The 142,486-nt window shown below is 42.4% G+C and overlaps 7 protein-coding genes and 1 non-coding gene across 11 annotated transcripts; 4 read left to right on the plus strand and 4 right to left on the minus strand.

The window, feature by feature from the left end:
• Positions 1-37,113: 37,113 nt before the first annotated feature.
• On the minus strand, positions 37,114-42,977 carry SOD2 (superoxide dismutase 2). 2 transcript variants are annotated; one of them, XM_031049758.2, is made up of 5 exons: positions 42,816-42,977; positions 41,534-41,736; positions 40,528-40,644; positions 38,753-38,932; positions 37,114-37,645 (listed from the first exon to the last, which is right to left on the minus strand). In XM_031049758.2, exons 1-5 carry the CDS (start codon positions 42,854-42,856, stop codon positions 37,500-37,502), a joined length of 687 nt encoding a protein of 228 aa, XP_030905618.1. In that variant the 5' UTR covers positions 42,857-42,977; the 3' UTR covers positions 37,114-37,499.
• A 2,996-nt stretch (positions 42,978-45,973) lies between these two features.
• WTAP (WT1 associated protein) lies at positions 45,974-70,419 on the minus strand. Of its 3 annotated transcripts, XR_004080712.2 has the most exons (9): positions 70,175-70,419; positions 66,554-66,591; positions 66,415-66,470; positions 61,906-61,964; positions 60,490-60,617; positions 53,877-54,055; positions 53,320-53,665; positions 49,056-49,210; positions 45,974-47,198 (listed from the first exon to the last, which is right to left on the minus strand). XR_004080712.2 is itself a non-coding variant. In XM_034060335.1 (8 exons), exons 2-8 carry the CDS (start codon positions 66,581-66,583, stop codon positions 46,615-46,617), a joined length of 1,191 nt encoding a protein of 396 aa, XP_033916226.1. In that variant the 5' UTR covers positions 66,584-66,591; positions 70,282-70,419; the 3' UTR covers positions 45,974-46,614. The 3 variants fall into 3 exon arrangements, 2 of the variants coding, with proteins under 2 accessions (XP_033916226.1, XP_005150164.1); XM_034060335.1 differs by lacking the exon at positions 53,320-53,665 and having other exon boundaries at positions 70,282-70,419; XM_005150107.3 differs by lacking the exon at positions 53,320-53,665.
• Positions 70,420-79,495: 9,076 nt separating this feature from the next.
• On the plus strand, positions 79,496-87,259 carry ACAT2 (acetyl-CoA acetyltransferase 2). Its single transcript, XM_005150109.4, has 9 exons — positions 79,496-79,635; positions 79,719-79,853; positions 81,075-81,256; positions 82,096-82,213; positions 82,996-83,139; positions 83,349-83,471; positions 84,194-84,348; positions 86,340-86,450; positions 87,015-87,259. Exons 1-9 carry the CDS (start codon positions 79,587-79,589, stop codon positions 87,180-87,182), a joined length of 1,185 nt encoding a protein of 394 aa, XP_005150166.2. The 5' UTR covers positions 79,496-79,586; the 3' UTR covers positions 87,183-87,259.
• Positions 87,260-87,420: 161 nt separating this feature from the next.
• On the minus strand, positions 87,421-96,045 carry TCP1 (t-complex 1). The gene is made up of 12 exons (XM_005150110.4): positions 95,879-96,045; positions 94,358-94,443; positions 93,486-93,614; positions 92,826-92,923; positions 92,373-92,483; positions 91,512-91,693; positions 90,865-90,991; positions 90,363-90,538; positions 89,695-89,818; positions 88,605-88,797; positions 88,139-88,302; positions 87,421-87,718 (listed from the first exon to the last, which is right to left on the minus strand). Exons 1-12 carry the CDS (start codon positions 95,949-95,951, stop codon positions 87,505-87,507), a joined length of 1,677 nt encoding a protein of 558 aa, XP_005150167.1. The 5' UTR covers positions 95,952-96,045; the 3' UTR covers positions 87,421-87,504.
• Positions 94,939-95,074, minus strand: LOC115946684 (small nucleolar RNA SNORA29). The gene has a single exon (XR_004080736.1). It is a non-coding gene; the product is annotated as a small nucleolar RNA SNORA29 (small nucleolar RNA).
• A 716-nt stretch (positions 96,046-96,761) lies between the features above and the next one.
• On the plus strand, positions 96,762-100,069 carry MRPL18 (mitochondrial ribosomal protein L18). Its single transcript, XM_031049806.2, has 4 exons — positions 96,762-96,956; positions 98,195-98,375; positions 99,407-99,641; positions 99,865-100,069. Exons 1-4 carry the CDS (start codon positions 96,893-96,895, stop codon positions 99,934-99,936), a joined length of 552 nt encoding a protein of 183 aa, XP_030905666.1. The 5' UTR covers positions 96,762-96,892; the 3' UTR covers positions 99,937-100,069.
• Positions 100,070-101,713: 1,644 nt separating this feature from the next.
• On the plus strand, positions 101,714-112,422 carry PNLDC1 (PARN like ribonuclease domain containing exonuclease 1). Its single transcript, XM_031049811.2, has 18 exons — positions 101,714-101,771; positions 101,877-101,950; positions 103,143-103,176; positions 103,297-103,420; positions 104,125-104,213; positions 104,488-104,588; positions 105,188-105,267; positions 106,242-106,379; positions 107,287-107,356; positions 107,611-107,696; positions 107,916-107,971; positions 109,031-109,098; positions 109,918-109,971; positions 110,180-110,222; positions 110,786-110,885; positions 111,337-111,512; positions 111,673-111,771; positions 112,323-112,422. Exons 1-18 carry the CDS (start codon positions 101,722-101,724, stop codon positions 112,393-112,395), a joined length of 1,515 nt encoding a protein of 504 aa, XP_030905671.2. The 5' UTR covers positions 101,714-101,721; the 3' UTR covers positions 112,396-112,422.
• Positions 112,423-132,629: 20,207 nt separating this feature from the next.
• Positions 132,630-133,619, plus strand: MAS1 (MAS1 proto-oncogene, G protein-coupled receptor). Its single transcript, XM_005150111.2, has one exon. The coding sequence runs from the start codon at positions 132,630-132,632 to the stop codon at positions 133,617-133,619; it is 990 nt and encodes a 329-aa protein (XP_005150168.1).
• The last annotated feature ends 8,867 nt before the right edge of the window (positions 133,620-142,486 follow it).

The following is a 142,486-nucleotide window of genomic DNA, read 5'->3' on the forward strand; positions in this document are numbered from 1 at the left end:
AGTTGTTGAAGAACTGCTCATACTTACAGAACTATTACTTCCAAGGTGGTGCCAAAGTTATGGTTTGCATGGTTACCAATAACATAAATGGCTGTTCCATAGAAGAAATGTGACTTTGCAGCAAGACTGGCTGCCAGACCTAACTCCAGTAAGCATTTTCTGACTCATTTGGGAGCCTCATCTTTGCCTGTCACCCTTGCCAGGCACGGTACATAACCAGCTTTCCATTTCCTGCAAAATCGGCAGAGTGACAGGAGAATGGGTGAGACAAACATTGGAAAGAACAGGTTTATTGTTTGGCTTTTGCCTGGTGTCGTGGTTCTGAACCAAATCCACACAGTACTCTCACTCACTCCCCCCCTTGCTACCCCAACTCCCGGAGAGTTAGGAAGGAGAATCCAAAGAATGTAGCCCCCACGGGTTGAGATAAGCACAGTTTAATAGCTAAGGCATAACACAAATCACTACTGCCACTACTACTACAAATAATGATGATAAAGCCAATAACAATTGAAGAGAATACAACACCTCACCAGCCACCGACCCATAACTCACCCCACCCTGCCCGACCGAGCCACCGAGCGATACCTCCTCCATCCCCCCAGAGTTCCAGCCCTTCCGGGTTTCCCGGTTACCTCCTGGGTATGACGTGCTATGGTATGGAATACCTCTTTGGCTAGCCTGGGTCAGGTGTCCTGTCTCTCCTTCCTCCCAGCCTCCCCTCCTCCCCGGCAGAGCATGACGCTCAGAAAGTCCTTGGCCAGAGTAAACATTTGAGCAGTAACTCAAAACATATTTGCTATCAGCAACTGTTCCCAGCCCAGAAGTCAAAACACAGCACTGCACCAGCTACCAAGAAGGAGAAAAATGACTGCTACTGTTCAAACCAGGACACCTGGTTGCTCACATCCAACCTGAACTGCACTCTCTCACACATGAGCAGTCTTGCCTTTGAGCTAAGAGGTCTGTACAATGGTATAAACTGACATCAATATGTGAAGAGTATGAGCAAAATCACATTCCTTTTTTCAGTTCAGCTCTGCTTAGCTATCTTCCCTGTAGGATAGATACCTCTGATTCCCATTATGTTTAAAATCATAGAATCATAGAATAGTTAGGGTTGGAAAGGACCTTAAGATCATCCAGTTCCAACCCTCCTGCCATGGGCAGGAACACCTCACACTACACCATGTCACCCAAGGCTCTGTCCAACCTGGCCTTGAACACTGCAAGGGATGGGGCATTCATAACCTCCCTGGGCAACCCATTCCAGTACCTCACCAAGCAAAATGAGCATGAAAGTACTGTGTTTTTTTCAAGCTTTACAGGAAAGGCATTTGAGCCTTTTTTCTTGAAGAGCTGTGCAGAACACTTTTCAACACAATGAAGGAAAATGTCATTCTCCAACTCCCTGTATGAGCCCACAGCAGTTATGCCTCCTGAACACTAAAATTAGGCTTCTCTTTGAAAAGAAGTATAATATGGACAATTGAATCTTTGATGGGAAATGTGTATCAACCTTTCCTCCCCTGCAGAAGATACCTGTGTCATATGACAAGCCAAAATCCATCTTCCTGCTAAAGCGAGAAAACCAAGGACCAAGAAGACCAAAGGACTGGGAGGCTAGGGACCAGGATAGGAAAGCTAAGGCCTAGTTAGAATTAAACTTTGCTAGGGATGTTAAAGATAAAAGGAAGGGATTCTACAGGTACATTGCAAATAAAAGACAGACTAGGGACAATGTGGGCCCCCTCCAGAAGCTATCAGGAGAACTGGCTACACAGGATTTTGGAGAAGGCTGAGGTTCTGAATGACTTCTTTGCCTCAGTCTTCATTGGCAAATGCTCTGACCACACCACCCAAGTCTTGGAAAGCAGATGCAGGGACTGTGAGAAGGAAAACCTTGGGCCCACTGTACATGAGGATCTGGTTCGAGACCATCTTAAGAACCTGAATGTACACAAGTCCATGGGACCTGATGAAATCCATCCGCAGGTCGTGAAGGAGCTGGCGAATGAAGTTGCAGAGCCACTGGCCATCATATTTGAAAAATCACGGCAGTCAGGTGAAGTTCCCAACAACTGGAAAAAGGGAAATATAACCCCCATTTTCAAGAAGGGGAAAATGGATGACCCAGGGAATTACAGACCAGTCAGTCTCACCTCTGTGCCTGGCAAAATCTGGGAGTAGATTCTCCTGGAAGGCATGCTAGGGCACATGAAAACCAACAAGGTGCTTGGTGACAGCCAGCATGGCTTTACTAGGGGGAAATCCTGCCTGGCCAAGTTGGGGCCAATTTGGGGCCTTCTATGATGGGGCTACAGAACTGCTGGACAGGGTTAGAGCAGCTGATGTCATCTACCTGGACTGGTGCAAAGCATTCGACACTGTCCCACATGACATCCTTGTCTCTAAATTGGAGAGACATCAAATTGATACGTGGACCCCTCAGTGCATAAAGAAGTGGCTAGATGGCCACACACAAAGAGTTGTGGTCAACGGTTCAATGTCTGGCTGGAGACCAGTAATAAGTGATGTCCTCAGGGATCGGTGTTGGGTCTTGTTCAACATCTTTGTCGGTGACATGGACAATAGGATTGAGTGTGCCCTCAGCAAGTTTGCCGATAACACCAAGCTGTGTGGTTCTGTTGATACCCTGGAAGGAAGGAATGCCATCCAGAGGGACCTTGACACGCTTGTGAGATGGGCTGATGCCAACCTTATGAAGTTTAACCATGCCAAGTGCAAGGTCCTACACCTGGGTCAGAGCAATCCCAGGCACAGCTACAGGTTGGGCAGAGAAGAGATTCAGAGCAGCTCTGAGGAGAAGGACTTGGGGGTGTTGGTCGATGAGAAAATGAACATGAGCCGGCTTCAGTGTGTGCTCACAGCCCAGAAAGCCAACTGTATTCTGGGCTGCATCAAAAGGAGCGTGACCAGCAGGTAGAAGGAAGTGATCCTGCCCCTCTACTCTGCTCTCGTGAGACCTCACTTGGAGTATTGTGTGCAGTTCTGGTGTCCTCAACATAAAAAGGGCATGGAACTGTTGGAACAAGTCCAGAGGAGGGCCACGAGGATGATCAGGGGACTGGAGCACCTCCCGTGTGAAGACAGGCTGAGAAAGTTGGGTCTGTTCAGCCTGGAGAAGAGAAGGCTGCATGGAGACCTCATAGCAGCCTTCCAGTATTTGAAGGGGGCCTATAGGAATGCTGGTGAGGGACTCTTCATTAGGGACTGTAGTGATCGGACAAGCGGTAATGGGTTAAAACTTCAACAGGGGACGTTTAGACTGGATATAAGGCAAAAGTTCTTTACTGTTAGGATGGTGAGGCACTGGAATGGGTCGCCCAGGGAAGCTGTGAATACTCCATCCTTGTGATGTTCAAGACTAGGTTGGACAGAGGCTTCGGTGACATGGTTTAGTGTGAGGTGTCCCTGCCCATGGAAGGGGGGTTGGAACCTGATGATCATAAGGCCCTTCCCAACCCTAACTATTCTATGATTCTATGATTCTGTCACCAAACCTGGGTATTCTGTGGTCCATCAGCATCCATGCCTGATGTCTCCTGCCAGTGCAGTCCCAGCTCAGCTCCTCGTCAGGGACCCCTGGGTCTTTCTGCTTACAAGTGAGATTTGCTGCACATACATGAATATGTTTTGGATGCAAGAGTCCATGCTGGGTGAGTTGGTGCAGAGGCAGGTGCTGATGGTGCTCAGCTTCCTACCAGTGCTTTGTTACAGCACCTTTTTCCCCTGTACCTCACCTTTTATCTCACATAGAGCCAGTGGATCTCTCAAATCACGTTCTCAGTAAGCATATGGTGTTTAAGATCCAGATCACAGAATCTGTAACTATTTAGGCCATTATTGTTGTTATCTCTCAACCAGTGCATCTGGCTAATGCTCACAGCCTGTGAGGGCTGTAGCTCTGTTGTTTCTTACTTAGGTTGTTTACATGAACATGAAACTTCCTGGCTTGTGGCCTTTTTCAGAACTATAGATTATTAGTATTTGTTTATAAGAAGGAAGTGCCTAGAAATTCATCAGGCAACATTCAGCTAGGAAAGTTGTTATCCTAACATGTAAAAAATAATTCTTCACTCCCCTTCAAGTCCATGATCAAAGCAAAAGGAAAGAAAGAAGAGGCACTTACAGAGCATAAGGAAACAACATCTGTGTATGACAGAGGTTTACTGTGAGAGTTGCTGGGTTGGATTGATTAAAGACTGTGAATGCAATCTCAAATGAAACAACATCAGAGTAAAACATAAGAATGGTTGTGCTGGGTCAGAACAGGCTGATGAGCTTCTCCTCAGTCTCCTCCTCACCATCATGCATGATCTCTTTACTTTTCCAGTCCAGGGTTGATGCCCCCTTGGATGTCTTTTCTGGACATCTCCATGCAATGGCTGCTCATGCAAGAGTGACAGCACATTCCCATCTACCTTTTCTGCCTAGTTCCATGTTCAGAAAAAGTACACTGTGACTTAGACACTAACCCCAGAGGTAACTCAGGGGCAGAAACCCTGACACCCTCTGTGTCTCAGTCAAACATCTTGCATTCATCCCTTCACTCATTCACTTTAATCAGAGGATTTAAATATAGTAGAGGAAATGCAATTCACACTGCTTCGCTTTCATGAAGATACTCATGCATAAGAGGTGCAGGTGCTCATTTCTGTCTGCATGTGCACATCAACTGCTCTTTCAGAGGAAGAATCAAAGTTTTGTTCTTCGTTTTCTGGTACTATTACTTACCTTCCCAATGGGTTTGAAAAGTCAGTACATCATCTTCAAAATTATGATAATATTCCCTTTTCTTAAATACCAGGAAAATCTGATACAATAATGATTTCTGTGAAAAATCTTTCCGCTTGCCTACCTACTTCCTATTACCTATGAGTAATACTTAAACATGCAGTAAAATCATCAGAGAAATCTGAGGCCAAATTCTTCTTTCTGTGGTATTTTGGAGTGCTTCTGAAGCTGATGGGTTTTAACAAAGACATTTATACAAAGTGAAAAGTGTTGGAAAAGAGTGTAACAGCACTTCCCAGGAGCAAAATGCTTCTCATTTGGGCAGTCCCTCAGAAGATGCAGATGATGGCTCCAGGGATGGACATGCTTATGAATATGGATCTTTCATATCCTGAAAAAAGTTGGGATCCATTGCCTTCCTCTGAAGTAGCCATTCATTTCCTTTCTTTTCTTGCAAGTGCCTGAAATGACACATTTAATCTGGAGTCAGAAGGAATGTTTCCTGCCATGCTAAATGTACTTAGTTTGGTTCTGCTTCATTGAGTGAGAAACAAAATGTCTTCCATTTCCAATCCAAAGCTGAACATTTTTCCTATCATCTGCTTGTTTAAGTGAAAACTGTTGACATAGCCTCATGAAGAAGAAAAAGCACAGCCATGCCCCACACAATTAACAGATCAAGTGCAAGAGGAGAGGCAGGAGATGAGCACAGCCCTCTTGAATTCTCCTGTCTTTACAGAGGTGACAAGACATAGTATGTCCTGGTCCCCATGTCTATGGCAAGTGCTGTTCCAAATGTTGCTTGCCATGAGCAAGACAGGCTTCCCATCCTTAGCTCAGTGACGAACCTTTGTGTGCTGTCACTTTATGAGCACCTGGGATGAGAAAAAGACTTGCAAAACAGTCTCTTCTGAGATGTACCAGAGATCAAAACAAAACTGGCCTACTGCCTAAAACAATGAGGATCTTAGTGGTAGTTTCTGACTTTCTTACATCTCAGGAGCTTCCCTGCATCATTTCTGTACCTTAGAGCCTGTCATTCAATCCCAGCAATAAAGCTGTTTTCCCCTTAAAGGTAAAAGACAGCAATCTGGAAAGGATGTTCACCTGGTGTAGTGGTGATGGAGATACCTCTCACATGAATACATAGCTCCTCTTCTTGCTTCTCAGCAGACGTATGTGTCCCAGCCCCCTCATGAGCTCCTGTGCCTTTCTGCCTGGGACAAGTTTTCATGAAACAAGCTAAATGAACAAGCTGCACAAAAAAACCCCACCAAGATAAAACACTGGATGATGTTGGACTGCAGTCACTAGTGTAGCACCCAAAGGAAATTAAAAGGAAAAAGGCAGGCCAGGACAGAGTTTAAGCCACTGAAACTGGAAATCCCATTACTGCTTCTGGACTGTTTTCAAGCAGATCTGGGCTAGGTGGAAGTATTTCTCAGTTGGCTAGATCATAGGCTGTTGCACTGGGAGGCTCGCAGACACCAAGATGAATGACTTGTCCACACTGTACTGGCCTTCAGGGACTGTCTGAGGCTGGTGTGTTTTGGCTATTGGCCTATGTAGGTTCCCCAAAACACTGCTGAGCCTCAGAAAAAAAAGGTGCTCATAAAAGAATAGAGCAGAATGTGGGTGTAAGGCCCCAAAGAACACCCTGCCCTACTGGCCTGGACTTGCTACCTAGCAGATCTGGGTGCTGTTCAGGGCACTGGTTTAGATCTACCAAGTCTTGCACCAAGGTTACTACAAAGACCTCCTAAGCAACTGTGGCATCTTTGCAATCACCAGAATGACTGAGGAGGAGTTTCCAGCTCTTGATTTTTGGGTCTCCATACACACATGAATCTTGCCTTTTCTTCCAGGCATTTGGAAAGATGTTGGGACTAGTGTGTTATGGCCTGTTCAACATACACATTTGTTTCTTGCTTCTTGGCCTGTTCCAGACTGCTTTCTCTGGAAAACAGCTTTTCTAGGCTGCCTATTTGATGTCTGTAGATGCTGTCTTTTCATCCTTCTGACCCTATCCTTGTCTCCTCTGCAGTTCCTCTTAAACTAACTTTTGCCCCATGAGCTGAGGATGTGAGCATTGCATACTACTACCATGAGGAAATGGCATTCCCTGAACTAATCAGCTCTATGAGCAGTGGTGCCTACAGATGTTTAACACTGTCAGTCACTGCTCTGTGGTTCAAGTTCTAGTGTCCCCTCCAGCTTTGCCTCCCAGCAGCCTAGCAGACTGCTTTCAATTTCTGGAGAGGATTTCAGATGTGGCAATTCGATTAATACACTACTGGGGCAAATTCTGTCACAAGGAAAAATCTCATGTTAAATTCTGTGAAGCAACAAGCGTTTTGTAGTGGCGCCTTAAGATGCCTGAACACACTCTGCGTCACAGGGCTGCTGTGACCATCACTTCTCAATTTGTTTGGATTATATCAAGACTGAATAGTTTTACCTTCAGCATCGGGCACATCTTTAGCTGTAACACCTCCTGACAATGTCCTTAAACATTTTCTCTGTGAAGATCCAGCTTTTGTTTTGACTCTCTTGGGCAAAATGGGCAAGGTGCATATCCACAGGATATGTCCAGCCACCAGTGTCCAACCACAATAACCTCCAGCACCATGAGCAGGAGAAAATGCACCAGCAGGCTTCTCCTAGCAACCCTGTCCTGTGTTCCTGTTAGCTTGTGGGTGACTCTGCCCTTGTACAGGTGCCCTGGTGTGGGCAGAAGGGAGCGAAGTGTCTCTGCAGGGTAAACCAGCTGCTCCCTCTCTTGTGCTGCACAGCTGGAAGCACCACAACCACCCAACCCAACCAGCAACACAGTCTCCTCCAGGCTGCTCAGAAGCAGCACAGCCCTGTAGCCTGTCCTTTAGTGCAGCAGCTCACAAAGGGCAGCAGCAATTTCCAAGGCAGTAACCAGTCTCCTCTATCTAAAGGAAATCCCCCTCAAAAGCTTGACTGGGAGTCTGAGTGCTTGAGGGTTTGGTTGGGGATCTGTAATTGCTACCAAAAAACAAGACTGCTGGTGGCTCAGATGCTTGTGGCTAAAGGGGCAAATGGGTTCGCTGAGGCAATCCCCATTGATTATAGTGGGCTCTGTAATTAAGAGTTTAATGCTGTCCCAGGAACCAGGAAAATCAGCTGGTTTCCTGTAAGGGTCAGCATGGAATTTCCCTCACCATCACTTACTGCGCTGCCCAGGGAATGTTCTGGCAGACAGGCATCTACCCCAGCCTTCAGCCTTGTGACCTGGTGGCCAGCAGGAAAGCACAACAAATGACCAGTGCTGGGGTCCAGCCCTCAAGGGGAACATCACAAACTCATGACCACCATGGAAACGAGCCACTGGAAACCTTTGTCTTAGACCAGGAACCATTACAGAGCACTCTCTGGACTATTCCAGCAGTAACCACTCCGGCACTCTGTTTCGGATGCTCAACTGCCCCAGCATTGCTTGGCTTGTAATACATCAGTGCTCGAATCCTCTTTGCAAAACCACTTGGCTTACCCAGACAGCAATCCCAGCAACCTCCTCTCCTTCTCTTTGCCTGGTCCTGCAGCAAGACAGTATGTGGGGAAAATGCAGCTGAGGCCGGAGAAAAAGTTTGTCCCACAGCTACAGAGGCAAGTTACAGGCTCAGGAAATGAAGCTAAATACCTGAAGACAAAGGTCTTGTTCATGGCTCTCCACCTTATCCTAGTCCTTACCAATACCTGTTTTTGGGGTGGGAGATGACAGTGAAAAGGATAGAATAAGCTGCACTCAAGACCTACCAGTCAGGTATAGAACTGTAAGAATGGTCAGATACACTTGATTATACAGAAATTATACACGTACATATATCTGTATGTTCATAACTATATGTTTGCATGTATATAGGAAAGATCTCTATATATGGCAAACCCATCAGTGAGCAGTCCTTATTTTTAAAGCATTTGCTGCCTCCCATGGGATACCGTTTAAGGACAAGCATGCTAAGACCTTGGCTGAGGTCACATTATCTATAAAGAAGCTCAACATTATTTTTCCATCCCGTAGGTTGAAGTGCCTGGCTGGGTTTTCCTCCTTCAGTGGAAGAATACTGATACATTCAGAGGTCCCACATGAAGTATGTATATGCCAATTCCATTAATTTCCTTCATCATTACCACAGCATCAGCCTGAAAACACATTTGTCCAGAGGTGAATTTTTCCCTAATGGGATAAGCAGAAGTATCTGTAAGAAGCACTGTGCCTCTGCCTCCTCCCGCAGAATGGCTGCTAAAAAGCCCAGCAATGACAGGACTCTGACATGTCTTCAGAAGAGCACAGTGAAAAAAGCCAAGTGCCCTCTGCCAAGAGTGACCAAGAGCCTGGGTCCAGCCAAACCTGTCTGCTGTTCCAGTGCCAGTGAGCACAGACTTTACCTCCAGTGAGCACAAACCTCCCAGAGGTAAAAATGGAGAAACATCTTGGGAGCTGTTGCTTAATGTTCAGATATTCCCTTCTCCATGCCCTCATGGGTCTCACCCAAAGACAGAGCTTCTGCCTCTTCCTGCAAGCCACCATACGAGATGACAGCCAGCTCTCTGAATTAAAACGACAAGCAAAGACTTTTGACCACGCTCCTAAATGCCCTCTTTTCAGTGAGATGACCTCAGTTTTTCTTGCTAATCAAGCAGTAGAATTTCCCTCATTTTGTGTTTTCTCTATGAGCCAGGGAAGCGTTTCTGTTGGTAACAATGAAACACAACAAACCCATATTTTGCCTTAAGAAATTCAAGACAGCATAGCCCAGCACTCTACTGAAATTTTTAACCTGCTTGACAGCTACAGTCCAAACCTTCAACCATGACTCTGTTAAAAGGTGGGAACAAAATTCCCCTCAGGAAGCATCATCAATGTGCTATTTGCAGATACCAGACCTGAGACATGAAAATGCTGTGGGATTGCTGCACTATAAATCTCTGAACAGCTAAGGAGAAAATGTAAACTGAAATAAACTGCTGAGAACCAACAGACACACTGTGAGATTTTACCAGGAAAGGCCTGACAAAAGGGCTTAGCAGGCATTGCAATAAATGCAGGTGCATGTAGGAAACATACTTCAGGAGTAGCAGATAAGTGATAAAGATGTGTGTTAAATACAACTAAATTGCAAGGTGGGAAAGCCACACAGTCTCCAAGGGGAGGCACGTGAAACATGGAAAAGGCTCGTAACGGGACTTCAAAGTGTTCATGTCAGAATTTCTTGGTATTCATGCTGATGTTTCTGAATTCCCATTTCAGCCACAGAGGATAGGTGTAAAACACCATGCAGCAGATGCCACAAGTCAAAAAATATGTCTCATTCCAAAACTTTGGCATCAGGCTACAAACAAGTTGTGTAAATGATGTAAAACATTTGAATGCAAGTTTATGTATTTCATTTAAAGTTCATTTTTACTCTCAAATAGGGATTAGAGCTTGAGCACTTTTAAACTTCTGTAATAAAATCTCTTCCTAGAACCACATTCATAAGTCCATTGCCTGACTGAGCTCTTAGCAGGGCTTTAGCCAACCCAATAAAAAAGTAATTGGCCAAACATTAATGATGAATCAAGCATTCTCTTGATAGAGAATGGTTGAGGCAAAGCAGATCCTGCTCACTGTACTTCAAAGAAAAAGCCCTATGAGTTCAGTTGCTTACTGAAGCAGTCACACCCCATGCTGTTGTGTCTCTGGAGAGAACATCATCTGTGCAGAAGTGCCACGTTTTCAGCACTAGAGCTAAGGAACCTCTTAGGCTTTTTTAAGACTCTAATGTTTTGAAGCAACAGAAATAACCTTTTTGGCAAGCGCTCTCTCCAAAATGTGCAGATAATTCCTATACAGTAAAAAATGAACAAGAAAACTGCACTGTACCAAGAGGAAAACTTATAAAACAGACCTTCCTGAGAGGAGCCAAGCTAAACATGTCTAGCACTCTTCAGGAACCTGCCTCGCTTCAGCTCCTGTTGCCCAAACCACAGGGCAGTGTTGGGCTTGGCAAAACCCTGAATGCTCACGCTGGGAAGCCAGTGATCCCAAGGGGCTGCACCCCTCCAGGTGTACTTGGTCATCAGCTCCATTGCTTTTTCTACAGCGGGATCAGGGGCTGCTCCCATTACACAGCTTTGCCCATGGAGCACCACATCTTTGTATCTATGGGCTCATACTCTTTTTGCAATTGTAAAATCTCCAGTATACCCTGACCAATTTCTTCCCTTGCCTATTGTCCTTCCAGGTCTTCATATCCCTTGAGATAAAAAAGTATCCTCAAGTTTATTCTCTTTCCTACTACTCCAGTGAGTCTACAACTTCTTCTTTCATAGACCTCACATCCACTTGCCTGGTGATTGCATGACCTCAAACATCTGTCCAGGACTTAGATGCTCCACCAAAACACATGCATGATCCCTTGTCTGGCCTCTGGCAAGCTTATGTCTTCCTGTTCATCCAACCGGCTGGCACATGTCAAACCTGCCATGGTGCATCTGCTTCCATGAACCAGGTGAATCTGCAAGTTTCTCATCACTTTCCTATGCGAGAACCAGTTTATCTCACAGCCAGGCTTGAGTTCATCCTAAGTGTTCAAAGCCGGGGGTTTTGTGGGGTTTAAGACATCAGGTAAAGAGTGTGAGACCTGAAGTCCCACTGCCAGATGTTCCACCATTTTAAAGAGGATGGAGGACATGTGGTTAGTTGCACAGCTGCAGCCTGACCCACCTGCTGCTGCTGCACTTTGTCTTTCCTAAGTTAATCTGAACCATCTGGCTGCTGCCATCTTCTAACAGCCACACATTTTCTTGTCATTGCCAGTGCTTTCTTCCGGTGTCTTTGAGAACACATCTGCCCTGAGGATTCTCCCTCTTATAATCACTATAAAATATGTCACCATCTGCTCCCTCTTAAAACCTCCTCCTTGATCCCATCACTAGTGACTGGCCTTTCTATGACCTCCCATTCCATAGCAAGGTGCTTGAGCAGAGACTTTCATTCCTTTGCTTCACATCACACATTATTCTGCATCGTGTTTTGATCCAGTGGTTTGTTCACTGCATAGCAGATAAACACCTCTGCTTTAGCATCCCTCCAGACCCGTGGCAAAATGCATGGCCTACCATGTCCTTCAGACATGACAGAGTGGATGATTTTTTGCACATCCCTGGATATATATAACAATTCCCCATACTGAAGAGGCAAAAAAAAAGTGTGGAAATTCATTGTGAGAGCCCAAAAGCTGCTTCCCCATGCACAGCGTGCACGGTTTCCCATGTGACAGCTATGCTACAGCCAGTTCCTGGTAAGAACAGTTAATACCTGCTTTAAGATGAAGAAAACTTGTGGCCAGGCCTCCTCCACAGCTCAGCTTTGAGTTTCAATTCTCTCATATCCCACAAAAAAAGCCACCAAGAATGACACAATGCTAACCAAACTGTTAGTATTTTTGCTCCAACACAAAGAAATACCACCTCTTTTTCCAACGGTTTGAGACACATGGAAATCTGTCTTGCTACCACCTGAAGGAGGGAACCAGGAAAAAACCCTTCCTTCCATCTGTCAAAACATTCACTTTAGAAGGCACTAAATGATCCGGTTTCCTCAAAATACAGGAATATGGGAAAAACAGGTTTTGATTTCCTCCACCAAATTTATACACTAAGGGCAATTTGCTGAGTTCACGTAAAAATGTGAAGCATGGAAAGGGTAAAATAGCTCTGTAAGAACATACCCTGGGTGAATAGCAGGAGGGAGAAGGAGCTACCTAAAGAGAACTATGTCATTGACATTGTCACAAAAGGGCACAAACTGCACTGTAATATCATTAGGTTGCAAACTGGAAGAAAACCCTGGCCCGAAGTGCCATGGTGATGAGTAAGACCCCACAGACTCCACTGGGACAAGCAGCTGACCAAAGGGATTGCATGCCCCACTGCCCAGGGAGCTGGGTTTGCTGTGCACGAGCACCTCTCCCAGGCCTGTGCCCATCTCCAGCCCACTGCCCAGCTTCCCTTCCTTGGTGGTTCAGCCTGCTCCCCAGCACCAGGGTGATGTCTGTGGTCCACCCGTGCCACAGACAGGCTTCCCTTTATGGGAAAACATGTGAGAAAGCCCCTAGAGTTTGTCCTATGGCACTGTCTTATGGTTAAAGAAAGCATTGCAGCATGGTAGAGAGAAAGTTTAGCACCTTAAAGACCCAGAGAGAAAATTACTTCTGTCATTAGATATTATTTTTATTTGTTTGAATGCAGCATCGTAGAGCATTACCATGGGACTATAAGGATCTGAAACTGGAATCTTTGAGATGAAAAGAAGAAACTGGTTGATTTTTTCCCTTTCTTTTTTTTTTCTTTTTACATTTGCTTTTAATTTATCAAAATACTTGTGAAACTTCCTGGAGATTCACCAGGAATAATTCCAGTGGGACTAATATTCATCATCTTTCTGGATCCAATTAAATCTAATATCCACTGCCCTCATCGCTAACATATGTTTAAACAGGGCTAAATATATAATTTTATTGCAAATTGCATATAATTTGGCTTATTTGTTTTTCTTCTGTGGGCACTGATATCTGTTTTCTGCTCTGAATTTGTCATCCATAAACCAGAATTCATCCAGAGAGAGCCATTAACTGACTGTACAAAACAATCTATCAGAAAACGTTAGCAGAGGATGTCAGCAGGTGGGTCCCGTGGACATTACAGAGAGCTACAACCATTTCTAAAATGGGGAAAATGTTGCAATTTCTGCCACTGTTCGCTGCACAACTTGACTTCTAAAAACACTCGCAAACAGAAATCCAGCACTGCCAACACTTGCAATTGTATCAGGAGTTGCTGATGCTGAACTTTTTAATGAAGTCCCCACTCCTGACAGCATCTGGATTAGATGAAAATCTAAACTTCCATTTCTTATGCAAACACTGCTTTTCTAACACAATCTAATCCAATATTTTCTCCTATGTGTTCCTGCTGATGGTGCTTGCAGCCCCCCGAGAAGGGAAATCCCTGTGCTAATGATCTGAATGTGGATCTTCCACCAAAGCGGTAAGTAACTTCAGACTGCTGTCAGGCAGATCCAGCACACCACCCAAATGGTAGCCATTGGTCCATTATGATCCCAGTAAGAACAGCCCTCATACTCTGTAAGGTATCTTTTAAATTGCTATCAATTAGAGCTAGCACTGTAAGAAGAGAATAGCATAGATACATGGCCTTATGTCCTTGTTAGGTTCTGGGAGCTTTGAGCAGCGTAGCATTTCACAGAACTCCAACCCATGCACAGTGTGCCACACGCAGATCCCATCCACAGTACAGGCTCTCCCCTTTCAGTAATCTGAGCAATTAAAAGATTTTCTTACAAGGAAACATCTCTGTAATGATCTGTATAATGATCTTCTGGTCAGGATCACATCATCATGTCAAGTGCTATGTTGCATATGCATACATTAGTGAGAGAAAAGAAAACCAACAACCAGCAGTCCAGCTAAAATGAGTGTTTAGCAAGGTAAAGACTCAAAACCAATAATCCAAACGGCAATAGAAGTTGCCTGGATAGGATTAGAATTGCTGCAAAAAGCTTTTTATATCCCCAGAAGGCTTGTTAGAGATGGGGGAAGTTTAATGTTGGCAGGAAATATTGTGCTAATAGAGGGAAATGCAAGTTCTGTAAAAGGAAATTATAGTGTGCTACACAGATTTAGTAAAACGCTATTTGAAAGACAAATACGGTAGTGTATCATGGGTAGAGCAGAAGTGGCTGTGAAAGAAGTCATGGTTAAGAAAACCTGGTGCTTGCTTTCACTGCTGTCTGTTGCTGTCTGGATGGGCTCTTCAGCACAGAGGAGCCCAGATCACCCAACACCCTGTATCAGGGTGCAGGGCCCAGCAGCACCCTGCTGAGCGTAGGAAACCCTGAGAAAGGTTGAAGGGACAAAGGCAAGAAGGATCAAGGCTGTGGCACGGTGGAGCAAGGCTGTGTCACACCATCTTTCTTGGCCATTGTTATGAAGACCCACGACCCTGTCTATACCCTGGACTTCCCCCTGGACTCGGGCTTCTCTCCAGGTGCCTGCACCTAGGCTGTCTGTGTCTTGCACTTGCAGCATGCGGAGCTGTGGGTCTGGATGACTACCTGTAAAGGTAGCTTCTCACATCTTGATTAGTGAACCATGCAACCTGGACGAAACCTGTTCTGATGCATCATTTCACACAACAGTCCTTCTCTTACCTCTCCCTTGGCATCACCACTGCAGTATTCTCTTATCCTGGCTACTTTGGTTGTAGGAGGGCAGAGGCAGGAACACATTCCTAAGGGCACTTGCAGACTTACATTACCTGCTTTGTAGCCAACAGCAAAGAAACTCGGTCCATCTAAATGCACATTCAGTTGACATGTGTCCAGCATGTGCTCCCCTGAGGAACCAACAGTAAAGGGCAGAACGAGCAAGAACATACACAAGTGAGAGGTAGCAAGAAGTGCACAATGCAGCCTTAATAATCTGGCTATTTTTCACAAATGTGAAACTGAGTTGTAAATGCAGAGCTCCAACACCCCCAGCCTTAGCAGGAGTAGCAGGGTCTTGGTGGGACACCTTCACTTTGAAGGACAACTGTGCTGCTGGGCAAGGTTCTCCTGGCTATTGGACTTTAACTTAAAATGGCTGGCACAACTTTTAGGCCAAGCTACCTTGCATAACCGGCCTCAGCCTTGTGGAGAAAGATTATAAATAGAAATTATGACAGGACTTTCACGCTGCCAGGTTTGATCACAGCTCATAGCTATATTCTTTATAACATGGATAACTACATAAACAGAACAAAGCAGAGAATGGCATGGAGCAAATGCACCCTGGGGGAGCAGAGGGAGGGCAAGGTGGTGCCCAGGTGGTTGCCAGGCAGGAAATGAGTTCAACTTTTCATTCCTGCAAGCACAGTGTTCACATTTGCTCAGGAAATATCACCAGTGAGATCTAAAAGCCCTTCTGTGGTTCCGAAGCTCAGTCAAGACCTGAGACTAAGGAAGAGCAATGCTACCCACCTTTGGCCACACAGGAGAGAGCTGCCCTGGATTTAGAGGGGTGCGTTTGCCCTTTCTCAGAGGGATGGGGCAGAGGGACTCTCAGGATACCCACAAAGGCAAAACTGAGGAGGAGGATGGGCCACGGCCGGACAAGGAGCAAAGCAAGAATGCTTTGAAGGGTATCTTCATGATGTTTTATACATTACTTTGCTGGCAGGACAGCAGCACAGAGCATCTGTTTCCAGATACAGAACTGCTCATGGAAAATACACTGGCTGCTGCAGTAGCTCCCTTCCCCCTCCCCAAAGCCTTCCTCCAAACCACACCAGTGTTGGATTGCAGGCTCCATCACTTGGGGCATTTTGCCTGTAGTCACTGGCAATAGATTTATACATGGAATCCAATTATGTCCTCAAATTTATGATTACAGTGTAGTGATTTGTACTGCAAACAAAGGAAGGAGCTAATGGGTCACAAGACTTTTTCTGTGTTTCAGTTTGTTTCCTTGATGCCTTTTTTCTTTTTTCATTTTTGGGCAGTTGGGGTTTGGGTTTTTGTTGGGTTTTTTCTGCCAGAGAAGCCGCTTCCTTGTAGCTTGACTGTACAAGGGAAGAAGTAGGAGCTAGCAGGCCAATAGGAAACAGTGACTTGCCATGCCTTGTGCATTTAATTGTTTCTAATTGATGAGCTGTAGGCAGACAGTAGCTGCAGCACAATGAACTTTCTTTAGGAAATAATGCAAAAGTTTTTCTTGCCAGTGCCTGAATAATTCTGCATCCTGAATAAAAACAGCAAGATTGCAGCCCAGCATCAGCACTGGCATAGCACCTCCAGTACAACTGAAATGACATAGGCTCTGCTCTTGCTCAGGGCTTTTGCCAGTTGAAGGCAGCTAAAGGAGAGTACAAGAGCTCCAATGAAATCAGAAGAGCTGATGACAACAGATGCTTGCTCTGAAGACGAGCACTGTCTCTTACCCTGTGCAACACTGTCTCCATACCCACTTATCTTCCCTGATCTGGTGAGGAACCTCAAAGGGAAAAGAACAAAGTAAAAAGAAACAGGACCTTGGAAGACGAGAGGAGCCGCTGCTGTGAATAAAGAATGCCAGATGGGAAAATCACGCACAGAAATGCAGTGTGAATCACTGCAACAGAATCATGGCTCTTTTGGTATACCTGGACCTCAGACATTGCTGCAGACACTGTGTGTCAGAAGCCTGGCATATATTATTGCTATTACTAAATACTTCATCTTGGGTCATTTGGAACATCTGGTAGTAAAAAAATCTGCAAGAAGACTGAGTAGCTCTCTGGATCTCATTGTTAACAATACTGAAAAGGCAAATAAAACATTTAATTCTGTTCATGACATGAGGAATCCACTATCAGTATCTTTCCACCCCAAATACACTTGGCACAGGATGCTGCAGGTATAAAACTCTACTTGGTTTCAAGGGACAACTTTACAGGTTCATGAACCAGAAATACATCAAGAGCTATTACACACAAAGGTACTCCCTTCTGGCTCAAAAACAAGTTGCTGGAAGATGGGGAAGCATCCCTTCACTTTTTTTCCCAGTCTTACATCATTCCCTGGCTTTCAGCATGGGCAGTGGCAGGGCACATCTTACTGGGCTGGGTGAACCTCTGTCCTGACCCACGTGGTTACTCTTATGTTCCTGTAGATGCGTTTTGCAGCAAGTCTGATGTTGCTAGATCATTCCCATACCTCTTCTAAGGTCTTTCTTCCAAGAGAAGAGCACCTCAGGTCTTACCAACACAGTAGTTTGCACTGGTGTAGCTACAGTTTTAATGAGCCTGATTGAGCCAATTAGAGTTTATACACAGGCACCCGGTACTGTAATGCTGTATTTTGGCTTTGCTTAAACCATTTTTTCTTTTCAACAGCTTAAAACAAATCAGAATAAGCCACTCTTCAGTAGCCTAGACCTACACTACCCTATGTATCCACACCAGCTAAATACACGATGTTAGTTAATCCCTGGTATTTTCCATGCAGAACAGGCCCCTCTTGCAGTTCCCTGGGGAAGCTTCACTCAGCACCATAAGGCTGCTACTACTGTAGACAGGAATTAATTTATGAGAATATACAGAGGAGATGTAATGATAGGGTCTGGTATGGCACTGTGCATGCCACCAGGGTGACAATAAGCCCCTCTCTGGTCCCTGTGGGGTGAAATACCACAGCACTGACACTCAGCACTCTTGCCTCAGATCCAAGCCTTCAGGTAGGTGAAAGCCATCTTTTCCCTGGAAAGGCTGCTTGGAGTAATAGGATGCCTTCGAGGCATCCAGGCGCTGTATGGATGAGCACTTTGTTCCACTGCATTAAGGAAAGCAAACTTAAACTTGGATTTTGGACTGTTTTGGAATACAAGTATAAATAAGAATTATACCCAACTCATACTTTATGCCTTGCAGTGACAGAATGTGCTCAGAACTGTTCTTTCCATTTGTCTGTCCCTGCTTCCAACAAAATGATTCAACCTTGCACACCATTCAGAGCTTGAACCTTGTGGAGTTATTTTACATCCACATCTTGCCGAGATGAGAAAGTCTTTTGGCCATAAGGCCATATTCAATGTTTAAAACACAATCGTATGGAAAAATATTGCAAAAAAAAAAAACATATTGGGAATCTTGAACCTTTAAAAAGACAGTGTTTAGAGCAGCTGGCTTCTGTTAAAAGAGAATACAGAAGAAGTTGATAAAGACTCACTGCACCCCAAACAAGGCTCAAAGTGAAGACAAAACTCCTTTCATAATCCCAGTTTTATGTTAACCAGCCTCTTAATATTGCAAGATATATATAACTGAAGGTCAAGGGAAGCAGCCTTCCCAGGTCAATCCGTTCCCTCCACCCTTGCGCTCAAGAAAGGAAAGCATTGAAAGCCTCTTGGGCCGATCCCAAAGAGCAGGGCTGTGCCAGTCCACATCATTAAAGCAGAAGTGGAGCAGCAGCACAGTTTTTGTTGGCACTGCTGTGTGTAACTCACTCCTCAACACTCACCACTCGGGAGCACGAGCACAGCCATTGCGGGCAGGCTGCTGGGGGAGCTGTCATGCAATCCCATGCCATGGGGCTGCTGCTTTCACCCATCAGCGTACCTCCATCTGTGCCCTTGTCACCTGCAGGCAGGGCGGGTGCCTTGCCTTCCCCCAGGCCCATAGCTCTGGTGCAGCAGGGGGAGAAGCCATGTCCCTGCCCCGGGCACAGGGAGACCAGGGGTTCCCTTCCCATGGGCTGGGTTTCCAGGAGCATCCAGGTCCCCGTCCGGTGGGTCCTGCCAGCACCGCTGTTCTCTCTCCAGGCTGCTCCTGGCTTCCTTCTGTGCAGCTGTGCTCTCCACATCAGAAGGGATTTTTCAAAGAAAAGTGAAATTAGTAAAAGTAAAGATAATTGGATGCTTTTGTTTTACCAGAGAGACCGTTTGTGGTTAGCAAATAGACATGAAATGTTATAAAATGTTTTCTAACAGTACCCTATAGGGATGACTTGTCTGTAAAACATGAAGTAAAACTGGCAGGAAACCACCACATCGACTTAATGAAACATAACGTTAACTGACTCCAAAAAGCAACCTCATTAAGAAGCAGAAAAGTTTACAACCTCAGTTATTTGAAAAATACAGAGGTAACACAGCTATTAAATCAAAAGGGATCATTAGGGTAATTTGCACTACTTGGTTCACTGCTATTAAACATGATGCCATGAATGCATTGGGTTGGAATTCCTTTGACTCTATTATTCTCCTGACTATCCTGCTCAAAAAAATAGTAAAATACTAACTGCCATTTTAAATCCATCCAGTGTTTTTCAACACTTATTTAGAAATATTTCTATATGAGCTAATGAAGGCTTAGAGTTTATGGAGCATATATCTTTCCAGTGCATAATGGTATGCACATTCTTCACATAGTCCATGGCTCAGACCAGGTAACTAGAAATACTGCCTGGGTCTAACCAAGCCCCTAGAAGCAAGTATTGTTAATCCTTTCTGTCTTTTAACTGATGAAACCACAGAGAGAGGTGAACATCACTGCCTGTGCTACAAACAAGCCCTTGCAGAGCTGCAACTGTTATCATTTTACTTGCAATACCACAGTCCCAACACTTGAGTCTGGTTTAGGAATCAAGGGTACTAGATCATCTTGATATTACTGTAGCCAAAGGCTCAATATAAACTTACCTGAGGTAGTACATGATCCAAAAGCCTTGCTGAAAAGGCTTAAAACATAACAGGATGGGTCCTGACCCTGTTTCTCTTTACTCTCCTCACTGTCTGAAGTGTTTCTGTTTTATCACATCTCCTCTAATAGCATAGTTAGTCATTTGTTCACTTTTAGATATACAGCTCCCTTGGGAGAGTCAGCAATTTCCCCATCTCTTTCTAAAGACCAGCACAGCTCATGCTGGGTTGTCAGAGATGGTTCCAGCTGCAATATAAAGAAATCAATCAGGAGGACAAAGTAATTACATGGAGTAAATATATAAGAGCAACTGATTTAGCCATCCCCTTTAAATTCTAAAGTGGTGTGCCATTGTTCTAAAAAGAGAAGGCTCCAAATGCCGACAGGCAAAGATTTAACATGTTTTTTCCCTTAGGCTAAAGAAAAATTGGCTGCACTTTCCTGGAGTTAACGGCAAACAGGTCACATTTATCATCCTGACACTTATGCTCAAGAACTAGCAATTTAACTGTTCCTAAATGGGTTGGTTTGGCCCTCCTGAAACTGCAGATGGGATGTGGTTTATACACAATCTTATCTGATAGAAGTTACTAATATTAGAATAACACAGCACTGCAATCTTGGCATTCTGGAAAGCTGGTGAGATCCTAGCCCCATATTCTCATGCTTAACTGCTGCTGGTAATTTCAGCAGTGTTTGTGTTATTGCCGTGATTTATGTCTACAGGTCCCAGATAAGCTACTCATGGAGAGAAAAAATAATTGACAAATTCTCCTCTAGCCTTATGAGTTGCTTTTTCCCCTCCCATGATCAAAAATGCTTTAGGAAAAAAAAAGGATGATTATTCCCTCCCTGCAGCAATGGATTCCTCAGCCAGCTCCTCTGTTACCAGGGAGTCTGCTGGGCATGTTCCAGAGTTATTTCTGAAGTTTCCTCAGACTTCCATATAAGTCCAATTCCACAGTCCTGCTCCGTGCCAGCATGACAGACGACCCTTACTGCTTGGTATTAATTTGTGAAACATCCAGTTCCGATGATGCTCAGAAGCCAGTTACACTGATCAGTAAATTAAGGACATAAAATTCACATGGGATTTTGGGCAAGCACTGCCACAGTAATCACACCCATCTCTCCAGCAACTGTAGTGCTTTGTAGCAAGCCTGCCCCAGAAATCAAGGACACAGGAACCCTTCAATCATTCCCATGTGGTCTAGCACTGAGCACCTCCAAAGTAGTGTTGTGCGGCTGCTGTAAAAAAGATGAGGGGAAAAATACCAATATCTGAGCAAAAATGCACAAAACAAAACAAAATAACACTCCATTTGAGGAAAATAAATTACTCTGAGGCTCCAAGTCAAGCACAACTTGAAGCACCTTGTGAAAATGCCATGCAATTAGCCATGACAAGTGCAAGGTCCTACACCTGGGTGGGAGCAATCCCAAGCACAGCTACAGGCTGGGCAGAGAAGAGATTCAGTGCAGCCCTGCGGAGAAGGACTTGGGGGTGTTGATCAATGAGAAAATGAACATGAGCCAGCTTCAGTGTGCACTCACAGCCCAGAAAGCCAACTGTATCCTGGGCTGCATCAAGAGGAGCGTGACCAACAGGTCAAAGGAGGTGATCCTGCCCCTCTACTCTGCTCTCATGAGACCTCACTTGGAGTATTGTGTGCAGTTCTGGTGTCCTCAACATAAAAAGGTCATGGAACTGTTGGAACAAGTCCAGAGGAGGGCCACGAGGATGATCAGGGGACTGGAGCACCTCCCATATGAAGACAGGCTGAGAAAGTTGGGGCTGTTCAGCCTGGAGAAGAGAAGGCTGCATGGAGACTTCATAGCAGCCTTCCAGTATCTGAAGGGGGCCTATAGAGATGCTGGTGAGGGACTATTCATTAGGGACTGTAGTGACAGGACAAGGGGTAATGGGTTGAAACTAAAACAGCAGAGGTTTAGACTGGATATAAGGAAGAAATTCTTTACCATTAGGGTGGTGAGGTACTGGAGTGGGTTGCCCAGGGAGGTTGTGAATGCTCCATCCCTGGCAGTGTTCAAGACCAGGTTGGATGAAGCCTTGGGTAACATGGTTTAGTGTGAGGTGTCCCTGCCCATGGCAGGGGGGTTGGAACTAGATGATCTAAAGGTCCTTTCCAACCCTAACTATTCTATGATTCTATGAAAACAGATGCAGCATCCTCAGTGTGATAGTATTCATGGTGAGGGCGTCCTACTGGGACCTGATGGGTCCTCAGTGTGCCATAGGCTGGATGTGTAAGGCAAGCATCTGCTCGTGGCCCCTGCATCCCTGTTCCCTGCTAAAACAGTGAATTAGCCAACAATAACAGTGTTTGCTTTGTTGCCATCTCAGTAGACACTCTAATAGAGCTAATAGGAAAAAGAAACCTCACCAGAGAAGGGAAAGGTCAGAAGGCTAATAAAATAAATGCAGCTATTGTGCATTCACTTGGCAATTTATAAGGGTGTGTGATTTTCTGTTCTCTTTTTCAGTAGTAAAAGAGTCCACTGACAAATCCAAAATGAAATTTTAGCTTTCACTCAAGGTTTGTTACTGACATGCATGTCATTGCAGAGACAGGAATTTTAGAGATTTAGATTTACATTTGCTACGTTCACCCCTCACTTCATTCCTTTGGGGGGTTTTGAGTTTTCCTTCCAATCAGTTCTATCTGTTCAAAGAGTAGTGTCATCTGTGAGAAAACATTGGCCAAAATGGTAACTTTACACCAAGAGCTCTGTATTGTTCTTGAAGGGCACAGCTGGCCAGCTGCTGCCCCTTCTTAGTATACTTACAGCTAGGTAATTCATGGTTGTTTTGTCTTTCAGCCTGTGAGTGATCCTCTGCTTATAATCAAACATCTGCTAAAGTGTTTGGCTGGACCGGGGCTTTGAGTCAACAAAACACAGTTGGATAAATGGTTTGCTCCCAGGCACACCCCTCACTATATCAACACCGTAGCACTGCTGGATTCAGGGACCCCTCTTCCTGTGTGTCATACACACACACCTGTACACATACACATAATATACCCTGTGTGTCTGAGAGTCACCAGGCACACAGGGGGCTGGAATTTGATCCTCTTAACAGGAGCAAAATCCCTAACATGCTGGAAAAGACGTCCCTTTGGACAAGGGATTTAAGAGCCGTTGCTGCCCCTCTCTGGAGAGGATGCCTCTGCGCTGCCCTCCCTTCCAGCAAGGGCCAGGGCTCTGAAGCAGCAACAGCAGCCTGCGGCTTTGAACGTGAAGGCACGTTGGGAGGATCTAACCAATACCCCAGTGCTTGCTTTGCACGCAGACAGGATGCATGGCCGCAGCTACATGCTCTCCTCCACTGCCACACCTTGGTTCTCCCCTCACCAGCAGAGAGAGATAGCCATGACTCTGAAACAAGACAGCTGTTATAGGGCATCTGAATACAGGCCATGGTATGAGAAACAGATGATCAACTGGGAGAAGAAAGTAGCCTGAAAGGCTGCAAAATAAATTGCAAGTCCACACCTACAAGTGGTGTTTTGCTCCTGGGAACCAAGGCAGGAGGTCATCTGCTGTAATGAAACTCTCCCAGGTCTGCAGAAGGATGCACTCAGGATGGATCCTGCCTTTCATGTCAGCCAGTACACTTCCCTGCTATGGGCTCTTACACAGCTGTCAGCTGAAACAGCAGTATCTGTCACTTCCCTAACAGCCCAAAGAAAAGACCTAGTTTAAAAAGCTATCAAACACACAAGAAGGCTGCATCCTGACTTCTTGTACAGCAGGCTGATACAAGTAAGTATCCAGCCCCGCACCCTGTGGTGGAAGGAGAGCATTGCTTTGATGGGATACACTTCCCTTCCCAGCATACTGAAGAACAAATATTGGAGAAGGAACTCACCATAATAGAGAAGAAAGAACATCCTTCATGCCAGCTATCCCTGTGCAGCAGTGGAGCTTTTCCTAGTGTCGTGGTTTAAAACCAAACCCACACAGATCGTTCACTCCTTCCCCCCCTTGCTCCCCCAACCGCTGGAAAGTTGGGAAGGAGAATCCAAAGAATGTAGCCCCCACAGATTGAGATAAGAACAGTTTAATAGCTAAGGCACAATACAAATCACTACTGCCATTACTACTACAAATAATGATGATAAAGCCAATAACAAGTGAAGAGAATACAATACCTCACCAGCCACCGACCCATAACTCACCCCAGCCTGCCCGACCGAGCACCGACCGATACCTCCTTCATCCCCCCAGAGCTCCAGCCCTTCCAGGTCTCTCCCGGTTACATCCTGGGTATGATGTGCTATGGTAAGGAATACCTCTTTGGGTAGCCTGGGTCAGGCGTCCTGTCTCTCCTTCCTCCCGGCCTCCCCTCCTCCCTGGCAGAGCATGAGGCTCAGAAAAGGCCTTGAACAAACCAAACACCCGAGCAGTAACTCAAAACATACTTGCTATCAGAAACCGTTCCCAGCCCGAAAGTCAAAACACAGCACTGCACCAGCTACCAAGAAGGAGAAAAATGACTGCTACTGCTCAAACCAGGACATTATCTATCCCTTATTCCACACTCAAAGTACCTGTCAAAATCCTGAAACTGTGAGATCCAGAGAAAAATCTCTGAGAGCCAATAAATCAGCATTGTGACGAGTGACTATAAATCCTCCCAGGTTGTTGTTATCTCAACCCCTCGGGCCCCACGTTAGGCACCAAAAAGAACTGTCGTGGTTTAAAACCCCACCTCAGTCTCCCACAGTACCACACACCACTTTTTCACCCCCCACCTCCCCACTCCCAGAGGGATGGGGAGAAGAACCGGAGGAATACAACTCCCATGGATTGAGATAAAACCAATCCAGCAATTAAGGTATAACACAAATCACTACTGCTACCACTAATAAATCAATGTTAGAGGAAATAAACAAGGAGAGAGAATACGATACCATCCGCCAAAATGAGCCCAACCCGGAAGAGAGCTAACTCCCCCCCTTGCGGCCAACTTCCAGTTACCTCCCCGAGCATGACGTGCTATGGTATGGAATACCGCCCCAACTAGCCCAGGCCAGGCGCCCCATCTCTCCCTCCTCCTGGCTTCCCCTCCTCCCTGGCAGAGCATGAGCTCAGAAAAGGCCTTGGACAAAACCAAACATTTGAGCAGTAACTCAAAACGTACGTGCCACCAGCAACCGTTCCCAGCCCGAAAGTCAAAACACAGAACTGCACCAGCTACCAAGAAGGAGAAAAAAATGACTGCTACTGCTGAACCCATGACACCTAGGTAGTACGTTTGTTGTTTTAAAGGGCCCACTTTGGGGCTTTTCACATCAACCATTACGAAAGTTACACCATGATCACAAAAAGCTACTTTTGTGCTCTACCATACATGCTTCATGGGTAACTATATTCTGCCTCAATTTCTCTTAACCTTACTATTTCTCTAAAAAAACAACAGCCTGAGAGTCCCCACAGAGTTAGTGAATGTTGTGGTAAGTAAACAGGGGATTAAGCACCAGTTACGGATGCTTTCATCCTCTGCTCACAGTACAAGGAGAGCTGTAAGTATAAGGCTGGCAACCATGCACAGAAAGGGATGCTGGAAAAATAAAGCAGGTTCATAGATTAGCTACAAGACAAATTTCACTTTGGTTGGTGTCCATGTTCATGCAGGTGGTAACAGACCATATAGGAAATGCCTTTTGGCAGCTCAGTAAAATAAAGCATTGCATGAGAACACAAAACTGGCTTGTGAACATCTTAATTAAGTTTTTACAGGAAAACCCATTGCTCACCATGTATAACATATCTTCTTGGCATCCTGAGTCAAGACTTTCTACATTACAAGTACAGCTCTTCAGTTTTCCCATGAGTTTCCTAACCAAACTCCTTATTCTATGGAAAAAAAAAATTATACCAGGGTGATTCAGATGGGGATTAGTTATTGCTTTCTCTAAAAGAGAGGTCATCTTTTCTTTTAGGGGCTCTCTTGTATCATATAGGATTGGCTGGCCTTGGAAAACCTGGTTGTTCCATACATTTCAGTGCAGAGGCTCAGACTAGCAACAGACATCCTACTAAGCTACAGGGTTACACACATTAGTAAGAGAGAAGCAATGATTTAACCAAATCTCTCAACTTCAGGAGGGAAGGAGAATTCAACTTCTCATCGGGGGAAACACAGGAAGAGTAAAGTACACGATGTGGGAATTGAGAAAAGAAAGAAAAAAATATATTAAATTTACTGGCTTTAAAACATAAAGAGATGCTGTGATTACCCATTTCATACAAATTCCTGGATGAGCCAGGCCTTGACGTGATTTATTACCTCCAAACAAATACATAGTTAGTTCCTCTACAGCTGTAATTACATGTATCTTCAGAAAAAGAGCAGTTATTTGCATGCCAATATAACAGTATTTTACCAGGATCACCCATTCACCTTTTGGGAGTACATTCCTATCCTCCTTTCCAGATGCTTTATGTGAATTCCTGTTGCAAAGATACCTTGAACATGACCAATACATCACTAGGGGACCTCAGAAGAAATATGGGATGTCCCAGATCTCTTTATTACAGAACACATATTGCTATTCAAACTTGTTCTAAGTCAACATCCCTTGGAGGAAGAACTGTCTCAGGTTTTTCTACAGGCTCTCATTGCCACAGCAATATTTATGGCTGTGCCTTGGGGGAGCAAGCAGATAGCTTAGTCTGTCCCACGCACAACTAGCAGTCCCTGGGCCCTGCTCCACAGCCCCAGCAGTAATTGTTTGGACAGAATTCTAGGCCACATTAAATTTCTTAACTTTAATCTGTTAAATGGTACTGAAAGAAGAGCACACAGCCCATTTGCTCACAGCTGTTCTAACCCAGTATTATCAATCAGACATTCACAAACCACCATCAGGCTGGATGGGGTCCCTCAAGGCTCTGTCAGTTCCTAATGAAAAAATACAGAACACTTCTCAAGGCACTTAAGTTTTCTCCAAATACATACAAATCTGCTGTGTTTCCATAAAGAAGCAGAAGCATTTGTCTGCTCTCCACTGTCTCTGTGTCCCTTCTGAAGCATATCAATATCAAGGAAATTCCAACTGAAATTTCCCAAAGGACTTGTGAAGAAGGAAAGTTTTATATGCTGGGGACGCAGGGTAAGACCAGCAGTCAGGACCTCCTGGTCTCCTCCATCTTTAGAGAACCGTTGAGATTTGCTTGATAAAGAGATTACAGAAATGCAGCTGACTTCTTAGCCTATGACACCCCTGGCTACCAATACCACATGTGAGCAATTTAATATAAATCGAAGATAGGCGTATTTGTTCAGAATTTAGACCTCTACATACTGACACCCCAAATTCACCTGCTCCCTGAACTCATTTTTATCAAAAGATTCACTAGCTTCAGGAAGCTTTCAGCTGAATCTGGGACAGTTTAAGTTTTTAATTGCAATACCTTGCTTGCATTAGTTCCAAACCAAATTAAGTTTATTAGTCATTCATCATAAGTGGGACCCACACAAAGCTTGAAGATCAAAACCAAGTTCAGAAAACAAAAAGGAAAACAATCACCTGCGTCCCAGCAAATACAAACATTTTGCATAGGAAAGATAACATACAAGTCAATAACTTTAAATGCAGAATGTGTTGTTCAGGGCAATTTTCTCATTGTTTTCCATATACTGCCATTTCCCCAAAAGTACCACACAGTTATTTGCCAGGCATATCAAGCACTGTACTATGATGCAATACTTCATCCTACTGGGAAGAACACAAACTTCTACAGTCAATTTTGTTTGGCCACCTTGAATGATGGATAAAGCACAGTATTGTGAAATGCCTCATGTCCTGACAGAACAGAGCATTGTTTTGGCTAACAGAGAAGATTAATTGGGTTTTTATTTGGTCCCATTAAAAAGGACAATGCCAGTTAAAGGCATATGAACAGCAGAAAAGAGCAGAAAATAGTCCACAGAAAGGTTATAGGAAAGTGGTGGATCTGCCTAAGTTCCTACCAGAGCAATGTAAGGCTGGACTCCAACAAGAATGAAATGAAAGCAGGTCACTTCAATGTGACAGCTCTGGCTTTTTTCATGTATTTGAGCTAACAGTGTACCATAAAGAATAGTACTGAGCTCCTAAGGAAAAAGATGAAAAAGATGTTCGAAACCCAAATTTTAAATTTGCACACCATCATCTGAACAGTTCTAGAGAGCACAAGAAGCAGATAGAGGTTACCACTGTCAGTTCTCTCTTTTGCCATGTGGCAAAGAAAGTGCCATAAAATGGATTATTTTGTTCATATGAAAATGAATACCTGCTGGAAGTGCTCTTCTCTGCCTATGTAGATCATGTCTTCACAGACAGCTGTCTGCCAGGTTCATCTAGCTGCCTGCTCCACCTGAGTCATGGTGATCTATGGTGTGCAACTGCTGTCAACCAGGAAAGGTGGATGTTTGAATCTGGACTGTCTGTACATGAAACAATAAACTCCACAGGCATTTACAGGTTCTTCTGGGAGCATTTTCTTTGGTGAGAAGCAGCAACTACTTCTAGGAGAGGAGAGGGTCCACACATACATTAATGCCTCTTAGTTTAATGTTGACAGTGAAGGGTACTTACTGCGGCAATTATAGGAAATGCAGACAAAAAGGATATTGTTTGGTCTAGGTAAGACCTTTCTTTTATTTGATGCATTTTTCTTAGACATTAATGCTAGCAGAGCTGGGGAATTCCTGATAATCCTTGACTACAAGCTGAGAACTTGACAGATGAGGGCAACGGAGATGATAGGGTTTTTTGGGTGGATGGTGGTGATACCAACTCCTGTGGGCAGCTCTTATTCTCCACTAAAAATACTGCAACAGATAACCAAATAACTGGCTTTCTACAAGCAACAGTTGTACACTTTTTCTGATTCCTTGGGTTGTTTTCTGAAAGCTTTTACAGGTTTCTAACCATTGCCAAGAGTAGTTTACAAATGAGTACAAAAGACAAAACAGAGGCACCCTCCTCATTCTCCCTTTTCCACTGCAGTTGTTTTTCTGGTCAAGGTGAAGGACAAAACCTGATCATTTCTCCAGGAGAAGCTGAGGTTGTGCTTTAGAAAAGAACACAATTATCCCATTTTTCAGCCTACAGCTGGTTTTGGTTTGGTTTTTTCCCTCAAAATAAAACCCATACAAAACCGGTGCTGTGACTTGTAAGTAATTCTTTCCTTTTGATCTGCAGTTGGACAGGTAGTTCTTTTATATTTTTTTTATTTTTCATGTTGCTGATTCCTACTTTGTGCTATATTTAATTTTGTGCTATATTTAATTTGCCCTATATTTCATTTTATGCTATATTTAATTTTGTGCTATATTTCATTTTGTGCTATATTTAATTTTGCGCTTGTTAACATAAGCCAAATGTCTCTGCCAGCTGCCACCAAGACAGTCCTTCTGACTTGAGATGAACAAATTAATTGTGAATTCCTCTGAAAAGTAAACCCCACTCCACAGCCTAATAACTGTAGAAGATGAAGTCTAAATCTGATCGTGATGAAAATCAGTAAATCACTTGTTTAGCTGCCGTTACACGTTCTCTGACTCAGTCACCAAATTTATTTCATTCCTGCTTCCCTTTTAAGCCAACAGAAAATAGTTTCATGGAGCTGTAAAATGCTTTGGGCAAGACTGAGGATGCAAATAACCTATTTACTGAATACAGGGTGTTGACTGATTCAAAATGTCTTGCCAGTTCATCCAAAGTCATCAAACACTTAGAGCTAGAAAGAGGATGTGGGGCTCAGTTAGTGGGATGACACAAAATATTTTTCCTGAACTTTAGTTCAGAGATTAACAGGAAACCTTCATTTTTTACACACTCATAGTGCAGGACTATGTGCATTTCACCTCTATAATACATCTGGGTAACTGCAAGAACAGTTCCAATCCAGGCAATAGCTTTTTAAAGCCAAAACTTTAGTGACGAAGCGATATAAGAACCATATACATATACAGCCACTTGGATTAATGTGGCATCACTTCCACATAAACAAGGTCTAATGGTGGACGACTTCTGTCCTCCCAACTCACTGTCAGCTCACACTCTGCCACAAGGGGCAAGTTCCTCTCCAGGGCCCAGCCGTAGTAGCGAATCAAAGCATAGAAGCCACATGAAGAGAGATTGCACAGCCTCTCAAGTCTGGCAGCCAGATGTTGGTTTGCAAGAGTGAACCCAACCAGATGGCTTTTCTGAGGTTTTTTTCTCGGAGCATCCAGAAGAGGTTAACAGAATGACACACACAGATAAGCTCATGATCACATTCTCTTAGTTAGACACATAGGTGTATTAGCCCCTTCAAAACTGTAACCCCTAAAGATCCATAGTTAGGCAGCATGGCTAAAATTTTCAGATGTCAGGTCCAGCTCAGACTCCGTAAGAGACTCCAAGTGAGTAACAGCCAGACTAAGACTTCTCCATACTGCTGTCTTGATGCCAGGATGAGCCCTTCCGTGCAACCCACAGAGTTCCCTCTGCAGCTGCTTCCAAGCACACACTGGGGTGCAGCACATGGGGACAGGTTCTCAGCTGTTCCTGGACAGATTTGCTCTTTTCTACCCATGCAAAACTGCCCTACAGTTGAACTCTCTGGGATCTGGAACAACAAACACTGCAGAAAGATCACTGCACTTTGTAATACACTGGCTGTTAATGCAGAGCACCCAGTCAAAGGGAATAGAGCTTTGATGCGATAGTCCTACATGATGACAAGAGCTAGCTCCTTGGATACTTCTCTGAGGCCACAGAAACATGCTGTTTTCTAGCGAAGCTGACATCAGAGCTCACTGGAGACAAATCTGGGCAGGTCAGTCCAGAACCAGTGGATGCAGATGTTACTTTCAAGGACCAGTAGTCAGGGCTGAACCCTCATCACCATCTCAGTGTCTATGCCAGACAGCCACATCTGGAACAAAAACATTTAGTTCCATTTAATATCCTGTGCTTTCTCCTATACAAAACATGGTTTTGACACAATGTGTGTTGCACGGTCCCACACCAGCTGGAGAATATGCATTTAGGACAGCAACGAATATCAGCAGATGACAACAACCACCACTTAACTGCTATGACTTATGTTTAAGATAAAACAAAATCCAGGAACTACTCCAATTCCCAGACAGATAATACAGAATAGCAGCAGTCCTGGCTCTGAACTGTTTTTAACTGACCGGATCTCATGAATGCTAAAGAAAAACTCCCACTGGAGATTTTGACCCTCAGACAGACTAATTCCAGTTGATCCTATTTCATTTAGTTATGCAAACAAGCACAAGCTCTACACTTAAGTACTTATAAATAATATTCCTCCACCCTCAAAAAAAATCCAGGTGAAAGTTTTAGTTTTGTGATCCTTATTCTTTTGTAAGAAAAACAAACAAGGAGGAATTGACAAGCATTTCTTCCCTGTAAATACCGGTACAGCTCATTGTACTTAAACCCAAGGTCTTTTGAAATGGTCTGAAATGGTAAGTAGAGGTGGGGGAGCCCAGCTGGAAAAAAAGGGTAAACTCACTCTGACACAAGTTCCTCTCAGTGTCTTGGGAAATGGACTCAAGCAGTCCAAGAACCCAAGAACCATGCTCTCCTGGCAGGCTGGCAAGGTTTATGTGCATCTTCTATGGGAGGGAGAAGTCAAAGTCAGCCCAATGATGCACCCTCTGAACACCTGCATTTCCCCTCCACCCTACAGCCCCTTAACACAACTCTGCTTGAGGACTAAGAGTGGCTGGAAATACCCCAGTGAAGCATTTAGCCAGAAGACAGATACATAGATACACGGAGAGGCAGAAAAGGAGAGCTTTCCCAAACACTACCTCAGTGAACCCTAAATGCTCTGTTCAAAACAGCTCCGCCTGAAATGACCTCTGGAGAAGCCGGAGGCCTGGAGCCCACAAGAGCTGCTCCAACAGACAGGAACACCAGACTTCCCCAGCAGCTGCAGGGTCTGGGGAGCTTCTAGATTCCTGGAAACACTGACAGGTTTTCAGTTCTGGCCAGCTGTGACCACAGCCAAGTCTCAGAATTCCTGCAATCTGGAAGCCCTTGCTTGTAGCTACCTCAGGTCTGAATTTCTAGAGGCATAACAGGGTTTGCAATGTCACCCATTCCCATCAAGTTCCAATACTGAAATGGTACAAATTAGGCCTTCTCAGAATTGTGAGATGTCATGCAAATCAAGACCCTTTAATTAGCAGATGCTCTCCCTTTACTCTCTGGTTTGCAGACCTCTATTGTACCAGTGATGATTTTCACAGTAACAGTGTGAAAACTTACAACCTTCTCTTTAAAAACAAGGGAAAACTGAAATGCCTGTGTAGTAGCCTTCTGATACTGTCAGTGATGCAAAACTCATGGATAAAAATAGCTGAATTGCCATGCTACTTGCTTCTAGATCTGACCTTCTAGAGCTATAGCTCTAATGGCAGCAACATAAAGGAGAAGCCCTCTAAGATGCATACATTTACAAGGAACAGAAGAACAGCAGAGCTAACCCTGAAGGAGGTGGTCCTCAATAAGGGACCTCAGCAGAAGCAGGAAGAAGCCAGGAAAGCAGAGACTTGTTTTACCCCCTAGAAAAAAGGTGACAAAACCAAGCAAGCCCTAAGGAATTGTAGTCCAGCTAAAGACAGACCTGGACTCTTAAACGTTTATACCTTCCCAGCAGGGCAAAATTCCCACAGAGAAAGCTCCCAACGTGTCTGCAAATACCCAGTGCAGTAACCAGCAACTTTTTCATGTTTCCCCAGAGTTTTGGAGAGATTATTATTTTCAGAAAACTCTCATTTATTCTGCAAATTTAAGTGCAACAGGAGCCCACAGCTATGGAACTGCCAATCATTTCACATAGTTCTGGCACAAACACTTCCCGAGTGTAGGGAGAGAGTTCTCTGCTTTCCAGGATGTACCATCAACCCAGACAGATACCTAAAATACAGTGGTGTGGGATATGTCTGTCAGAGAGCTGTTCCAATGGCTATGTGGGTACACCACCAGCTCTGGCAGGTCCAGGCAGCATGTCTGCTGACTTGCTTGTGTGTTCATCAGTCTATCCACCTCCCCAGGTGAGAAAATCCAGTGAAAACCTGGAGTTTCTCTGGAGCAGCAACAGTCCTATGAAGCAACACAGTAGTAACTGTAAACCTCTGTGCCTCACATAGCCGGCTGTGTATTCTCTGCAGTCTTGACTTAATTATAGCAATATAGCAGACTTTGTCCCTCGCAGTTAAAACTCTGGTCTCTCAGCTTGAAAGCCCATTCAGGATGTCATGGGCACTGCATATCTCTATACATACATCATTACAGCCTGAGGAGGTGGCAAGTGGGAACCCCAGGAGCATCTTCATTTTAATTAGGGATATTCCTCTAGGCACTACGTGCCTGACTGCTATAGCAAAATCTGTATTTGACTGTACGTATTAAAATGCCTTGTCTTCTCCACAGCAGGATCACCTCCTCCCCACATACGGTTTACTGACAGCGGTTATCTTTATTATTTAGTAAGTGGAACCCCAGACATCTGCCCTCCCGTGCAGTGAGAACACGCAAACTGCTTAACCTGCGCCCTGGAAACCCAGCTCGGAAGCCCCGCTGACAGCACAGTAAAGCAGATATACACCCCCACCTAGCGGGAAACCCACAGCTCCTGTTCTCTCGACAGGAGCAGCTTCAGCTCTGCCGTCAAATATGGACCCCCAGAGCAGCTTTGCTTTGTGATTCAAAGGGGTAATAACAACTATAGTGATATTCGAGGGCATTACTTTCAATAATTGAGCAGAACCCACTTCCAGGAAGAGGCAGGATAAGCCTACTAAGTTACCAGCATTTTATCCACCCAATTTTAGACATGACTCTCCACCTCTCCTGGTTTATACTAGTGTAATTATTAACTTCTGCAAGGTTAGTGCAATAGGCATGTTAGGTTAAAATGCTGCTATGCCATTCTGCTATTTTGCTACACTAAAGAGATCTGAATTCTTGAATGCGAAACAAAGTCAGCCTTCTGTAACAGGAGGGTTTGACACATCTAGAAGAGCCTACCAGCTCCCAAGCTGAATCACTGACACTATTTTTGGACACATTTTAGGGTTTGCTACTTTTTAAAAAAAACCACATGCCCTAGGTAAAGGTGGAAAATAATTGTGAGGTGGAAAGTGGAGGTGGGAGGGAAAACGCTCCTTTGATCCATTTCCATTTCTTACTGCTCAGTCTTCACTCGAGGCCTCCTGTTCCAGCAGCAGGGTGAGGGCACCATCCTCTGGCTCACTGAGACTGGCCACAGCATTGGCTCCACTTGCATGCCTTATGCATGGACAACATGAGCTCCATTTGGCTGGCCTTAAATCACTTCAATCTTTTCTAGCACAGAATGAGACACACATGCTTTGTGATTCGTACTAGCCTTCAAATGCCTTTTTACAGGTCAGGGGGAAAAAACCCAAACCCACATGTGCACTTGCATGTTGCAGCAGCATATTGTCCTTTTAGACCTGATTGCACCCATTTCTGAGAAGTTCAGCCACTAAAACCTGTTTGCAGTCTGCAAACCAAAGCTTCTAAGTGCAGCAAATCTGCCACCTGTAAGTACTGCTTATGGGTTCACCCTGATACATTTTGTTCTTCTGACTTGCAATACATAAACATAGAATCAACTGGATTGGAAAAGACCTTCAAGATCATCAAAGCCAACTATTACTACAGAATTGCCAAGTCCACCACTAAACCATGTCATTGAGGGCCTCGATCTAATAGCTTTTGAACACTTCCAGGGACAGTAATTCCACCACTTCCCTGGACAGCCTGTTCCAATGCCTGACTATCCTTTCAGTGAAATGTTTCCTGATATCCAGTCTAAACCTCAGCTAGTGCAGCTTGAGGCCGTTTCATTTTGCCCTATCACTTGTTACTTGGAAGCAGAAACCAGCCACCTCCTCTCTCCTTCCTCCTTTCAGGTAGCTGTAGAGAGCAATAAGGTCCCCCCCTGAGCCTCCTCCAGACTAAACAACCCCAGTTCTCTCAGCCTTTCCTGAGTTGTGCTCTAGGCCCAAGTTTCTTGTGAGGAACAGCATTCCAAGAGGATCTGGGTTAGGTACTGCACTTTGCTCTCCTCTTGAAAATTACTCCAAGTTGTTGTTTTAACCTACGGTAGCCTACAGATTAACTGTGTACACATACCCAGCAGCTTCACAAGCAACATAGCTAAGCAAGGACTAACAAAAGGCTCAGGGAAACAATGCAATTCTGTTGCAGCTCTTCTGTTTGGCCCAAGTCAAAGCCCATTTCACCTAGAACTGAAGTTTAGAAAGCTCACTGGTCAGTCCTGTCTTGCAGATCCAACCTGCAAGTAATTTCATGCTCATTGATAGGAGACACGCCACACAGTTCAGGCTGGGGACAACTTTACATACACAGCTATTTTTACCTTGAGAATTAGGGAGCTCTAGGTAGAACAAACTGTTAGCAGTTTCGGTTTTGAATCAGGGTCTTGGAATTGTCCGTTCAGGCAGTGTGTTTGAGACTGGCTGTAACAATTTACCTTCCCATTTCTCAGTTCCTATAGGGAAACACCTCCACAGCAATCTCTGTAACATGAAGCACCAGTTCGTAACAGCAACAGCCATTCCAAGCTTACTACCTAACACAGATTAGTAAGAAACTCCTGTATGTTTCACTGCCCAGGCAGTCAACAGCTTTGCTAGCTAAATTGCTTAGAAGGAAACACTCAAGGCCAGAGGATGGGAACATAAAGTTTGAAAGATGTGTTTCAAAACAAACCCATCACCCCAGTTAATAATTACAGCAAAGATTTTCAGGTTTAATTGCCACCTAGGAAATACAATTCTGCCAGAAGCCTCTATTGGGGAAAATCTACATGATTTTCCCATGGCTTCCTTTCTAGGAAGAAAAGCTGAGCATAGCTTGTGGCAGAGCTTTCATTCACCAGCTCTCCAGACCTAAGAGGGTTCTCTGCAGACAGGAAGAATATGGACCCTTCAGGACCCTTCAAAAGCTGCCAGTACTGGTTACCAATAGACTCCACTTTTTTCATCACTGCTCTCACACTCTCAGAGGCAAAGCAAGGGTATGATGACATAAGATTTAAACAAGATTACAAAGCAATCCAGCATAAGGTCAGGTTGCCCAAGAACTGGGCCTAGAGAAGAAGCATTTCATGGTAGAAAAAATGAAAGCCACTTTAAATACGAAATAAGCCACGTTTGCACAACTCACTCATTCGCAAGGTGTATTTCACCAGCCACAGCTGTGGTTGGTGACTAAACATTGCTCCTATGGTGGTGGTAGTTGTTCTCCCTGCATCTGCTAATGAAAGACATCTATTTCTTTATAGACACTTCTCCCCTTAATCTTGTTACCTCATAAGAGCAGCCTAGCAGTACAGTACTGTAAGCCTATTCCTTGTTTCCCTGAGAATCCATCCTGAACTTAAAGAAGCATACTGAGAAAGCTCAAAGAAAATTCACGAGGCACTATGCATGCCTGCAGCATCCACCCAGAAATGCTTGCAACAAAATTAGTAAAAAAAGCCCAACCAAAAAAATTAAAACACCAAAACACATCATTCCTTTTTTAAGATCTTTCAGGCATGTTCTTTTACACCACAGAGTATTTCATTCCCACCTCAAGCTTAAGTTTAACTTGTTATAACTGCTTCAGGAACACAGCTACACAGAGACAATTTATACTTCAAACACGCGTGTCATCAGCCTCAAAGGATGTTTTAGTATGTTCCTGAACAGCTAGTATGAAACCAGTTCACATGCTGACATTAAGTTCCCCTAAATTAGCCTGACACAGGACTGTAGTGTCTTGCCCAAGGTAACACTTCTAGTGCATCAGTGCAAGAAATGAAGATCTTACATAAGAGGTGGTAGGGATGGCTGAAGGCAGTCAAGTCAGGCAGGCACAGACACCTATTGCCCCTTTCACCTACCTTTTTAATCTGTGAGAAAGCTCCACAGGTGTAATACAGCAAATTACAAAAGGTGTTTCTCTTCTCCAGTAATTTTTAAATCAAGTAACTGGACCAGCTATTATTAAAAATGAGTCTCTTACAGACAGCTATAGAAGATTCTTCTTTAGAGTTTTATTTCTCTATAGCAACACTAGTACATACTTCCACGTAGGTATTTTAGTGCAACAAGGAAATCCATTACCTCATAAAGCTTCAGCAAGGTGACCTATGTTTCTATATGCAATGGAAAAGATTATTTGAAATGTCTCCCTCTGTTGCACAACATTTTAAAGCTTCAAAACTCTAAGTAAACACCTTCCATAGAATTAAACAAGCAGACAATTTGCTTGGTTATGAAATGCTTTTGTTGGATGAGCTAAGTGTTTTCTGCAGTAGAGCAAATCATTTGTAAGCCACAGGCACTACTACAAGAGTGGTATCAGAGTAGAAGTGGTGACATTTTAGAAGTCTGTGCAAGAATTCCAACTCTACTTTTTGCAAGCTGCATATCTTGAAGATACATTATCCCAGTTGATCACATTCCAGATGGCTTTCAAATAATCAGGTCGAACATTTTTGTACTGAAGATAATAAGCGTGTTCCCATACATCAATTCCTAGCAAAGGAATGAGACCTATATAAAAAAAACATATAAAGGGGTAAGTGTTGTATATCTCTAAAAACACACTTTACATGTAAAGTCTTATAGCACATCCCCAAGATTTCTGAGTCTTTACCTGCAGGAGACAAAGAGCTCTCCAGCAGAGAGGTGCTTATTGCAACATTTTACAGACTGTTCCCTCTCCACACAAACACTGCATAAGCTGAAAGAGCTGATCAAGATAAACATCTACAAACACTCTAGAACTGGCCTGAAGAGATAACTGAAACCACTGTTTTTTTAATGGGGAGTTTTCAAAAGGGTAGAGGTGAAATTTACCCTCATTATGCTGTATGTCCCAACTGATAAGCAACACATGGACTGCTGACAGTACATGAAATTCTTTGCCAGAACGTATTTCAAAGATATCTATAACAGGATTTGGACTAACAGCCACTCCAGGCAGGACTGTCATAGTCACAACCTCTTCCCTCTGTGGAGGGTGTCCACCCTGCCATCATCACTTCCACATCTCTCTAAGCAAGTAAAATTATCTTCAAAAGTGTTCATTACCAGCATTACATTGCTTGCCTAGCTGTACTATCCACATCCAAAGTTAATTAAACAGACACTCACTACTCTTTACAAATATTAAGGAAGCAGATCAAAGCAGTCTCTTTTAACCCCAGAGTTACTATGTCCACCTTCCCCTCTCCTGTTGGCTGGCCTACCCTGACAGTTCTGTCAACATCCCCTCTGCCAGAGAAAAACTAAAGGCAAGAGGCTTAATCTTCCTCGATACAGGCAAGCTACTCCAGTTACTCCAAAAAACACAAAGAAGCCCAAGCTAAAATTATTGTCTGAGAGTGCACGTTCACAATATGCCCCATCTACTTCCTCTTACACTAGACAGACTTTAAACCCTACTGCTCTTCAGTTTTTAAGTCCTGCTTTACAAATGCTGTTTTAAAAACTGCAACTGTTTTTTGCTTTTGCTAGTAGTGACATTTGGTTTTCCAGCCCTATTTATCCAGCAATTTCTTCTCAGCTTTTTTCCCCACAAAGCCGCTTTTCAGATTTCATACACTTGCCTATAAAATCTACAAAGAGAAAAGCAGAGTGGAAGGAAAGAAACCTGACCTGTTGTTCCTTGCAAAGGGTCTTGATTAGCACAAGCTGCTATTTGTAGGCGCCCCTGCTCCTTGTTATAGCCAAGCCACCCCCAGCCTGATCCCTGAACACCAACAGATACAGCTGTCAGCTTCTCCTTGAAGTTTGCAAAGGAACCAAAGTCACGCTTGATGGCATCCATCAATTCTCCTTTAAAAAAAAACAAAGATACAAAAAGTTCATAGAACACCAGGTATCACCTGCAAATAGAAGGAGAGAGGAAGCATTTGGGCTCTGTGAAAATGAAGTGTCTAGACAAGCAGAGCAGCTGCATCATTAATTAACAGTTCTATCTCAATCTGCTTAAGAGGGTGAGCAGACCAGAAAGAAATTAGTGGAACAGTCAAACACACTGTCCTCAAAGACACAGTCAGGGTGCTGTCAACTGGATATTCAAGGAAAGAAGGTAAGGAGCTAGTCTGCATATCTAAAAGGACAACACTAAGTGGCTTTGACTTGTCTTAGTACAAAGAAATATGTGGACATCTTCTATATCAGTATAATGAACTTACACATAGTAAGAGGTATTTACCCACTTCCCTCAGATTTTAGGTTTACATTTACTTCTACAGTTATCTATTTGATGAGTAAGTTCCATTATTAGATCCCTTATAACGCGTGCTGTGGCAAAGGAAGCAGAAACAATATGTTTAGTGTAACAATACACTGTCAAACTACTTCCTTTCCCCTACACCCTAACACACTTGTGGTTTCCAGATATTTAAGAGTTTAAAACCTGACGGTGACTATGCTCCTAATTAGCACATGTAAGAATACTTCATACAGTGCAATGCTGAAGAATTCTTGATTCCTTTCACCATCAGCTGGTCTTGAAAATCTCCTGGAAATAGCTGCAAATGCATCTTAAGCCAGGCTTTAGCAGGCTTCCTAAAATAACCTTGAGCCATTCAGTCAGAACCGAAAGATGACATTTCAGACTCACTGACTTTAACAGAAACTTCATACAAGTCGGGAGAGAAAAATCAAGGCTTTAAAGCATCTTTTCTGAGAATGCAATCTGAAAACAAGCTGTTATCAAAAATGGACTGATACCAGAATTGCTATTTTATGCTCTAGTCTGAAGTAGATCATCTTTGTACTTCCATGGTAGAGTCAAAAGTCACAAGCAGATGTCACCTATGAATGCTGAAAGAGAGTACAAAGTACCTGAAGCCCACCAATTTACAGACATATAAACCTCGTTCAAAATCCTCAAGTTCACCACAACTTTTCTGAGATCTGGCCCTTTACCTTTAATTGCAGGTCACTTGCAGATAATCACTACTCTGTCCTCCCAGAGGGGACTTCTTCATTTAGGCTTTAACTGCTAACTATCCCTGTTCAAATTGGAGCATAAAAGACATCCACTAGGCTGGATGGCCTGCAGAATATTTCTTCCCTTTCTGTGAACTGAGCACACATGGCAGCTTGACTAGCATAGCTTTGTACAACTATTTTCTGTTACAAAGACAGAAAGGACAATATAAAACAATACCCAAGTATTTTGCAGTGTATACATAATCACCTTTAGAAATTAAAAATACTTAACACAGAGCTAGCTTTTTACATTCTCGGTTTGCATTCAAAAACCTGAACTCCTCAGAAGTGTGATAACTGTCATACAGAAAGGCCAATTAACTGTGAAAAAATAAAGATCCCTTAGACTCTTCCAAAGAGGAAAAAAAATCATTAGTTCTACTGGCCAGTTAACACTGATGCAACAAACCACTGTAAGAAGCACTAACCTTTAGGCTCTCCTCCTCCATTAGGAGAAAGGTTTGTCCAGAAGATGGTGTGATTGATATGACCCCCACCATTGAACTTCAGTGCAGGCTGAAGTGACACCTGAGCTGTAACATCACCTAAGGAGGCAGAAGATAAAAATACATAGACAAAAACATCCTCATCACCACAGTAGTCACTAAGTTACCACAAGGCCTCCATCAATCTCCAAAATCTTTCAAGTCTTATTACTAAGAAGACCTTTGTCAACAGACAGAAATGAGTCTATACAGTAATTACTTTCTAGAGGTAAACAGATACTCTTCAGAAAAGACCACAACAGAGAATATTCTACCTTCTTAAAAATGTGTACACATTATTTCATATATTTTCATCAGTCTGACTGAAAGATCAAAAAATTCCATGGCTTCTTGCATATTTTAGTGTCTCACACCAGCATGTGACCTACGTGCCTCCTTAGTCAGAGCCAGTGGCATAACTGGCACCCAAATTCAGATCTCTTCACTGGGCATTTTATACATTAACTGCACATTTGTTTTACCTCCATCTGTAGTCAACTAAGATTATTTCACAAGAATCAGCAGAGCTTCTGACGTGAAAACCACTGAGGTGCATGAATTTTGCTTTATATAAGTTTATTACTAACCTTTCATTACAAAGTACTTGTTTAGTAAAATGACTGAAATTTCCTACTGACTCCATCATCCATTTAAGTTACGAATGTAAATATGGACTAAATCCACAGCAGTCAATTTCCTTCTACTTTTACAGAACTACAAAGAACAGAATCTATGCTTTTCAGTTAAATCGCATTTCTTTACCAGCACCACTGAAGTTTACAAAAGTTTGTTTGTAATATTTCACTTTATTAAGAAAACTGAAGTTATAGAACCTGAAAAATTTAAAAGAAACTATTTCCCCTAGAAAGAAGAGCCACCTACTTTTTTCCTCCTATATCATCTGTGTCAACAAGTTTCTATCTCATCTGTTGACTATACACATACAAACCTTTTGCCAGTGCCTCTTTGTATTTCTCCTCCGCAACATTCAGGTTGTTCACGTAGGTGGCATGATGTTTGCTGTGGTGCAGCTGCATGATCTCTGCACTAATATGTGGCTGCAGAGCGCCATAGTCATATGGCAAGTCAGGAAGAGTGTGCTTTTGCCTAGAGGCCAAGCATCCCAATGGTGCTACCACCTTGACACTGCTTCTAGAAGAGTAAAAAAAACCAGAAGTAGTATTTATTCAGGACCTGGGCTTCACTGAAGCCGACAAACAATGAGTTATGATCACTGCTTTAAGTACATGGGGTGGTATCTCAAGCCAGATTGTCATTTTTCAAGAGCTCAAAACAAGCACACTCTCCTGCTTAACTGCAAAGATAAATTCACATAAAGGTCACAGGTACAGGGCTTTGGAACTTAAAGCTACCACTTATCAGAAGAAGCCACCCAAGCCACAGCAGTCACACACCCTCCCATGCTTAGAGGCAAGGCAAAGATGGGGGCAGGAATGGAAAGCCAGCAGTAACATGCTGATATTCAAAGCTTCACCTAATCGTTATTAATTTAAAACAGAAGCCAAGATGTCCCTTCACTGCCCTCCCATCACCATCCACAAGGTGCCTGTACTGGAAAAAAAAGGCTGAAAACCCCACAGGGTCACCAGCCTCCCGGCACTGATCCTCTGCAGCATGAACACCAACACACGTGCTTCCTCGGCCCTGCGGTGGGTGTTGGACACAACGCACTGCGCCGCATGACAACAGCGCAGCCGCGATGTGCAGCCCAGAACAGTATGAGGGTTCTGGTCACCCTTCCCCGTTCTGACACCTCGCACGTGTTACTGGACATGACAATGACCACGATGAAAGGAGAACCGCTGGGCCGAAAGGAAGGTCAATTCCTGACGCCCTTTTGTGTTTCGCTGGTGACCTTGGCATGAACGAGGGACAAACCAAGCGCAAAACCCTAGCGCCCCTGACAAGCGGCCGAGGGCGGCGACCCCCGCTAGGAAGGGCTGCCCGCACCCTGTCAGGCGGCGAGAGCCCCTGGGAGGAGGGCGAGGGCAGGAACCGGGAGGATGAAAGGCCGCCGCCAGCAGCCCCCCGCCCGGCGCCGAGCAGCATGCAGCAGCGCGACCTCCCGCCTCCCGAAATGGCGGGGAGCCGCTGAAGGGGCGACCCCACCGCCGCCGCCTCCTCTCCCGCGCACCGCTCCGCTGCAGGCCCCTCACCGACATTAGCTCATGCACAGGCATGCACACACACTCACACACTCACACACACACCGCGACTCCCACCTGCCCGCCGAGGACAGGCGGCACAACATGGCGGCGATGTCGCGGCGGGCACTACACCTACGGCGCAACCGCGTCCTGGCCCGCCTCCGGCACCGCCCGCTCCCGAAGGGCTGAGCTTAGCGATATGGCCGCTGGTACGATGGTCACTGCACTTCTTCGAACTGAGGAAAAATACCGGTTTATTAACACTCTACGTAGCACATTATCATAAATAGAACCACTACATAGAGCTGTTATCTTAACAGGCCTGCGGCTCTGCAAGCCGAGGTGAGCAGCCGCCGCGGAGAAGGACAGTGCGGGAGGAGTCTGTACCGAGCGGAAAGCCGCCGGGCAGCAGCTGTGGCTGTTGCTTGCTCGGTGCCGGGCAGCAGTGAGTGACCGGCAGCACAAGACCGCTGTGTTAACCTCTCAAACCTGCCCTAGACATGTTTCTGTCAGTCCACTGACAGCAGAGCTTACAAATACCTTTTCAGCTATTTTGGCTACGACTTACTTTTTTTGATTCACCTCTGTTCTTTTCCTCACTGTTGGGTGCCTCTTGGTTGCCAGCATCAGTTTTCCTCTTGGTAGCAATTCAACGGCCTTCAGTGCTGATGGAAATCCTTCATTCGGGTACCTTCACCCTCATCAGCTAGCATAATCAGTATAATTAGTGCAAACAAGTTCGATGACCCATTAAGATTTGGTTCTCCAGGAGGGTCAGGGAGAACTCTTCCTTCAGTTCAGAGGCACTCTGCAGACAAGACAAACAGGTAAAATTTGGGCTGTATGGAATCATCTCTGCTACCACAAACCCCTCCAACTTTTGTGTTTTCTTTTTAAATAAACGCGTATATCCCAGGATCTTACAGAACCCATGTCTACCAGACTATAAAGAAAAACGAGTTGCAAAAATTCAGTGGAGCATAGGTCTGACCAACCTTGTTGAAAATAAATCACCTCATCTTGGAAGCTGCCTGGAAACACACCTGGAGAGACCCAGCCACACAGGGAATCTCAGCCTACTGTCTGAAATCAACAGGAGGTTTGGAAACAAGATTTCCCCTGCATGCTGAAAATACATGCAGCAAGATTTAGGCAATACCCAATTGTAAAGAGCAATATGTTGTATTTATCGGTGATTAATAAAATCATATTTTGTTAAAATGAACCAGCTACATTCAAGATTGTTAAATGTCCTAATATAGGCACTGACAGCCAGGCAAGAACACAAATATTATACGCACATAAATGCTAACCTGTATTACACTGCCATTCATTAATGCTTTGCAGTATGATCTCCATGAAAGCAAGTCTTTCATAGGACTCATGTTATTATTCACTGGCACAGCTGCTGAGTTGCTTTCATTATGGGAAAACAAACAAAATACCCCAGCCTTCTTTAGAAGATACCCTCTAAGCAGAGAATGACAAGGGTAATGGCCTACCTTGCCTCAGTTATTTTCCTTCAATTAGTTAAGCTAGCTTCCAGTCTGAAACTGTAATTCGTATTTCTATTTTTAGCTCTTTAGCTAAACTTTTAGTATTGAAGAATTAAGTATCATACATTCATCTTTATGAGGTTTTAATAAATATCCTATAGTAACTGACAGATTTAAGTAGCAAGTTGTCACCACTTGAAAGCTATTTTTTAACCTTAGCACAATTAATTGTAATTACTGTAACTCCAAAGATACGTAACATTCTTCTAGTTCCTTGTATTAGGTGAAAAGATGCAAATCATGCCAAGAAAATGGTTGACTTCCATATTTTAGACAAATTTGAACCAATACCACCAATTCCCACACAAGGCTTTTTGTCATCCACCATTATCATTTAAAGCCATCATTATCTATAACCAGCATTTTAAGCTTCTTAAATACTGTATTCTATCATGTACAGAATCTAGGATGTACATATATACACATTACAAATCATCAAGCAATACTATATTAAGGCCAAATATAAATCACCAGCAACTACAGAACCCAATGACCATCATAGAAATTACTTTGGGTGCCACATGCCGGTATGGTTTTGTATAGATACTTGCCACTTCTCTTTCATACATTCAACTGAATGTTGAGTAATTGCTGGTTTTCAGGTAACGAGTGCTAAAATAATGTTCAAAAAACAACCAGGTACCACCAATGGAATTTACTCACTGACTGACAACTCCTAAGTAGTTTTAATACATTTAAGCAAACCCTATAAAATTAAAATAGCAGCAGTACATGGACTAGCATCCAACAGTAGTTTTTTAAGCTAGAAATATTTTAATTACATCCATTTGTCCTGGACACTGCTACTATAGATGCTAATATTCATGTAACAAGGTACTTAAAAATGGTACCACAGAAATCCTTCTATAATGTAGGAATTTAACTGTGTAAATGTGAAACAATTTCAAGGATGTCCCAGAACCCTGAAGAAATATTGCTTTCAAACAACAAAAAGTCTGTTTCCACACTGAATTGCAAAGCTATAAAACTATTTACTATTGTTTTAATGGCTACATATCAGAATTTGGTTAGTCATCTGGTAATTGCAAAACCTACAAGTTTCAACATTGAAACTAGGCTTCAGTCTACCCAAAAGTAAACTGATAAGTACTTTCATCTTCCCTTTGAAGAATGCTTAAAAGCCAGTGCTTTTTATTTCCTTTTTGTGATCCTCCTCATTATGGAGCTAGTAGATAGAAAATAACCACCAGAAATTCAGGTTCTGAGAAATTCATAACTCACTGCTACTGAACAACAAAACTATGCTTAAAGGTATTTTTCTCTGCACCTATTAAGAGTTAGCTCCCTCAGGTAAGCATTTAAAAAAAGCAAGAGTTACATCCAGTTTAAAGAAGCTGAGTTACCAACTCAAAGCTTTGTAGTTTAATTGTATATTTACCTTTTGGATACTTCTAGGTTTTGGGTTTATTTTTACTTTAATATTTAGAAAAGCCACATTCCAAAGTTTTATTTTTAACAGCCCCCCTTCCCCCCCCATTTTTTCTCCTTTTCCTTATCTGCCAATAAGGAAAAATCCTATAGAATAAGCACCATCAGGCTGACCTGAAAGGATTGACACAGGAACAAATTAAAGAAAAAGACCAAGTACTGTAAATACACTGCATACAAATAAGCCACGTAAGCAAAAGCAGAACAATGAGGAAATTACATTATTAAAAGTTTTTATTTAGGTTTGGTCAGTACAGGTAAGATAATATTGGAGTCACAGAGCAATATGCATAAACAGGATACAACAGTTCTTAAAAACTGAGTAACTATGCACACAATCCATAAACATTCGGTCACCTAAGGAGAAAATGCACAGATGTATGGTGGGGAAAACTGTAATTAACACTGAAACTACTACAGGACTCCTTTAGTAAGTCCATCTTTTAGTGATAAAACTACTGTACTGGGCAAACTTGGCAGTCATAAACCCACAGCTATTATGACAAATCTTGAAGGTGGTGTTAAGTATAACAGTATGAGTAAGAATGCCCTTACACAGCACAGGTTCTAGATATACACAGATTTGTACAGACATCATTTATGTTATACTTTATGGAAATAATTTCCATTTCAACTTCACATTAACTCATATAAAAATAACTTGAGCTACACAAACGTCCTCTTAGCAACATTCAATGTAATTAACTGTTAAAATTTCCAAAGAGGCAGAGGTATTGAAGCAAAAAGAAACCCACAAAAAGGCAAAATTGTGACAAGTATGCACTAATTTAAACGGCTTCTGGACAGTATCCTCTCCCAATTTAAATGACACTGTATAAAAATGTTGCAGAAAAATGTTACAAAACTGAACCCTGCGCATTTACACTGGAGTCCAAACCATTCTGGACATGACGAGAACCCACAGTTCTGTTACCTTTCATGCTCACTGTTTTCTCCTCTTGAGGATCATGATTGGAGTCTGTGTCATTTGAGTGGTGAGTGAGAGAGTTTTCACTGCCAGTGGGAGAGTCTACACTTTCATACCCAGTACTGAGTTGGTTTATGTAGCTACCACTTCCTCTACCAGTTCTATCTTCAGAGTGGTTGGACAGCTTATTACCATTCCCTGGAGAAGCTGGGAAGTCATCCTCCGTGCCGCTACCCTCCCTATAAAAAGCAGGCCCAGACGTCCGCTGATGGGAGGAGCTACCATTGCTTGGTCCGTTTGCCAGACGGCTGCAGTCTTTACCTACAGCCTCTCCCTGGTCTGTAGGCTCAGAAGATGGAGTCCTGCTGGTACCCGGGTTGGATGCCTGGGACTGCTGCTGCTGGTATTGCGCCAACTGCTGGCGAGTCTCCTTCAACTGCTGCTGAAGAACTAGAATGGTACTCTGCATACCCTCTACCTCCTCATCAAGCTGGATGATGAAGTCATTCAATTCTATATAAAGAAAACACATTTGTTGCAAACACTTAATAGCCCATACATAGCTTGAATCTCAGAAAATAAAAAATGTAAAATCCTACAACTCATTTTATGCTGAAGTTTTTCAACAGACTTTTTCAGCCATCAGGCATGCACTGGTTTAGATACTATGCCTCTGAAGGAGAAAATGCTTAACTATCATCTACACACTTTTTATAATGCTACTCAAAATGTATGAGAAAAAAATAATCTCTGAGCAAGAAAGGTGGATATCTGGAAAACAGCTCAATTCCAACAATTGATATTCTGCAAAAACCATCTCATGTATGTACTTTTACTGAAGTACAAAACCTTAGCAGAAATCCTGCAAAAGTGACCATGAACCACATCTGAATAAAATACATCCAAGTAAATAAAAAAGTCTCTTCAGCAACAAGAAGATTTCAGTCACATTTCAAGGAAGTTTCAGCTCTTGCTGGTTTTAATCCTTTAAGTCCCACATAACAGGACACTAGAAAACCTTTCTAACAAAAGGGTGAACTAATTCAACAGGATGTTTCAGTACTTCGGTACTAAAAGGATTTTATAATTAGGACTTTATTTTTGAGCAAAATAAATTTGAGCTGAAAACAGTAAAAGAAATACCAAATCCCTTAGTCTTCAACTGCATCATTGATATGACAGAGCAAATAAAATGCAAACTGCTTATTACTGTAAGAAGTCATAAAACTGAAGTCTTACTGAAAAAAAGATTAGGAAAACTTACTGCAGGATTACTGTTATCTTTGTTGATATGGGGAAGAAGCAGTAGTGGTTAAAGAACACATCTCTGGAGCTTACTTCACTATACTGCACTTGATAAGTGAAACGTTTAAGCAATGTCCACATATGCTTAAATTATGAGCTTGATAAATTTAGATTAAATGCATTACCTAAACAGCAGTTAAGAAGTAAAACGGTAACTATTCCAACATGATGTCATTACACGGGGGGAGGGGAGGGAGTAATTTCCCTTAAATAATTCTATTTATTTTATATTGCTACTTTCTCAAAAGTATGATTGGCAGGGAGAGAATGAATTTCTTTAAAAATACAGGATATGTCAGACTTGGATAATGACAAATCAAGTCTATGCTATCTTAGATTTCAGCTGGTAAGACAAACACATACTCAGTGACTTACGTGATGCCCAAATAGCTCATTCCTCAAGACTTACTGTAATAATCAGCTAACCTACTTTGTAAAAGTCTACCAAAAAGATACTGATTCTATGCAGAACTCTCATAAAAGTTTTTTTTTTGTATTTGCATTTTCTCCTTCATTTAAATTATTCAAGAGGCCAGAGTTTATAGGTAATTCCATGTTTACAATGCTGTAAAATTTGGACTGTGAACACAATAATGAACTATTTTAGTTCACGTGAGTTACTTAAGCATTCTTTAGGCACTGTTAAAGAGTTTCAACAATGATTTGCTTTAAAAATTATTTTGAAATAAGTCAAGAGTTAACAAGAATCATTCTGTTCCCAGGGCATGCTTAGCTTCATGCAACATTGATAGCTTTCATCTTACCAATTCACCCAATAATATGCGCAGTGTCAACATTCCTTATTAAATAGCAAAGCCTACAGTCTTGAGTTTCAAATTCAAATACTGCATTACTGGAGCTGTAAATCACAAGTTCCCCAAAGTTGTTTTGGTGGCTTATTTTGTGTCTTTTTATTATTAATACTACCAGTAAAGGTTTACAGTTGTCATATTTTACTCAATGTTGGCTTTTCATTCTGGCAAAGATGGTGTTAAGTTGTGTATCATCAGAAAATTAAACTAGTACTGCAAGGCAACTTCCATTTTCTTAAAAAAAATCCCTTACCATCCTGACTGCTTTTAAGTTCCTCACTATATTTCTTCTGTAAAGCCAACTCTGCCTCAAGCTGTGCAATACGTCCTTGGGACAGCTGCCTTCCAAGCTCTTGATTCTCCTGGATAAGCATTCGACACTTCGCCATTAACTTTTTGCCTGTTTGGCTGCAAAGGAAAGAGCCATCTATCACAAAATGAAGACAAAACCTGCAGTAATCTTCCTCAATTACAATCACAGACAAAAAGGAGATGCAATTTCTGCATGGCACAATTCAAGGAACATTATGCCTCAACATAATTGTCATAGCAGAAAGTCTCCCTATAGTTACCACATGCTGTTCCAATGCCAGTTGATCTTCTTTCGCTGTTCCATAAAGCGGAAGGCAAGTTTTATTACTGCAAATATGAGTAAGCATATTGTTCTTTTTTGATACCAACATCTGGATTATCAGTATGCACAATATTGCATGTACTAATTCTCAATGGAGTTAAATATCTGATTAAAGATGTGCCTTGTAATTCAAAAGAAAGTACTGCATAAAAATTACATGTGTAAACTGAATTATGAACAAAAACATTCTTCATTTATTGTAGTAGTAAAATTTAATAATTACATTTGGGTGAAAAGAAAGTTGTTTGGGAGGGAATATTAAATCCCATTTAATTTCTCATAGTGACATCTGTATTTCTTGAAGAGGCTTACACATTCTTTTGAATGCTGCCCAGCTATTCTTTTAAAAAAATTAGATGTCTGGCTTTCAACTCCATTTATGTATGACAGTAATGTACACAGTCAGTTTCATGATTTCTATGGTCAGCTTTTCCTAAGCGCATCTTGAGTGGTGAGGAGAAAGCAAAATGTAATTAAACATTGGCAGAAAATTTATGAAGCAGTGTATTATTAATCTACTTGTTTTAGAACGACAGATTTCAGGTCATGAGTAATGCTCATTAGGATGTCTGTTTTCCAAAAGAAATGGGAAACAGGGAAAAAAAATTGAGCCAACAAGATTCTATTTGGTAAATGAATAACATCACACATCTTTAATCTTCAATATAAAAACTGCACTGTAAAGCATTATAGGAAGTAGTATGCAAATTAATATATAGGCAATACAGCTAACTCCATGAAAGAGAAAAATTAAAGTCTTTTAGGGCTCTTCATCTACCAGAGTCAGGATAGCAACCACAAACAGTTCTTTTGACAGGCTCAGCAACATAATAAAGCTGTCCTTTTCTACAGAAGTTCTGCCAAGCAAAAAAAATAAAGAACAACCCAAACTTGAACAAGTTTATTGTGAATTCAGTGGCAGAACTTGCATTACTTTTTAAGACCAAGAAGGTAATTTAATTTTGTTTGTTTGCTTTTAAACAAGTGACAAAGATCAAAAGAAACTGAGGGTTAAAAAAGTAGAATAGGAAATTTCTGCTACAATGCACAGCCACGGTTCTCTCCTGCAACCAAAATACCCAACCAAAAGAATTTAAAATAATAATTTCCTTAACTACCTTTTAAGCTTTCAAGCCTTAGACAACTTTTAAGTTCTGCCAACTCTGCCCCATTTAACATTTCCGACTGACTTTCCCAAATTTTTCAGATGGGTTGCTCCAGAAGGAATCTGGCTGTGTAAAGTCCTGGAAGCCTGAATATCTGCTAAAAGCAGCAACCTGTTTTCTTTCTTGATGTGATGTCCAATGCCAGGTCCTTGAAGTTTAAATTGTGCTGACCTAATACAGTCCAAGTCACACATTTAAGATGCAAGTTTCCTTAGAGATGTTCATTCTGTGTAAAGTAGGACCACTTTGGAGATAACCAAATGTAACATACCCCAAAAGTTGTTAGGCAGACATGCAATGATTTTTAGCCATTTGCAATTCCCTGTTACTGTATTCATCATCACTACAAGTCGAGGAAGTTCACAGTGCTTAAGTCATTTAACGCTTTTCTTTTCACAAAACAATATCAACTGTAGAATTACCAAATACCAGTTACCTTGGAACTGGGACAATTTTAGAATCCCATTAATTTCTTCATGTTAACGCCTGCCAAAATGTAAAATATTTATTACCTGTATAGAAATTTGCATAGTTACCTATAATGCTATTTCTTCCCATTAAAATTTTTCCAGATGTTCTGAACTAGTATGGCACCAAGTAACTTCTCACAATTTACAAAAAAGACAACACATGCAAAAACATAAAATCCAGTAACTATCAGCTGTAAAATTAAGGTTGACATTGTTGAACATACATGCAACAAAACCTGTAAGAATACAAGTGGTTATTTCAGAAGACTAGTGTTTGTTGTACTAGGCTTACTGCAAATGCATCCCTTCATTACATGTCCTTTTATTTCTACCCCCAGCCATAAGCAATGATCATGCTGTACATCTACGGCTGAGGCTCAGGGTTGCAGTTAGCACGTTATCCTGAGCACCATTCAGGGATCTGATTAAGAGCATCATCTATTCCATAAACTAGGTCAGTTGCCATGAAAGAAAGAGTAGCTACATACAAGGATGGACATATAAAGCATATGGGGGGAGCAGGATGCAAAAAGAATGAAAAATCCTCTAAGTACTTCACGTGTGTCATAATTTCTTTACCTTACCACAAATAACAAAACCCAACAAAACCTTAATGTAGTTATTTAAGACAGCCTCAATTATTAACCAGGAAATAACTCTAATTTTCTGTACTCCAGCTACTGCATATATGAATTACACACATTCACACCACTGACTTATATGATTATTATTAAGGTATGTTGGAGCTACAGAAATAAAATTTTATTTTAATACTTTTGCTTGGAAAAAAAAAGTGTTATGTTACTTTTCTCTCCTCATATATGTAATATATGAATATATGCATACACATATTTAGAGTCTTAAGACTTAACAACCAACCTGTATCAAAATGTATTAAATAATTTTCTAAACTCCAAGTTAAACAAGCAGTCTGCATGGCATACCTTTATAGTGAGTTTTACAAATGGCTTGGTAACACATTAACAATTTATTAATACAAGTCTTACCTCTGGTTTGATGCTAGATCATTAAAATCTTAGATACTGCTATAGCAAAATCATTCCAGATGTATCACTTCTAAAAAAGTAAAGTTTTTCTGTAGGTTTTTCTTTTGCTTTCGAGTCATTATCATGCAAAAAAATAGACCTGCATAAGTGCACTACTCTTCGATCCCATATAAATCATCTGAAGCACAAACAGTTAAGATATTTCTGAGTTAAGATACCTCTGAGTTAAAAAATACGTAGTGCCATCTTAATCAAAGTGATCAAAACAGTTAGAATACATCACCTTCTGTGACAGCTGGATGTCTTTTTGAATTTAATTTAAAGTACGAATTTTCTACTATAAGACTGAGTCATAAAACATTACCCAACTGTTTTGAAAATCAAAACCTCAGATTATTAGATAGAACTCAATTAGCTAAGGAAAAAAAATAAACACAAATGCCATACCAAATCTGCATTTTGCTTTACAGACCTCAGACATGCACTCCCCATTGTCCGAGAATGCTACTCTTACAAGCAACTTGGGACAACAGAACAGAGGCATCAATAAGGGCATCAAAGGCTCCTTCACTGATTCCACCACAAAAAGTGCATGCATTTAAGTTTTTTCTGGTTTGTTAAAATACTGATTTTGTTTTCAGAGAACGAGACAATGCAGAAATAACAACCTGTTCAATTCTCGTTCATCCCAGGAGTTTCACAATACAACAGAATAACCAGTAGTGTTCCTTGAACTATGCATTACAACTATTTCAAGGCACATTTTATATAGAAGTGCAATACAAAAAAAACCCAGGTGTACAACGGAATAAAAACACCCCACCAACACTGAAGACAGTTGCCATTGTGTGCCTTCTGTATTGAGTGTTTGATATCAGTTCTTAGTAGAGAAGATCGAAAAATTCTCATTTCTGCATGAAAACATGCAGTGAAATACTTATCACAACCAGTTTTTCTTCTATATGCTAGTTGTGATCAAATATATTGCTTCCAGCAATTTTAAACCTGTGATTAGATAGAACGTATATTTTGTACAGTCCTAATTTTGAGGCGTCCACAGTATTACCAACCATCCAGGAAACAGTTCATTATTAGCAACATTGACTTAAGGCTCCTTCAAGTGCTAGAGAGCCCAAAGGCTAAACAGTCAAATGTGTACACTACCACTGTTGTGATATCAAATAGCACTCATGGCTATTCAGAAGTGGTTAGCAAGTAAACTCTTTAATGCAAAATTCACCTCATTGAGTTCTGACCCAGCAGTTCAGTGAACAAGCAGGAAGTCCACAGTCTTATTGGCAAAACTGACTTACAGTGTCTCTAAGTCACTAGGCTCAAGGTTAAGAGCGAAGCATATTCCACTTCTACATTTTACGGGAATTTTACATGTTCAATTCATGATTTATAATCTCTAGGTTCTCTCTCCTCCAAACTGTCTGTAGACACAGTGTGCCACAGACTTAAGACTTCTGTTTCTCCCTCTATTTTCTTCAAATAGAACAATTTTGCAAATGTCTACATGTTCTAGAAAAGATTTTTTTTCGAAGATGGCCATTTCTTCAGAACAGTCCGACGCCGTCAGGCCTCTGAAGCAAAGGGGGAGAAAAAAGCTGAAACACAAGGTTCATCTGGTAAGTTTTACATTAAGCATTACAAGCTGGACAGTATAAGAATCTGGCTTTTGCCTCAAAACGTCTGAGTCTTGGTGTGGAAACGAGTACTTGGCTGTCCCACCATAGCATTCTCGCAGTGGGACTGTCAGGGAAGTCTTGACTGGGGAGTATTTGTTTTGTTTACCTATCAGGCGTAAATTTCCAGGCACTCAGTTCATTTTGGGCTTGTTCCAGTTTGTCTTTAGTCTGTTCCAGTTCACCTTTCATTTTTAGGAAAAACAAGTTGATGGCTGGGTCCACCATTGTTGATCGCAGTTGGGCAACACTAGGCTGCTGGACTTGCTTGAGGTACTGAATCTGATTCTGCATAAGATAAGAAAAAAGACTGTTATCCATGCAACATTAAATAAAAGTTCAACGTCATTTAGATACATGTAGTTATTCCAAACTTAGCATCAAGGAAGCTTGCCTTCTTTCAACACTGTAACCTGAAAAATGCAGGGAAAAAAACACTCCACTTTTTCCTACCTATACCTATCAATGTGCATATTCACCCAACCCCTCATCCGACACCACCTGTCAAGCTCAACCTTCCAAGGGCTTTTTCCCCTCTGCCCCTCACTGCTTCAAAATTATTTTCTACATATAGGGTAACTTTCACCAAAGCAGTGTCTGGAACACTAGAATTAACCCTTTCTTTTGTATCTGCCTGCACACCTCTGAATAAAAAAAAAAAAAAAAAAGTATATTCAGAGAGTCATCTGCTTAAAACAGATAGCTGGTTTTCATGTAACCTGAAAGTTAGTATGGAATATTACAGTCTATATTGACACATAGTATTTTTAAGCAACTACTACAAAGGCTTTTAAAAACTTTTACATTTTTTGGAAATGCAACAGTAATTCTAAGGAATGCAAGTCTGCATTTTTTAAAATAAAATAATTTAGAAATATTAACAGAAATGAAACATATTTCAGTTTGATTGTCTTGAAATAACCACAACCCAAAAGATTTATAATTTTACAATTCAAAACCCAGAAGACTTACAATACAGTCAAAATTTCAGGAGTAATTGCAAGAGAATTTCTATTAAATATAACATTCCTTAATCAAAACTTGGATGGATTTAAATAAGATTCACTTTAAGTTCCTTACATTTTAATTCTGTCACAACATACATTAAGATGTACTAAACAGCATGTGTTTAGTTTAGCTAACCACTTAAAATCACATCAGCCTCCACAGAGTTCCATTCTTAGATTCAGTTTTTTATGCTCCTTGTATCACACACATTTCTTCTTCAGCAAGAGATGAACAAAATTACATGAGATAAACAAGCATTAACTGAAAGCTGGGGGTTTGCCTCCTCCTGCACACACAATCTTGCAACCAGGCTTGACAACAACAGTTTCACTTATGAACAGTATAAGGCATCACCAGCAAAACAGAAGGAAAAACTCACCCTTTACGCATTGCTTTACTTGGGACAAGTAGCAGAGTCAAAAGCCCTGTTAGTTTAACCATTTTCACATATAGTTACCTTGTTATGGGGTCTTTACACAGCAATAGTAAAGGAAAAGTATACTTATACTTTAAGTACATTTACAACACAAGTTTTAATTTATACATTAAGTAGCAACAATTCTTAGATTTTTATTTTAAATTAGTGATTTCAAAGGCACTGAAATAACTTTCCATTGATTCCACATTAATTTGATGTTACCAAAATAAAAATGCATAGCTACTTTTAAAAATTTAAATAACCACATGCTTTTAACAGACAAACTTTTATATGCCCAAAAAGAAACATAGAGGGACTGAAGTATTCAAGAACTCACCTACAAACATTACTTCAGAACAGGAAGTCCAAATTAAAATCATTGTAACATTTCTTAGATGATGTTTTACCCCCATAGGTCCCTTGTCTCAGTGAACGTACAAGATGCTGCTCACTGAATAAAAATCTATTTAATTTATTGTTCTTGTCTTTTCTATACCATTCATCTTTCCAACACTTGCGCTAGTGCTAGTATTTAAACAACCTGTGAACTCCTTGCGAGGGCTAACACTAGTAGAAGGCAAAACAGCTAGTTTAATGGATGCTTGCACATATACAGACACTCCAGCTGGTGAGGCACTCCAGAAATGGAATTATGCTACAGCAACATTGTTCCCAACTTATTTTCAGAAAGGCATCAAAATAAAGCAAAGAAAATAAAACCATACCATGTTCCTTGTCTTATTTAGGCCCAATTCCCTCCCTCTTCTACTCCAGCCTAAGAACCATAACAGCTTTCTTGCATCAGTGGCACAGAGAACTGCTGCCACCTGCTCCTTCCTCATGCCAAAAATGCACTAAAACACTCAAGAGAACCCAGCTGATTTTGTCTGATGTCAGTTACTGAACAGTGTCATTTGGATATCTAGCTCAGGCCCCTAGGTCATGCAGAGAGCACTGCACAAGCTCTACTTAACACCTCAGCTATCATTCCTGAAACGACAGAATAATTTGCTGAAGCTGAACAATCCTTGTTCACTCCCTCCCCAAACGTGAAGACCATTTATTCCTCCACGCTTTCTAACTCAATTTTTTTCTATTCCTCCATAGTTGTAACTGCCTTCCTCCAGCTGTAACTCCAGAGGTTTCACCTGCCAGGCTTTTCATCCACCCAGACCTAGCAACCCATCCCCAACATGACCCACTCCTGAAGTAATCCCATACCTCCTAACCTTCTGTCTGCCTCCTTATTCTATTCATCTTCCTGCTTATTCAGCCCAAGCCTCCCATTCTTGCTCCCTCTAACCACTCTCTGGTACATCTCTCCTGTTGATATTCCAGGTGGTAAAGTGTAGGGAGCAAAAGAGTTTACCTGCAGTCAGGAACAACTTCAGGCTAGAGCTGAATACACAGGAATAGTTCTCTCCAATGCCAGACCCCAGGGTACATCCATTCTATCACCTAAAAAGACTACGGCCTGTTCACATTCCAAAACACAAAAGCGCACGCTAGCTGGTATTTTTCAAAAGCCCATCAGATGGACAGATAGGGATGCTACTTCACAGTTATAAAAACCTTGATACCAGCTTTCTCTCTGCTCTAACCCAAGACAGGAGAACATAAAACTAGGGTTTTTTTAGTGGACATCAGGCTGCATGGGATCTTATTTAGATGAATTATTTTTCTTTTGCTATGACAGACAATAACATTTCCATCCCTCATGCTTCTCACATACTCTTGGAACAGCTGAATCTTTTCAGCTGAAGTTGTACAAAGATACACAAAGAACAGACCCTCTGAAATGAAGAATTTAAACAACAGAACACAGGTACTTAAAAGAAAATGTAAGCACTCCAAGTACAACTACATATCCTTCTTACAAGGAATACATTGCAAAACAAACAGGAGAAAAAACACAAGACAGCTAAACCACAAGTAGGTTGAGTAATGACCATCTAGGTACTACAATCCAACTGCATCTATAAGGAGCTTCTACTCATTACCTGTTCCATAGAAAACCTATTTGAGTAGCAAGTATTTCCAAATGCCTTTCTGCTCATTGACCTACAGTAGATGTGCAGTAGCAATAACTTCATCACCCCACTCTGCCAGAAATAAAGCTTCATGTAGAAACAGTAGCCAATATTTTACCTGCGCTTCCCTAACAGCAGCCACCTCTGTTATGAGGGCTGTTCCTGCTAGGGAAATGGTAGCTCAAGGCTGCCGCTGCCAGCAGGGTACATGAATATTAAACCCCTGAACTTCAATCCAGCCCTTTAGTTAGCCACCCTAAACTACAGAGTGGGCCTGCAACACCAGTGACTCTCAAAAAGCTCCCAGCTCAAAAGAAATCCATATATTCTGCTGCTAGACTAAGCACAGATCACAAGTGAGAATGGAGCTATGCACTCAACTACCATCTAGTTTCTTCAAAAAGGAATTAGGACAACGATTCTGCCACAGCTACTCTGATATGCACACCTACACTTTCAAGATGATGACTGGTGACTTTTGTAAGCTGAAGTACGCTTTGATGTATTTTATCTTTCTAAAAGGTGGCTACAAATTAAAACAGCAACTAGGAAAGTCACACCTTATCTTAGAGCTAGTACATTTTAACTAGCGAGTTGTTTTACATAACAATCAGTAAACTCCCTATGTCTTTATCAGCTACTATAATTTGAATATGGTATTTTTAAGTTTTTATCCTTTCAAATTTACATAAGACAATTTTGTAAGTATAAAATGTTTCAAAAATGCATTAAGAGTAATAGGAACAATAAATACGCAAACTTAACACATTAAATGCTCCAACTAATTGAGATGCAACAAGAAATATTAAAGACTGACATACAAGTAACTATCACTGGTATATTTTATGTGTCAATGTGGATTACAAAAAAATGTTAACTATGCTAAAAGTTATTTTATGAACTAAAAACTAGACATGTCAAATAGCTTACCATATGGTGAACATTTTTTGTTCATTTCTGAAATGATTTAGTATCCTACAGCTTAGCTTTACATCTCATCCAACATGATTTATTTTGCTACTGCTACTTCACTGGGGAAAACAAAACAAAATTCCAATACCTAATACTACTAAACAAAGTGGTCTTTCAGAGTTTACAACTGAAAACACCTGAAGGTGCCAATGTCTCTATTACAGCTTCTAGCCCTCTTCTTCAAAGATGCATCTTCCTATCTCTGTGTACTATGGCGATGACATCCTTGATGTTATTCTGTGGCAATACCTAGAAAAACAGAACCTACTTGGGTGGGTGGATGTTTGGGGTTTGTTTCTTTTCAGTCCTGCCCCCCTCCCTCTTCCTCCTCTTTGTATTTTAGTACATCAAAATAAATAAAAGCTCTTCAGAAATTCTTCTAAACACATTCTGGGAAGCCTATACATTACAGCTTTAAATATCTACAAGTGCAACCAAAAATCCTAGAAGTCTTCAGGATCTTGTAAAAATTCATAGTCTTAAATACCTGAAATTTTTGTCTGATTCTTCTAGAAATAGGCAGAAAGGTGAAAGTAGTACACACAAATCTTGTTCTGACGAAAAATTTGAATTTCTTTTTATTTTTTATTATTGTTTCAGTGATATACTCAGAGGTTAGAAAGAAAAAAACAAAACATCTTATTATTGCTGTTCTGCTGTTCCTCACAGCAGGATTTACCAGCAGAACAAACAAGAGAAGCAGGATCAACATAGTTGTCTTACTACTAGGGAAGTGGTGTTGTATAGCACCAGAACAGATCTTCACGAGCATCCTGGGCTACATTAGAAGTGATGCCAACACGTCGAGGGAGGTGATCCTTCCTCTCCAATCAGCACTGTCGAGACATCTGGAGTACTGGGTCCAGTTCTGGGCTCCCCAGTACAAGATGGACATTAGGATGAGGCCAATGAAAGGCCATAAAGGTGATTAAGCAGTTAGAGTATGTGACATACAAGCAGAGGCTGAGAGCACCAGGGCTGTTCAGCCTGGAGAAGAGAAAGCTGAAGGAGAGCTTATCAATGTGCATAAATGAGGGAGTAAAGTAGGCAGAGCCAGGCTCTTCTCAGTGGTGCCCACTGAAAGCACAGAAGGCAATGGATACAAACTGAAACAGGAAATTCAACTTAAAACATAAGAAAATGCTTTCTGCTGTGATGGTCACTGAACACCACCACAGGTCACTCTGAGAGGTTTTGGGGTCTCCATTCTAGGATATGGTCAAAATCTGACTGTGCACAGTCCTTAGTAACCTGGTCCAACTGACCCTGCTCTGAGTAGGCAGGTTGTACTAGACAAACTGTAAGTCCCTTCCCACCTCAGTGATTCTGTGATTCATTTTTTGCCACTGCAAACTTTAGGTGCTTTAGCCCCTTTTCATACCATCTCTTACTATGAACTAATGTCATCTTATGGTCTTAAAAGTAGTGAAAACACTGTGTACAGAAGTAACTGTCACACTACTATACCTGAGAACTCTGAAAACCTACAGGGAAAAAGAAAAAGGAAGGCTAAAAGAAAATAACAAATGAAAGCCACAAGAGCTCTCGTAAGTATTTCAGAAACTAACAATAAGCAGCTTTTCACAGCCCTCCTTCAGGAACTACCAAATTAAAGCAGCAGATAAAATTTATGTTAAGAAATCCAGAAAAGCTCAGAAGTCCACGAAGTGGTAGAAGACAGTTTCAGAAGAGTCACAGAAACCCCACAGAAATAACAGTGAAGCAAACAGCAACAGAAAAGGCATTCAGCACAATGAACTTTAGAAACCCTAAGAAACAGATGTGCCCAATTTCAGAAGAATTTCCCCTGAAAAAGTCAGTAGCTCTTTCCCCTATCTATCCAAACAGATGCAGAAGCTTACCAATACCCTTGTTATTCAAATCCAACACGTATCAGCCTAAAGCTTCCTAAATGAAACCCAAGCAAACTCAATCTTATGTTTCAATTTGTTCCTGCATCCATTTGGTAGTCAGAAGTAACGTGTTTGGTAAATATGCACAGTTGATAAATGCTTGAAGAAAGCAAGGATGGTTCATGCAAGAATCAGCATGGCTCTGAAGCAGAAGTCCCTTCAAGCATAAGTGCTGCTGAAAATCAACTAAAATAACTAATAATTTAAAAAGCGAACTTTAAGAAGTGATCTTTACTAATTCAGTGGAAGTTTAAGTGCCCTGCTATTTCTTTAAGCACAGAAAATATGATGCTATGCTTGTATGACAACACAGCACATGGGTACTGCCTTAAAAGCTGATATTCCTGTAAGTCTGAAAACTCATCTTTTCCAAATACTTACAGTACACTCTTGCATCTCCTGTTCCTTAGTTGCCAGCCTCATCACCAGAATATTTTCTCTTCGGGCAGATTCTTGCTGTTGCTGTTTCAGCTTCTCTTCAGATTCTCTCAATCCCGTCACATCATTAGCTAATACAGTAACACACAAAAAGCATGTTTTATAGCATCCTCTCATGAACAGTTTTTAAAGACAGCTAAACAAATATAAAAACCAAATTCACAAAAAGCAAGAGTCATAAATATGCATGACTATAGTAAGCATAACAAAAAAAATCAAAATATCATTAACTGTTAGAAAAGCTTGAAAACAGTTTTAAATACAGCTTTCCAACCCTTCCTTAAAACTTTGAAAATGTTTATATAGGAATAACTTTTAAATTGCTTGCTTAAAACCAAGTACTATTGCAACTTGTGATGTGAAACTTGGGAAGTTGGAACTGCCCTCAAATCTTAAAGATATTGAGGCTAGGACAGGGCAGGAGGGAAAGCTACACTGCCAAAAAGCAATCCACAGTCTGTAAACAGTGCTATTGGTGATCAATCCTCAAACTCATTTTAAAACTCCATGAGGATACAGTAAGGTATTTGAGAATAGCAATTTAGTCACAACTGGCATTCTTCTGATCCATGAACATTTATGAAAAGCTTACATATGAAATGAGAGAAGGTAGCACAGCACACTATCAAATTACTCCAGCAGGAACACATGCAAACAGCATGATACAAACAATATACATTCATTCTCTTACTTGTCATATATACAATGAGGGGAACTTGGAATAATTAAGATTTTTATTTTTTCTAATTACTTGAGAATGATCAGCTGTAAACTAAGAACATAAATTGCTTCAGAACAAGTTATTTCTAAATAATCATTTGACAATAATTCAATACTACCGATTACTACAGCCCATACTCTGCACCAAGGTTTCCAAAACTGAAAAACTGGGAATGTTAAAGCAACTTATTTATCTGTGTTACTTGGGGACTAATTTTAGACCTACCCCTCTACAAACTATTCCTCCTTGCACATGGTTTACAATCTTGCAAGGTCACTGATTCATGCAGAATTCTGATAGAGGATAACATTCCTTTCTAACAGAAAAGACCTGAAAATATACCTATTTGGGGAGTTATGCTTTGAGATATTTCCCCCCTAGTTGTCTGGGTACAGATGGTCCTACACATGCAAAAACAGACTTTTGGATGCTGTATAAGAACTATAAAGGAAAATAAGCAGCTAGGAAAGTTGGGAAAGACTGAAAACTTATACTAGAAAACACAGATTTTTTTTTCTGACAAGTAACTGACATATGGATTATCTCATTTCCAGCAGTTTTAGAAAACACAAATATTCCTTTAAGACTGATTCTTACATTCAGGTAACTTGTACCACTTAGAAACTTGGCTAACTTACAGTTAAGGTCTGTGTACTTGCTCTCCAGAGCTTGCACGTATGCTTCATACTGTTTCCACCTATTGCAAAGATGAAGAGAAAAAAAATATTTCTGAAGCTTACTTTATTAAATCAAGGCATCTAAGCCTAAACTTTCAGAGTATACATTCATGCCATAACCAAAAAATGTCAAGAAATCATACAACTGCATAAATGGCAATTCCAGGTTTTTAAAAAGGGGCTTTGAATCACAGAAATGGTTAAATACACTTTGCATCTCGAAAGGGTAAAAAAGTAGCAGTGCATCACAACATGGAAAATTGGTATCTTAACACCTGAAGTAATATTTTGGACAAACATTGGGATCAAACACTTACTACATATTTATCTACATGAAGTACATAAGATGTATCTTATTTTCAAACCAGAGCAATTCTGTAACAGAAGTCATAATACAAAGATAACATGAAGTGTGTTACCAAGTGAACAAGACATGCAGAAGTGTATTACACTACACTACAACTGGCAATCTAGGTTAAGCAGTTATAGCAGCTCATTCAAATCAAGACCACATTCTGATTATATTCATGAGCCAGAAGCCAAACAGTTGACTAACTCTGTGAATGCATGTTATTTAAGCAATTCATACACAGTCTGAAAGCCTCACACTTGAAAACAGCACTGCATTTGGCAGAAATCATAAAATCAGTAGCAAATCAAAGTCTGCTGTAAAGCTTAGCCCAATGTGCCTTACCAGCAAAGTTCGCAGGACAGCTTTCTGGGATTTGTTTGTTTTTAAAGTACTTTGCTCCTAGTTGTGTCTTCCTCATGATGGTACAACTCCACATTGTGAAGCAAATTCATGTATTAGCTCACCACTAGAGAAAGGGTAAGCTTCTGTTCCCTCCCTTCCCAACTACCCTTTGTCCCTGACACCCACCTTATGCCACTCATCATAACTGCTCTATTTTAACTCTATAGCCTACACTACTGTCTCAGTCAAAACTAGAAAGTTAACTTCAGATAATTTTTTTTTACTATTTAGTGAATTCAAACAGCCCATTAAAGAGGCCTAAGAAGCATCAGATCTGTAACAGCCACTGAGATCACTTCACTGGGAAACGCAAAAGCAAGCAGAAGATCTATTCCTTTTATCAGCAACAAAATTTTTCATCTCTTTAGCTGAACATGAAGTCAAAATGAATTAACTCTCAAGCTCTGTAGAAGAAAATTGCTGTGTTCCCACTTAACCCTTCAACTTATCTTTGATTGAAACATTGTTAGAAACAGAAGTTTCCCCACTTGACCACTAAAAACTCCTAAACTATTACTTTTACTAAACTATTAGTTCAGGAGATTTCAATTCCCCAAAGTAAAACTGGAACAGTCTACTAAATAGCAAGCCTGGAAAGAAGCTAATTTTTACATGAAATAATTACATTTAAGTAAAGAGCTGGGCTTCAAATGCAGCTGCAGAATTGCTTGACTTTTAAGTTACATCTCACAGCCTGAAAACTGTAATTGTCAAAATTGTTAATACAGGTTGTACAAAGAGCAACTGAAGTGACACGAAGACCTGAAACACTAAGTAGACATGACCACCACAAAGAAGAGGACCGAAACAAAACATCACACAACATTGCCCACAGTCACCAAGAACATCAGAGATAATATCTCTAAGTCACTTCTCCACAGCTGCTAGTATTTAAGCAAGAACTTAATTCCTGGAAAAGAAAATCCAGAGTGTACTAGGCCATGTCATGGATTTTTCAAGTCATGTGCCTGAAGAAGCCAAGGCTAACCTAGCAGTGGACATCCCATCACCTAGAAATCCCAGCTACCAAGTTTAATTCCACCACATCCCAAGGGTCCAGAGCTACAAGTTAACAAAACGAAAAATATCAAAAAAACTATCATGCCCTGAAGTCTCACTGAGGGCCTACTGCTATCAGGAAACTGAAAAAGTCAACTTGCAAATGTCACCATATGCCACAGAGTAGGTCTTTTTATCCACTTAGAAACTTTGATGAAGACTGTCATCTGACTGAACTACTGTAACCCTCTGCGTAAAAACATGCAACTCCCCCATAAGACACCAGAACACATTAAAGACCTCTGATAAAACAGGAAAGTTCCCATACAAATAGCATTCCTAAAAATTACACATTTTGACCATTTTTCAGGTAGTTTATTTTACAGGCTCTCCAGAAAAAAATACTTTTATCCCCAAGTACATTCTAAAAGTGCAGAAAAAGAAACATGTGAACCTGAGTAGAGAAAAAAAAGGCAACAGCTAAAAGCTTTTTTTTCCTCCAATCAGTTTGGTTTCATTCATTAACTGGCTTCTTGATCTGTTTAGCCCTTCATGTCAGTAATCTGATAGCTAAACATTGGCAATCTGAAGAGCTTCACTTAAGTGCTACTTGGAAATGCACTAAAGGACAGAACTGTACACTGAACTAGACAGTCCTGAATCTGTTTACATTCAAGGGGCTGCTTACAGTCTCACATGAACTGGAAGGTAATTGAGCAGCAAGGTTAAGTAGGTTAGTTAATTCCCTTCATTCTCTAAAAAATATGAAGCAGACCTGACTTTGCAAGTTCAGTGACTGTAATAAGTTTAGAAATGACTTCAAGTACATATTGATTGACATCAGTAAAAGGACTGTATTTCCTCAGACCTGCTTGTGCAAATCAGGGTGCCTCAAATAACAGGCCAATACTGATCAGATTTTTAGCTATGGTCCACACAGTGCTTTGTTATGCTCCTGGCTCTTCCTCACAGAAGCTCCTACACAATCAAGCTAGGTAGCTACTGTGTTAAAGGGAAGGGGAAAGACGAAGGAAATAAGTCCACAGCAACAAGTAGTGAGACAAGCAGAAATTCTCAAAAGGCTGAACTGAAAGGCTTTTTGTTGACCCTGCTAGTGTTTAGTCAACTGAAGCTAAAATGAGCAAACCTGAATTATGTACTTCATGAAAAAGAACACTGAAAATTGGATTTATGGTACAGAAACTGATTAAAAAAGAGTATTTTCTACATATATGTCTTATCAGTGTAATCCTACAGCAATGAGTGTGTATTACCCAAAAGCAAATTACACATGCTCATATCTTAAAATGCATTTGCCTCACCAAAGCATGAACAAAAAAAAAAAATCATTCTAAATCTTAAGACAATGCAGCAGCATTCAACACACACTTTTCTATGTCTGAAACTAGTAGAGATGCCTTTGATTAAAACAGCATTTACATGCTATATTTTTACAACCTACACATGAAGCAGTTAGTGTAGTAATTGCTAGTTTTACATGAAATCACAATTCAAGGTACACTTACTATAGACCCATTAAATATGCACCCCAATAAGCAAACAAGACATAGTGTTCGCAGGATTGCTTAATGCAAACAAATGGAGATAGCCAAGTTTCCACTTCTGGGTATATATTCTTAAATCCATCAAAGTGGCCTTTTTGAGAGCAGAAGTTGCTTTATCTACATTGAGATCTGATAGCAACACAGCTGCCATGAGCAAATTCTCTCCCATCTCTTCATTAACACAGTTTAGCTGCTGACATAATTTACCTCTTTGGGTATATTCCCTCACATTCTCACTTGAATATATTCTGGAAATGGATCTCTTCTGTGGTAGCAACTAATCATTGGTAATGATTGGTTCTGACTAATTACAATCAGAAGCCTTTTTTACCCCAGAAATGGCAGCATAGTTTGCCCAGCAGGGTGAGTAGCTGATCATATATACTAAGCATTGCACTTTATCTTCAGATTTCTACAGTTTAATCTTTGTTCCATAAACAGTAGTATTCGAGACCCTAATAATGCTAATAACAGAGTGTACAAAAAGCCAAGATAGCAGGTTTACCAAAACACATACACAAACTATTCCAGCAGATAAACAGATGACCCACAGATACCTAGTTTAGTTAACTCCTTATTACAAGTCAGGAAATTCAGATACACAGACTCAAACAGCTTAGTCTCTTTAAGCAGGTGGTCTGTGTGACAGGATTGTCTATTATTTTTTCCATGGTGACACTCAGCCTTCTAAAAAATGAGAAAGATGAACAGGCTCTTCTTTATGCAAGGTCTAGGCGATGAAAACTTCATTTTAACATCTTACTGCTAATATCTGAACAAGCTGAGAAGAAAACCTAAAACTTACTGTAGGAGTAAGGAGTTGACATGTTTCTGATGTTTAAAAATAACTTGCTATCTAGAAGAGGAATGTAAGCAACCATATCTTCTAAAGTTACAAGTGAAGAAAGAACCTCCTACTCATGTATTACAAAATATTGTTCAGGATTTAGTCTCTTTGGAAAAAGTGCTTTTCCCCAAGTTACATACAAAAATGTTTTAGACAAGATGAGAACTTTACAAAAGGAATGGATCATGAAAAGGATAAACGGTTTTTCAGAACAAGGATGGTAAAAAAGAAAGGAAAAGGGAGGTTATATATCTCATCATACATTCACTAAAATGTTGAGATGGAAAAACTGCTTTTTACTTTACCTTAGGATGAGCTCATCTCTAGGTAAAACCTTAAAATCTGCTTCACTTAGGCGAACCTATGGAGTAAAAGGAAAAGCATGACTTACCAAGCTGTCATGATTACCTGGGAAGGTAAAGGCACAAGTATTTTTAAACATACCTTCTTTGGGAGAGGTTCTTCATTCGTCATTGTGAACTCTGAAGGAGGAGGGGAAAAAAAAAAGTTTTATGTAGTACAGTTACTAGAATGCTGAACAAGTCAGAAACTTGTACTTCTAGCCTTAATTTTTATCTACAATATTAGACTACTGAAATATTAGTTTCACACACTGCAGAGCCAGAGTACAAAACATCACCATGACAAGCTTGCCGCTGTAACCTGGATATTAAGTCAACAGATGTATTTTTTTTCTAAAAGGTAACCAAAACTTCCTTTAGTTGTCTAAAAAGCCTATCATAAATAAATTCTTCCTATTTAACTAAGAAAAACTATCCAACTTCATCCATGTATGTTTAGATCAAACTGACATTCTATATGTGCCTATATCTTTTTAACACTATTTTTTACAAGACAGAATAATCAGGGTCTGAGGAAATTCACTTACTACTACTACTTCACTAACTCTTTGGAATAGGAAGAATTACTTGTGAATATTACCACTAATGTTTGGGTTATATAAAATAATATGTTCTTCCAAGTCCTTATTCTCTTACTTTAAAAATTCTGATAAACAGGAAGCATTAAGCAGTTATTTTAAAACCCATGTGAACATTTTTTTGAAAATAAAAATTCATTATAATCGTAATAGGACTGCACTATGCTAGATTAACTAATCACACTTCCTTGAGTTACTGGAAACTCTTCCTTACCTCAAAAGGACAATACATAATATTTTCTAAAACTGTGTTTACGTATTGATTTATACTATAAAATATAAAAGCATGCAAGTAACAATGAATGCAAGGCTTCCTAGAGGCATTCGTATTTGAAATATGCTTTCCAACATAGAAGTGACATATAAGATTAAAAAAAAAAAAACTTGTAAAGCTGCTGCAGTGCACATACACCAGAAAAAGGATGTGTCAACTCCTTGGTTGTAACCACTTAGCTTCACAGAAACAATGCTCAAGTAGTTAAAGCACTTTTTCCCTGAAGACTTTTACAGACTACAGACTAGGTATTTTCACAACATCACCCAATGAACTAATTTAACTCTTCCAAATCCTAAGACAAACAAATACACACTTAACATAGTAGAACCTCTCTAGTGTATGGTAACCACTGACAAACAGCACTCTACTAAGAAGCACCACACCCTCCAAAATCCAAGTACAATGGACAGATAGAACAACTTCCAAGCCTTCCACAAAAGGTGACATTAGAACCCTCAGAAAGGTTTCAAAAGATACTCAGCAGAAGCAGCTCACTGATAAATAGCAGCTTCCTATTCCTAGTCTTACTAATACACAGGCAACTGCCCCACTTCCACCACCTTCCCTCTCACACAGAAGTTACTCAAGCATTTTGCTTTAACTTCTGTATGCAGTTCCCTGTTTGAACTTGTTTTACCAGAAATATACCTTGTTCATTTTCAAGTACAAGAGACTATGGATACGAACTGCTGGTGCCCAACTCAGCCATCCAAAATAACACAGAGTAACTTGAGATCACAGGGGGAATATTCATGACTACTGTATTTCAGTTGCTTATCTCTCCCATTATAATTTTACTGAAGATTTTTTTTTAATCTTTTAGCTTCTTCAGTATTTGGAAGCAATCACAAAGATGTCAGGAAGTTTTAAGTCCTTGACAGAGAGCAACATGATTTTCAAATGTCCCACACCAAACTACAGCTAACTGATTAAATTGTGCACAGATGTCATTATTTGCATGTTCCTCAGAAAAGTACCAACACACAAGTAACCAAAAAGGTGAGTTGCCCCAGAAACTTGTGAACCCTGTAGCAGCATACAATTATAAACTCTTGATTGCTGCCACAATCCTGACTGAAAGAAATCAAAGGCTGATGCTCCTTCTAAGGGCAGCCTAACACTGTATATACAGATCTCATGCAAGGTTCCAACATTCAACATTCAGTTCTCTACAGCAGCATCAGACCTGGTGACTCTAACCTCTACACCGAGCATGCCACCAGTTACAAAGCCATCGCTTGCTTACAGACCAGAGCACAAAAGTGCTGAAAGACTGTGTTACAGAAGTTACCGTCTTACTGCCACCTGCTATCACTTGTAGCAATAGAACCATGCATTACAAAAAACACACTTGCTAAAAATATTCTTCAGGTTATTTCAGAAAAGCAGGTAAACACTAGTGCTCTTTCTGTATGTGTGGATTTCACCTCACTACTCCATGCAACAGCTTTTGTAGCACTTATGAGTGAGAAAGTTATTATCACTATATATTTCTACCACTGCACTCAGTTATTCAGAAACATTAAGAGCATCAGGTTGACTGCGTCAGTTGTCAATGATTTGCCTTAGCTTTCTGTTTGTTGGCAGATTAATTTGTATGCTACAGACATTACAACTTAAATACTCATTCTTTGAATTTCATACAGTAACTTTTCAAGAACTGTGCATCTCCTCACTTGGCTCTCCTCTAAAGAGATGTCGCTCTCCTACACAGGTCAGAAAAATCTTGCAAGAGCATGATGAAGTGCTATTTTCTACAATAAAGAACCACCAATGAAAATAACATTCCCGTATAACTGACTGGAATTAACACGATTATATCTTGTGATATATATGATGAACAGCTTAGCTGTGCTATCCTAACTAAGCACCTTCCTGATTTTGAGGAAACGATGGCTGTTATGCACCACTCCTGCATATTCGCTCCTGGCAACAAGCAATATAAAATCTTTCCCCATACTCGAAACAACATTGTCATGGGCACTGAAACATTTTTTTTTCTTTTAATGTAATCTCATCCTGGGTTAGGCTTTTATGACACTTTGACTACGAAAAGCAGTAAAATACGTGAAGTGCATTTTAATTTTGGGAACTCCAGTAGTCTGTACACTTTTTACTACAAAGCTTAGAAAATACAGGATCTAAGGTTTTACAAATACTCTAAGAAACAAAGTAGTTAAATAATATCAGGTATGCTGCTTTACTAGTTACACCTGAAGTAACTGCCAGTTACATTAACGACATGAAAATGAGCTCCAGGGGGAAAACCCCGCCACAGGCTCCAAGCTATCGAAATGGGGGTGGGGAGGAGAGGATTCAAAACACCACCCTGACCGAGCAAACTCCGCACTCGCCTCACTAAGCAAGCCCTGAAGCCGCGCCCCCTCACCCCCGTCCCGCAGCCCTGCCCCGCCTCCTGTACGGGGTCCGCGGGCAGCCTCACCGCAGACGTCTGACAGACTCCGCCGCCGCTCTGCCCTAGCTCGGGCGCAGCCCGCCCTCGCTCATCGTTAATAAGGGGCGAGAGAAACTCGTCTCCCGCAGCCAGGGGGGCGGCGGCCGTGCCCGGGCGTGACGGCTGCGAAACGCTGAGGGAGGAGGATCCCTGCCGAGCAGCCAAGCCGGGCTCGGAGCCTCACACAAAATGGCTCTAACTGCTTCCGCTCCACCCCCTGCTCGAAGTGAGGGATAGAGCCGCCGCCACCACCACCACCGGAGTTTGGCGCTCCGGGACCACGAGGAGCCCACTCCCTCCCGCGGGCCCCGCCACCTCCAGGGAGGGGGAGCAAAGGCGGCGGCGGTAGCGGCCGGGAAGGAGTAGTGGAGGAGCGGTCGTGCGGTCACTCACCTCCCGCCCGCGGTGCGGAGGCCTCGCTCTCCCAGCACACTAGCCGCCTGGGCCGCACCCGTCACATCGAGGGCGAAACGCCGCCACCGCTCACACTTGCCACCAACCTCCGCGACCAGCTGTGTTAGGACCGCCGCTCCGGAGCCGGTGCCGGTGCAGCCACCGCCGCGGCGTCCCCCGCACCACCACTTCCCGGCGCGCCGCTCCCGCCCGCTCTTTATTTGCAGATTCTCTGCGCTACAAAATGGCGCCCAAGGAGGAAATGAGCGCCCGGCCGCCCCGCCCCGCCCACACACCGCGGTCGGGGCGGGGGCTCTGCGCGCGCACGGATCGAAGCGGAAGCCGCCGCAGTGGTGTGGGGGGTAATGGTGCAGCGTGGGGACGCTGGCGGTGGCTGTCACCTGTGGGGCTGCCGCTGGGAAAATGGCCCCGCCGGAGGGACCCTGCCCTGCCGGTGCCGCGGCTTGCTTTCGGCTGACCGGGAGTCGATTTGAAACCTGGCAGCTGAACGGGCAGAGGGCGGGCGGCGACGTGCAGGGCATCCTGGGGCGGGCGGAAGGATACTGGGAGCCCGCCGCTGAGGAGGTGTTGCCGCCTCTGGGGCTGACGGACCACGGAGCGGGTCGCCCTCTGGCGGCCGTTGGAGGTCTCAGCCCGCAGGCGCGCTGAGGGGGGTTGGCCGTGGCTCACCAGGAGAGCTGCTCGGTGCCTTGTCGGGAGGCGGACGGGGAAAACGGCACCTCCATGAAGGAAGAGCAGACGTAGCGGTTAACAGCGTCCGAGGCGGGTCCTGGACTTCTCGGTGGGAACGGTGAGGCTCCTGCCAGGCCCAGGGAGAGCAGGTTCGCTCTGAGCAACCGAGCGCAGCGGTACCGGTAGCGTCGGTTGATGACGGAAGCAAAGAAAGAGAAATTCCAGTTGGTTTCAGATAAATTAAACTTCCCTTTCGGCAGTAATAAAGAATAAAACGGACTGTTTCACAGAATGTTTGGGATTGGAAGGGACCTCGAGATCATGGATTCCAACCCCCCTGCCAAGGCAGGATCACCTTGAGCTCATTCAGGCTGGTTCTGCACGTCCCCAGAGAGGGAGACTTCACAACCCCCTTGGGCAGCTTGTTCCAGTGCTCTGCCACCCTCAATGTGAAGTTCTTCCTCATGTTCCTTCTATGATTCTATGTTGAGGTGAAACTTCCTGTGTTTTTAGTTTATGGCCATTGCTCCTCATCCTATCACTGGGCATCACTGAAAAGAGTTTGGCACCATTCTCCTGGCACCCACCTTTGAAATAGTTATATGTATTAATGAGATCCCTTGTCAGTCTTCTCTAAACAGACCCAGTTCCTGCAGTCTGTTCGCCTGTACTTGCAGTCTAGGACTGAGCTGCTACTTTAGTTTATCTGTCTTATGTATTATACATAATTTCTCAAGCAACACTACTGGGACAAGTAAACACTTTCCCCTCTTGTTAGTGAAGTCTCTGAGTTATTCTGCTGGCTCAGCTGCACAGGTGGAGCTTGTCACTCTGGCTGTTTGTCCCTGGCTACAGCACCACTGCAGGTGCTTCAGGAACCTCTTGTAGCTCTCACTGCTCACAGAAAGAACATGTTCTATATATATATATAGATAGATTCCAATGCACATGTCCCCACATCCATATATATATGTATACACAAATACACAGGTTTTGCCATGGGAACTTGAAACACTTTGAAACCCAAGCTACGCTACAAGTGATTTGACATGCTTACCCAAAAAGGGTAAGGATCATGTGATGAGTGCCCACAAGGATAGAGGGGTTGAGTTAATTCCTTTGAAGTCTTATCTTTTTTAAAACTGAACAAGATAATGCTGTGATTATTGCTGTTTGGGGTTTCCTGCTCTGTCGTGGTTTAAACCAAGCCGCACAGCCTGTTCACTCACTCCCCCCCTTTCTCCTCCAACTCCCAGAGAGTTGGGGAGGTGAATCCAAAGAATGTAGCTCCCACGGGCTGAGATAAGGACAGTTTAATAACTAAGGTATAACACAAAACACTATTGCTACCACAAATAATAACAAAATCATAAAGGAAATAACAAGTGAAGAGAATACAACATCTCACCAGTCGCCAACCCAAAACTCACCCCATCCTGCCTGATCGAGCACCAACTGGATGCCTCCTCCAACCCCCAGAGCACTAGCCCTTCCCAGTAACTCCCAGTTACATTCTGGGTATGACATGCTGTGGTATGGAATACTTCTTTGGCCAGCCTTGGTCAAGTGTCCTGTCTCTGCTTCCTCCTGTCCTCCCCTCCTCCCTGGCAGAACATGAGGCTCAGAAACTCCTTGGCCAGAGTAAACATTTGAGCAGTAACTCAAAACATACTTCCTATCAGCACTGTTCCCAGCCTGAAAGTCAAAACACAGCACTGCACCAGCTACAAAGAAGGAGAAAAAAATGACTGCTACTGCAGAACCCAGGACACTACTTCCATCTGTGCTTTCCTCTACAAATACCTTGCAGATATTTAAGTGTTCAAGATACTAATTAACAGATTAGCATCCTGGGATATGGCAGCATGAGAGAGGCAGCGAAATACCAGAGTAGTCCTTAATATGAACATCAGTGTAGCAAATTTACCTCTTTTCCCCCTGCACAGATGTAAAAATTACAGTAGTGAAAATGTGTATAAGCCAAGCAGGACAAGAAATTGAAACTTTTTCCATATAGCAGAGATACACGCAGGACTGCTTCTATTTTGTGTATTCCTATTCTGTATATAAATTACCTGACATTTGCAGTATATCAGCAGCGATTTAAACACAAGATCTCCCAATATTTGCCTGGAGTTTGGCTGGGTTTTGTTATGTTCAAAAACAGGGCCTCCCTTGTGTATTTTTAACAGTACAGATAAAGGTCTAGCTCAGATACACTGTAAGGTGTGGGGCTGTAAACCTTCCACCAGTGCTTGCTGTTTGTATTCATGAGCATGTAGAAACACTTCCTGCATTTTTTTTACCCCTTGTCAGCACTTAGTTACTTTAAATTTATCTTTACAGGTGTGGATTACATCTGTGGGAAACATGCTAGCTGAGCAAGAGGAAGCCAGCCAGAGGCATCTAAAGTGGAATCAGTCTGGAGAACTTTATATTCTGGTCTGTCTTCCTTCTGTCTTTTCAAATGAACATGTGAACATTGCAATTTTTGTTCAAGAAAATAATAGCAGCAGCTTGCTAACCGGTCCTCTGATACCTTTGGGAGTAGACATTTAACTGAAATAGTCTTTTACTCTGTTTGCACAGCACCTAGCACAGAGAGATCTAACTCAGGACTTTTTGGTGCTACTGAAATAAGTGTGTTGACACTTGCACTGGATTGTGTTTACAGTGTGGTAACAAGTAAATCTGCTTTTCAGGTGACGGGTGCTAGCATAACCCTCAGCAGCACCATTTGTCCTGAGATGAGAGGACAGATAACAATCTCTCCAAGCATCATCAAGAAAGCAAAATTCATATATTCATTCATCTATAATGATAATATAAAATAGGAAACAGGTTATGAGTGTGTGGGCAGGACAGCATTGTGCAACTAAACACGCTTTCCTACACCTCTGCCCACCCTCCTCCTTGGGCCCTCTTGGGGGATATTTATGGCAACCAGTCTCAAATTTGCTTTAACTCCCTTTATATTGTTTCATCCAGTTTTTGGTTCCTTGAGTGACAGCAAATCACTCATTAATTCTCCATTACCTGAAATGCTTGGAATTGTTTTTACTTGCTCAGTCCTGGGTTTCTTTTTTGCCCCTTGGTTTCAGGTGGAAGCCAGCTGAAATGACACCAAGACTAAGACACATCTAAGCTCAGAGGGATGCTGCTTGTTCTCCCCCCCCCCCCCCCTTTTTTTTTTTTGTCTCATTTTTCTGTTTGCAGGTCAGGAAAAATAGGGAAAAGGGGAGATAAGGCACTGTTTGGAAGAAAAAAAATGCTTGGAGTTGTGTTATGTGATTTCTTAGCACTTCCAAGTACCTTAAAATATCAGGAACTAAAGAAAGGCTAATCAGCTCTGGCAAAGATTGTCCTTGACTTGTAAGGACATGAGATGGGAGAAGAAAAAACTGTGATACATCTGCTGCTGAAGCAGGAAACAAGCTCTTGGGACGCACCAGGAAAGGCTACTGCAGCCTGCAAATGCCTGGGAAAGACAAAATGTGTGTATTCCTTCACTGTGAAGAAAGTGATACAGAGAGGTCCTCCAGGTAACTACTAGGTAAAGATCTGGGTGGCAAAAAACCTGAATTTGACATCCATGAACTCTCCCTCTCTTACAGAAGCTTACTGAATACTAGGTTACAGGCTTAGTGCTTGCTTTATATCCCCTGGTGAGATGTTTTTATAAGGCTCTTAGTGAAATTGCCACATATTTATCTTCCGTTTCTAACGCAAGAAGTAATTAAACTTCTTCAGAGAGCTCTTTTAAGGATTTCTCTTTTAATTGCCAATAAATTTTTACAATTACATATACAAGACTCAATGAAAGCGTATAAAATCATCAGAATGGTAACATACAGCTCCATAGAGCCAATTGGATTTGCAGTTCTTGTGTCTCTAAGACAGCAGCATTTGTAATGCTGCCACACACCTGTGTACTGGTGTCAGCCACACACCTGTGTACTGGTGTCAGCCACACACTGATCAGCAATTTTGCTTCTGTTAGGGGCTGACCACACCAGTGAGTGAACTCCAGTGCCTCTCGCGAAGACATTCCCTGGCTGATAATCAAGGAATGATTTAGGGTTGGAAAGGACCTTAAGATCATCTAGCTCCAACCCCTCTGCCATGGGCAGGGATATCTCACACTAAACGATGTCACCCAAGGCTCTGTCCAGCTTGGCCTTGAACATTGTCAAGGATGGAGCATTCACAGTTTCCTTGGCCAACCCATTCCAGTGCCTCACCATCCTCACAATAAAGAACTTCTTCCTTATATCTAACCTGAACTTCCCCTATTTAATGCTGAAACCATAACCCCTTTCCTTATCACTACACCCCCTGATGAAGAGTCTCTCTCCAGCAAGAGTCAAACCTTTCATTATAAAACCTCGATAATCAGTTAAGACAAGTTACAACCAAACGGTGACTCAAATTCAGTTCTGGGATGCTTGATATATACTGCAAGCTTGCATTTGAAGTACAGGTGTGCATATATTTATGAGGGTTATAAAACAAAGTATTTACCATCATTTTTCTTTAAGCCACAGAAAGGCAGTGATGGCTTTAATAAAGCAAAGGTTGTGGTTTAGTTTTGGGATTTTTTTTTGTCTGAGGGGAAGATGGCATTTGTTTTAAACACTGAATAGATTATAAGCTTTCCCTGACAAAAATAGAGTCAAGGAGAACACATATTGCTTGTAGTACAGCCAAGAACATTTTTTGCCTACCAGGAACTTTATTTCCAAGGACCCAGTCAATCAGGTTGGAGTTTGAGGCTGAGGAATTTTAGAAAATGCAAATCTCATCCTCACTGGGAAAACATTCTGTTCTTTGAGAAATGCCTCATGTGCTGAATCCTCCTATAGATAACTGAGTGTCAGCCCACTGATAGAAAGACTGAATTGCCTTTCCAGACCTAAGAAGGGGCCTTAAGGTACTGAAGGTGCTCAACAAGCCTGAGTGCCCTATATATCCTTGTACAATGTTGCAGCATGCGGAGAAAAGGAAAGGCTTCCTTTAATCTTCCCCAAGTGAAAAAAGCCCTGTTTCTCAGGAAAGTGTTGTCAAGCTTACCTGTTTTGGTAGCTGATGTGATTTTTTTAAAGAAAGAAGAAAAGGTTCACTTGGCTGTCCCTTTGTCAAAGAGCAAAAAGCTGTCTTTTTGTTTAGACCAACCACAGAATAATTTGTATTCCTTTTCAGGAATAAAAGTAATTTAAAACACATATAAAGCACAGAAAACCTGTATCTAAAGGATGATGCCTCTTAAGTGCTTTCAAATAAGAACTATGAACCCTGAAAGCATCAAGGATTATGTGATGTCTCAAATAATTATTGTGGCAGGTTTGACTCCTGTCTTTGAAGAGGCCAGATTTAATGCACACTACTGCAAAAGTAGTCAGGTGTGTCCCATGCTGCCAGCAAAGAATAAAAACCAAAGGAGAAACAAGAAAAAGCAGGTTACTGTTCTCAGTAGCAGAACTCACAGGTGTTGGTCAAAGGGTCCCAAACGTACAGCAAAGGATCAGATCCATAAAATATGAAGATGGATCACTTGTGCTTCAAACTTCGGTCATGATCACTGGCATTTGCTTACTTCATTGTGAAGAGTGCTCCCACCCAGCTACAGATCAGCTGAACACAGATGAGGGTGTGAATAATGTTGAATCTACATGAGCGACCAGAGGAGCACAGCAGTTTCTTCCTGGCTATGCAAAAGTGGAAGGATGCAAGGTGGCATCACCAGGGAAGGGCAGGAGCCACATCTCTTTCCCTGAGGAATCCCATGTGCATTTTTTTTCCTGTAAGGATCCCAGAAAAGCAGACATTAGTACCATTATTTGTGTAAACGATTTTAAAGACTAGAGAATTTCCTGTTACAGGAAAGTTGTAAAATTAATTTTTTTCTGAAAATTATAGAATGATCTCATATCAAGATTTATGAATTTCAATTACTTGTTCTTTGCAATTTTTTTGTCTATAGCAAAACTGAACCACCATTACCAAATGAAAATGCCAAAATCTTTCACTTTGAGTATTTTATGTAAGGCACAAATCCATTTCAGTGTGTTTATAGAAAAATAAATTTTGTGCAACATAGCTTCACTGTTTTACTGATAGCAAGTAAGCTCTCTGTTCTGAATTGATGTCCTAATTTTACTGACAGACTTAATTTCCCAGAGCTTAGATTTCCAAGAAATGGTAAAATTTACCAACATGGGGCACTTGTTTACTACTGGGTATTATGCTGCTTATTAACTACACTGAATTTAAAAGCACAGCTCTCTAGCCACATTTAAGAAGGTTTTATCTATATTTAAAAAGTAACTTTACTTTGATCTGTATCATACATGTTTCATAACTATTTGCCTTTGTGCAATTGCTATGTTATTTTGTTCCTTTATGTGTCCCTTTTACCCACTTGGATCTCAATCCTGGACACCATCCAAGGAAAGTTAGATAGGATACTGCAAGCCTGCTAAAGATACCAAGATACAACTCATTCCTCTCTGTCATTTCAGGGCCACCCAGCATTGCAGCCTGGCCCATCAGTGATGATGAATGCACATAATTGTGCTGTTTGGGGCTGAGAGCAAAGGTACAGCAGGTCACCTCAGTGGGGTGAGCTGCCCTGAAGGCCCCAGGGCTGCTTCACATTCAAACTCCTTCTGTTCATTTGTGGATTAAAAGTGAAGCTTAGACAGGGAAGGGGCTGAAGCCCCTTTCATATTCTGTCCAGTAATTATGGTGATATTTGTAAAGCTTTAAATACAGGGGAATCCTGTCTGTAAGGCATACTTAAGGTGTACTGTTCCTTTTGGACTTTGCACACCTGCTGACTTTTTGTGTTAATCTGAGCTCATCTTACGTCATTGATTGTGTATTTGCATCAATGACCTTAAGTTGTAATCAATGAAACATTACATGAAGAGTGATGTATGGTACAGTTAATAAACTAGGTTACGTAGTGCTGCCCTCATACACCTATATATATATAATATATATTACTCATTCTCTACTGAATTTTTGAAAGGTCCAGGGACTGTTTTCAGTTGTATAGGGTTGCTTAGGAACTGTACAGTATTTCTCTAAAACAATCAGTCTGTGTTGCTTAAAATCATGTATTCCTGAGTTTTGCTTGTATGGTATATCTACTAATTATTTACTGGTGAGTCTCTTGAAAAGACTCAAAGAATGTTTTTCGCGTCCAGATTTAACCTAAGGGTTTTGTTAGTGTTACCAGCTGCCCCGAGTGCATTAAAGAAAAGCTGTAGCACATGCCTGTGGCAAATTAGTGCATCCTTAGCGGACTAGTAGGTCTACTCTAGATGCTTGGGTCCACTCAAGCATTTGGCTGCCCAGGGGATTTTGCAGAGGTTTTCTTTCCTGAAGATACCTGAGAGGATTCTTCTCCTACCAAAAGCTGGAAACTCCAAAGTAACTGAAGAAATCTCATGGCACATGGTTCCTTTCTTTGACCTTGTCCTTCAATCTCATTGAAATATCTAAAGGGAGAAATGTGTTTTGAGTGTTGGAGTTACTCTGATCAGCATGGCTGAACAGTGAAATCTAGTCTTAACAGTCTTTCCATAGCTGAAGTTGATTGTTTTTTTTTTTCCTGTCTGGTAATGTTGTAGCTTTTTACATTGTAAAGCAGGAAGAGTGACTGACAGGAGCCAGAGGAATCCAACTCGGGTACTGTATTGCTCCTGTTGTTCAGTGTTTCTGCGCAGAGGGTTCAGATACATTTTGTACATGCAGATTTAATACCACCAAGTTCAAATTAACCAACATGCAAACTGTGATCACAGTTGTATTGGGGCATCCATCAGTATGTATTTATCAGTGTTTGCCATCACATACAAGGTGTTTTTCTATTACTTACTTTGTTCTTTTTTAGCCTTCCCCTCCCCCACCCAGAATCCTACGAAATTTTACTGCATGGGTTAAAACATGTATCTCTCAACTTTGTTGGTACTCCAGCTAAGGCAGGAGTGACAGCACATTTTCTTACTGCCTTCTTGGTCTTCAGCCACAACTTCAATGCAGTGCTTTAGCTGGCACATCCATTAGGCTGAGTATCTGTTCTGTGAGCAAGTAAGCACAGGTCTCAGCACAGGAGATATGTGTGTGTGTGTGTGTGTGTTCAGAAAACATATATATATGTGTGTTAGGGTTCTCTTAAATTAAAAAGGATGTGTTGGGTGTTGGCAATCTCTGGGTGTCAGTAACTGAGAGGAACAATGATCGACAATTTTGTGTCATTTGGTTTAAACTCATATTCTACTGGTTTGACTGGGTTTTTTTCTACTCACACAGCCCCTGTTCCACGCCACCATGACAAAAACCCCACCCTTCAAGCCGCGGTGTGATAACGGAGCACTTGACCTGCACGTTTTACGCTGTCAAAGACAATAAACCGAGCGCTGCCGCCGCTGGCGAAAGGCGCTGGCCCGGCCCGGCCCTGCGGGCTGCGGTGACCGAGACCCGCAGGTCCCGACGCACTGTGGGCGCTGTCCGACCGCCCCGGGAACCAGTGCCACAGACAGCGCGGCCACCCGCAGCCCGGCCCCGCCCAGGGGCGCGGCCAAGGATCACCCGTGCGGGCTCCCGCCCCCGGCAGAGGCTCGGGTGAGGGGCGGTCCCAGCGCCGCCTCGGCTCTAGGTCCGTGTGCCGCGCAGGATCCGCGCTGCCGCTCCGCTCCGCTCCGCACCCGTCGCCATGAGCGCGGACCCCGTAGTGTTCGTCGCCGCCGCCAGGACGGCCGTGGGTGAGAGGCGGGCCCGGGTGTGCGGTGTGTGTGCCCCGCTCCCCGCGCCGCTGCTGATCGCGCTGTGTCTTGTGTCCGCCCAGGCTCCTTCAACGGCGGCCTGTCGTCGCTGCCGGCACGCGAGCTGGGTGCCGCCGTGATCCGAGAGGTGCTGCGTCGGGCCGGGCTGCCCCCCGCAGAGGTGTCGGAGGTGATCCTGGGGCAGGTCCTCACTGCAGGTAAGGGGCCATCCCTCTTCCCCCGGCTCGGTGGCGTTGGCCCGGCTCTTCCCCGCCACGGCCGCATCTCTCCTTCGCTGTGGAGCAGCTCGGGGGTCGTGTTTCGCACCGTCGTTCCTTGGTTTAAGAACGTGGTTCCTTAACAAAGGAGTAGAGCGGCACCTTGGTCCCTTCCCCGTGCGCTCTGGGTGACCAAACCCATCGCTGGGTTTTCGGAAAGGACGTGGTGGGGGGATAGTTTGGGGTTTCTTTAAATCCCCGAGGTAGCTAACTGTGTGTGTGAAAATCAGTTTCGTTTCTTTGTTACAGCATCCCTTCTCCTGCGCTGCGCATTGGTCATCACCTCTCTAAAACTTACCGCCACACGTAATGATAACTCTTGAGATTTTAGGAGTGAGTCCTGAGTTTGTGTTTGTGTGCAAGACCCTCCTGTGAGATCTGTGATACCACTTGCTCGGAGACAAGTATTCTGATTTATTGAAAACATGGCTGATGGGGAATTGTTTGTTTTGAACCATCCCCAGCATTTCCCAGGGTAATGTTCAATCAGCAGTCATAGGGCAGGTTTGCATTTTAAAGATGGAGCAAGAAAATAAAGGAAATATTTTTATCTTAAAGCTGATCCAGATTCCTGTCTATTTTTAGCTTGCTGAAGGATGTGCTTTCCTTATCCATTTCTTTGCATAAAAAGAGCTGGCATTACTCTGGCCTGGGGAGATGCACATGAAGAGTGTTTTCTTTGAATATAGCGCTCCTGTTTTCTGCATCAGGATTGCAACAAAGAATGGAAGCTTTCAGGACTGTCCTTGCATTATTGTGCTTTTGGTTCCCGTAGGAACTTTTAGGGAAAGTTGCCTGCTTTTTGTGTACAGATGATACTGAAAAGAAGCCCTTCAGCAAGCAGCAATTTAAATGCGCTCTCACACGTGTACAACAGGCTAGTACTAATTTGAAGTTGGTGTTTTATCTGATGTGCCATCAAAGACAGAGATGCAGATGTTAAAGCTGTCAGTAACAAGTCCCATATCTGATCTTGTAGGTATTTTATTAGTCAACAATATAAAGGAGAGAGGTAACCAAGCTCCTATTTACAGGTTACCCCTTGGAACTTCTCTGGAGCGAGCTCTATATTTTGATGGAATGAGGGTACCTGTTGTGAGAAGTGTCAAGGCTGATGTTTGTGTCTTAAGAACAAAGGAAATGTGCTGCCTGTTCCCACAGGTGCTGGCCAGAACCCTGTCCGGCAGGCGAGCGTTGCTGCAGGCATCCCTTACACTGTGCCTGCATGGAGCTGCCAGATGATCTGCGGGTCGGGTTTGAAGGCCGTGTGTTTGGCTGCTCAGTCCATACTGACAGGAGAATCCAGCATCGTGGTTGCAGGAGGCATGGAAAGCATGAGCAAGGTGAGGCAAAGCACTGAACTTATATTGCACTGCCTTACCAGCAACAAACAGCATCACGTTGAAACCCTGTATTTCAAAGCTAATGGGGTAATGTTTGGACTTGATCATCTTAAAGGTCTTTTTCAACCCAGATGATTCTATGATTCTGATGCTCTAGAGGTAGATTGAAAGAGCAGCTTCCGTTTCTTCACTTAGGAGTAACTTTACACATGCAATAATTGACTTCAGTAGCTTGCTTTCTTTGTTAAAACCAAAGACCTGACACTGCAGCTACTGAAAACGTGCCATGCAAACACATACTTGTTTGCTCATGACACCTGGCCTAGACAGGGTTTTCTGTGTTGCAAGAAGCCCAAAGAAGGAATAACTGGAAATGTTGTTGTTCACCAAACAATTTGAGCTTGGAAAGGAAGCAAAGCACTTTTATTCTGAGGTGTCCATCCTAAAGCTGTATTAAGAAATGGAGTTGGGGCAGCAGTCTGATGCCTAAAAATGGAGTGGACTCTTCTGCTGGATGCTGAGAGTGATGTTTGCATTCCCTGGCTGCGGAGTGCAATTGGGAACCACCTAGAGATGAGGGACCCATGGCTGTACAGCCCCAGGGATGATAGTTTAAATCTGTGGAGAGTAAACACTCACTGCTTGGTGATCTCCTCCTGGGGAGATGAAGAGGCCAAACAGACTACACCAGCAGGAGACTGGGGGGAGAGACAGAACAGGGAGCTGGGGAGACTGCCAGGATTTGGGGCAGCACCTGCAGCCCCAAGGCAGGGGTCTGCCTCTTCAGTATATACTGGAGATAGAAACCATCTGACTCCTGTCAAAATACCTTCTTGCAGGCTCCTCATGTCATTCACATGCGAGCTGGGATTAAAATGGGAGAGGCTTCCTTGCAGGACACTATAATCCTCGATGGCCTTACAGATGCTTTTTATCAGTATCATATGGGTATAACAGGTAAGTGGTGACTGTCCAGGAAATGAAACAGTTAACTCGGAAGGGGGGAAGAATTCACTGATGAGAAGTCTCAGAAATCTGAAGTTTCAAATGAGGTATTTCAAGCTGTCCTTCAGTTGTAGTCATGAAAAAGAAAGAAATCCCTAATATTGAAAGGCATTGAAGGCATTTTCTGCTTTGTAAAGCTTCTGGCTTCTTAGCTTTGTTTTGATTTGTTTTTTCCTGTCTGAGCTGTTCTGTCTGCATCTTTTGCATCCCAGCAATCTGACTTAATTTCAGGAAAGATAAACAAGATAATCCCTGCATGTAACGAGCATTCAGCAACACAGGCTTACAATGTGGAGGAATTAAGTGTACTGTGCATACACACAGTTCTGCAGGTTATTACATCTTCGGATGGGGTACTAAACCAACTGCTTTTTCATACCCTGCTTATGAAACAGAGTAATTTCAGAACTGTTCCCTCCTCTGAAGTAGCTGTAGAGAGATCTGAGCATAATAATCCAGAGAAGCAATAGACTAGAAATGCTTGTTTGTGTTTGTATTTAACATGGTGTAACTCCTCTCTGGGAGGTGATCCTACACAGAAATTCCCACCTGCAAAAGAAAACACAGTGGAGAATCATGAGCAAACAAAAGGAGGAAATCTGAATGAAAATGTTCAGCAGGCTCAGCTGCTCACTACAGCAATCATTAATCATTCATTACCTCTGTACTTACAATTGTACACCTTAAAATCTTAGTATTTCCTGATGGCAATTTGCATTGTGTTCCTATTTCAGCTGAAAATGTGGCCAGTCAGTGGCAAGTCAGCAGAGGGGAGCAAGACCAACTTGCAGTACAGTCACAAAACAGGGCAGAGGCAGCACAGAAAGCTGGCTATTTTACTAAAGAAATTGTTCCTGTTCATGTACCCTCTAAAAAAGGTAGGTGTGAATGGATAATGAGAGCTGACTTTTAAGAAAAAAGTCTGTTTTCTACTGTGTCTCCTGTAATCAGTGGATGGTTTCCCACTTATAAAGCCTTTTCCATAAGCTATTCTGTAAGGATATAGCCTGCTGCTTTGTTTTTCAACTTTCTGGGGTTATTGTTTTAAATAAGGGAAGTAAAGGTGATGTTGAATACTGCTTTGCAGGTCCAATAGAGGTTAAAACAGATGAACACCCTCGACATGGGAGCAACTTGGAAACAATGGCAAAGTTAAAGCCCTGTTTTCTGACAGATGGAACTGGGACAGTAACAGCAGGCAATGCTTCAGGTTGGTCCATCTGGCTAAAACTGAAATGGCAAAGGGTAGTATCTGGTTGTGGCTCAAGGCTGTGAGGGATTTGGCTGCCGTGTGGTTACTGATGAATGTATTTTGCACGACATGGATATGTGTTTGACACATAGTAGAACTCAAATATTAACTGTGGTGGAGGGTTTCTTTACAGATGAGTTGGTTTTGTTTGCTTATTTTCTATGAAGCAATATGAGTGTTTGGACAATTACAGCAATACCTGATAGGCTGGAACAAATAGAAACTACTTCCTCTCTTTTTCAGACTAGCTGTCCAGTGGTTGCTAATACTGCAGGTCTGGACAGAGGAAAACTTAACATTTGTGTTTGAAAATGTTGCTCCTGTGGGAATAACTCTCCTGCCACAGGCAGCTTTAAAATGTCTTCCTTGGTCCTTCTGCTGCCCCTTCCAAAGTCTGCCTGATAAATCTGATGTGCTTCTTCTTCAGATTGTGCCTTGATTCTTCCCCCTGCTGCTTTCCACATAGAATCACAGACGTGTCTCATTTACAGCAGTGTACTTATGGTGCCCATTTTAAGCCTTTGTGTCAGAGGTCAGACTTGGCTGATCTGAACAGTACTGACCTAAATCAATAAAAGATCTGTGATTTTTGTTTTGTCTAGATTGTGAAGCGGGAAAAGGTGGTACAGCACAAGCCACAAAAACCAACAAATACATACAAGTTGTTTGTCATTACACAGGTATCAATGATGGAGCTGCGGCTGTAATTCTGATGAAGAAATCAGAAGCTGCTAGGAGAGGTCTTACACCTTTGGCTCGGATTGTATCTTGGGCTCAGACAGGCACAGACCCATCCATAATGGGAGTAGGGCCCATTTCAGCAATAAGACAAGCTGTAAGTAATTATCTGTATCTATTATTTAAAAGCTCGTTTGTAATTGTTTTTCATTTTCTGACCATGCCTTTGTTTTTCTAAAATCTAAGGAAAACTTAGTAGAAAACATAAACCAAGTGGAAACACGACTTAAAATAGTGGATAGCATACAAGTTTAAGATTTCTAGTGCTACCAGGGTAGTGCCTACTCGTTGTAAAAGCAAACAAAACACAAATACATAGATGTATGAATGGAGTTCAGAACATAAACTAGTCAGGTTTGTGGAAAGCCACCTAGAAACTTAGGGGGCTAAAGATTTTATTTCATGGATGTGTGTACTAACCTAATTTGGGCATGATTTTATCCTAACACAATATGGTTCTGATGCTGAGCCTGGCCAGGTTAATTTTCAGGTCACTGCCTGGTTGTACTGCAATAATACACCACCACTGTGAGAGAAGGGCTAGCTGAGTGCATCTGCATGAGCAAACGTGACAGTACCCTTTGTGTTTCAGAAAGGGTTAGAGCATGCAAACTGGACTCCTTTCAGATGAAAGTGAACAAGAAGGTGCATTCCAGAACCACATCTTAACTTGCTCAGACCATTATGGCACCTACTGATGTGCCCTTTGTTCTGTCCACAGGATGAAGTTCTTGGATAAAATGCTTTGGGTGAGCAGTCCTTGTGGTACCACACTGTTGGCTAATATAGACACAGCCCATAACAACCCCAGCTGATCATTTCTTAAAACTGAGCTATGAAATTGAGTGTGAAAAGAGCTCTTGTGCAGCTGATAAGGATAGACTTGCTTTAGAATTCCTCTTAGTTTTATTTATACTATATAAAGGCCTTTTGTTCGTGTCTGAAATGTCCTAGCAATGTAGAAGCCTGACTTAGACTCACCCAAGCTCTATGGCTTTTGATGGGAAAATCAGAACTTTTCTTACCATATCTCAGTTTTTTTCAATCAAGAATGTAATAGATGTATACACAATAAACACTTTTAGTTTAAATTGTAGAACAGACAAGTGTATTTGACTATCATTTGATAGGTACTCTGAAAAAGGACGCACTACTTCTTAACGTAGATTTTGTATTGTGTGTTATCAAACACTTCACATCTACCAGTTTCTCTCTTCAGAATTTCATGGTCTCACTTCACAGTGAGAGACTGTCTAGGCCATGCACTTTAGTGTTACAGCAACATAGTAAATCTTAAAGAGTGAACAGTTTCCAATCTCTCTCTGCAATAACACCCAGTAGCAAGAGGCCCTCCTCCTGGACTGTAGCATTGGTGGTGCACCAGTCTGGTAAGCTGATTGTGAAACAGCATTGCTCTGCTTGATTCTGCTGATAAAGCATTGTTGTTAGAAACAGAGTGAGTGCAAGTAAAAATGCAGAGATGTGAAACATGCCTACGCCTGCCCCTGAGCAGGCAATTGCACTGCAAGGGTTTCTCAAGTGACAACATGAGCCAAACCATCTTCTCAAACAGCCTGTCTTCCAGTGGAGGCTTTCAACTTCAAGGCAGGAGAGACAAGTTACACTTGACAGCATCACTAATGATCATTTCTCTGTCTCCTGTGTAAAAATCTGCATTAAGCATAGAATCTCTAATGGCACCAGGCTCATGTCCTGAAAAAAAAAAAAAACACTTTTAATCTAAAATCTGCTTTGAAAACAGTGCTTGTCTGTTAAGGGCAGCACAGACAGTTTGACTCCCACAATTGCACCACCACCACTGGGTGCGTAAAATTAGTCAAGCTTTTTTAAGAGAAACCAGCAGGTTATGGCACATTGCACTGACTTCTGCTGACACCAAAGTTTTGTCTTTTGCCTTCAAGAACTGTCATCAACCCTTGGCTATAAAAAAAAAAAACAGATCTGTTTCCTTCATCTCTTTAGAAGTGGTGGCTTCAATTCTTCACATTAAAGTCTTACAGGAAGCTTTCTCTGGTGCTGAGGAAGACCTAAAAAATAACAAGGCCTCTATTTATTTTGTTTTCTCAGATTGGCAAAGCCAGCTGGACTCTGGAACAAGTTGACCTCTTTGAAATTAACGAAGCCTTTGCATCGGTGGCTGTTGCAATAGCAAAAGAGCTGAAAGTAAATCCAGAAAAGGTATTGAATACATCTGAGGCCATGAGTAGTTTGCCTCCTCTAATTCAGTTATTATACTCAGTGTACCTGGATCATATTCCAAACAAGTAAGAACAGTCCTCTTGCACTCACTTCACCATGGGAAAAATAGGAACACCAGTTTCCTCACACTGCTTAGCAGGCTGGCTTTGCTAGCAGGCAGTTTCCAAGCAAACAGGCCCTAACTTCATTATAGTGGATTTGTAAGCAGATCTAGGTAACTGCTTGGGCACACTTGTAAGTACAACTTCAGACACTCAACTTCATGAAGTGTATTTGTCCCTGTACCCTTCTGGTGATGGCAAAATGCGTATTACTCTCCCCTCCTTAATTTGATCTGATTTTCAAGGAATACAGACCCTTTCAGAAGGAATACTAACAGTAGTTGCACCCATGTTCAGTTTTTCCTTGAAATGGTGGTAGCTGACATTTCAAGTTTAGTCACCATCGAGGACTGTATCCAGTGAAGTCATTCATGTTGAAACTCAGCTAAGCTTGTTAAATGATTTCTTAACCTGACCTTTTATATTGGCTCTTGTGTTTTAGGTTAATATCCAAGGTGGAGCCATTGCTCTTGGCCACCCGCTCGGTGCCTCTGGTTGCCGCATCCTTGTTACTCTCCTGCATGCACTGGAACGAACTGGTGGAAAACGGGGCGTTGCTGCTCTCTGTATAGGAGGAGGAATGGGAATAGCTATGTGTGTTGAGAGATAAGTGTGAGTGAATAGCTAATGTGAACTAACTTTGAAAGTTTTCTAATAAACTTCTAATCATGGAGCTTAGTTTGTGTTACTTAAAATCAAGCTTACTTCCTTCTTTCTTGCCCCTCTGTAACTGCCTTGACAGACTAGTGGCTACTGTAGACACTCACCTCAGTTGTTACACATGAGCTTTAATTCTCACTGTGAGGACCAACCCTGCTTTGAAAAATATTTGTCCACAAGAAAACAGCAGCAGTATCCAAGCACCTGTTTTATTAACATTTTAGTTACAAGAGTGGGAAGTGTAAGTTAGACAAACATAAATAAAACCTAAATTAATCTTCAAGCGCTCCAGAGTGAACTGCATCCTCGTAGCACCCTCTCTCTTCTTTAGGTTCAGGGTGCAGTTTAATAAGGTCATCAATTCGAAGAATAGTAATTGCCGCTTCTGTGGCAAACTTTAAGCTCTTGGTTTTGACCATGGTTGGTTCAAAGACACCAGCTTGCTTGTTATCGCGAGGTTTTCCATTGATCAAGTCAAGACCAATCCTGCAAAGAAAGTCAGATGGAGAGATTAGGAAAGGTAGAAGTATAGCTGGGAATACACTGTTCAGCTAGTACTATTTCCCAATGATACATACACAGGACTGAAGGGCAGAAAGTTCTGTGACAACCTACACCCTTTGTTCTGCATACAAAATAAATCACAGAATAGTCTGGGTTGGAAAGGACCTTAAAATGATGTAGTTCCAACCCCCCTGCCATGGGTAGGGACACCTCACACTAGATCAGGTTGCCCGAGGCTCTGTCCAGCCTGGCCTTGAATACTGCCAGGGACGAAGCATTTATCACTTCTTCGGGCAGTCTGTTCCAGGGCCTCACCACCCTCACAGGAAAGACCTTCACACTTCAGTAAACTGACAAGCCACCACACCACATTTAACAGCCTCCCGCCAGGCAGATACTTGCCATTTCAGGTTTTTGCGATCTGGGTTAACTTGAGCCTCATTGTGGAACGCTCTCAACTTTGCAACAAGATCTGTGGCGTCCTGAGCAGCATTCACTGCCAGTGTGTTTGGAATTATCAGGAGGGACCTTGCAAATTCTGCTATTGCAAGTTGCTCACGTGATCCCTAGGAAGAGGAAAAAGGTTCTAAACCCACTGTTACAATGAGAAACAATACAGCTGCAATAAAAACTGACAATAGCAGGTAGGGGTTTTCACATGCAAACCCTGGTTTTGGGGCAAAGAACCATATATTCCAATTAAAAAAAAAAAAAATTAATATCCTCCACTTTAAAGCACCATTTTACTCTTAAGATTGCGCAGTTTTTACTGATGGTGGAACCAACTTCTAGGAGAAAGAAATACCTCAAAATTCACACTGTCTTAGGGTAACACAGACACACTGTTACTTCTTCGTGTAAGACTTACCATGCTGGTCGCATAATTTTCAAGATATATTGAAAGTGCTGCTTCTACAGCACCACCACCTGGGACAACAGACTTGGATTCCAATACCCTTTTAACAACACAGAGGGCATCATGGATAGATCGTTCCATTTCATCGCACATGAAGTCGTTAGCTCCTCGTAAGATAATTGATGCTGAAGTACGAGCCTTTGTACTAGGGAAAAAAAGAATGAGAAGTCAACTGTATTGAATTGAATGTAAATAAACTCTTCTTGCTACAAGTTTTCTTCTAAAGCCAACTTCAGTTAAGCTGAATTTTTTAATGTTTAGTTTTCCCATCAAATCAGAGCAAAATGTAATCAGATACTGAGAAAGTTCCCTCCTGCATATGCATTAAGTGAGCGAATGACTGCAAACATCAGTGTATAGTCATGTAACTGCCACACAAGTGTCATGGCCAGGATATTTTGCTCACACACAAATGAAACTGCAGGAAACTGAATACAGAAGAGATACTGAAGCAGCGGAAAAAGACACTATCTGATGAGGTATGTTTCTCTTCAACAGACACTTCAGTCTTCAGGAAACAGCAGTGGCATACTAAAACTTCAAGATAAACTTCTATGTGTGGACAGCCAGTGATTGTTGCTTTTCTTACCCATTAAACACAAAAAACCTTTCAACAGTAACTGTCCATTTCATACTACCAAGTGGATGACTGATTCAATGAAACCAGCACAAATAAACTGTCTTTATTACAAATGGTCAGATTTAGCTAGCACCACCTTATTCAGATGGAATTACTCAGACAGTAACTGCTTCCCTTTACTGCCTCTGTAAATGGAAGCCAGCTTAGAAAAATTTATGAACAGCTTGTAAGTGAAGTCTACCCAGCCACCTGATTTCTCATGCATTATGGCTGATGAAACAGGTGCCCAGCCCCAGCAGAAGAGATTAAATACAGATACTTTCACCTCCTATCTGCAGTGGACTTTCCCATGCGTGTAATTACTTATAACACTGAGACAGCATGGAAATAAATAAATGGGATTTTACCTCAAACTTAGTTGCAGATGCACACAAAACAGAGTACTTTAAAAAGGATTCTTACTTCTTGATCAAGATCAGCTCATCATCACAGATTCTTTCCTGAATCACCTCTTCTGCTTGTCCCAGCATTAATGCCTCAAAACTCTCCTCACCCTCAAGGTTTGCAAGGGTTGAACATATGGTCGCTTTAACAAAGAAAGAAGTTAAATCAGCCTTCCATGCCAGCACATCCTTTGCCAACTTGCTGGAACAGGCATACAGAAAGAAAACAGAAGTACAAGCTCCTGCGCTTTCTCATAATGAAAATGCTTTCCTGCAAGTTCAAGAATTGACAGACACAAATCTATATCAGGCTTTTTTCCAGTATGTACTGAATGACTTATAAGTTCTTTCTTGAACAATCTGAACAATGTACTTAACACAGCTGCCCAAACAGAGGCTTATGAATGTGTGCTCAAAAAAGACTTCTATATCAATACAGATTCTGGCTCATTTCCACAAGAGGACAGTCTTCCCAGTGCGAGGCAGCATTTTATCTTCCTCCCCAACCATGGCCCTGTAAATATTCAGCAGTCAACTCTTATGATACTCATCTACTTTGACAGAAGTAACAGTAAAGCTGTAACTTAGTTACCTGAAGTAACTAAGAAGAGTGTCTCAGCTCTACTCATCTTGCATGCCTTGCATGTTAAGAAGCTGTATTTTGAAGATTAGTTACTACATACATACCTCCAGATGCCTTAGCAATCCGCTTAAGGTCCTTCTTCACAACTCTTCGTACTGCCATAGCACCAGCATCAACAAAGTATTTCAGACACATATCATCAATACCTCCAGTGGTGAGAATCACATTGGCACCAGTAGCCAAAATTTTCTGGATCCTTTCTTTAGTAATATCTAACTCTCTGCAAGTATAAAGTTAAAAGTTCTAAAAGCGTATTTAAAAATCTACAATCACATTCTGTCAACACATTTCCCAAAATCTCAATGCAGAGCTCTGCAAGAAGGGACCACTGCACAAACTTGGATCTCTCAAAACTCTTGACTTAATACTAGTTCTGCCCCCAGAAGACTTTTACCATTAGTATTTGGTATTTTGGGGAAATCTTAACACATATTAACATTTTTACCTCTTGCGCTCAGCCAAAGTTACACTGAGACACCTCAGCTGGAGAGATCAATAAGGTTTGTGAAGGCCCACTGTCCCAGTTACTCAAGCTTACACACACACCTCTGCCTTATCAGGTCCAGCTTCTCAGGGTCCGAGATAACAATCTGAACACCAAGCTTCATCTTTGCTTTCTGCAGGCTGAAGTCCAGGCATGCAATCTTGGCATTAACTATTCTCTTGATCATACCTGATGAGCGAAAACAAGAAAGCAAACAGATTTTGTAAAACAGAGTTAACAGAATGTCAAGTCAGCAGTGGAGATTAAAACTGGTGTTACTGTCACATTTCAGATCTCTACCCAGCTTGCTTCTCCACCACCAGTTCTGCCCTAGTGCAGAAAAATGCTAATAAAGACTGTCAAATAGATTTTTTTTTTAATTTATCCTATGATCTGCTACCTATTTCCCCAAACCCATCCCCAAAATGGGAATGACCATGAAAAGGTGACCCATCAGTCTCACATCCTTCAGGTTACCTAATCACAACACAGCTCTGCTAAGTGTAACAGTTCCCTACAAAACAGCCATTGCCTCCTCACAAAGGAGGCACTTATGTTCCAGAAAATCAGCGTTACCATGCTAAACCTAAGCTAGGAAAACCACAGTACCTTACAAACTAGTTGGCAGACCCTAGCCTAGAAACCACTGGTGAAGCAGTAAGAGGACCCAGTTCACACAAAAGCTTTATGAAACATGGCATGTTCTTACCCTGTGAGCCCACCACACAGTTCAGAGCATAACCGTTCACAAGTATGCTCTCCTTTTGGCTGCGGCCATGTGCCTTCAGAACATTAACCGAGTTGATTGGATACCGAGCCTGACCCTTCTGGTCCGTGTATTTAACTGCCAGCGCTGCATCCACCACCATATTGGCAAAGAAATCACCATCACTAACATGTTGTTAAGGTTATAACTGAAGAAGAAAACCACTATTATGCTTTAAGGAAAAAGAAAAATAAAGTCACTGACCATGCCCAAACTGAGTCAAAAACTGCTTCCAAAGAACTATAGAAAGGCACAGGAACGCAAGCTTTCTTTACCACTGCCTTAAAGGAACAAGGGGTTCTTAACGCAAACACTAGTAAGAAAATTAGGACAGGCTAGTGTGATGCCTACATTTCATGCACCTAGTTCCTCAACAAAACTACCTATCCTGTCATCAGTCTGCATTCCCTTTGTTAGCAGAAAAGCTAAAAATGCAGCATTTTCTGTGACTGTGGAGTTAAAGGCAACCTTCCTCCCTATAATTTCACTTCCCAGGGAGTTGACTTCTGTAACACATGCTTCCATTCACAAAATTCCTTACTAGTCTCCTTAACATGCAATGTCATACGGAAATAATATGCTGTTAAAGCCATAGTTATATCACTAACCAGGTTTACATAAATCAGAAGAGTCTGGACATCTTTTCCCATGGCAGAAAATAGCATCTGTGAAACATTTTTCATGCCCATTTTAAGAATGACAGCTTGAATACTACATCCCAGTCATAAAAGCTGTTGCAAAGGCAACCAGCCTAGCTACCTAAACTCTCCAATCAATCACTCTCTTCACCAAGTTAAAGGATACATTCCTATAATTTTAGAAGACATTGATGTTTTAGCAGCATTAATTAGGCAGTCCCTGCCCAATTCATCTGTGTTAATAATAAGATTTTCATTGATGTAGCGAACTGCTTCCCTGTAGAATAAATATAAATACCAGTAAAGAACTCCATCCCCACAAAAAGACAAAAATCTTCCATGTTTTCAGGCCTTCTACATGTTACCTCAAAGAACACAGGGATAGAAGCAATTCATCTTCTAGGATAGGAATGTGGCATTTTTATGTGACTACAGATATGTGAAGTTAACAAAAGAACCTAAACCCCCCCCAACCCCTCAACACCCCAGCACCCCCTCAACAATACCATATCCACTTTGCACCAAGAAGTCTCTATTAATGGAGTCACAAATACAGATACACAAAGAGCATGCAGTTATTGTACCTTAAAGAACGCAATGCACTGCAACTGTTTCTTACTTGCAAGCAAGTCGGTATCCACCAATAATGGAGGTAGGATGGATTTTCTGTTTGACCAGCTCATCTGCGTTTTTCAGAAGTTCTGCAGCAATAATTACCTGTTTGGAATACAAACACCAAATACACATATTCCATACACGCACAATAACTTCCTGTTGGCATTAAACACATTGTAGAATCACAAATAGTTATCCAATATCTACTCAGTGGAAGCAAATACCTAGAATTGGAACCAGTTTCTGACACCAGGCAAAAGCCACATCATTTTGCCTGTCCAGAAGTTGCCAAAAGTCTCAGGTGAATGTTTAACACATGACATCTTTATTAATCCTTAGCACTTTAATTTCACATGGTTTTTAAAAATTAAAAACCTTATTTCAGAACCCATCCTCAACCTTTACAAAGGAAAAAATAATGAAACTGCATTATGCAGTCCCTTCCAGAACACCAGCTGCATATGAAAACTAGCACCTCTAAAAAAACCCCACACACTGAAGTTCTTTGTTCAGCAATCTACTTAAAAAACCTGCTTAGTCAACCTCAAGGTTTTTCATTCTGTATAGCTGATCAACACTGCACCAAGACTCATAATGGAGAAATCAAAAGCTGCACTCTGATAATAAAACATAGGTCTATCTGCATGTAAAGCTTTCTACATACCACTGAGGTTGTCCCATCACCAACTTCTTTGTCTTGCAGGTCTGCCAGCTCACAAAGAACTTTTGCAGCAGGATGTTCCACTTCCAGCAGTTTCAGGATGGTTGCACCATCATTAGTAATGGTCACATCCTAATTTTCAGAAATCAAATATGCACATTAAGTGTGTTTCTATTACATTTTGGCATTGTGTTTCATAACATTCATACAAATGAATGAGTTTATTTTCTTTGCCAACTTCCATATATTAAAACTATTTGTACCAAATGTTTACTGCTGTTTTTTAACCAGGAGTCCCATTGTAGCAATAGAAATGTTACTGCTGCTATCACACAAGTCTTTATGTTACAAAACCTTATAAAACATTTTGGACACACCAGATGAGCAGCAGTGCTGCTCACCTCTAACACAATATTTAATTACAACTGCCTGTAAAATGGCAAACTTGCCTCATTTGCTTGAAATATTTTAAAATGTGAAATACTGCTTTAAAATTGTTCTGGTACTATTTGAATTTTTTATTATTTCTCCTAATGTGGAAACCAAAATATCCAAGTCCACACCACTGCAAGGCCTGACTTTAACTGTGATATTTATTCCCTGTTAACTTGCCCAACACTTTTTAAGTGGTGACAACAACTTACACGTTCAAAGGAGACAACTGTACCACATGAACTGCAGTAGCAGATTAAACCAAAATGATAAAGCATACATTACCACATGCTCAGTTTTACTACATTTCTCCTCCTATACCATCTCAGAACTACTGAAAAACCCAGGCATGTGCATATCCAACCTAGGAAGTACACTAAGTGGAAGCACTTCCACACAGGAATACAAGCCCTCCTGAAACCTCTTAAGGAAAGCTGACTTACCCCAATATCATCCACCAACATCTTATCCAGGCCAACTGGACCAAGAGAACTCTTCACAATATTTGCAATAGCAGATGCCGCAGTAACTGAACAAAAAGAAAATAAGTTTTATCTGACTAACCTTAGGGTAATTCAGGTTTACAAGAAAATATCTCAAAAACCTGCAATTTAGAAACCTGATAGTGGCCTAATTTAGGATTAGGTTTCAGCCAACCTAAACTAATAGCTGGCTACTACTAAACAATACAATATGTGCCAAAGCTCACTCTTCTTTCCCCCAGGCTGGTTAAGCTAAGTAATCTGGCACAACTGATTGATCAGAAGATTCATTTCCTGTTGTCTTGGTAAGATGGAAGACACTACCCAGGATCAGAAGAGCAGTGGTGCTATCTTAGAAAAGGCTGGTAAGACTATTTATTTTGTCAGCAGCAAGCCATGCCATGAAACTTCACTCTCATTTACTCCTCAGTTCCAAAGAACAATACTATCACCATGCATCAATTACTAACACATCTTTCTGTCCCCATCAGGTCTGTGACTGAAACAAAACTTAATGAAACCTTTAACACAGTAGCTTGTTTAAAAGGATGTTCTGCCAACTTCATATAGGAAAAAGATACAATCAACCTTTTCCTTCAGACCGTGGCAAGCTTTTCTTTATCCCACAAGCATAGCCACTTAATCTGGAAGTTGAAAAAGTGGTAGTATAATGGGAATAGCTATAACTCAGATCTGCACCTTGAACTTCAAACAGTATAAAGAGATTTTCTGTTGGAGGTGTAATAGCTTTCTGAAAGAAAAAACAATTATCTCAAAGATGCCATTTTAAGGTAGAATCTTAGCCATAGATTCAGGTTGCTTTTATACTAAGTGTTCTGCCTAAAGTATCGTCAGAACTGCCATGACTCTCACAATAGTCAGGAAGCAGATCTTCAGCTTCTTCCTTTGCCTTTTATCCACTAACTGATAACAGACTCGAAACTTACAGCCTTCCCTCAAGATCTAGGATAAAAACCTGAAAGATAGGGAACGTTTTTGAAAACTGTAGCAGAAAATGTTCAACTTGAGGATGCTCCCCACTTTGAAAAGCAGGCCATATCCCCGTGCTGGGAAGCAGGAAGGATCCCCAGCGGCAATTAAGGCTTCTCGGCCAGTCTGCAGGCTTCGCCGGCTCACATCCTATGGGGTCTGGATGCCAAGGAGCAGACCTCTGGTCAGCAGCGCCCCACTCCCAGTGGGTGCTTCTACCAAGAAAGGAGAACGTCCGCGGGGCTAATGCGCCGCTGAAGCGCGGCGGGGGCCGGCGCCAGCCCCCAGTCTCCTCGTGGAGTCTCCACAGCGGCCCTCCCTATGGTCTCCAGTGGCCGGCACTAAGACACTGAAGGGAGGGGAAGGCCCCTATCGGAGAAATACAGAGCTAAGGAAGCACATGGCGGCGGTAACGGCTGCGCCATGTTACCTTCTTCCTGCCCCTCCCCGCACCACTCCTCAAGCCCACGCCGGCAGAGGCACGGCCGTTACCGTTCTGCGTGCGGATGGTATCGCCGCTGGTCCTGTCGCCGAAAACAGCGAGGGGACCCTCCAAAGCCGCCATCTTCCCGCAGGCCGCCGCGCCACACCGAGAACAGAGGTAGCGCACCGCTCCGCGGAACAGACGGAGCACCGCAAGGGCTGATGGGTACACCCCTTTCCCGGCACGGCGGGGAGGTGCAGTGCACGCCCTCCACGCACGGCAGGGGAGGGGCCAAACCCTGCCTGCCCAATCGCGGGGCGCGGTACGGCCCGGGCTCAAGTCGTGATTGGTGAGCACGGCGTGAATGAAGGCGCCGCGCCGAGGAAGGGGCACGAGCGCTTCCAGGAGTTTCTAGAAGGCAGAGCAGCCTTAGTGCGCATGGGCTGTGGCACTGCTGTGCTCTGGGGCGCGGCAGCTGCGGGGGTACGCTGCTGCTGCTGCGGCCGCCGCTTAAAGGGTGGGGAGATGTTGTCCCCTACATGTTGTTATGCATTGTAACAGCTCAGGCTAATCCTGCAACAGGATGGGCGGCACCTCCCGCCTCCCTGCGCCGCTTGCTCTCGACCCAGTAGGCGATAGATTTGTAGGCTGCAACGCAAAAGCCGTAGCTTTGCTTTTAGCAATGGCAAGCGGCTTCTGCGGAAGCTCTGGTCGCTTTCCCGTGTCCGCTTCTTTGGGCCTCTTTAAGGAGGCGTGGCATCGGGCCGTGCTGGTCTGTATCTTTTCTCGCCCTTTTTACCGCGGAGGCTGGTAACTAAATAGGGTCTCTTGAGTCAAGGAAGAATTTCATGTTCTCTTCCGTAACATGCGACTGATAGCACTACGCGACTCCTCACAAAGCTGGTACCGCGCTATACTGCGCGGTGCCTGGCGCTTTCGCGTGACATCATCGACCACCGACGGAAGTCACTAAAGCTGGCTTCTGGGGAAGCGGCCCGCCTCGGCAAAATGGCGGCGCCCAGGTGCCCCTGAGTAGGGGGGACGTGACTGCCGCCTGAAGCCGTGGTGGTTGCCGGTTACTCATGGCGCTGAGCAGCCGTAGCCGCCTGTTTCTGGCCGCCACTAGGCCCCTGGTACATGGAGCGGGTAAGCACTGTCCCCCTGCAGCTCTCTATGCCGGTCTTTCCCGGCTCCGCGTCCCTTGTGCTGCCGTCGGAGGTCCGCCCTCTGGGTGATCTCACGGCAGGTGCCTTGGTAGAACTGTCCGCTTATGCCGTGCTCACGCTTGTAACGGCGGTTCGGGCTGCTGTGGGACGGGGGCGCTGCTGGTGCGTTACCGGCCGGGGCAGGCGAGCAGTCTGACAAGGAGAGGCCGTCCCTGTTACTATGGTGAGAGGTTCCCGCTGACTGTCTGGGCCTCAAAGTTGAGTGACAGAGTGAGCTTGGAAGCCTAACTCTAAATTGGTATCTCTTAGGTTATTTAGTGATGTTCAGACAAACAGGATCGATGTTTTTTACCTTGTTATTTGGTAGTGCTGCCATTGGTTTTGTACTTCACTTTCAGTATTTTGTAAAGCCTTAATCATAGAATAGTTAGGGTTGAAAAGGACCTTAAAATCATCTAGTTCCAACCCCCCTGCCATGGGCAGGGACACCTCACACTAAACCATGTCACCCAAGGCTTCATCTAACCTGGTCTTGAACACTACCGGGGATGGAGCATTCACTACCTCCCTGGGCAACCCATTCCAGTGCCTCACCACCCTAACAGTAAAGAATTTCTTCCTTAGATCCCATCTAAACCTCTGCTGTTTAAGTTTCAACCCGTTACCCCTTGTCCTATCACTAGAGTCCCTAATGAATAGTCCCTCACCAGGGGTACTGGAAGGCTGCTATGAGGTCTCCACGCAGCCTTCTCTCTTCTCCAGGCTGAACAGCCCCAACTTTCTCAGCCTGTCTTCATATGGGAGGTGCTCCAGTCCCCTGATCATCCTCGTGGCCCTCCTCTGGACTTGTTCTAACAGTTCCATGTCCTTTTATGTTGAGGACACCAGAACTGCACACAATACTCCAAGTGAGGTCTCACAAGAGCAGAGTAGAGGGGCAGGATCTTCTGGTTAAGCTGAATTTATATTTTATGTGCAAGCTATGAACCAGTGTTAAAGCTGAGTATACCTTTTTATTCTTAGCTTACAGTTCACCGCATAAATTGGAGAAACTGAGCTCTGGTAATCTGTTTGTTGTTTGGGATTTTTTTAAAGCAGATTTTGCCCTGCTAACTTTTACAAGCTGCATCATTCTGTATTGTATTTGTTCTATTGTCTGCATTACTTTTAATTTTTTTTTAAGTCTCTGGAATTTTATTTCCTGCTTTCCTCCACAAGGTCTTCGTTTTGCATCAACCACAGCCAATCTCAAGCCTGAGACCCAAGTGGACACAAGCGAAAATGAGATTGTTTCCCCAGACTTCACTAACAGGAATCCCCGGAACTTGGAGCAGCTGGCCTTGGCTAGGAAAGACCGTGGCTGGAAGACAACGTGGCCAAAGCGTGAATTCTGGCATAGGTGAGTCAGAAAGCCACCAGCAGAAATAAAGACTCGAAAAATAAACACAAAATCTCCCACCCACAACAACAGCAAAGAAAACCACCTAAAACCAAATCCCAGAAACCCACCAGGTAGAAATTCTACAAAACGTGCATTTTGGGTTGCTGAATCCTTTTCCTGTTTGGTTATTCTTAATTAACGGGTATCTACTGTGTTCAGAGAACCGTAGGCTGGCATCACTTGAAAGTTAGCGTATGTGTTCAAGATCTTCCCACCTGTTGTCAAGGTAGCAGTAATTTTGCTTAAGCTAATGCTGTTTAACTTGTAATTCTCCTAGTTCTGTGGTGACCATGCATCATTGTTTTATTTGAGGCACCATGATAGATTGTTTAGGTGCTTTTTGTTTTCTTTTAGTAGAAAATGCTGATTGCTTGTCACCTGGAAAATAAGTTCATCTTGAGCTGGAGATTCAAAAATCATTATTTTGTTCTTGAGGGGAGAATCACATCCAATTTGTTCATACCTGAGAATCTGATACTGCCTCAGTGCAGTAATAGTTGCCCCTAATACCCTGTGGTTATGTGTTGTGGTTTATGAACTACTGCTTTACCACGTGTCAATCCTGACAATCCTGCTGTGTAAGTGCCACCCTTTAAAAGACTGCAGAGCACACCTGATGTTACATTTCTGCTAAAGCAGTTCCCCAGTCCAGCTCACACATACCTGTACCACACTGTGTAGGTGCACAGTGCTTGGTTTGGAGGGACTGCTAGAGTGGGGCAGTGTAGATCCATGCACTTGAGTAACTGGGGAGAAGTTGTTCTTGGAATTTCACTCTCTCAAACTGGTAATACAAGTCCTATTTTATTTCCTAATAAGCAAAACTCTAGATAACAAAAGCAGTATTAGCAATTTATTATTAATAGTCACAGTATATTCATTTTTATTTCATGAAGTGAGTCACTTATGCATTTAAGTATTTGAATGGTGTCACCCATTGCATCTGGAAAAGACATGCTAATCCCATGTTAGTTCTTTCCCTCACTCAGGTTACGGCTTGAGCGGACACAGCATTATGTAGAAGCCTTTGTTGAGCGCTCTAATGGGGATGTTGTATTGTCTGCCTCTACCCGGGAGTGGGCCATAAAGAAACACCTGTACAGTCCCAAGGGAGTAGCAGCATGCAAAAACCTTGGCCGTGTAATGGCACAGCGCTGTTTGGAAGCAGGGATCAACTTTGTGAACTTCAAAGCTGTTATCCCCTGGGAATATCGTTGTGACTCGGCAAGTACCATCTCCTTACACTTATTGGCTCTTTTTTCTTTTTAAGCATTAATTTTATACCTCTTCAACATTAGTTTTTATTTTGTGGCTTGACAGTGCCTTCTTGTGATACTCAGAAAGGTAGCTTTGATAAGCTGCAGTTCTGTTATGCTTCATGTCTCCACTGATACTTTGATGCCAATGGCTTTTTTTTCTATTTATTTATCTCCCTCTTTTAAACAAGATTCAGGAATTCGAAAAAGCTATGCAGGAGGGAGGTGTCGTTCTGCGTGAGCCACGAAGAATCTATAAGTAAAATGGAGAGCACTGGGAAAGCTTCACAAGGGATGACGATCACTTCTTTAGGTGTGTGTGTGCCAGCACGGTGAAGGTTCAGAGCTGAAAAAAGCTTGAATGTGGCATCCCATAATAAAATATTTTTAAACAGACAGAAATGTGTCATTCTTGATTCTAAAATTATCAACACCTTTAAGGTTAGAATAAACTGTTACCATAGTTCAGCCTGATACATTAACAGAATTTACTTCATAGTTCAGTGACTTTAAGGTAAATTTTCTGTTTAATACTTGATATTGTGTTCGTTGTAACTGAACTCTGCAAATACTTAGATATTTGATCCCTGTACACTGCTGGTCTAATTTAGCAAAATGCAGTCGTGATTGTTTAGACCTGTAATACAGTTATGCGCTAAACTCAGTGAAAAGATCAAATTCTCCTAACTTACCTTTTCAGCTTTCTGCAACCCTTGGGTTCTAACAACTTAAACCTCATCCATCCAGGAGGGTAAACTGCAGAAATGCCAGCTGTGGGGAGTAAGAAGCCCCTTTCCCTCCCTCTGTGCCCGCTGCTTGGCTGCAGACCATTGCCACCGTCCTGTCTCCCTGAGGGTTGGGCAGAGCTCCTGGTTACATCCAGGCTGTATAATACCCACAGCATGTGTGAGCCCATCAGAGGAGTAGCAGTGGGGTTCAGAAGCCAGCCAGGCTGGTGCAGCTCTGTGCTTGTGGCCCAGTGTTTGCAGACTCCATTACTTCCCTGGGCAGCTTGTTCCAATGCCTGACAACTCTTTTGGTAAAGAAATTGCTCCTAATATCTGATCTAAGCCTCCCCTGTCTTATCACTTGTTACTTAGGACCCCCCCCCCCTCAGTACAACCTGCTGTCAGGTAGTTGTAGAGGTCCCACATGAACCTTCTCCAGTCTAAACAGCCCCTGGTCCCCATTCCTCACAGCACCTGTTCTCCAGATCCTTCACCAGCTTCATTGACCTTCTCTAGACCTGCTCCAGCAAGTCTTCTTACTTGGTGCTGTTTCATAATATCTAATAGTGCATAGACAGCGACAGCCTTTGTGCGATCTGGATTTCTGGAGGGTGAGGATGCCAACAGAAGCCATGTCTGCTTTCCGTAGGAGCCAGGCCCTGCGGAGCGCTCCTCAGCCAAACCTCCACACCTGTGCGCTGCAGCCGCGCCCCGACAGCTGCCTGCGCGCTGCTCGGCCCTCAACGCCACTCCCGTCCAGAGGGGCGCTGCCTTCCCCATTGTTTTAAGGCCACCCGTAGGCCGGGGTAGCGTGGAGGGTATCATGGACGTGGGGGCGGCTGACTTCTGGCGGAGACTCCCGAGCCTGAGGGGCCGTGTCCGCCGAGCGGCCTTCCTGGGTGAGCCGGGGCGTGAGGGGACCTGCCGGCTCGTACCGGTACCCTCACCCCCGCTGAAGGGCCCCTGCCCGGCCCGGGGCACGTGTACGGAGGTGTTTCAGCAGACAATGGCGCTGCTGTGCGCTGTTTTAAGGCGGTGCAGCAGAGGTCGGAAAGTGAGCTCTCTATGGTGCTGGGTGGGGGACTTCCGGTGTTAGTTACTGGGGGCATAACCCAGAGGGTGAAGAGGTGGTGTGAGTGACCCCGTCCCTCATTCTGTCACTGGGATGAGAGAGCAGATTTCTTCACACAGAGGTTACGGTGAAGAGAGGTGTTTCAGAGATCCTTGTTCTGATGCTGCTGAAATGCATGCTTCATTTTGATGTATAGTGGGGGGTTTTGTGTGTGTGTATGTGTTCTTTCTACCTCAACAGCCTTCGATATGGAGTTTACTGGCTTATATTCAGCTTCCCCACAAAATGACAAGCTCAGGTAAAGCTGGTAGACTTCAAATGGGAGGGATGTTTGCTGCTCTACCTCTGTGTGAGGTACCTCTGTTGTTGCAAACCTTTCCCCCAGTTCTTGTTCTGTCCCTAGCCTGTTTGATTCCCCTGTGGAGCGGTACCTGAAGGCCAAGCAGAGTGTGCAGCACTTCACCGTTACTCAGCTTGGTAAGTGCTGCTCTGACACAGACAATGACCTGAGATCTCAGTGGTAACTGGCCTTTTGCCAGCTGTCAGGTCCTGCAGGTAGCTGTGGTCTTAATTCACTCCTCACAAAGGCATTCGTTTGCTGCATTCCCTATTTCTGATGCTTAATACTATCACCTTTTTGATATTGTAAATAATGGAAAGCCAGGTGGGCCATATATTTTTTGCTTGTCTAGAGTTAATATTTGAAGATTACAGGTACAAATACAGGGTTTTTAAAACAGGATGCAAGCAAGAAGTAGATGACAGGAGTTCCTGTTCAAAGTTGTGTCTATATTCCTAAAGTAATGAAAAAAAAAACAAAAAACCCAATCCAAAACCACAAGAATGGCCCTGTAGTGGTGCTAGAGGGTTATTGATAGTTAAGAACCAGTTAGAGGCCAAGAAATTAGCTCCAAAACTGTTTAAAATACTGTTCAAAGCTTTAGGATATGTAAGATCTTCATAGAATCACTAAATGGTTTGGGTTGGAAGGCACCTTAAAACTTGTCCAGTTCCAAACCCTCTGCCATGAGCAGGGACACCTTACACTACACCAGGTTGCCCCAAGCCCAAGTCCAACCTGGCCTTGAACACTACCAGGGATGGGGCAGCCACAGCTTCTCTGGGCAACCTGTGCCAGTGTCTCACCAACCTCATAGTGAAAAATTTCTTCTTAATATCTAATCTAAATCTGCACTCAGTTTAAAGGTGTTACCCTTTGTCCTACCACTAGTGTGTTTCTTGGAGAATAATAGGGAAATAACCCCAAACAAACAAACCCAACCCCCAAAGCCTAAGTAGTAAAAACCATGTTTCTGTCCTTTGTGGTGCCTAGCTCCTTCCAGATGCTTCTATAATGTAGCTGGACCCACAGACCTTGTATGCATAGTGGGAGATTTTCATCACCAAATCACCTGTTCTCACCCATTGGTCAATTTATTTGCTATTTAGTTGGGCTTGACTCATTTTCCCACTTAGCACTGAAAGTTTGTCCCTGTTCAGCTCTCAGGGAGCTGGGGAGTGGCCTGGCAGTTAATACTGTTAATGGTTTGCACTGTGCCATCAGTGAACAGAAAACATGCACTCCATCAGGGGATCCCCACATCCCTTACCTAATCTTCAAGACATCCAGCTAAACATTGCCATTTCAACAGAGGTTTCTCTCTTGCAGGGCTGGCAATATTCTCAAATGAAAGTTCAAACAAGTAAGTTAAAAAGCAGTTTTCTGTTACAATGAAGACAGTGCACTTGAGATTTTATTCTCACTCTTGGGAGGAGTTACTTCCATTAACAATTTTCTAGAGAGATTTTTCTTTTCATTGTAGGTATGTGGTGCATTCATACAACTTCTTTCTCTTTCCCTCAACATGGGGAGTTACAGATGTCGAATTTACCCTCTCTGCATCTAGCATTCAGTTCCTGTCTCATTATGGCTTTGACTATAATAAGGTATGTAATCTCTCTGCCAGAAATCTAGAACAGAGGAAGTCTGTGTGATTACAGGAGAAATTAGGATTAATATCCCTAAATGCTGCATTTCTGGGGTAAATGGGATCTTGCTAAAGTATGAATGCTCATTATCAACAGGGAGAGTACGTGCTGGTTTTTCTGAACTGGCATAGAAGCAATAATCTCATCTTTGTCAGGCTAAGGCATTTCCTCACCTCAAAAAAAAAAGAAAACTTGTCTCTGGTGATCTGAAGACTTACTAAACTTACCTCAGGGGGAGTCTTTACTAGCACTGAAGATAGGGAAGTCTTGGTTTATATGTTTTTTAAGTATTGTCACATTGTCCATAAAATTTAGACTGTGTCATCATGAAACAGCACTGCTTAGCAGTTTTGGACAGGAAGTATTGTGGTATTTCAACACTTGAGGTATCTCATTAAAGGAAAGGTAAAAGCAGAGCAGAAAAGAATGATTACACTTAACAAAAATCCTTCCCTCCATAAATAAACATGTGTTCCTTTATGTAAGAATGCAGCTTGGATTACCTACAGTTTGTATTTTTGGAGAGGATAGTCTGAGAATGAGGAACATCTGCATCACCCAAGTGTATGCCAGTTTTGGACCTGGCTCACCTACTGTTCTCTAATTTACTACAAGAAAGTCCAGGGGAGAGTAACCAACCTGGCATTTTTTCCACCCTTCAGTTCCTCAAAGATGGAATTCCGTATATGAATGAGGCACAAGAGAAGATCCTTAACCAGCATCTCTTAGAGGGTAGCAGGAAAGTGAGCAGGTGAGTGCCCCTCAGAGAGGTGGCCCCTCAGTACTGTATTGGCAATTCACCTTTGCTCAAATCACCTTTTGTAGAAATATTAAAGGCTATTGTCCCAAAGGCCTTGCTGTAGCTGTTCCAGCATGCTGTGGTCCCTCTAAAGGAAGATTGAGATCACAGGATACAGTCTGGAGAATTTGGGTGACTGTTGTTAAATGATGCTCTTGGATTCCCACAGCAAGGAACAAGGCTCCATCTGTAAAGAGTTTTCTCTTTCCTCCTGGTCCTGCTCTAGTGCTGTGGACAGGGATGTGCTGAAGAAAGCTATTGATGAAGTGACCTGTTGGATAGCTGCAGCAGAGGAAGAAGAGACTATGATTCTGCAGGATCTGAGTGGTATGAAACAGGGTGCCTCCCTTAGGCACCTGTTGGCTCTGAGTGGCTTCATCACTTCTGAACCCCTGATGTGCTACTGTCCTTTGCTGCCTGTTCTGTTAAACTGCTCTGTTAAGACGGAAAGCACCAGTGTTCATCCTGCCTTTGCATCTCTTGTGCCCCTGTCTACACCTCAGTTCCTGTCAGGCATTCATCTCTGGGCTCTGCTTTTCTGCTCCATTGGGACAGTGGTTCTTCCTGTAGTGGCAGTGGATGTCTAAGTGCTTGGAGCATGCTTTGTGGTTATTTCCATTTTGTGCTTCTACAGAGCAGCACCTGGAGGGTTTGTAATTGCGCTGAATCAGGACAACTTTTGACTTGTTTAAATCCTGGCTGATGTTTTTTGTTTGCTGCCTTAGCCTTGGAGAAGGGAAAGGCAGGTCTCCCTTCAAGGTTAGTTTCCACATATGTAGAGCAACAAGAGCCCCATGGTGAAATATGTATGCCAGTGGGAATAAACAGGCTACTCGCCACCTGTTCTAGCTTTCTGGAGTCTGACAGTGGAGCTGAGGTATTTCTGAAATTCTCACTGTGCATTTTTTGTTTTCCTTTGGTTTCAGGCTATCAGATGCTTGAAGTTCAGCTGCTTCTGAGACAGGCTCTCCAAAATGCTTGGACACAGCCTCTTGGAATAAAGAAGGTGAGATGGAAATGTGTGTGGATCTTTTGGAAAAATGGTTTCTATCCAGACTGATAGGACTGGTGTTCTTGCAGGGACTCCTAAATGTTGCATATGCTTTTAATAAGGTCCAGGAGGAGGAGAAAACAATGAATAAGGAATGTCTTGGGAGTGTTGATTGTAGGATCCCAAGAAAAGGGATCCAGAAAACAGTACCTTTGGTATCTGTTTGTCCTGTAGCCACAGAATGCCTTGAGCTGAAAGTACGTGTCCTTCAGGCACTCCTGGAGGGACCCTTCCTGTGCCTCTAGACTTTGTTAGATCTCTCCTTCAATACCTCCACAAGAATGTACAGGTTTTAGCCTTTTATTGTGGTTTTCCTTTTGCTGCCTTCTGCCATGTAGCTGCTTTGAAGACTTTTGGAAAGTCTGTTTCATAGCTTGCTGTTTTGCTATTGACTGTTGCTATTTTATGTTTGGTGCAATATTTTCTGAATTAAACCTATGGCTATGGACTTCTCACAATATCACGTATGATACCAGGCAGTTGCTTATAATAACATTATCTTTGTCTGGTAACCAGTGTCAGCAGAGTGACAGGTTTACCTGGTTTTCTCACTGAAGCATAAGCCTTTGGGGACTTGGTTTGGTTTTTTTGATTGCTGTTCATTTCTTGGTTTTGTGCCATGAACTTACTGCATTGGTGTCAAGTTAAACTGAATTTTATTAGTTGTGCTCCAGAAAAACCTGTGGTAGGAACCATCCTTCTAACAAGAGAAGCATTAATAAGACAGCCCTTTTATTGCTGGAGCACTTCCATGTGATCTCCATATGGAAGAGAAGTGGGACAGTGCTGAGGTCCCAGGGGATGCACTGTTTCTTCATTCTGTGTAGCCTGGATGCTGAATCTGTCCTCAGCATTACTGAATGCCAGTAAGCAGTGTACATGCAAGTAGCTGACACTAGGCTGGGATACCCAATGACTGCTCTTTTCAGGTAATGGTGAAAAAAGTGAGTCCCCAGCGTCGTCAGCTTCTGGAGAACTCTCCTTTTGACTGCTGCCAGAAGGAGCTCATTCTCCTGTCTGCCAGGGGCTTCACCAACCTCTTCCAGATACTTGTTCAAGCCAAGAAGGTAAAATGGCTTATCCCTTTTGTCACTTTTTAGCTTGGTTTTTGGTGGATGTAGAAGGATGATAGAAGATAAAGTAGTAATTTCTAATAAGTGACTCAAGTAATTCAGTATGATCATTCTCTTGTTAGTAAAACTGAGATGAATTCTTAGATTGCAGTCCTGTTGAAAAAAAATGACTATTAAACACTACATCTTACTGACCAGATCCCACTCCCAAAGCATGCTTATAATTGTGGATCCAAACACTAGATTTCCCTGTTACTTTTCTACTCATTCTGCAAACCAAATGCAGCCAGGGTAGAGGGAGCCAGAACCCATTCTGCAGTGTGGTTCTTGATTCACTTGAGAAAATACAGGAGTATGCAATGTTGAAAATCCTTGTGTTACACAGCATGAGTTACCATCGAAGAAACTTGAGCAGATTCTTGCCTTTTGGGCAAGTTATGCTTTTCAGCATGTGACAGATTAGTTTACTGGACATTAGTGTGATTACATGTGGCAATTGTTATGTTCTGTATGGAGATTATTAGATGATTACATGTGATTAGTGTGATTACACGTGGCAATTGTTATGTTCTGTATGGAGATTGTTAGATGAATTTCAGCTTCAGGAGACTATGGATGATGTGCATAGGTTGTACCTGCCCTTGTGAGTGAGCCTAAAAATCTGATTGATGGAAGACTTTAACAGTGCTCAGCTGAACTGAGAATCCACCTAACTCCTTACATCCACTGAAAATAGAATGCTGCTGAGCAAACACCCTCATCAGAGAGTCTACAGGTCTCATCTCCTGAAAGCAGTAGTCCTGTGAGCACTGCAGCCTGCTGAGCATGTCTAAAGTTGGTTATCTCAGACCTCTCTTCAAAAATATGCTCCAATGGGCTGTTATGTTTGTTTTTCTTGTAGCCTCTGGTGGGACACAACATGCTCATGGACCTTATGCATCTTCATGACAAGTTCTACAAGCCCCTTCCAGGTAATGCTGCACATAGCTGCTCTCCCTAGGCTGCTGCCTTTGCAGCGTGGATAGGACAGTAAGAACAATGGCAACTCATCACCCCAGCCACCCACAGCACTTAGCAAGCAGTAGCACTAGTTGCCTTTTCTGAGCTCTTAACTGCTGGAGTGGTGCACTGTTCCTCTGACTTCACCTCTCTTACTCATTTGCAGTACCATTGGCTTTTCCCCAGTTTTTTATGATGTCTTTCTCCACATGTGCTTTGCTTTCAGAAAGCTATGAGGAGTTTAAAAGGAACATTCACAACCTGTTTCCTGTCCTATTAGACACCAAGACTGTAACAAAATCCATATGGAAGGTAAGATGGAAAGGTCTTTTGGTTTGGAATTAAAGCTTGTCTTTCACCCAGAAGAGAGCATGTCTTTTCTTAGTGTCCTATGGTTACAGAACTGTTCTCTGTTGCCCTGAGGCATTCTGATTTTTACATCTCATTTGATGAATTGGTAGTAACAGTAAATGAGCTCACTTACTACTAGGTCTGTCTTGATTGGTTTTCTAACATGTTCTTCTCTTACAGAAATGTCAGTTTCCTTGGGTATCTAGTCTTACGGAGGTGTATGCAGTTTTGTGCAGGTAAGTGGTGGGCTATAAGGCCTTCAGCAAACCCTTCGTTTTCTTGGGAATGATATTTCTAAGTCAGTAATTTCATATGTTCATACTTTCCCTCCTCCCACGTTTTTCAGCTTGTTTCTTGTTTTTCTAAATTTAAGAGCAAAATATTTGCACATCTTTTCTTATGAAGTAATTGTGGAGTAAATTATTTGTTCTAAGTCATTTCTGGTATCATTCCACCATTAACTCACTGGTCACAAGTTTGCCTAGGAGATACCCTTACATACAACTTTGGACCTGGATGTTACTTATGTTGTGTTATGAAATGAAATGAGTGAGTTTCAGTTCTCTGTGAAAATACACCCCAATTTCAAATGCCAGCTCCCAAGAAAGGGCTGCACTGATCCCAAAGCAGTAACTAAATAGTGTTCAGATGGAGAACAATAGCAGATAGTATATCTCATTAGTTTAGCTGTGATGTGGTAGAGTTCTCTCTTATTTTGCCTGTTTACTCCTAAGAAGGAGATGTAAAATCAGTGCTTATGAAAAAAGTACTGTGATTTTGAGGTGGGTTTGTGGGGTTTTTGTGTGTGTGTGTGTGTGTGTGTATTTGTTTTCAGACTGAAGAGTCTCAGAGGTCTTATGCTTGCTTGTTCTTTCTTTTATTTCAGTCATTCCGGGGATATCTGTTTATTAATCTATCTTCCAGAGTTCCCTATTCAAATAGGACCATCTACTTAATCCCTTTCCTTGGAGTTTTGATTTGATTTTTTTTTTTTAGTTCTGATCACATTTTTTTTGCTTACAGTTGCAGCAAATTTGCTGCTTAGAAGATTTGACTGTGGGAAGAGAGTGAGGAAATGTTTAGGAGTTAGTTTTCAGGAAGAAAACTGGTAGATACTATTCATCTAAGTATCTTTTAGCCTTTTCATAGGAAGCTAACAAAGTTCCTTTTAAAGTCTTCAGTAGCTTTTCCTGAAATGAAGCTGTGGCTCATTTCTCATTTCTCATTAGAGAACACTAACTTGTCTCTAACATACTGAAGAAAGAAAAATTTCTTACACATCCACTTGTCTTCAGCAGCAACCTAAATCCCAAGGATTCACTGTGCCCTGAGATAGCTCTTGCAACTGACTGCTCAAGATACGGTATGTTTTTAAGCAAGTCTTCAAAATCAAGTAGCTAAAAAGGGGTTTGTTTTACAGTCTGGATGTTCACATGCAAACCACGAGTGAGTGCCAGTATGTCTCCCTGAATTTGCACATATGCATTTTTGTCTGGGTTCACAAAATGTTCTGTGTATCCCTGGTAGCTGCCATGGGTAATGTGGGGCAGGCTTCCACGGTCCTGCTAGCACAAATGGCATTTACACTAAGTTGGGCTGAACTGAGCCTGACTTGTGGCTTTGAAGCATTGATAGCCCTTCTAAGGGGTGAGGGGAGATTGAAAACAGTGGTCCTAGAATGGACAATAGTGGGAGTTAATGGTTGGGAAGTTGCAGGAGCTTGGTGGCTCATGTGCAGGGTTAGTAGTGTTGTGTGTGCGGGAGATTGTGTTCAGTACATGGTGTGATACTGCCTGCAAGGCAGGCATTTCTTGACTTCTCATGGCAACACAAAACACAAGGCCTCCTTGTGTTTTGAAATGCTTTCCATGGCATTGATAACACATGCAGCACAATTTAGTTTAGATCTTCATAAAGTTTCTAATGTGCATCTTGCTAAGCTTTTCAGGCATTCATGTAACTGCTGCCTTTCTGTTGGTATAACTTTAAAATGCATGGTAGAAGCATAGACTTTCTATAGGGTGTAAAGGTCTCAAGGTGAGGAAGGAAACAGCTGAGGACAGGAGAACGCAACTCCAAAACCAAACAGTGGATCTTACAAATGTTAGGACTCTGCAGTGGGGTAGTTTCCACAGTGTGCTAAAGGTATTTACTCTTTTTTGGTTTTGTTGGGCCCTTACAGCTGAGAAGAAATCACCTCACGAGGCAGGCTATGATGCATTTCTCTGTGGTTCAGGTAAAATGCCTCTTCAACACCTATTCAGTTTGTGTTGGGACTCAGAAATACCTTTCCGGCTCTGCAGCTCCATTGCATGCTAAGAAATGTTTGTTTATGGAGTCTGTTGCTCTTAGTAACTTAGCTGCACTTGAGTTTTTGCTTTCTGTTTGTTTAGTTATGTTTCTCTAGCTTTGTTCTAATGCCATCTCATTATTCCTCCTCCTAGTTCTTCTGAAGTCAGCCCATTTGCTACTGTGCACATCCACAGAGTGAGTGATGTTTAAATGCTTACTGAAAATTGCGTTATATGGATGGGTCCTATGGGAAAGAATCGTCAGTTCGCTCTGGCTGACTTTTTGTTTTGAAGGCTGGCTTTTCTTTTGGATGAGAGAAAGTGTTACTGGAAATGTTACTGTCCTAATTAGATTTTTATTTTATATATCTGAAAGTAGTAGCTTTATGTCAAAGCTGACATTTTAAAAATTAAATCAGGGGCCATGCGGTGGTGCGGAGGTTGGGAAATGGCACTGTGACCCCTTTACCCTTGAACTGGTTGTCTCGAGTTCAGTTCACTTGGGTAAGGGTCAAATCATTTTCCGTTAGTTCCCATTTTTGATATCTGTGTGATTCAGTGCCTTCAGTTAAGTTTCTAAGAGGCAACTTTTCAAATCCCTTCCCTTTGCTTGCAGCTTTCTGACTTCTGTACAGGATCCCAGGATCTGAAACACCTATTTTGTCACTAGTTAAAGAGCTGCTTTGGGAGCTCTTGCTCCAGAGATGCTGTGCAGCACTCCAGAAACAAACCTCTGTTCCATTTTGTTTTCTGATGTAGCGGTGCAGTGGAGGCTGATCCCTCTTTCCCTCAGTATCTCTCCGTGTTAGCCAAGTACCTGAACAAAGTGAATTTCATCCGAGGCGGTGTTTCAAGCATTGTGCGTATGAACGGCAGGTCTGTGACCAGTCTGGGGGGTGTGTAGGTCAGTAACCTAGTTGATGGCTTCATTTGAGGAGAAAAATCCACCAGTGCCTGGGCCTACTTTGGCAGAAGTTGTCATACAAGTGACAAAACTGACCTTTCAAAGTGGCAAATGAGCTGAATTTCAGCTTTTGAAATGTATTTATATTGCTATCCTGTAAGATGGCATTAGTCAGCTTGCTTTGCTGATTCTCGTGTGGGTTCTCATTAATGGTGACTGTTTGCTTTTATGACTGACGTTTAAAAGAATCCTGAGACAAAAAGAACTGTTATCTTACAACAGCAGCAGCTGTGTTGTAGAACCTGTCTTATTTATGTACCATGTTTTAAATGTTCCCTGTTTATATCAGTAGTGCTTCTGTAGTATTTCTGAACTCAAGTATGTCTCAGTATTGTCCATTTTCCAGAATTTTTCCGGGGAAGATGTTCCCTGCCACCATCCCCCTCTCCTGGTTGTCCATGTCCGAGGCTGTCCAGGGCTGAACGAAAGGCAGATTTACCAGGAGTTCAAAGCTCTTTGTCGCTTTGATGTCAGGCGGCTTTCAAAGAACCAGTTTCTTCTGCTTTCTGATAAATTTAAGCAGTAAGTGACTGTAAAGTCTTATTTTGTCCCTTGAGCCTTTCATACAAACCTTCATCCCACCCTGCATCTGTTGTGACAACTCTAAGAGATTCCTGTCCTGAGCTGTGAGATGTTATAAGCAGCTTGCAAGCTGCAGCTCATCACATTGCTTTCATTGCAGAGTCAGGCTTGTTCTGCGAGGTTATAAACATCACCCTCACCTGCGGATTTCCGTCTATCGCCACTGGAGGCACTCTCCGGGCGTGAACTGCCTGCTGCAGTGAGTACCGGGCACCACAGGAACCGGGAGGGGAAAAGTATTCATTTTGGGATGCCTGGCCCTGGCACAGCAGCACCCTGTGCTCTTGATCACTGTTCTTCTGCCAGCCTCCCAGGAGAACAAGGGGTTCAGGAGCAGACCTGGGAGGTTTCAGCCCTGGGCAACAGCACTTCTTCATCCAGATTAACTGGTGAATGTTAGCCCATAGATAGCACAAAACTATGTATGTGCTGCCGTTATGGACAGAGGGTTATTTTAATGGTCTGTAGTTGTAGTGCTGGTGCTAAGAAGTTTGAGGAGAGAGAGGCAGGGTCTCCCAGGGGTGGGATGGATGTGGTTTTTATTTTTTTACAGCAGAGATGACAGTTCAATAGTAGGAGACGATTCCAGATTTCAAGTGCACCCCTCTCATAAGGTGATGACAGCAGTGCTCATGCAGGGTGAACTTCTGTCCTGACACAGTTTGGAAAACAATCTCGGTGCTTAGTAAGAACAAAATTAAGCTCTAAATACAAGTAGCCTAACAGCATTTTATTATTCTTGCCCTTTAGAGTCTCTGGTGTTGTGGCACTGTGGTCTCTCTTGGCCTTTGTACTTGGAGGAGCTCCTCGCTGCTGGTTCTAAAGCCTTACAGATGTGACATGAGGAACTTCTTGTCTTTGTTTATGGTTTGTTTTGTTTCATTTCATTAAATAAATTATGTTTAAAGCAAAGCTATCAATGGTGGTTTTAATTGCTTTCTTGGAAATGTGTTTTCAAAGAGGATGTGCCAGTTTTCAATTTGTTGTATTTTTTCATTTTTTCAAAGTATAGTCCTCCCTGAAGACGGAGATGTGCTTCTTTCAATAACTAATTTACTTTGATCCTCTGTTGGTTCTTGACAGCTATTCATAACCCCAGTTTGCTCCCAGTGCTTGTGCTGCTGCATAAAACACATTTCTGATGAAGTCTGGGAAGTTACGAAATGAAAGAGGCTATTTTAGCTTCAGTTGTAAAGCAGGGGAAATGTCACTGTTTGCCAAATGAAAATGTGCAGGGTTGATGAATAAACTACTCTTGGGGCTCACGGAAGATTCTGGGGAGTAGTAAATAATCTGCAGTGCTGTTGGTGTCATGCAGAGGTATTTTCACTGGCAGCATAGCTGAGGGTAGACACAGATAAGTGGAATTTATCAGCTTCCAATCTGTATAATACATCCAGGTCAGGTGAGTTGGCACACACTGCTGTTTCCTTCCAGTGCACAGCATGTGATCAGTCCTTTATCCAAAAATACCATGGGGCATACTTTGTTGATCAGTTTCTCTGACAGAGCTGGAATATTTGTCAGGCTGGGGACTATGGTCTTCAGCAATCTTTCTTAGTAATTTCCTTCTCAAAAACAGCTTCCTGATCCATGGTTTGCAAATAATAATCCCTAGATTTCATCAATCAGACCTAACTGGATGGGCCCTGTGATCATCTAATGTGTAGAATCTGCTTTTAGTTGAAGATGGGAGTTGCTTCAGGCCACCTTAAAGCAGCAGCAGGGTATTGCGCAGCAGCACAGTACTGCGGTGTGCCCCAAGATCATGTGCTCCTTACTGCTAATTGTTTGCTGCTCTCCAGGAGAAAAGGGCAGTGTGTCTTCAGACATGGCTCTTGAGTTCTGCACAGTTTGTGGTTTACAGCTCTGATTTCACAAGCCAGCTCCTAGCCAGACAAGTAACTGAGTTTTTTGGTGATCTTTTTCATTTCTTTATAGTAACCCCTTCAGCGATGGGGTTCTGTGTTACAGTGTTCTTTCAGCTGCCAGTGTAAGTATCTCCCTGTTTATTTTGTAATGATTTTTTGTCTTTTTAGCACCATTAGACACTCCCTTTATGTCAAGGAGAGCACAGGCTTTGTGTGTTGTGTAGATCACTTGCTGTCCAGAACCTTTTAAAGAGATCTGTCAGTTAATCAATCAGACATACTACACTCAATTCCCATGAAAATGGATAGCTGGGGGCTAGTCTTACCAGCAGCTTCTAGCTGTGGGAGCAGATTTGCAAGTTTCTGTGAGAGGCTGCAGATCAAGGTAAAGCATCCCTGAACATGCCAATCTGGCTATTTCAACCTCAGCTCTTGCTTCTGCTCCAGAATATGGACTTGTTACAAGTTGAAAGTATAAGAAGTAGTTCAGGTTATGCCTGTTCCTGTGTGTCTTCTGCAAGGAGCAAGGAGTACTTCTGACTCTGGTGAAGCCATCTTAGGGTGGTGGAACCTGCCTTGTAACTCTGGCTCTGAAGATGGACAGGTTAATGAGAAAATCAAACCTATGACAATGATAAACCACAGCGAAGTCCCTCACAGCAGTTACAGCACACCTGCTTCTCAACACTGTGAGACACTGGTACTTCAGCTGCAAGGCTTCAAAAGGTGATTCTAATCTTCAATGAAACAAGACATTAGAATTCAAGTTGCGAAGGTGTGCATTGAAAGTATATCCCTGCAGATGGAGCACTGCAGATAACAATATATCTATTCCAAAAACAATTAGATTTTTAATATGATGATTTTATTTGACATGTTCAAGATTAAATATGTGGGGCTTGAGGGAACATCCTTGCTCTGGGGAGAAGGCAGGGAAAAGGCGATGCTATCTTAAATATTCCTTCATTTTTGCTTCTCATGGCTTCAGTGCTGATATGGCAGATACACAGTGGCACTGGAGGACAGCAGGGCTTACCTCTCTTAAAAGTCACAGTATTCTTTTTATATAGATGAAAATTTCATATACTCCTGTGTTTTCTAACTGTGAATCAATTATTCTTCTTAATATTATGCATTCACTCATAACACATCATAGTTTAAAACCTTGGTGTATCTTGGAAGGGCAAGGTTGCAAATGTCTTGCAGGACGAATTGAGCGAAACAGCCTGGTGCCAAGTGCTTGAATCACTCACTCCCTTTATGCGAGGTAGCCTGACAAGCTGAAATGCCTTCAGCTGTATCACAGCACCACAGCTGGTTCAGCTGGTTCAGACCTTTGTATGCCCTAAACATGGGAAAACCCTGCTCTACAACTGCTCTCTCAACATATGTCTGTGCTGTTCTCCATGTGCAGTAGATCTGACTTAATTTTCTGGTTTTATATCCCTTCTTCCTATGGCTTTTCCCAGCAGCCCCTCTCCACTGGCTGCTGTGATCCCCACAATTGGAGAACCCCTCCCAGAGGATTAATTGAGGGGCAGTGCATGAAATGTTGTAGCCAAATTTCTCAAAATACTCCTTATGCTTAAAGGACCTTATCTGTGCCTTAACCCTAGAGACACGTGGAGCTCTCAGGGCAGAAGACAGTGATTGCAGGGCACAAGCTGGGGCAGGCAGAAAGCAGAGGCTCAGCAAGGATGGAGACTGGAAGGAGAACACGTGCAAGCAGAGGTCACGGACGGGAAGCTTTTTTGCCAAACGTCCCTGAGGAGCTGTAAATTTATTGCAAAGTAGAAGGCCATGAAAAGTGGAGAAAAGTTGTTATGCTGGGATGCGTGAGGGATGAGGGAAAGGTCATGCTCAGTGTTTCTCACCCAGCTCATCTGTGCTTTCTCTTGCTGCAAAACCTACCTTGTTGAAGTTTGTGGTTTTAACAAAAACAGTACCTCAATCACCATGTGAGTGCCTTTGGGCTCCCCTTCAGGGAAGGAGCATGGGGAATTTGCAGCTCTGAGGGGTACTTGGGCAAGGGCTGCTCACTGTGAAGAAAGGCACTGCATGCTGAAGTGCTCCCATGCAGCTTGGGCAGGGGAACAAGGCCTGGATCGTCGGCATGCGGGGATTCAAGCGTGTCTTTCCCGTTGGCATCCTAACAGGCAAGTAGTCAAATCCTCTTGCAACTTCTCCCCAACAAGGTGAACATGAACAGATGAACAGACAGATGTATCACCACCAGCAAGATAGAGATGTGGCTCTCTGTATAGGACAGCCAAGGGCCTCCTCACACAGGAGTGACTGACACTGTTCCGTTTCTAGAGCAAGTGTGCTAAGCCATATAGACCTTAGATAAGCCATAGACAAGACTTTCTGCAGTCAAGCTTTAAAAGAAAACGGCAATAGCAAGTCTGTTGGCAAAGAAACTACTGTCAGTGCTCTAAGTTAGGCTTGCTTTCAAAATATCTATCAGATGGCCATCTGCAAAAGGTAACAGTTACAATACAAGAGAAAGGTGTGGTGTCCTGGCAGAACCACATCCACTTAAAAACCAGCCAAACAAACAACAACCAATAGTGCTATTTACAGCATGAAAATGGGTTATTTACACCACGCAGGCACACAAAAATTGAGGAAATCCTACAGTATTTCTAAGTTTGGACCTGGTCCAACCCATTGACACCCCTGATATTCACCTGTGTTCCTACACAGGGGGAGAGTAATTGTCAGTCCTCATTCCGTATTTTGAAGTAATACAAACTTAATTTACCTGTCCAATAAACCTTGGCGGTTGTGATCAGACAGAGCTCGTAGCATGGTCTGGGCTTGCTCTAAATGCTGCTAAAAATGTCTTCTTTGCCTCCAGCTTTTGGTTACCAAGTTCACGCTGTCTAGAATTTCTCATTGTTTAACAAGCTGCTTGCTAACAAGTGCAGCCAGCGTAACCAAATCAGGCAGTCTTCCACTCACCCACTGGAACTTGTTTGTGCTGTGCACGGAACATGTACAATGGGCTCTGCCATCCCTACATGAATGTGAGGATCTGCAAACCCAGAGGCTCCCACAGCTGCCTGCAGTGCTCAGAACTTGCCCCCTCCCCTGGGATGCAGGATTGAAGCAGCTTGATGTAATTGTTCCATAGGGCCACTGGGTCATGGGAACCAATGCCACAGGAGACATGCTGGGCTCCTGGGCCTTCCCTGTGGTCCTGCATCCTCCAGCAGCTGGGCAGCCCCCAGGGGATGGGCTGGGGCTTGGCAAAGGGTGTCCAGGGGCTGGCTACAGCCAGAGGCATCCCTGTGGAAGGGGAGATGCTCTTGCTCCACAGCTTGCACTGATGAGTATCTGACATGTGTTGTAACTTGGGAGGAAGAGCTCGGTGGTGGGGAACAGGAATGCAGCTAATGCTTCCTAATCCCACAGGCACCTGTCACCAGCTTCAGACTCCCAAACACTTGTACAGTCTGGTTGGCACCTCTGACTCCACACGCATTCCCTACTGAATGTCACTGCTGCAGGAATCAGCCATGCCTGTTGGTGGCTGCTGGCCCATGGCAGGGTCACACTGAGCAGGAGGCAGGGCTGCTGCTGCACAAAGCACTGGAGATTCTGGAACCTTCAGCTGCACATCACTTCCTCCTCCCTGAAGGTTACCACTTCTCTCAGGGTTTTGCACATTCGCCCTCTAATCTGTAACATCAGCACTAAGCCCATCCAGCTGATCAGACACAGTTGACAGGGCTGGAGCAGCTGACATGAGGAGCTCATAGCCTGTAGCAAGGAGCTTTCACCACAAAAACAGGGCAATGTTTTGAAAAAGAAAAGCAGAAAACAGATAGTTCACTTTAATTTTCCAAAAGCTGCATTTCTTTGCCAATGGAAAATGCTTTGTTTCTCTCACACTGTGGTTCTGACACCACCACCCACTGCTTGTTTCCCCTCCCCTCCAAACCTGCTTGTGCTGAAGGCTGTGAAGTCTTCCTCAGTAATCTTGTGCAGTGACTGTCTTTAGAGGTTGGTACTAACAGCTGATAACGTTCAGTGCATTGTGGGAAGAGGGGCTGCATTTTCCATGAGCCATGGATTTCATTGTGATTTGTCTCCAAGGATCTAACTGGTGTGCTAATGTCAATGCTTCCTTATACTCTGCAGAACAGGGGAGAGGTTAGTTGTGTCACAGGCTTGTGCTCCCTGACCCCTGAGACACAGCCTCAGTGCATGTGTTGTGAAGGGCTGGGTACTCAGCTCTGTCACTGTGACCTTTGCAGGATGTCCAGGGTTATCTCCTGTCAACAAAGGCGAAGCACCCCTTATCAGTCTGCTTTTAGAGAGCTAGCAGGGAATGCCCAGGGGCATTTTAAAAGTATATAAATAAGAATAAAACTTTACCACTGCTCTTTAAAAATAAGACTATGAAAACTGGAAAAAATAAGTAAGTTTGGGATGAAATCCTTATTCTGGTGCATTTGATCTCTGAGTTTTGAATGAAATGGCAAAAACCCTTTATGCTGTTTATACTTCTTTGCATACTCCACTACTCAAAAAGACTCAGAAAAATCTGAGTAGTAGATGTCACTGATGTAAAACAATAACCAATCAGTACTGCAATTCAAAGTGCTTTTCTTCTTTTGTAAGCAAAGTAGGCCAGGAGACATTCACTGAGACTCCTTTTCTGTGCTGACAGCACCCACACCTGCCACCCCCCAGCTGCTCTTGCTGGGGCACAGCATGAGCCTTGTGGCAGCTTCTTGTGTTTTTCAGCTCCCTCGAATGAGGAACTGTGGGCACAAGGGAATACGCTTGCTGTTGCAATTGTTTGAGGCTGCTCTGGTCCTCAGGGAATCGCAGGCATGGCTGCCTCCCTTCTCAGACAACTCTCCTGATTGCAGAACTTGCAAAACAAAGCAAACGGGATGCTGAAGGCTCCGCTGGTCAAAGTCCAGACATACCTATGAAATACATTAAAGTTAAATCAGCAGATTTCACTAGTACTACTGCTGCAGGCACAGCACTGGAATCCAGAATTCCCAGGAGCAGAACATTTGCAAAGCAAAATATAGTGATTTTATTTCTTTTTTTTTTTTTTTCCCTAAGTTGAGGTAAATCATTAGTGTGCTGCAGTAAGTGGGAACACAGGACCAGAAGAGAGCTCTCACTTCCCAAAGATCAATTTCTTGTTATTACATTAACATCCCCCCCCATTTAAGCTGATCATACTCCTTCCTGAAAGCATTCAGGATTTTCTTCTCATTCTTCTCCCAGCTTGTCCAGCAACTGCAGTTCTCTTAGGACCAGATCACATTGGAGCCCAGATGCACTATCATGGTAGAGGAGATCCGATCTTGTCAGCCAGGCCAAGGCACTCTGACATTCTCAGATCAGATAATGTCTGACATAAGTAACAATGTAATTTCCTAACCGAAGGGAAAAAACGTGCTTCGAAGGAAGTTTCCTTTAGGTTTTCAGTGCAAAAATATAAGTCAAGACTCAAGCAAGTTTCAGGCTGAGTCCTGTTCCCAGTCAAGACAAGGAGTGAGCTTTGCTTGATCTTTTGATGGGAGCTGCTGCAGTAATTAAAATGTTTAAAATACATGCTTAAAAATAATTACTTTCATCTGGAACAATGCTGGCATGGTAATTTTGATGGAAAATGGGTAGTTGTGCATGAGAGCAATTGCACATGGTCAGTGGCAGCTCCCATGCTTGTGGCAAGAGGAACCCAAATTAATCCAGCTCATGACTTCTTCACCAAGTGAGTTAGTGATGACCCAGGATCTGCAGAAGAGCTGTGTGAGAGCAAGAGCAAAAGGCAAGTCAAGGCAGTTCACTGTGTGTGCTCTGACAATCTCCAGGGTTGACACTGGAACTGGAGGGCCAGCACAAAGCCTCCAAACAGGTAACGTTTCCTCAGTGAATCTAAAGGGTTAAGATGAAAGACATTTTCTTTTCTGCCTAAATTAGGAAAGCGAATAAGCTTCTGAGATCCCCTGGATCTCAGCGTGTATGTCTGAGTCCTGGAAGACCTGTACCAAATAAAGACTTCATGTAAACAATTGGACAAAAATAAATCATCCAATTTATTATATGAAGTAGAAAGAGCACAGTGTAAGAGGGGGTGAAGGCAGCCCCCTGGCGCTACTGGGTGATTTTGGAATGGGTGTGTACAGAGAGAAGAGCTTTGACTGCTGGTGGCATGACAAGAGGAGGGCAAGGCCAGGTTGGACAGATTCTTGGGTGACATGGTCTAGTAGAAGGAACCCCCCATGGCAGGGGGGTTGGAACCAGATGATCTTAAGGTCCTTTCCAACACTAACGATTCTATGGTTCTATGAAGCAGGTTATGATAAGACTGAGTGTGGGGATCCACTGGGTAGAAATGATGTTGTAGGGAGATACTGAAGATACGTGCTCTTCATACCAGTTTTACTTCTGCTTTCAGGGCTCTGTCTGCACTGAAGGAAAAAGTCACATGGCTTTGTTTAGAGTTTTTTTCCTTTCTATCATTCTTCCATTCATTTATCCAGTCTCTCAAGTCTTGTATGGCACTTCAGGTTGTCACAAGAAGGAAGTTAACACCTCAAGGGAGAGCTACAGAGCACATAGGTGATGAGAGAAAAGGCAGAGCAAAAAAGTAATCAAGAAAAAGACATAAAGGACGAAGAGAGGAAATCAAAAGCTGCAGACATTGGAGTAATATGGAAGACAAAGGAGGCACAACAGGCAATTTAGCACTGCTTATTCTGCTCCTTTTGCTTTGTCCAATTCAACACAGGGCTGAGAGCTTGAAGCCAATGCAATGGCAGAAATACTATTTTAAGGTCTGTTTGTTTTCAGATCAGCTGTTGAACAGACGATTTGGCATCCCAGGCCTTTGCCTAGCCCCAGGAGGGCATCTCTGGCTTCTGCATCCATCAGATTGTGAAGTTATCCAAGAGCAGAAGGGGCAAGGGCAGAGGCTCAGAAAGGAAATGCTTCCCCACTTTTCCCCAGAAGTGTTTCCAAATCCTCATCTGAGAAAAACAGCTTGGCTTTAGCATATGAGAAAGAAATGACCCCAGAAGGGAGGGGCCACCTGTGCCCATTCCAGAATAATTTTGACTCTTATGCAACGTTTTGTATGGGAAGAAAGGCTTTTCAAAGTACACTTAATTCAACTCATGGTGCTATAACAGCCATGTCCAAGAGCAGTACAAGGGGCTGATCTGCTTGTGATACAAGGGTACGTTTGAATTGTGTGAGCAACAACGGAAAATACAAGCATTGCCACTCTGGAAGATTGTGCTGGTGACTGCAGTTGGGGAATGCTCTTGGCTGTGAATTAGGGCAGAGACTGCACCTCCTGTTGTGTTAACATAAAGGCCTGTTCTTGGAAGCCAGAAGGTATAATTAGTCTTACTCAATCACATTTCCACTGGGGAAGTCTGTTTCACCACCTACACAGGGCATGAATGCTTGAAGAGCCTGGCCTTGTTTTGCCTGGTGCAACACGCCTGCAGGAAACCCGCACCTAAAATTTAATGATTATCATGAGAAAGATTTGTGTTTGCAATTATGGAACAGTGCCACCCCGTCAGTGGGTTCTTCCCAGCTGATGAGAATATGAGGACTGAAGCATTAAAGCCTTGATTGAACAAAGTGCCTGGAAACAGGCTTGAACTTAGGTGCTGTGATTTAAGCCATGCGTTCACACCATGCTGACTTGAGCATAACTTTTGGAAGAGTTAGTGGTTTGTATCCAATTCAAAGCTTTTATATTCAGAGGCTCCACCCTGATCCCATCCTCAGGTACACAAACCAGCTTGCTGAAGTAGCTGAGAAGATGCAAGAATCCCCTGCAAAACTAATTAGCTGGGATCAGGAAGCACCCTACAGCCTGAGGCTTATTCCCTGCTTTTTGGCTCACAAATTCTGTACCATAGTTTAACACTGCCCAAACAGGTCTAGTAATTGCCCACGGAGACTATCACAGGTGATAGGAAACAAAAACGCATATTTACAGGTCCTGGCCCGCATCCTCCCATATTGCCTCCTTTGTCACAGCCTAGTCAACAAACAAGAGACACAGACTCCTGCCAGGTGAGGGATGAACCCCACTGCCTCCTCATCTTGACATGGTGCTGAGTGTGGCTCTTGGTGGCAAGCAGCCACTGTCTCCATGGCTCTCCTGGAGCTCCCCATCATGCCCAGATCATTGACAGCAGCGGGTGAGTGCCACCACCTCCCTTATCACTATGCAGGGGTATGGATGCTGGTAATAGCACCAGCTTCAGAGATCCATTGATCTGTGTGGTCCTCAGCACCAAGGCCAGCTGCGGTGGTAGCAGGCAGGGCAGGTAGCGCCCACCAAGGATGCCTCAGTGGCTCTGCATTGGCACTAGATGTCTGCACCTTGTCCACAGGGCTAGTGGGGCACTGCTTGGCCCAGAACAGCAGTGGCCTTGTCAAGGTTCTGACCTTCAGGTCAGAATCATCTGAAGGATGGCACTCTATACAGTGTCAAAAGACAGCTCTGGTTTTGGCCTTCAGCCATCATAATATCTCCAAAACTGTAGTGAATCAAAGAGATACAGTCCATCTAGTTACTAACTGATCTCTTTATCTGATCTTTACTTCTGACTCATATGGTTTCTAAATGATCAAGTATATTCTAATCTCTTACTGATTCTTCCTTCTTACTGATTCTTTCTTCCCTTTCTCAAAAATATGACCAGAAACTAAGTGGTTCTTCACCCAGGAGAGTGGTAAGTTTATAAGCAAGTATATTTGGCAAGATATGTATATGTGTATAAATATTATGCATTTTATATACTATAGAGTCATCTGGAGTATTGGTACATTCAGCCTAATGAGGAGGTGTTCTCTAGCTCTGTGACTGACACCTTGTTATCTACTTCCACCAATACATATTTAGATGAGTATGAAGGAAATAGCTTTGCTGACAATGTATCTCAGATTGGAATCTGATTTCTTTGTATCACAACAGAACAGTCCACACAACAACAGAGGTGGAAAAAACTCAGCCTGTTGTGGATATTAAGTATGCCTTGAGTCACGCTTGTAAACTCTCTCCTAAATCAGAATGTACATTCCTATCAGTGGGAACGTGGGTGCAAACCACAACAAGGTATTAAAAGATTAGGCCCGGAACTGTGAGAAAAAAAATATAGGGCAGTGAGGCAGAGAAACAGGACAGAAGGTGCAGTGCTGCCGACCTTCCAGTTTTTTAACCCAAGTGCCCTGTGAGCAGTTGAAGTGCAGTTAAGTGCTTCCTTGCCAGGGCTGTATCCTCTGTTTTTTCCTGTGACTGTGTTGGCATGGGGACCTATGTTACCCTGGCTCTCCCCTGCGCAGCCAGCTCAGCCCCACTCCAGCCCACAGTGGGTGCACAAGCAGACAGTACAGCCCACCTGGGACATGCCTTTGAAGCCCTTCCTGTGGCTGACTCCACTGTGGTCAGCAGCATGGACTGTATGGCCAAGCGCCACACAGAAATGCTGGTGTGTTGTTCATAGGGCGAGAAAAAACGTGTCCTTGATATCAAAAGATAAAGAGAAAGCATGACAAGATAGAAAAACATAGTCCTAGGAAATGTGTTCAGCAGGAAATAAAGGCAGCAATAGTCCCTGGAATTCTGAGGAAAATATTTTTTTGTTAACAAAAGACTGAGGCTTCAGGTGAGTCTGAACATATCTTAGTTGATGGAAGTCCCTGTTAAGGAGAGGGAGAATGTGAAGATGTCTTTAACCTCTCCACATCAGAAAATGAAGGAACCTGATGCTTTGATGCAGGAAGAAGAAATAGGATTCCTAAAAAATGCAAACCTTCAGGTTTTTTATCTGCAGCTGCAGTTCAGTTGGTTGTTGCTCACCACCTAACCTGTTTTGTGTTATCTCAATTCTGCAGATCAAATGCTGTGACCAAACCAACCTATGAATAGAAGAGAACAAGTCAATACCAGTTTTGGAAGCAAACTAATGACACAGCTAGTATAGATGTTTGTGCTGAACCTTTGGCAAGATGAACCACCACATCGCTGTGGGAGACAGAAATCCTGAAACTGGAGTCCTAAAGAGCAGCTTCTGTTCATGGGCAGGGGCTGAATTGTTACCTGGTTTACTGACACTGATTGCTATGGCTTTGTGATGAATTCCCATAGCTGAGCATCTTGTCCCATTTCTGTTGCAGGTATAAAGAAGAAAGCTGGAAAAGGTGGAAAACTAAAAAAGCCAAGACTGCTTGTTTTCACTGTATTAGAATCAAACTCGTTTCTTTCTATGCTGGTGAGGTCGAAGTAGTAGGTGAATTCCTTGTTAGTCAATGAGAAAATGAACATGAGCTGCCTTCAGCGTGTGCTCACAGCCCAGAAAGCCAGCTGTATCCTGGGCTGCATCAAAAGGAGTGTGACCAGCAGGTTGAAGGAGGTGATCCTGCCCCTCTACTCTGCTCTCATGAGACCTCACTTGGAGTATTGTGTGCAGTTCTGGTATCCTCAACATAGAAAGGACATGGAACTGTTGGAACAAGTCCAGAGGAGGGCCACGAGGATGACCAAGGGACTGGAGCACCTCCCATATGAAGACAGGCTGAGAAAGTTGGGGCTGTTCAGCCTTGAGAAGAGAAGGCTGCATGGAGACCTCATAGCAGCCTTCCAGTATCTGAAGGGGGCCTACAGGGATGCTGGTGAGGGACTATTCATTAGGGACTGTAGTGATAGGACAAGGGGTAATTGCTTTAAGCTTAAACATGAGAAGTTCAGGGTAGACATAAGGAAGAAATTCTTTACTGTTAGGGTGATGAGGCACAGGAATGGGTTACCCAAGGAAGCTGTGAATGCTCCATACCTGGCGGTCCCTGGTGGTGTTCAAGTCCAGGCTGGACAGAACCTTGGGCAACACGGTCTAGTGTGAGGTGTCCCTGCTCATGGCAGGGGTTTGGAACTTGATGATCTTAAGGTCCTTTCCAACCCTAACTGTTCTATGATTCTATAGGCGCTGGATAGAAGAGACAGTTCAGTGTTTTCATTCAGTGATCATCTGGCTTTATGCAGTAAATCTTGTGCATGAGCTTGTTTTGTATTTATGTTCAAGCTGGATCACCTCAAAAATAGAAGTTATCCCTGAGCCTATGGTCTGTCTTTGAAAAGAGACAAGTATTAGAAATGGTTCAAAAATAATAGAAAAACTTAGGTCAAAGGGAAATGTTTGGCTACTTGAGATTTTTCATTTTAAAAATTCAACATTTGAGAAGAATTCAAGAGTTGAAAGAAGTATTTCCCTTCTGAAATGAAGTTTTGATGCACTCTGCTCTGGTTCATCTGTGTCAGACAGGCTCCCAGTGGGACAGCAAGAGAAGAGAATTGTATTGCAAAGTTGTATTCCGTGGTTTGTGGTGTTCAATCAAGTAAAGGAGAAATGAGACATGAGAAAACTGGGCTACAGTTTCCCTGCAGAACCACAATGTGATATCCACAGTGAATTTTTTATTTTAAAATACTGAATTAATTCATGGACTTCTAGCCCACTTTCACAATTCAGATGGAAATTCCTTTATTAAATCCCAGCATCACATAGCAATACACAGCTCTTTCAGTCATGTCCCTACAAAGCTCTTGTTGTCTATTGCTTATTAGCTAATTACATCCCAACATGGCAGTTACATTTGCAAGCATGTTATTAGATGATTTGTAAAGATACTGCCCTAAGGACTCACAGACCTATGCTGACTGACTCCAACACTGTTCAGAAAAGGCTGTCAAGAATTCCTATATCATCTACTTGGATTTTTTGCCTCCATACAGAAGTTATCATCCTTTTAAGTAATTTTTCAATACAAGGGATCCTCAGCACCATAGCCCTTTATCTTGCATGCAGAAGAGTGGAGGGGGATATGTGGACAAGCAGACTTCAGCCAAAAAATCTTGACTGTTCAACAGACCCAACCAAAGAGACTAAGGTTTCACAGTAACAGGCATGAAGCATTTTACTTAACCAACTATTCCTGCAGTCTGAGAGCAAATAAAGAATAATGGCTAAATTCGGTGATAGGTTGGAAATGCATGTAAATGATGAGTGCGTGATACACAATAAAAATAAGAAGAGGGGTAAAAGAAAGAAGGCAGGCAGAGTTAGAATCAGAAACAAAGATTATTTCAGGACAATCTTTCTTCCTTCAGCAGACACTTCATACAACTTAGTCTGACCAACAACTCTGTTTCAAGAAGGATTTGGATACCTGTTGATGGGAAGCTTCAAGAACATAGGCTGAAGGATAGAGCACAATGGTACTGGAGCCTTCTTTCATTATCAGTAATACACCTTAGTCTCTGTGAGGTAAGTGGATATAACCACACCATCTAATCTCAACTGAAACAAAAGCAAAACCTAAGTTTACCAGCTACTTGGCACTCACACTTTTTCTTCTAATCTTTCATCATGGAAAGCTCTGACTCATCTCTGTCACATCTCTCATATTTTCTAATCCCGGAACTTCTGCTTTGCATGACTAAAGCTAAAATGGTCTAAACTGCCTAGACTAGTTAATCATACATGCCAAGTTATTGCTTCCATTCCTGTCTTCTTATCTTCCAAGTGGTTTCCTGTATTGTCTTACATGTATAAAATGAAAATGTGGAATAAAAATATTCTTTCCTGTATTGCCTTACACTACATAGCAGTGGTTGCCCTAATGCTTGGTAGCTGGTGGGGCTGCCATCAGGCAGGTGCAGTGTATTTTCTCTTGTGATGTGTCGCAATGCTCGATTTGGTGCTAGCGTTTGTGCGATTGGTGACTGGACCAAGAGGGAAGTAAGACTAAAAATAATTTTAGCAAGTGTAAATTTCTGCTGGGGACAGACCCCACTGTCCCCAAGGTAAGAGACTGCCACCTGTAATACATGTTAGGGCTAAAGGATAAGTCTACAGACAGCCAAAGAGCCTCTGAAACCCAAGGATAGATACCCCACATTCAGCGGGGCTGAAGATAGAAGCTGTTTGAATAAGCAAGATTTTGTGAAGAACTCATGGTGATTTATCATTAAGAGGGAGACAGCACTAAATGGTGCTGAGGTTTTGCAGGGAACTGAATGCCAATGGCCAAAGATTCAGCCGAAGCATAACCAAGAGCAGATCAGAGTACAGAAAGAAGTGAGGCTGGTTTGTGAAGAAAGAAGACAGCTGCTCTGTACTTCATTAAGGCCCAGGTTCCCCCTCTCTGTGACTTGGTGGGAGGCAAGAAGAGAGGAGGAACACATTTCTACTTGCAAAGGACGTTTCTAAAACAATAGATACAGATGTTATAGAGATTCTTTGAGAGGTAAACACTTACTGGTTTTAATAAAAACATTTATTCTTCTTGCCCAGCAATAAGTTCTCCACTCGTTTTCATACATTTTAAAATTTTATATATATATATATATTTATATTTTTTTTTCCTTCTTCTGCCCCCAAACCCACAGAAAGATGGGCAATAGAAAACGTTGTTATTTTATATCAGTTTCTCCCAAGCTCACAGCATCATTCCTATCTCTTTGCTTCCTAGCACTCTCCCTCTTCTCCCCACCCCTCTCTGACTTCGGAAACTCCCTGCAATTGTCCTCTGGCTGCTTCCTCCCCAGCACTGTGACAGGACACAGAGGTACAAGTCAGATGCAGAACACCATGTGTGCTGCACCCAGGCAACTAAACATGGTCATGAATGCATCTGGCAGCTTCTGTACTCAAATGGTCCAATTTCCCCTCTGGCTGTGGGGTTGCACAAGTGAAGACAGCCTGGAGTTGTTCTCCCGCCCAGCAGAAACGTGTCTGGGCAGCATGCACCTCACTCTAGTGCTGCAGAGCTCCTGACACGTGGCATCACCGCTGAGTGCTAATCCCTGGCATGACACCAGAGCTGTGTAGGTGGCAAAGACGAAGGTGTGGCTCAAGTCAAGAGCAGGAACATCTCCAAATTCTCCTGTGCTCACCTGACAGTCAGTCCATGGAGTTACAGGCAAACTGTAACTTTCACCAACCTGGGTGATGCTGTAATGGGACAGACATTCTCACTTTGCTTCCAGGGATTTCCAGAGTCCAACACACTGGTTTTGGGCCCATCTACCCCTAGCTTTCTGATATTATCAACCCTTTTCTCATCAAGCATTTCAAAGCAGAACCTAAAATGCATGAACCATCCAAAAATATCTCTGGCTAAGAACAGAAAAGATTTCTGAAAATAGCCTTACTGAACTATTTTTAGGGGCCTAGGGTATGCTAACTGTACACTGCCCGTCTTTCACTAGCCACCTTATTCTTACCTCAGATAAGGCTTTTAACAGGTTTTCTCTGGTTTTCAGGCTCTCTGCCACACACTCTAAATCCACTTTCATAAACAATATGCAGTGGGTCTTCACCACCCAGAAAAAAATATGATTAATTCACCTCTATCAACTTTGGTTGTCAAAGTCTCTCAGTAGGATTTTGGGATTAAGCAGTAATCCTTGCTTTTGAAGCCTGCTATTCCCTACTGTTCTCATAAAAACACATCACCATGATTTCAATTAACAGGATTTTACAACTGGCTTTATAACAACCAAGTAGCCACTAAGGAGTCTTCATCCTAACTCTTATTCTGTACTTAATCTTGTTAGTCTTTATCTTTTGTTTTCTTAAATCTTAACTTCAACCACAGCCTTACTTTTACTATGAGCAGATGATTCCTGCTGGCATCAAATCTGGCTGGTGACACATCCTTTAACCTTGCTTTGCAGAAGCCAACAATAAATCCAGCTCTCATACCTGTTGCATATAAAACACAGTCCATCAGTTACCACCCTTTAGGGAACTGTGCATATGCTAAGATCATTCTGACATGAGTAGGATAAAAGATGTCTAGATCTAGAGTTCTGTGGTGGGTTTTTGCTTAGGGTAACCTTAACCCTAAAGTTTACCCTAAGCCTAACTCCTACTTTAATGATACTCTCATCTCACTTATGTAACTATATGCCATTTTGCCTCATCTAGTATCTGTGAGCATTACTGGATCTTAAGATACTTATAACCAATGCATTTGTCCCCACTGTGCTCCACAGTCCTCTGCTCTCCATGGTACCCTAGAGCCCTCTCTTTGGGCTTCGGTCACCTTACAATCTATTTTCCAGTGTGCCCCTCAACCCTCTGTTTGTTGTTTGAGCCCAGCTCTTTAGTCCACACTCCTCTGAAACCTCAGCTCAGTTCCCAACCTTTGTTTGAGCTGAGTAATTATGGAGTGAATTTCAGCTGGAGAGCGGTAATGACTGAATGACCATCAGGAAAAATTGCACTGCTTGAAAGTGCTTCCAAAGCTCATCCCTTAAGGGTTTCTGTTATGGCTTGTGTAAGTATATAATTAGGAGATCTGACTCCCAGGTACTCAGAGGCTCTTTTATATACTGGCTCCTGTATCAATTCCTCTAAAATGGCTTATATAAGCCTAAGTTGTTGGATCGTGTTTAATGAATGAATTACATATTCTTTTCAGATTGCCTTCCGCTTCCAGGAATTGGAGATATAAAATATGAAAATGATAAAATTAAAAATAAAAAAGATAAAAAGGTAACACTGCTAGCTTTGTACATACAGGATATTTGAAAATGTTAGCATATTCCATTTACATGCACTGCAAAGCTGCTCTGTCCCACTAGGTTAGTGTCGGAGAGAAAAGTTTTGGGATAAATTATCATTCATGTCACATCTTGCTGTAAATTCAGTATAGACTGAATATATATCAGATATTCAGTATCCATATACTGAGTATCCCTATACTGTGGGCTCCATGTTTTATTATTGTAACCTCCTGGTTCCATATCTGAACAGTTAAACTGATTCAGAAATAGCCACTCCATCTCTTGGCAGCATCTGACATAAACACTCCAATGGTCAGCAGGCATGGGGTCACCATGTGCTATCCAAGCTTTCTCTCCTGAAGGATAAGCTGTGTTTGTGACTTATTCCCTCAAGACCAAGTTTCATGCTGCTGCCATGGCCATGTAGATGATGACTGATGGTGCCCCAGGGACCAGTCATGACGGAGGTGCTGTGTGTGTGAGAGAGGTATCACCAGCCACCAGCCCTCTGGAGACACAAAGGCCAAAGCATCCTTGGCCTTGGATTGCATTTGCACAGTGGGCTATGAGCCCAGGTACCTGGTCAATCTTGAAATGTTAATGTATTCCTACAATGACCCTTCTCATTATTCATATGCATATTTCATTTTATGGGAAAGGAACAGGGTTTTTCTTTTTCAGAGGTAGCTTAAAATTTTTTGTCCCATAGCTTTTGAACGTAAGGTACATGTTGAACATAAAGTTACAACTTAAGCCAACAAGAAGCAATTAGAAGTTGTTTTATTTGACTTTGTTTCTTTCCTAACTTTATTTTGACCCTCCCTTTGGGGTCATTTACTTCTCACATTAGTTAGTAGTTTTTCCCATTTGGGGATTTGGTAGTTTTAGTGAAACATCTAAAGGAGAAGACCAAGAAAACTCTCTCCTTTTTTGGCTAAGAATGTCTGTTCTGCTAGTATCTGAATAGAAAAACAGCCTAATACTTGGGGCAAAAGCAGGGGACATCCTCAGGGGACTTTTCCAAGAGTTTATCTACTCCTAGGCCTGTTTGAACTTTTCAGGGGAGACCATTTAAACAGATATTTGGCTCACATTGCTGGGTTGTTTTGTTTTAGTAGAATAATCTCAAGGTACAGTTTTTACCAAGAGAAATGGATATATAAAACTAGCACAATGATGTGGCTGTTCTGTTTGCTCTGTGGTTTCTTTCTCTCTTTTTTCATTCTGTGAATTATTTTTCCTTCCTTCCTTTCCTTCCTCATTCTTTTTTTCTCACCTTTTATCATTTTTCTCTTCCTTTCTTCTCTTTCATTCTCCCTCTTCCTCTTTTTCACTTTGTTTTCTCATATTAAAAAATGTAAGATAAATTTACATATCAACTTGTATTGTTTTAGATGCCATGTGGTGGCACAGTTCTAAATTGAGATTATTTTTTCCTTCAGATCTTATCATCAGAACCATCCCCAAATAGATTTCCTACTCACTTTGTATTTGTTTGTTTAAACTATGTCTCTTGGTATTGTAGCAGCTCAAGACAACTTTCCACTTACTGCCATTCAGTTCCCACAAGAGTTAACTCCCAGGATTTCAGCTAGATGATTTGCCAGTTACTGAGTGATGCCATTTGAAGCACAGCCTCAGATGATGAGCCTGGGGCCCTTTATTTGGCATGTCTCAGACATTTGGAGCAATGAGAGAACTGCACACTTCTTTTTGAGTCATGGTCAGAGTCACTATTTGCTCGTGCTCTTACCAAAGGCAAATGGTTGGAGAAGGTAAACTTCAGCTTCTTCAAGAAGGTTCTTCACCAACTTCAGGGAAATCCGAACAGACCATGGATGAATCTGGAAGGAGAGGATTCATTCCATTCTCATCTCTGAATGCTCTCATGTGGGAATGACCTTAGTAAGTCCAGAACTTTTTCTTCTTTGTTTTACTCTTTAGAGAGAAATGCTCTATTTATACAATGATAGGAATCAAGAATTCTCTTGAGTCTTTTCATACTTTGAGTCTTTTCTTCATACTGGAGTCTTCTAATTATTCCTTTTGTATTAATTTTAACTCTCGAAGCAGATAGCTTCTCCTCTCCTTCTCTCTTCGAAGCTTTACTACACTTCCAGCAGCACAGTGTTTGAGTACCTTCTCTCTGCAGTTTTTGCAGAGTACTGCTTGTGAGAGGCTTGCCGCTCATTTTGGTCACTGTATTCACTTACTGCATTCACGCTCACTGCTCTACCACATTTCCCAGCTATGTTGTTTGTTCCCTCTGACTGTGTCTGAGACAGTGGCATGGTCAACATGCAGGTGGGATCATCAGTAATGTTTTAGTGCAGGTTTAAATGCCAGCAAGCCCTGAGGCTTCATAAGCTACTGAATGCTGGTTTTCAAACTGTGATATCTTGTCTTAAGAAGCTGTTTTGAACCCAGACCTCATGAAAGAATATTTATGACTGGGGTGAATGGCTCTGTTTAAATAATCATTGCAAAAGTTGCCCCAGCAAAACTTCTTTCCCTTGCATTTGATGTTCTTAACTGCTCAAGGATGTGGGTAAATTCTTATTATGGCGTTTAATGAACGAGGCTGCTTGTATGGATGAATCAACCAAGTCAGCTTGATGACTGTCAACGGTTAGTCCCTGTTAACATCAGTAAATCAGCAAGGGTCCTGAATGTGACTCTATCACCACAGGGCAGCCAGGAACTTAACAGGGAAGGGAGCATGAAATATTCATATGAAAAACAACTGAAGCAACTGCTGCTAATTCTCTGTTATGTATTAAAAGGAGACATACAAAAGGATAACTTGTTCCATAACTCATGAAAACAACAGTTAAAACCATTACAACAATGGAAGGGAACCTGAGCAACTACTTCTCCTTGTGATGGATTGGATCTGTAATGTTTGCAGGATATTTGAAGTTGTGATAAGTATTCAGAGTGTGTAAACATGGTTAAATTAATGTTATGCTGTGATAAATGTAGCATGTTGCATTCCCTCCACCTCTGTACTAGGAGGGAATACAATGCTGAGTAACTGAGTATTATTTTTACTTAATTAAAACCCTTCCTGGAAAAATGATGTTGGTATCAATTTATTTTTTTTTAAACCAAAAAACTTATGAGGCAAATTCACTTGAAATACACATTTAACTTAAAATTTATATAATGAGATTCAATGGGAGCTGAATAGACCTGTTTTGCAGCAATTCAGGCCTCTAAGAAGAACCACCAATGCTATCTGTGGCCACTATATCACAAAAGGTTGCAATGTGATGGACACATTGCTTGTCTGATTGCTCTTTAAGAGTATCTATTTAGCTGTGGTTCAGCACTCATATGCTGAACCCCACTGAGAAGAAAGCTCAGGGTTTCTGATAGTATGATGGACTTAACAGTCTTTAACATTGCCAAGAGTAGTTCCAACTGGGTTTCAGCTAGCATCAGTATATGAAAGCTGGTTTTCCTTTTGCTAAGGCTTTCAAATATGACCAGAAATTGTGGGTCCAAAAAAACAGAAAGAAAAGGGGGAGGGGAGGAGCACAACAATGCTCACAGTATATTTTTATACATATTTACAGAAGGAAGATCTGTGCTATCCAAACTTGACCTTTCCTCATGGATGAGTCAAACATAACGTTTCATCCCAGCGAAGGCACAGAGAACATCTCAATGCACAGAAACATTTCTACACAGGAAAGGGTCTGGGAGATATTGACCCCACTTTGGGTAATTATGATCATCTCCTTCCTGGGTTTTTGTGAAAATGGAATTGTCCTCTGGTGCCTCTGCTTCCAGATCAAAAGAAACCCATTCACTGCGTACATCACACACCTGTCCATTGCTGATATCTCCTTACTGTTTTGTACCTTTGTTCTGTCAATTGAGTACATTGCTGGTTTTGGATTTGCGTATGGTTTTTACTATTACATAACCACCACACTGTCTATTGTCTTCCTTCTTGGGTACAATACTGGTCTCTATCTCCTGACAGCCATCAGTATTGAGAGGTGTCTGTCTATTGTTTACCCCATCTGGTACCGATGCCACCGATCACAGCACCAATCGGCAATTGTGTGTGCAATTCTGTGGACTCTCTCTTTTCTGATGACAGTAGCTGAATACCTAACATGCAAAGATGATTCAACAAAGGAACAATTCGACGATGGCAACCACTGCCAAGCACTGCTCATCTTCACATGGATCCTGACTTTCATGATCTTCATTCCTCTAATGATTCTCTCCAGCCTCATCTTAGTTATCAGGATTCATCGTAACTCCCTGAGACCTCATTCATCAAAGCTCTACATCATCATTGTGGCCACAGTCATTGTCTTCCTCATCTTCGCCATGCCTATGAGGCTGTTGTATCTTCTGAAATACCACCACTGGTCGTCTTTGCTCAGCCAGCAGAACCACGTCACCATTGTTCTCTCCACCATTAACAGTAGCATCAACCCCCTTGTTTACTTCTTCGTAGGAAGCAGCAAGAAGAAGAGGTTCAAGGAGAGCCTCAAAGTGGTTCTTAGTAGAGCACTTGCTGATGGGTTGCGGCCGAGAAGCCAGGAAGTTGGCATGAGTTTGGATATAGCTGAAACAATTTTCTAAAGCTTAGGGGGGAAACTTTAGGGACAAATAATTGGATGTGGAAGGTTTAAAAAAACACTGCAAAACTAATTTTCTTCCATAGAATGTAAAAAGCAGCGGTGAAATAGTACTATTATCTTTGGTGGCTGAGCAATGGAAAAATATGGACTAGAATAAAGATAGCTTTTATTTGTATTTTCTTAATTATTCAAACACATGCTACATCCTGATGTGACTATGTCAGTCAAAGATACCACAGTGGAAAAGAGACAGGCCAACAGAGAATATATAAAAAGGACACAGAAATATGTTATAAATAGTGTGACATTTATACAAGCACTGAGCACCCATAAATGCTATTGAAGTCATCAGGGCCTGTGTGTATTCACGTTTTTGAAAGTTAAACCCACTAAAAGCAGGATTCATGTTACATACTGGGATTTAGTTTTAATAGTTTCCAGTTTGTTTAAGTGCGCAAAAGAGCTGCTCCCTGGGGGAAACAGAGGAAGAAATCCACGTATGGTAGTAAGTCCCCATACATACCCAAAAATGTAAGGTGCAGCTTTGGTCTATCAGGACCTTTAAGTATATATTAAATCATCAAGTTCCTCTGTGGTTAAGGGGATATGTTGTGTAATCTCCAGGAACATCAGCATTTCTCTGGGTCCTTGGATAATTTGGTACCTTACGCACAGGACTAGCTGGCAATGTAGGGATGTTGTCAACTCATAGAAGGCTTTTCCCTGAATTAGTGGGGCTGGCTTATCCCCAAAATGTCAGCATTCCTATAGGTTTAGTTATTCAAGGAGCCTATGAGAAAGTTAGTCCCAACACTTGCTGTCCCAGGCACTTAGTATTTAGCTGTTCTCTGGAGAATATATATTCCCTGTGTGGTCTTTGTGTTTTGTATCAGTTTTGGATAAACATTAAAAAAAAGAAAGGTGCCTCACAAAAGGCAGGACTGGGTCTACACCCCAGCCACACCGATCCAGCTGACTGCCTCCTTCAGCTGTATGCTAAGGTACTGGGTGTTTTGTGAAGTTTAATTTCCAGGGCCACTTGCCCAACTATAGCCAAGCTGCAGAGTACAGAGGAAGACAATAGCAACAAAGGGATTGGGCTAGGTCAGGTTTATGACACAAACAGAATATGGGAGGTCTGGGCAGTCAGAGACCTGTGGCACTTTGAGATATCTGGGAGATGCATTTGCTTCTGGCCCACATGGAGCTCCAAATTCAGCAGGAACTAAGACCTCTTGCCACAGACAGAAGCAGCATCCTCAGCTTTCCGCCAAGTTTCCATTGGCACACTTAATAGCTAACTGGGGAAAGAAAAATACAACCTTCCCCTCCTTTGTTGAAAGACTGCCAGTCCTGCAATAAGGAAGAGGTAGGTTAAGACTGAGGACTGGATGGGAATTCACATAGAGAAGAGATCTCAGAAGGATAAATATTCCTTCTACACATGTGCCTCTTTCTCTGCATTAAAATGTTGCCGTATAATTGCAGAAAAGACTCGGGAAAAGGAAGAGGTTACCCTTCTGTCTTCCTAATTCCTTCACTCCATTGAAACCTTTATCTGTGACAGCCCTTCTACTTGTCCCAGTTTTTGTCTTTGAAACTCCAGTCCCAGGCCAGTCGCATCTACTCATTCAGGTAGATGAGTGCAGTCTGCTACTCTCTTAGGATAGTGATCTACTGTACTGTTTGAATTACAAATCAGCAGAGCAGCTCCCCAGGGAAGGATGCTGCAAGCAGGTCTGTGGAAACCCTGGAAGCATCAGGCGGAATGATTGTGTGCGATGTCTTACGTACATGTGGCATCTGCATACATTCACCTGCTGGGGACTGGGGGGCTGTCAGAGAATTTGTCAACAGTAATACATGCCATAAACTTTTAGGGTAGATGTAGCCAAGAAAAAAATACACTCTTCTCTATAGCCATTCCTTACCCTTACCTCAAGACCCTTTACAGTAACCACATGGAGAACCAGAGAGGAACAAAGTTTCAGGAAGCATGTACTTCCACTCTAACCATGTGTGTAACCCAGTCCTTGCAAAGTGATTCAGATGAGACAAGGCATATTATTTATAGTGCTTAAGCATACCCAGTCTATTATGGCAGGTTTGGGTTAAGGATCATTACGCATGCAGCCAAGGCAGTAGATCTGGAGAGGCAGTAATATGCAGCAGGGCAATCTGGATGCACGCAAACTGAATAGGTGCTCTAGGACTTTTAGCTTCTTACCCCTTTTCTCCTGTGTCTGGCCGTGCCCTGAAATGTTTCAGAATTTGGAAAACTGTCCATAGATCAGTTCACAGAAGAGACAAAATTAACATTCAGCACAAGATGAACATAGAATCATAGAATCATAAAGAACACCTAGCAGCTGAAAGAAATGATTAATGTTTCCCAGTCCACAGATAAAAATATATTAGGGATGTTCTTTCTTTTTTATAACAGCACCTGATGACTCTTCTCTGTGCAGACAAGCTGCAGTACATGGGGAACTGATAAGCACATTATTCCATGATTAAAAAAGAGGAACAAAGGAAAATGAGACACTTCATTCGTTGCACAAAATTAATGTGATTCTCCAGCAGCCTACATTTTTAAAAGTTGTCTGCATCTGTGGGAGAGAGTGAAATAACGCTGTGCAGATCAGGTGATGTTAATAAGTACTTCGCAATGGTGCAGGACAGGAAAGCTTGTCTTGCAGGTAAAGTACTAGATATAGAGTATTTAGTAACTGTCAATGGATTCTATTCAACAGGTACATCTGATCTACACTGGAGGCCATACAACAGTTCTTTAACAATGTTTCACAGCTTAATTAAATGTTTCCTGAAAATATCCTCCTTTAAGTTGTTTAGAGCTGCTACTCGTAGATCTTTTAATATCCCTAATTCTTGTATTGGAAAAAAAACCAACATGAACAGTCTGCTCCGACCAGCCTGTCTGTGCCACTTGTGATTTAACAGATTTCTGTTGTACCTCCTAATAGCTGTTTTATCTTCAGCTTCTTTCTTTAAAAAAACCCAAAACTCCTCACTTTTAAGGAGCTCCTGTCTACACATTATGTGCAATTGTCCACAAATTTGTTACTCCTGTACAAATCTGTATATATGACAGTAACTACTGCTCAGCAGTGTTTTGACAGTGGCATTTTGAACCAGGTCCTATATGCTACCTAGCCAAGTCAGGGGACAATTTTTCTCCTCACCAGCCCCTGTGCCAGCTGCTCTGTGGGGAGTCATTGTCTACCTGAAATAGTCACCTTGGCCACACCCTCTGACATGACAGTCACTTTACCATGGGGCAGCCCCTGCCTCGCATTACTGCCCTGGCCTCTGCCTGCGCAGCCTCTCTGACCTCCCTCAGCATCTCTGCTTGGAAGTCAGTGATACAGAAAATATATTTTTCTTATTCCAACTGGAATTTTAGTCAGTAGGTTTGAAATCTAGACTAACATGATCATTTTTATAGTAGTTTTTAATCCTAAACTTGCTTTAATTTGTTGTAATTATTCCACCACTAACACCTTCTATTTATCTTTCCTCTATAGTTTGTTAGTATTTCATGGTGACCCTGGAGGATTGTCCTCAAGGGAATGGGAACTAGATTCTTACTTAGATTCTATCATTGTAACACAACTATGCAAGAAATGACACTAACAAACTGATTTTGGTTTTCTTGGTTGTTTTTTGTTTTTTTTTTTTTTTATAGCTGCTGTATCTGGAATAGGAGTAACTTTAAGTATTTATTGATCCCATTAAAAATTTGTGATAAATATGGGCCTTGACAATTGTATATTATAGCAAACAAGTAGTAATTTGAACAATAAAAGTACTTTTATTTCTAAAGAGTCCACATACAGATGTAAAACTTTTAACAGCTATGTGCAGAGGATAGAGTGAGCACCCTGGTGTCACTATTCTATCTCAGAAGAAAAAAACATTTCCTTAAATGCATTGGAGGAAGGTGCTTTATGTTCTATGTTGTCTTCGGTCTATCTGAATTTATTTTGTGACTCAAAAGAGTGTCATATGTGTTTCAGATATAACTTTTTTATATTATTTATAGGAAAAAAGTTCTCTTTATGGCAAATGAAGATTTTCAGATGAACACACACTCCAATCTCACTGAAGATACTCAATTGCATAATACAACAATATGTAATTATTTTGGTGAAAATAAATATATGCAAATAGAAATTTTTGGTTTGGTTAATTTTGGATTTTTTTTTCCCCTGGGCTTGGCCTGGAAGGGACCATGACACCAGAGGACAGGCTGGGCCAGTCAGGCCAGTGTCAGAGCAACAAACAGCTGAGGTTCTCTATAAATACAGCTTTACTCACTAACTACATTATTAGATCTCTTTTGGTTCATTTATCTATTGTATCTTTTTGAGCACAATACTAGCCCCTGTTTCTTAGCTGTCTTCAGTATTGAGAAACTCTTCTCTCCCAAAGCATCATTTAGCCACTGTGTATGCCATCCTGTGGTTTCTCCCCTGCTTAATCTCTATAGCAGAAGACTTTAAGCCTTCGGCACAATTATTTTAAGTCCTTGGACACTCACAGCAAAATATATGCCATGCATCTCTCTCATCTATCAATCCATGATGAGTTCTCTACTGTGTACTCCACTCATACTTCACTCCACCTTGATTCTTAGCGTAAGATTTGTAAACTCTGCAGAGGCTGCATGCCTCCTACCCTGCCTATTCAGAGTCATTGCAGCCATTACTGTCCTCTCTTGGCCATGCTCATGAGATCGTGCACCTCATGTAGCATTAGGATAACAAAACACCACCAAGAGGATTGAACAAGCTTTCAGTACTGCTGCCCACCATCAAACACAGTGTCAGTCTCCTCATTACTGCTTTATGTGGAGCGGGAAGATGAAAAGATGCAGAAAATCCCTCCAAGCTTAAAATATGAGTTAGTGCTAGCATGTCAGAAAGCATCAGCTCCAATAGTATCTGTTTCAGAGTTCATGCTGTGATGCTTGAGTGCACATTAGAATACTTTGAAGGTGAAAGTTAAGGCAAATAACATACAGAGAAAACTATTTTCTCACTCATGTGGCATCAACCTTCCATCCTATTTTGGGAGAGAACATACCTGGTATTTCCTAGGATTACTTTACTTCAGCTGCTAAGGAAATGACCATCTCAAAATACCAATATTAATCACTAGTATATTTTCCACCATGGTTTTTATTCACTTCAGTAAGGGTGAACTGTAAGATTTTTCTTCCCTGTGATAACACTTACTCTATCTTTAAATTTCATGTCAGTAAATAAGATACTGCAAGAAAACTTTTCAAGACAGTTGTCATTTCATGTCTATCTGATGCCTATTTCTTAGCACATTCACTGTCATATTTACTTGTGTTCTGTTCATTTAACTCAGGTTCTGACTGAAAAAAAGGGTAAGGAAAATCTGGAATTATTTCCACTGACTCAACTTCATATATTACAGATTCAGACCAATATAGTTTGGAGATCTCTTTCTTGTCTGATGAATTACAAGTGCAATCTATTACTACAATATAATGTGAATCTTTAACTGAACCATTTATACAATATTGTTATCTGGCATTAATCTTGTAATAGCTTAACTGGGCCTTCATATACACTGCTATGGATATTTATTTTTCTCTACCCCATCTCCTTCAGCAACTTGTGAATACAAACAGTACAGGGACATGTGGTATCTATTACTAAAAAACAAATTGCTACTTTTCTGCTAAATGATTTTATATGTAAGTAACTTTATTTCTTATTCCACTGCTTCAGATATCTTAAAGTGTTTTACAGACAAATGTAATGGAAATAAAATGCTTATCTAGAAGATTTTAATACCAGACTAAACATATTTATGAATGTGGCTATGAAAATAAATGTCTATACATGAACAGAATACATAAATATATTATAGCAAGACGATAGAAGAATCAACTGAATAAAGTATACCACACATTTTAGTCCTCCACAAATAGCACATTATGCAAGAAATATCTTGCATTGCTTCTTTCCCATGACAGGAATATGAAAAAAGAAAATTTAGGTCGAGCCTTGCTGCTTTAAACAAAACTGATTTGGTATGGAGTTTGTTAATTTTCAAGTGTGATGCTGAAGAAGGGATATTCATTTTGGTGTCCTTCAGTTAGAAGTGAAAGAAGTCACACTACACAGAGCCAGGAAAAATGAAGCAGAACAGGCATTTATCAGCTACCTTGAGACAAGAAAGATGGAGGAGAGGACAGCTTATAGCCATACAGGAACTAATGAATCAGTCAAAACAACTATTGAATTAGAAAAAGTTGCTTTTTGTCTCAGCATGAAAATACTAATTGTTAGAGCAGTAAGTCTTCCAGATTTAAGAAGTTTTGTGTATTCACTTCAGCTCCACAAGAGATACCTGCAGGTTTTTGCCATGGCAAGGGGTCTTTACATATCTTGTATTAGCTTGCATTTCCCACACTAGAGGAACCACAACTGTTTTCAGCTATTGCAGGGGAGGGAGCAGGAGGCCACCATTATTGCAGTCTTCTGTTCTGAGCTACAACTTACATTTAGATAATCATGTTACAGATGAGGTCCCAGATGCAGGAAAAAGAAACAATCTCCAGAAGCTAAAAAGTGATTGGAAAAGTGGAATTACTGGAGAGTAAAACATGATAGATTATCATATTTGGAAAGAGATGGTGATATTGTTGGAATGTATGGTTAATATCAACAGGTAACAGCCTCGGAGATTGCAACAAATACAAGTCAGAAGGAGAAGAGAGGGAACTGTCAGAAATTAATTCTGAAATAACAAATACATGTGGAAATATTTTCATTTCCAAAGCCTGCCTTATAAGGGGGGCTGTGTTTGCTACCATTATACTTACATCTGCTTGTCCGACAGAATGCTCTCTAGGAACACAGCGAGGTCAGCAAGAGCAGGTTCATGTTGCATGCCATCCCAGTACTGGCATAACACACAGAACCAAGGATGATGGCTAGCTCAAAGATGGCTGTCAACAAGAAACCACAGAGGCAAAGGCTCCTGCAAGAAGAACAGACTGAAGTGTGAAGACTGACACTGAAATAAAAGAGCCCAGGACTGGGTAACAAGGTTTAAAACTCTGAAGAGTCTTTCACTCTAGATTTACTGGTAAGGTGCTTTGAGGTTAAATCATTTGTGGTAAATTTCTAGTAGGTCCTTCAAATGAAACAAGATTAACAGAGAAGCCAGATCATATTCCTCCCACAAAAAAAAAACTATGCTAGTGAAAATTTATTGACTACCAATGAAAATACCATTGGTTTGCTCTGGTGAAGTGATTTGTATTTTGAATGTTTGTTCTACTTGGTGTATGTCCACCAAACTAGAAAACTAGACCAAAGATGTGAAAAGAGATGAGGGAATACTGGAAAGCTGCTATAGACTTACTCTGGCAATGATTTAAGAATGGACTTGACTAGGGCCGTGTTCTAATCTTCCAAGCCACAGTACAAAGTAGTGCCCTTTTCAGCACATACACTGAGTACAGCTTGTAAGACTTCCCCAATAGGACAAAGATTTCAAATAAATTCAATGTGTTTAGACAAAGAATCATAGAACAGTTAGGGTTGGAAAGGACCTTAAGATCATCCAGTTCCAACCCCCCTGCCATGGGCAGGGACACCTCACACTAAACCATGTCACCCAAGGCTTCATCCAACCTGGTCTTGAACACTGCCAGGGATGGAGCATTCACAACCTCCCTGGGCAACACATTCCAGTGCCTCACCACCCTAACAGTAAAGAATTTCTTCCTTAGATCCAATCTAAACCTTTGCTGTTTAAGTTTCAACCCATTACCCCTTGTCCTATCACTACAGTCCCTAATGAAGAGTCCCTCACCAGCATCCCTGTAGGCCCCCTTCAGATACTGGAAGGCTGCTATGAGGTCTCCACACAGCCTTCTCTTCTTCAGGCTAAACAGCCCCAACTTTCTCAGCCTGTCTTCCTATGAGAGGTGCTCCAGTCCCCTGATCATCCTCGTGGCCCTCCTCTGGACTTGTTCTAACAGTTCCATGTCCTTTTTATGTTGAGGACACCAGAACTGCACACAATACTCCAAGTGAGGTCTCATGAGAGCAGAGTAGAGGGGCAGGATCACCTCCTTCGACCTGCTGGTCACACTCCTTTTGATGCAGCCCAGAATATGGGTGGCTTTCTGGGCTGTGAGTGCACACTGAAGCCAGCTCATGTTCATTTTCTCATCAACAAACACCCCCAAGTCCTTCCCCACAGGGCTGCTCTGAATCTCTTCTCTGCCCCACCTGTAGCTGTGCCTAGGATTGCTCTGACCCAGGTGTAGGACCTTGCACTTGGCATGGTTAAACTTCATGAGGTTGGCATCAGCCCACCTCACAAGTGTGTCAAGGTCCCTCTGGATGGCATTCCTTCCCTCCAGTGTATCAACAGAACCACACAGCTTGGTGTCATCGGCAAACTTGCTGAGGGCACACACAATCCCACTGTCCATGTCACTGACAAAAATGTTAAACAAGACTGGTCCCAACACCAATCCCTGAGGAGACCACTCATTACTGGTCTCCAGCAGGACGTTGAACCGTTGACCACACTCATGACCATCCAGCCAGTTCTTTATCCACCGAGTGCTGCACCTATCAAATTGATGTCTCTCCAATTTAGAGACAAGGATGTCATGTGGGACAGTGTCGAACGCTTTGCACAAGTCCAGGTAGATGACGTCAACTGCTCCACCCCTGTCCATCATCTTTGTAGCCCCATCATAGAAGGCCACCAAATTGGTCAGGCAGGATTTCCCCTTAGTGAAGCCATGCTGGCTGTTACCAAGCACCTTGTTGTTTTTCATGTGCC

This window comes from Melopsittacus undulatus, chromosome 3 (assembly GCF_012275295.1).
Source record: "Melopsittacus undulatus isolate bMelUnd1 chromosome 3, bMelUnd1.mat.Z, whole genome shotgun sequence".
Taxonomy (NCBI): Eukaryota; Metazoa; Chordata; class Aves; order Psittaciformes; family Psittaculidae; genus Melopsittacus; species Melopsittacus undulatus.

Excerpts from the sequence above, each read along its gene's own strand:
- TCP1 (XM_005150110.4), bottom strand. The coding sequence starts at position 95,951 with ATGGCGGCTTTGGAGGGTCCCCTCGCTGTTTTCGGCGACAGGACCAGC. Across the intron at positions 89,819-90,362 it reads GATTGCTAAGGCATCTGGAG|CGACCATATGTTCAACCCTT; the intron begins GTATGTATGTAG and ends TCTTTGTTAAAG. Across the intron at positions 88,303-88,604 it reads AAAATTATGCGACCAGCATG|GGATCACGTGAGCAACTTGC; the intron begins GTAAGTCTTACA and ends TCCTCTTCCTAG.
- MAS1 (XM_005150111.2), top strand. The coding sequence starts at position 132,630 with ATGGATGAGTCAAACATAACGTTTCATCCCAGCGAAGGCACAGAGAAC.
- PNLDC1 (XM_031049811.2), top strand. The coding sequence starts at position 101,722 with ATGGAGTTTACTGGCTTATATTCAGCTTCCCCACAAAATGACAAGCTC. Across the intron at positions 104,589-105,187 it reads GATTCTGCAGGATCTGAGTG|GCTATCAGATGCTTGAAGTT; the intron begins GTATGAAACAGG and ends CTTTGGTTTCAG. Across the intron at positions 111,513-111,672 it reads CTTTCTGATAAATTTAAGCA|AGTCAGGCTTGTTCTGCGAG; the intron begins GTAAGTGACTGT and ends CTTTCATTGCAG.
- SOD2 (XM_031049758.2), bottom strand. The coding sequence starts at position 42,856 with ATGTTGTGCCGCCTGTCCTCGGCGGGCAGGTGGGAGTCGCG. Across the intron at positions 41,737-42,815 it reads GCGGGCAGGTGGGAGTCGCG|AAGCAGTGTCAAGGTGGTAG; the intron begins GTGTGTGTGTGA and ends TTACTCTTCTAG. Across the intron at positions 37,646-38,752 it reads CCCTTTGCAAGGAACAACAG|GTCTCATTCCTTTGCTAGGA; the intron begins GTCAGGTTTCTT and ends TTTTTTATATAG.
- ACAT2 (XM_005150109.4), top strand. The coding sequence starts at position 79,587 with ATGAGCGCGGACCCCGTAGTGTTCGTCGCCGCCGCCAGGACGGCCGTG. Across the intron at positions 83,140-83,348 it reads TCATGTACCCTCTAAAAAAG|GTCCAATAGAGGTTAAAACA; the intron begins GTAGGTGTGAAT and ends ACTGCTTTGCAG. Across the intron at positions 86,451-87,014 it reads TGAAAGTAAATCCAGAAAAG|GTTAATATCCAAGGTGGAGC; the intron begins GTATTGAATACA and ends CTTGTGTTTTAG.
- WTAP (XM_034060335.1), bottom strand. The coding sequence starts at position 66,583 with ATGACGAATGAAGAACCTCTCCCAAAGAAG. Across the intron at positions 54,056-60,489 it reads AGGAGATGCAAGAGTGTACT|AATCAGATTCAGTACCTCAA; the intron begins GTAAGTATTTGG and ends TATCTTATGCAG. Across the intron at positions 47,199-49,055 it reads ACTTAAAAGCAGTCAGGATG|AATTGAATGACTTCATCATC; the intron begins GTAAGGGATTTT and ends TTCTTTATATAG.
- MRPL18 (XM_031049806.2), top strand. The coding sequence starts at position 96,893 with ATGGCGCTGAGCAGCCGTAGCCGCCTGTTTCTGGCCGCCACTAGGCCC. Across the intron at positions 96,957-98,194 it reads GCCCCTGGTACATGGAGCGG|GTCTTCGTTTTGCATCAACC; the intron begins GTAAGCACTGTC and ends TTCCTCCACAAG. Across the intron at positions 99,642-99,864 it reads GGGAATATCGTTGTGACTCG|ATTCAGGAATTCGAAAAAGC; the intron begins GCAAGTACCATC and ends CTTTTAAACAAG.